Raw genomic sequence first — 105,905 nt, forward strand, 5'->3', positions numbered from 1 at the left:
AGATGTTCCTCCCCTCGATTCTATTTATTGCCATTGTTCTTGTCTGTCCGTCTCCCCCGATTGGACCGTAAGCCCGTCAAACGGCAGGGACTGTCTCTATCTGTTGCCGACCTGTTCATCCCAAGCGCTTGGTCCAGTGCTCTGCACATAGTAAGCGCTCAATAAATACTACTGAATGAATGAATTATACATATAAATATATATATATTTATTACCCTATTTATTTTGTTAATGAAATGTACATCGCCTTGATTCTATTTAGTTGCCATTGTTTTTACGAGATGTTCTTCCCCTTAACTCTATTTATTGCCATCGTTCTTGTCTGTCCGCCTCCCCCGATTAGACTGTAAGCCCGTCAAGCGGCAGGGACTGTCTCTATCTGTTGCCGACCTGTTCATTCCAAGCGCTTAGTACAGTGCTCTAAACATAGTAAGCGCTCAATAAATACTATTGAATGAATGAATGAATACATAAAATACACATATACATAAAATACATATAAATGTACATAAGCATATGCATATGAATATATACATATAAATATACATAAAAATATACATTCATAAATATGCATATATATGACGCCCAAAGCGCGGTTCGGCGACTCCCGCTGGAAACTCCAAATCCCAGCAGCCCTCGCGGCGACGCGGCCCGACGTCCCCGTCTGGAAACTCCAAGTCCCAGCGGGCCTTGCGGCGACGCTCCCCGACGTCCCCCCGCCGAGAACTCCAAGTCCCAGCGGGCTTTGCGGCGACGCTCGCCGTCGTCCCCCCTCCGAGAACTCCAAGTCCCAGCGGGCTCTGCGGCGACGCTCCCCGACGTCCCCCGCTCCGAGAACTACAAGTCCCAGCGGGCTTTGGGGCGGCGCGGCCTGCAAAAGGCGGGCAGGTGGCTGCGCAGCTGGCTGTTGCAACCGCTCTCCGGAGGACCGTCCTCCATCCCCCTCCCCAAAGCGGAGAAATCGAGGGGCGGGGGCTTCAGGATGCAGAGCACCGACCTGGGCAGCAAGGAGCAGGGCAAGATCTGGCAGCGCAAGCCCTGCCCGGGGGCTCGGGATGGGTAATGGCCCGGGGTGGGGAGGGATTCAGGGTGGGGGGCTGCTCGGTGGGCGTTGCCAGGGAGCAGAGTTAAACACGGCCCAGCCATCGGGTTGCATCACTTATAATAATAATGTTTGTATTTGTTAAGCGCTTACTTCGTGCAGAGCACTGTCTAAGCGCTGGGGGAGATACAGGGTAATCGGGTTGCCCCACGTGAGGTTCACAATCTTCCTCCCCATTTTACAAATGGGGGAACTGAGGCCCAGAGAAGTTCATTCATTCAATAGTATTTATTGAGCGCTTACTATGTGCAGAGCACTGGACTAAGCGCTTGGAATGTACAAATCGGGAACCGATACGGTCCCTGCCCTTTGACGGGCTTACAGTCTAATCGGGGGAGACAGACAGACAAGAAGTGAAGTGACGTGCCCACAGTCACCCAGCTGACAAGGGGCAGAGCTGGGATTCGAACCCATGACCCCTGACTCCCAAGCCCGGGCTCTTTCCACTGAGTCACGTTGGTATTTGTTAAGCGCTTACTATGTGCAGAGCACTGTTCTAAGCGCTGGGGGAGATACAGGGTCATCACGTTGCCCTGTTAATCAGTTAATCCCCATTTTACAGATGAGGTAACTGAGACACAGAGAATAATAATAATAATGTTGGTATTCAGAAACCAGAAACGCTTCAGAAACGCTCTGGGCATAATAATAATGTTGGTATTTGTTAAGCGCTTGCTTACTATGTGCCGAGCACTGTTCTAAGCGCTGGGGGAGATACAGGGTCATCAGGTTGTCCCAGGTGAGGCTCACAGTTAATCCCCATTTGACAGATGAGGTCACTGGGGCACAGAGAAGTGAAGTGACGTGCCCACAGTCACACAGCTGACAAGTGGCAGAGCCGGGAGTCGGACTCATGACCTCTGACTCTGAAGCCCAGGCTCTTTCCACTGAGCCATGCTGCTTCCCATTTAGGGAGCACTTCCTGTGTGCAGTGTTGGTGGACACATTCTCGCCTACGGTGAGCTTCCAGTCGAAAGAGGGAGGCGGACATTGACAGGCAGTCGATTCCTGGTATTTTCTGAGCACTTACTCTGTGCAGAGCATTATACCAGGACTTGGGAGAGTCCAAAAGAACCGAGTTCATTCGTTCAGTCGTCTTGAATGTGCGCTTAGTGTATGCAGAGCACTATAGACTGTAAGCCCGTCAATGGGCAAGGACTGTCTCTATCTGTTGCCAATTTGTACATTCCAAGCGCTTAGTACAGTGCTCTGCACATAGTAAGCGCTCAATAAATACTATTGAATGACTAGGGAGAGTCCAAAAGAACCGCGTTCATTCGTTCAGTCGTCTTGAATGAGCGCTTACTGTGTGCAGAGCACTGTTGCAGGCGGATGGGAGAGGACAGTACAGCAGTAAGGAGACACATTTAGCTCTCTCTTCAACAGCATGGCCTGGTGCCTAGACCCGCAGCCTGGGAGACAAAAGGAACCGGCTTCCAATTTCGCTTCTGCCACTTGTCTGCAGCAAGGAACCCTAAAGCCAGAGAGACTGATGGGCAAGGCAGTTGGCTTGTCTGGGTCTCGGTTACCTCATCTGGAAAATGGGGATTAAGACTGTGAGCCCCACGGGGGGCAGGGACTATGTCCAACCTTTAATTCGTTCAGTCGTATTGAGCGCTTGCTGTGTGCAAAGCATCATTCCAAGCACTTGGGAGAGTATAGAATAACAACAGACACATTATCTGCACACTGTGAGCTCACAGTCTAGACGGGGAGACATATATTTAATATGAATCAATCAATCATTACAGGTATATACAGATATATACACAGGTGCTGGGGGTATGGGAGGGAGGATGAATAAAGGGAACAAGTAAGGGCTATGGAGAAGGGAGTGGGAGAAGAGGAGAGGAGGGCTTAGTTAGGGAAGCCTTCTTGGAGGAGATGGGCATTCACTAAGGCCTTGAAGTGGGGGAGAGCAATTATCTGATGTGAGGAGGAAGGGCATTACGGGCAAGAGGTAGGATGTGGGCAGGAGGTCAGCTGCGAGTTAGACGAGATAGATGTACAGTGATGGGTTTAGATGAACCTGTTGATCTTGTATCTACCCCAGCACTTAGAAAAGTACTTGACACATAGTAATTACTTATGGATAGCATCATTATCATCATCACTGAGTGCTTACTTTGTGCAGGGGACTGGGCTAAGTGCTTAGGAGAGTACAGTCCAACAGTGTTGGTAGATAGATTCCCTACCCACAGTGACCTTACAGTTTAGAGGGACAGTCTATAGTCAGTCCATCAATCGATGGTATTCCTTGAGTGTTTACTGTGCGCAGAGCAGTCTAATAAGCCCATGATGATGACGGTATTTGTTAGCACTTACTATGTGCCAAGCACCGTTCTAAGCACTGGAGTAGATAGAAGGCAATCAGGTTGCCCCACATGGGCCTCACAGTCTTAATCCCCATTTTACAGATGAGGTAACTGAGCACAGAAAAGTGAAGTGACTTGCCCAAGGTCACACAGCAGACAAGTGGTGGAGCCAGAATTAGAACCCACGTCCTCTGACTCCCAAGCCCATGCTCTTTCCTCCAAGCCACGCTGTTTCTCATGGGAGAAGCACGTGGGAGAGGACAGTATAATAGATTTGGTAGACAAAATTCCCTGTCCACGACGAGGTTACAGTCTAAAGGGATAGGCTACAGTCAGTCAGTGATATTCATTGAGCACTTACTTTGTGCTGAGCATGTACTAAGCTCTTGGGAGAGTCCAGTACAACAGAGTAGGTAGACACGTTCCCTGCCCACAATGAGCTTACAGTCTAGAAGGATAGTCCACAGTCAATCGATCAATCAGTCAATGGTATTTATTGAGCATGTGTATGCAGAGCACTATACTGAGTGCTTGCGAGACTCCAATGCAACAAAGTCAGCCACATTCCCTGCCCACACCCAGTTCTTTCTGACGTCCAGGCCTGTACTCTGTCCACCAGACCACATCGTTTGTCTAGAACCCTTTCCAGAACCCACAGTATTTAATTTACTGCTTCTTGGGCAAGGAAAGACAACTTTTCCCCTGTGAGCTTTCCTTGGGAGTTTATTCGGAGTTCAGAACTAATGAATAGCTGTTGTTGGAGAAATACAGATAATGATCAGGATCTCATTCCAATCAAATATATCTTTGGTGTGTTTGCGGTTGCTTACTTTTATTTTTATTCAGTGATATTTGTTAAGCACTTACTCTGTGCCAACCACTGTTCTAAACACTGGGGTAGATACAAACTATTCAGGTTGGACGCAGTCCCTGTCCCACATGGGTCTCACAGTCTTCATCCCCATTTTATAGAGGAGGGAACCCAGGCATAGAGAAGTGAAGCAACTTGCCCAAGGTTACAAAGCAAGCAAGAGGTGGAGCTGGGATTAGAACTCAGGTCCTTCTGACTCCCAGACCCAGGCTTTATCCAGTAGGCCTCCCTGCTAGTGCCTATTCACCTGTATATGTAATCTCACCAAAGGTGTACACAGAGGATCACCTGAGTTTAGAAACTGCCTGGCTGAACAGGTCTCTTAAAGCCAGGAAGTAGACTGTACTCAAAGGACTTATCTAAAAAATGCAAAAGTATATTCTTGAAGCTGTATAAATTTCTTTGTATTCAGCCAAGGGATTTAAACTGCATGGGCTGTAAATTGATAATTGGTATATGCAAAAGCTATTGATTGAACTAGGGAATCTTCTTTCCCTTAGAAGCATTTAAGCAATCCTGCCAAAGGTAAGGAGCCAACAAAACCCACTCTGAACATAGTTGAGCTTTAATGGACCTTTCCTTGATCCAGTTTTCTTCATCCATCAGTCGGTGGTATTTGTCGAGTGCTAACTGTATGCAGAGCACTGGACTGAGCTCTTGGGAGAGTCCAGTACAACGGAGTTGGTAGACAAATTCCCGGCCCACAATAAGCAGACAATCAAGAGGGATAGTCTGTAGTCAATCCATCATTGAGTGGTATTTGTTGAGTGCTTAGTGTGTCTAGGGCACTGTACTAAGTGACTGGGAGAGTAAAATATAGCAGAGTTTGTAGAGACAAACTCTACAAACTACAGTCTACAGTCTTTACAGTCTAGAGGGGAAAAGAAGGCATTAATATTAAAAAATGTGAATATGGAAATAAGTGCTTTTGAGAAGCAGTTTAGCCTAGTGAATAGAGCACAGTCCGGGAGGCAGAAGGATGGCGGTTCTCATCCCGGCTCCCCAGCTTGTGACCTTGGGCAAGTCACTTCACTTCCTCAGTGCTTGGAACATAGTGCTTAACAAATTCCATAATTATTATTCTCTGGGTCTTAGTTTCCTCATCTGTAAAGTGGGATTTAAGATAGTGAGCCACATGTGGGACATAGACTGTGTCCTATGTGATTACCTTGTATCTACCCTGGTGCTTAGTACAGTGCCTGGCACATAGTAAGTGCTTCACAGATAGTTAAAAAAACAAAACAACAAACCACTTTCCTCCCTCCACCCCACCCACCACCACCACTAAACCCATGGGAAAAAAAAAAACAGAAAAAAAAGCAGTCACAGGATTGTGTTACTTATGCAACCCACTTGCTGAAGATGCAGCAATAGATTCTAGAAAATTGATCACGTCTCCTCCAAGAGGCCTTCCCAGATCAAGCCCTCTTTTCCCCAGTTCCCTCTCCCTTGTGCATTTGTCAGTGCACTTGGATTTATGACCTTTGGGCATTTGATATTCACCCCACCATCATCACCACAGCACTTAAGTCCATATCTGTACTTTATATTAATGTTTGTCTCCCACTCATGACTGTAAGCAGATTGTCGCTAGGGTCCGCATCTACCAAGTGTGTTGTATTGTGCTCTCCCAAGTACCCAGTAAACTTTCAATAAATATGTTTCATGGATTGATACCAATTCTGTCCTATTGTACTCTCCCAAACGCTTATCACACAGCCAACTTTCAGTAACTATGATTCATGGATTGATACCAACTCTGTTGTATTGGACTCTCCCAAGTGCTTAGTACAGTGCTCTGCATGCAGTAAGCGCACAATGCTTTGCACATAGTAAGGGCTTAAATGCCGTCATTATTATTATTAAATACCATCAGCTGAAAAAATCCTATAAGACCTTTCCCAAATGATTTCACATTTGTTCCCGAAGAACATTTGCACTTTATCGAAATTTGAAGAGCGATCAGTGAAATTTTATTGGGGAGTCCTCGTTTTTATTTATTTTATAGAATTTTGGCGAACATCATCCACACAACCTCGGGCTACCATCCGAAGATAATACGGTTTTTGAACGTGGCCTTCGACAGCTCGGGAGACTGTTTAATTGCTGGCGATCACCGAGGGAATGTCTATGTTTTTGACTTGAGCAGCAACAGGTGAAGAACAAACGGGGTCATTTCTAGATTTTGTGGGTCTCACGCTCCTGTCTGTGAGAAACAACAAGGGAGACGAGGACTGAGGGAGACAGACCCTTTCCAAGTACTGACACAAACTGGTTTCTTGGCCATGACACGCCTACTTAGCTACCCGCAAAGTAGAGCCCCGTGAAACGGGGTGACACTGCCACCCCCACTGCTCTAGTCACTGGCTCCTCATGGTCAGTTAATCGATGGTATTTATTGACCATGTACCATGTGCAGAACACTGTCCAAAGGGCTTGCGAAGTATACTTTCATTCATTCCATCGTATTTATTGAGTGCTTATTGTATGCAGAGCACTGCAGTAAGCACTTGGGAGAGGTCAATATAGCAATAAACAGATATATTCCCTGTGCATAACGAGCGTAAAGTCGAGAGGCGGAGACAGACATTAATAGAAATAAATAAATGTCAGATATGTACCTAAATGACTTGGGGCTGGGAGGAGGGATAAATGAAGGGAGCAAGTCAGGGCAGTGCAGAAGGGAGTGGGAAAGAGGGAATGAGGGTTTAATTAGGGAGGGCCTTTTGGAGGAGATATGCCTTCAATAGGCTTTTAAGGTGGGGGGCAGTAATTGTCTGCCAGATTTGAGGAGGGAGGGTGTGCCAGGCCAGAGGCAGGACAAGGGCGATGGGTCTGCGGTGAGACAGATGAGATGGAGGCACAGTGAGAAGGTTCATTCATTCATTCATTCAATAATATTTATTGAGCGCTTACTATATGCAGAGCACTGTACTAAGTGCTTGGAATATACAATTTGGCAACAGATAGAGACAATCCCTGCCCATTGATGGGCTTACAGTCTAATCGGGGGAGACAGACGGACAGAAACAAAACAGTATAAACCCAATAAATAGAATCAAGGGTATGTACACCTCTAACAAAATAAATAGGGTAATAAAAATATAAACAAATGAGCACAGTGCTGAGGGGAGGGGAAGGGAGAGGAGGAGCAGAGGGAAAGGGAACTTAGCTGAGGGAAGGTGAAGGGGGGAATGGGGAGGGAGCAGAGGGCAGAAGGGGTGCAGAGAGGGAGCAGAGAGAAAAGGGGAAGCTCAGTCTGGGTAGGCCTCTTGGAGGAGGTGAGCTCTCAGTAGGGCTTTGAAGTGGGGAGGGGAGTTAGTTTGGCGGAGGTGAAGAGGGAGGGCATTCCAGGACAGCAGTAGGACGTGGGCCAGAGTTCAACGGCGGGATAGGTGTGAATGGGGGACGGTGAGGAGGTGAGCGGCAGAGGAGTGGAGCGTGCGGGGTGAGCAGGAGAAAGAAGGGAGGTGAGATAGGAGGGGGCAAGGTGATGGAGAGCCTTGAAGCCCAGAGTGAGAAGTTTTTGTTTCATGTGGAGATTGATGGGCAACCACTGGAGGTTTTTAAGGAGGGGAGTGACATGCCCCGAGCATTTCTGCAGGAAGATGATCTGGGCAGCAGAATGAAGAATAGACTGGAGTGGGGAGGGACAGGAGGAAGGGAGGTCAGAAAGAAGGCTGACACAGTAATCCAGCCGGAATATTATGAGAGCTTGTACGAGTAGAATAGCCGTTTGGATGGAGAGGAAAGGCGGGTCTTGGGAGCGAAGCATGCAGACTGGGTTGGAGTAGGAGAGAAATGAGATGAGGTAGAGAGCAAGGCAATTGAGTACTTTAAACTCAATGGTGAGGAATTTTTGTTGGATGCGGAAGTGGATGGGCAACCACAGGAGTTTCTTGAGGAGTGGGGAAATGTGTCCTGAGCGTTTTTGTAGAAAAATGATCTGGGCAGCAGAGTGAAGTAGTGAAGTACACCAGAACAGAGTTGGTAGAATTTGAGTGCTTTCTGTGTGCAGAACCCTGCAGTAAGCACTTGGGAGTGGATGACAGAACAGAGTTGGCAGGCATATTCCGTGCCCACATCGAGCTTCCATTCTTCTCCCCTTCATCCTTCTCCCCACCTTTATGATCGGCCTCCGGATTTTCATCTATTTTCCCAGCCCCAACCGAGTATGTTATAGATGCGATCCAACATAAGGAACTTAGTAACGATAAAGTCCTGTATTGTGGGAACCACGAAGAGGTTGAACAGATCTCCCAAACAACCTAATTTCTGTCAAGGAAAAGCTTGAGAACCAAAAAGAATCTGATGTCTTAGTTAGACAGGTGACCCACCCATGACTTTGTAGCACGTGTGGTTTTGAGTACTAATGGATTTAATTTTTTCAGGTTTACTCTGGTCCAGCGTACAATGCAAGCGTGCACTGCCCTGGCCTTTAATCTTCGAAGAAAGTCTGAATATCTTGTGGCTTTGGCGGATTATTCTATTAAATGTTTCGATACAGGTAAGAAGCCCTCCTTTTTATATCTGAATGGATACTGTTTATTGTTATATTGTACTCTCCCAAGAGCTTAGTACGGTGTTCTGCACACAGTAAGCGCTCAATAAATATGATTGAATGAATACTGTAAGGTCATTGTAGGCAAGGACTGTGTTATTATATTGTGGTATTGTACTCTCCCAAGTGCTTAGTACAGTGCTGGGCACATGGTAAGCACTCAGCAAATACCCTTGGTTGACTGACTACTGCCAGAGTTGTATAAGACAAGATGCATAACTCATGCACTGTAGCAAAGCTGTCTTTATTATAGTTTTGGAGAAGCAGCGTGGCTTAGTGGATAGAGCTCGGGTCTGGGAGTCAGGAGGACCTGGGTTTTAATCCCACCTCTGCCACTTGTCTGCTGGGTGACCTTGGGCAAGTCACTTCACTGCTTTGGGCCTCAGTTCCCACTTTTGCAAAATGGGGATTAAGACTGTGAGCCCAATATGGGTCAGGGACTGTATCCAACCCATTTACCTTGTATCTACTCCAGCGCTTAGTACAGTACCTGGCACATAATAAGCACTTCACTGATACCATTATTGTTATTATTATTGTGCTACGCTTCACTTCATCCATCCATCATATATATTGAGTGCTTACTGTGTGCAGAGCACTATGCTGTGGGCTTGATCAATCAATGGTATTTATTGAGCGCACAATCTGTACTGAGCACTGAACTACTTGCTTGGGAGATTCCAATATAACAGGGTTGGTAGACATATTCCTTGCCCACAACCAACTTACAATCTAAAAGAATAATTGTGGTATGTGTTAACACATAGAATGTGCCAGGCACAGTACTGAGCACAGGGTTAGAGGCCAGGTAATCAGATACCATATGGGGTTCACATGGAGAGGGAGCACACTTAATGATTCCCCATTTTGCAAATGAAGGTGCTGAGGCACAGGGAAGTGAAGGGACACACAGCAGATAAGTGGTGAGGCCAGAATTAGAACCCAGGTCCTCTGATCCCCAGGCTTGTGCTCTTTCCACTAGTCCATGCTGCTGGTTTTTAACAACGGTTGGTTATTAAGGACACGTGGTACAAGTTAAAATGCTCACATAAGCAATTGCCTCGTGAAGAATTTCCCTAAAACCCAGGAGCACGGATTATTTCCATAATTGGAACTTTTATGCATTGACTTATCTTATTTTTGTAGATGCCATCAATGTGGCCTCATTAATTCTTCTGTGGAACCACATTGTACCTGAATGGGCAGCATTAACTACTATTTCTTTTACCTTTGTGTGCACAATATCTTTTGCTAGTCATCATTGATGGAATTTATTGAGTGGTTACTGTCTGCTGCGCATTATACTAAGCGCCTGAAAGAGTACTGTACAACAGAGTTGGTAGACCCATTTCCCTGCACACATCCAGGTACTGAAATACACTCATTCTGCCACATATCTTCCTAACACATTTTAAATGATCCATGACGGGAACCCGCATGTTGTAATGGAAAGAGCCCTGGCCTGGAAGACAGAAGGACCTGAGCGCTCTCATCCTGGATCTGCCGGTTATCTGCCCTGTGACCTTGAGCAAGTCACTTCACTTCTCTCTGCCTTAGTTCTTTCACTTGTAAAATAGAACTTCAACATTTCCTCTTCCCCCTACTTAGTCTGTGAACCCCATGTGGGATCAGATTCTTCCGTATCTGTCCCGGCACTTAGTAGAGTGCCTGGATTATAATGAGCCCTTTACCAAATGCTCCAATTATTATTAACCACAATTCTTTACCACTTCCATGTGCAATACAGCCAGCAAGGAATTGGTCAGTTGGATGAGAGGGCACGAGTCTTCGATATTTTCGATCTCTGTCCACTCCTCAGGAAGGTATGCGATCACTACATCTTCCGATACAGCACAACTTTGGGATCTGGATACGTTCCAGCGGAAAAGGAAACTTAACGTCCGTCAGTCCGTAGGAATACAGAAGGTCAGTGAAGTGACAGAGGTGGACAACAAAACCATCAGCTATCCCCATTTTACCCTGTAAAATGTGTCTGTATTTATGGGCTGGTAGAACGGTACGTAACATTAGGATCTAATGATGCTAACATTTATTAAAAATAATAGTAATTGAAGTAGCACTTACTATGAGGCTGGTACTCTTCTAAGAGATACAAGGTAATCAGGTTGTACACAGTCCCTGTCCCATAAAGGACTCACAGTCTTAATCGGGTTTTACAGGTGAGGGAACTGAGGCCTAGAGGAGTGAAGTGACTTGCCCAAGGTCACAGAGCAGACCAGTGGCAGAGCCGGGATTAGAACCTATGTCCTTCTGACTCCCAGCACTGTGCTCTATCCACTAGGTCCTGCTGCTTCTCTATCCTTTCCCAGATTGGGCTTCTTTCAGTCGGTGGGATTCAAGACTTGGTTCAAAAACTGATGACTTTTCTTAAACTGGTCATAGATGCCATCACACACAGCAGCAAAGCCAAGTTAGAAGCTTGGCCTTGAGGGTAGAGAATGGGCCTGGGAGTCGGGAGGAACTGGGTTCTAATCTTGACTCCACCTTTTGTCTGCTCTGTGACCTGGGGCAAGGCATTTCACTTCTCTGGGCCTCAGTTCCCTCCTCTGTAAAATGGGGATTAAGACTGTGAGTCCTATCTTGGGCAGCGATTGGGTCCAACCCAATCTTGTATCTACCCAGATCTTACTGCAGTGCCTGGCCCATAGTGAGTGCTTCAAAAATACCATTAAACCCCCCCGCCCCAAAACACAAAACAGAGCCAAGTGGTGTCACTTATATACCTGTAAATTATATATTATCAATTATTTATTCCTATTAATGTCTGCCTCCCCTGTTAGATTGAGAGCTCATTATAGGTAGGGGTTAGAGAAGCAGCGTGGCTCAGTGGAAAGAGCACGGGCTTGGGAGTAAGAGGTCATGGGTTTGAATCCTGGCTCTGCCACTTGTCAGCTGTGTGACTGTGGGCATGTCACTTAACTTCTCTGTGCCTCAGTTGCCTCATCTGTAAAATGGGGGTTAAGACTGTGAGCCTCACGAGGGACAACCTGATTACCTGTATCTACCCCAGCGCTTAGAACAATGCTTTGCACATAGTAAGCGCTTAACAAATACCAACATTATTATTATTATGTGTCTGCTATTTCTGTTGTCCTGGACTCTCCCAAGCACTTAGTCCAGTGCTCTGCACACAGTGACTGTTCAGTAGAGACCAACAATTGATTGATTGTGTCACAGGATGGACTGAAATCAGGAAACACAAAGCAAGGTAGACAGAGGAAATATTTTAGAAATCTAGTAAAAGCCTCAGGAGACCTGAGGGTGTCAGAGCAGACAGACCCCCGGTGGCACATGGGTTGCTTCGTGAGGAGCACAAGATGAGGAAAAATTGAAAAGAACCAAGAGCAGCCAACCTGAAATACAAGACCACTACCAAGGAAGGCCTTCTATACTCAGACGGTGCGGTTCATTCATTCAATTGTCTTTATTGAGCGCTTACTGTGTGCAGAGCACTGTACTAAGCGCATGGGAAGAGTATGATAGAACAGTAGACAGACATATTCCCAGCCCCCAACGAGCTTATTTGGCACTGCGAAACCCTCACTGGGCCTTTTTGGGTGCATGCACTTTGAAGAGCTTGAGATGCTTCACAAATACCATAAAAAGAAAAAAGCCCAATCTTTGAATTCAAGTGCTGTCTTTTAATGATTTAAAAATAATAGGCAACAGAAGGCAGGGAAGTAGAAAATCGAGTTGAGAAGGCCAGTATGTCCTTAGGGGAGATTTACAGAGTGAAGAGTCATTGGGGTATTAGTTTTCAGATAAAAGTAAAAGTCTACTTGGTTAGAGACCTGGAGTCACCACAGACATTGTCAACTACAAAATGGGGATTCAGTCCCTGGTCTCCCTCCTACTTAAAACTGTGAGCCCCTTGCAGGACAGGGACTGTGACCAACCTACTTAACTTGCACCTACCCCAGCGCTTAGAACTGTGATACATAGTAAGCACTTAGCAAATACCATTTTAAAAAGAAAGAAGACATCTGACACCTTGGGCAAAGTCATTTGCAGGCTGTACTCAATATCCCATTTTGCTACAGGATCATTCGTTATCCCATTGTGTGATAGGATCATTCGTTTACTGCATGCAGAGTTCTGTACTCAGTGCTTGGGAGAGTGCAGTATAACAGAGTTGGTAGACAGGTCCCCTGCCCCCATCGAGCTTCCGGCCTAGAGCACTTACTGTGTGCAGAGCACCTTACTAAGCGCTTGGGAGAGTCTAATAGAATGGAGTTGATAGATATGTTCCCTGCCCACAGCGAACTTAGGATTGCAAATGATGAAGCCAACCTCCAAGCATTGAGATTTTGTTCACCTCAACCCAGTTGCATCTCTTGGGACACACAAGGAGAGCAGGCAACATACTGGACACCTAATCAACTGCTTTAAGCACTTAGTATAGTTTTCTGCTCACAGTAAGCACGTACTAAGTACGATCGAATGAACTTTGTGGAGAGATGAGATAGGTAAAATGAAAGCAAAGGAAACATTTTCAGAGTACAGTTTAAAAAAAAAAAAAAGCTTTCAACAGGTCAACAGCATGGCTTAGTGGATAGAGTCCCCGGGCCTGGGAGTCAGAAAGACCTGAGTTCTATTCTTGGCTCTGCTGCTTGGCTGCTCTGTGACCGTGGTCAAGTTGCTTCCCTTCTCTATACTTCAGTTCCCTCATTTGGAAAATGGGGATGCAGACTGTGACCCCCAAGTGGGACCTGAACTGTGTCCAACCTGCTTAGCTTGTACCTGCCCCGGCGCTTAGTATGGGGCTAGCACATAGTGAGGGCTTAATTACCATATTCTAGCTGAAAACCGTGAGACTTTGGTCTCAGGCAGACCACCAAGGCACAGCGAAATCAGCAAATGAGCCCTTCTGTTTGTGAATTAGCTCCCTAAGATTCTCGAGACAAAGAGGCAAGTTCAAAAATATTATCAGTCCAACAAAGGACAGTCTTTGTGTGTGAGTGAAGAAATGTACTCTATCCTGTGGGTCCAAAGTTTGTCATTTCCCTCATCGTAAGCGGTGTCTCCTAAGTTCCATGATTGGCCATATGTCTAGTTGAAGAAAAAATGACCTGTAAATATTATGAATATGATTCATTTTCTATTTGGGAACATGTCTACCGACTCTCTTATGTTGTACTCTCCCAAACACTTAGTACATTGCCCTGCACCCAATAAGCACTCCTTAGAGGCGACAGATAACTACTCAAGAGTTGTTATTGCTTCTTTATTGATCTAGGTTTAGAACAATGAAAGCTGTGGTTACGCTGAAGTAGTAGAAAGTGCATTGTAGAACTCTAAGCCTGGAAAGGTGCGGTAGCTAAAGAAACACAGAAATTGGAAGTTGTGTTTTTGTCTTTGGTGGGGGTTTTTTGTTCAGACATTAAAAAAACTGAATTTGCAAAATTGGTCCCTTTTCAAAAATTCATTCTGTAGATAAAGAGATTTATTTGTTCTGTGATTGTTGTTTGGTGTATCTGAAAAACATGTATTTTTTCATTTAGGTTTTTTTTCTTCCATTAAGTAATACCATAATCAGCTGTTTTCAAGATGATACCATTTTTGCCTGGGAATGCGACACTCTTTCTTGTAAATACCAGCTGCCACCTCCACCTGAAGGATCTAATTTTCATTACAAGGTCTTCGCTGTTACCAGGTAAATATCACTTTGAACCCTGACAAAATCTGAATTATAGGAAAAAAACCCCGATTTTTTCAATCAGTTTTTAGTGCTTTTTTTTTTTGTCTTCACTTCATTCACATGAAAATAGGCCTCGTTGACAAAGATTTTAGAGAACCAGTGTGGTCTAGTGGATAGAGCCCAGACCCGGGAGTCAAAGGACCTGGGCTCTAATCCCAGCTCCACTGTGTGTCTGCTGGATGACCTTGGGCAAGTCACTTAGAGAAGCAGCGTGGCTCAGTGGAAAGAGCACGGGCTTTGGAGTCAGAGGTCATGGGTAAGAATCCCAGCTCGGCCACTTGCCAGCTGTGTGACTGTGGGCAAGTCACTTCACTTCTCAGTGCCTCAGTTACCTCATCTGTAAAATGGGGATGAAGACTGTGAGCCCCACGTGGGACAACCTGATTCCCCTGTGTCTACCCCAGCGCTTAGAACAGTGCTCGGCACATAGTAAGCGCTTAACAAATACCAACATTATTATTTTCTGGCCTCAGTTACCTCATCTGCTGTATTCTCTAGGCCACTTTAGAAATCATCCTTCTGCCCACCTGGCCTAGCCTGGGCAAAGGATTCCCCAGATCTACCTCTCCAGTCCAGACCTCTGTCTTTCTCTGCAGTCTTCCATTTATTTCCTCTTGCCTTCAGGACATCTCAAACTTAACGTGTCCCAAACAGAACTCTTCATCTTCACACCCCAATCTTGCCTTCCCTGACTTACATCGACACTGTAGACCACACGACCATCCTTCCTGTCTCACAAGCCCACAACTTTGGCATTATCCTTAGTTCATCTTCAATACATATACTCACTTTGTCACCCAATCATGTCGGTTATACCTTCACAACCTGCCTAGAATCGTGCCCTTTCCTCTCCATCAGATTACTATCACTCTGATCCAAGCACTTAGCATATCCCGCCTTGACTATTGTATGTCAGTCAATCAGTAGGATGTACTGAGTGCTTACTGTGTGCAGAGCACTGTACTAAACACTTGGGAGAGTTCAGTACAGCATAATTAGCAGGCACACTCTCTGCCCATAATGGGCTGACAGTCTAGGGGAGCTTCCAGTTTAGATTGGCATCAGCCAAGAGCTGACCTCCCTGCTTCATTTGTCTCCTGTCTCCAGTCTGACCTTCACTCCACTGCCTGGATCGTTTTCCTACTAAAGCCCCTCAGTCCACATCTCTCCTCTTCTCAAAAACCTCCATTGCTTTTCCCTGCTCTGTATCCGAGCATGGTCTAGTGAATAGAGCACAGGCCTGGGAATCAGAAGGTGATGGGTTCTAATCCCGGCTCCACCACACCTTTGTGTGATCGTGGGTAAGCCACTTCATTTCTCTGTGCCTCAGTTATCTCATCTGTAAAATGGGAATTGAGGCTATGAGCCCCACCTGGGACAGGGGTTGTGCCCAACATGATTTGATTGTATCCACCCCAGTGCTTCGTACAGTGCCTGGCATGTATTACGTGCTTTACAAAAGCAATAATTATTCATTATTATCATAAATAAAATCCTGATGATCACTTTAAGGCACTTCATCAACTCTGTCTTAGCTTATATTGCTAATCTGTATTACACTCCAGCCCCAACACCTGACTCCTTTAATGCCAACCTTCTCACTGTACCTGGATCTACTCCTTCTTGCCACCAGCCTCTTGCCCGTAGCCTCCCTCTGGCTTAGAACGCCTTCTCCCTTCATAGCCAACAGACCACCACTCTCCCCACCTTCAGATCCCCACTAAAGTCACATCTCCAAGAGGCCTTCCCTCACTAAGCCCTTATTTCCCTTCTTCTGCCCTCCTCTCTGCATCATCCATGCATTTAGGTCTGTAACCAATCATTGGCATTTATTGAGCGCTTACTGTGTGCAGAGCACTGTATTAAGCGCATGAGAGAGTACAAGAGTTGGTAGGTTCGTTCCCTTCCCATAACAAGCTTACAGTCTGGAGGAGTTTTGTCTTGTCTTATGCTGTGGGATAGTCTCTGACCTATAGCGACCCCAATTAGCATATCTCTCTCAGAACGCCCTGCTGTCCATCTGCAATCATTCTGGTAGTGGATCCATCGATTGTTCTTTGTTAAAATATGGATATGGGTTTACCATCCCCTTCTTCCGCGCAGTAAACTTGAGTCTCTGCCCTCTACTCTCTCCCATGTCACTGCTGCCCAGCATAGGTGAGTTTTGACTTGTATCAGATTGCCTTCCACTAGCTAGCCACTGCCCAAGCTAGGAAAGGAATGGGTATGCCTCTGCTTGAATCTCCCTCCCATAGCTGAGACTGGTAGAATATTGGAAAATTTCCAGGTGTGGCCATGAGAGCAGGGAGAACCTTTAAGCACTTGGATTTTCACCACACCCCTATGGCACTTAGGTATATTATCCATCTGTACTTCATTTTAATTTCTGTCTTCCCCTCAAGTTTGAAAGCTCCTCAAGCTTAGAATGCCTTCTCCTTCATAGCCAACAGATCACCACTCTCCTCACTAAAATCACATCTCCAAAAGGCCTTCCCTGACTAAGCGGATGATCAAGGGATCGTGCCTACCTGCTCTTTTGTTTTTCACTCTCCCAAGTGCTTAGTATAGTGGACAGAGAGAAGCAATGTGGCCCTAGCGGATAGAGCACGGGCCTGGGAGTCAGAAAGAACTGGGTCCTAATCCCAAATCCTCCACTTGTCTGCTGTGTGATGTTGGGCGAGTCACTTCACTTCTCTGTGCCTCCATTCCCTCATCTGTAAAATGGGGATGGAGCCTGAGAACCCCATGTGGGACAAGGGAATGTGCACAACCTGTTATGCGGGTATCCATCCCAGCACCAATTATCTAGCTTGACAAATAGTAGGCACTTAATACCATAAAAAAAATGAAAACAAAGTGCTCAATCAACCAGTGGTATTTATTGAGTGTTGACTGTGGGCAGAGCCCTCATCAATCAGTGGTACTGTACTCACCAGTTGTAATCGCTCCCTTCCATCCAGTCAGTGGTATTTATTGAGCGCTTATTGTGCGCCAAGTACTGTTCTCACCAGTTGTATGCCCCTCAGGACCAGGAGAGTAAAGCAACACTCGACAAGCAGTAGTGTAACATTGCCATGTGCCTCTGCCGTCCTGACCCACCATAGCCAGCTACAAGTTAGAACCGGGGCTTATATCTAAGCCCCTGGTTCCCATACCAGTCCTTTTTCCTCTGGTCCAGTATGTAAGTTGTTTCTTCTTAGCAAGAAAGAGTAGCAGCAGCCAGAATCAATGACAGTTATACTGGTTGGAGTTTAACTAGATTTGTTTAGCTTAGGTTTTTTAATCGTATGTGTTAAGCACTTAATTGATTAATCAGTGGTATTTATTGAACCTCTCCCATGAATCGATACCTATGAATCATGGCAGGAGGGTTTGCAAAGGCCGATGAAGCTCAGAGCTATGCCAGATAGGGCTGCTCATAAGGGAAAGGTCTAAGTCGAAGCATCAGACAAAGTTGATTCACCTGTGCCGGGCAGCAGCGGCATGGGAGAGGGTCGAAGACGGATGATCAAGGGATCAGTATGTTGATGAAAGACAACGGCAGAGACTCAGGTTTTTACTGCATGGAAAAATGCAGTCGTAAATCATTTCCGAATCGTTACCAAGAATATTCTGTGGATACACATGTCAGAATGACTTTATGGCAGAAGAGAGGACATTGTGAAGAGGGCGCGTTCCATGACCTCGCTGGGGGTTGGAAACAACTCGACATTTGAAGGCATTTGAAGACATTTGAAGATTTATTGAGCGCTTACTATGTGAAAAGCACAGTACTAAGTGGCTGGGAAAGAGCAATGCAACAGAATTAGCAGTCACATTCCCTGCCCATAACAAGCTTAGAACTGTATTAACCGTTGGGGTGGATATAAGTGAATTAGGTCGGACACAGTCCCTGTTCCATATAAGGCTCACAGTCTAGGTAGGAGGGAAAACGGATTTAATCCCCCTTTTACAGCTGAGGAAACTGAGGCACAGAGAAGTGATTTGCTTAAGGTCATTTAGCAAGAAGGTGACAGAGCTGAGATTAGAACCCAGGTCCTTCTGCTTCCCGAACTTTTACTCTTTCCACTAGGCAACTCTGCTTCTCTGTTTTAGACTGAATTATCTACACTTTAGGTGTTCTAGGTTTAAAAAAAATACCTACACTGCAGTCAAGTTTAATGGTCACTGAAATACTCAACTGGTTAACATGGGCCTATGAGTCAGAAGACCAGGGTTCTAATCCTGGCTTCTCTGATTGTCTGCAAGTTATTCTATTTTTCTGTGCCTCAGTGCCCTCATCACCAAAATGGGATTCAATAACTGTTCTCCTTCCTACTTAGACTGTGAGCCCCACGTGGGACCTGATTATCTTGTATCTACACCAGCGCTTCGTACAGTGCTTGTAGTGCCTCACAAATACTATCATTATTATTATTGTCATCATTATTATTGTTAGAACTATTATTAACATGTCAGGTGAACTATGTACTTTAAACATTTTGAAAAGATACACTTAACAGCGGGAATTTATCTTTTTGTTGGGGGTCAGAGATGGTCGGATTCTTGTTGCTGGAGGTAAATCAAATCACCTTCATTTGTGGTGTTTGGAGACCAAACGACTCTTAAGAATCATCCAGATGCCAACAAAAGTTCGAGCCATTCGAAATCTGGAATTTCTTCCTGATAATTTTGATGCTGGTTCTAATCAGGTCAGTGCCACAATTGTAGGAGTCAAATTTTATTTTATAAAGGTTTTTTTTTTCAGTATTTGTTAAGCGCTTACTATGTGCCTGGCACCATACTAAGTACGAGGAAGATACAAGCTAATCAGGTTGGACACAGTCCCTGTCCTGCATAGGCATCGCAGTTTCAATCCCCATTTTCCAGAGAAAGGAACTGAGGCCCAAAGAAGTGAAATGATGTGCCCAAAGTCACACAGTAGATAAGTGATGGAGCCACAGTTGGAACCCAGGTCCTTCTGACTCCCAGGCCCGGGCTCTATCCACTGTTTATTAAGCGCTTACTGTGTGCAAAAGGCTGTACTAAATATTTGGGATAGGACAGTACAATGATTTTGTTAGTTGTGTCCCTTGCCCTCAAGGAGTTCATATTCCCAGAAGGTTGCTCACCTCGGAAATAGGGAAGACTGCTGGTGTAGGTGTTAGAATTTTTTTTTTCCTTTCAGCACTGATTTTTGCCCTCCCTCCACTTCCCAAAGTGCAGCTTATCACAGGTATTTATTGAGTGTTTACTATGTGTGGAGCACTGGATTAAGCACTTGGGAATGTAGGATACAGCAGAATTAGCAGCCATGTTCCCTGCCAATACCAAGCTTACAGTCCCGAGACACACTGTACAGTCAATCAATCACTGGTATTTATTCAGCCTTTACTGAGTGCAGAACATTGTACTAAGTGCTTGGGAGAATCCAATACAACGGAGTTAGCCGCATTCCCCGCCCACAGCGAACTTACCCTCAGACCATCCCTTGAGCCTCACCTCATGTCGATCAATCAGTGATATTCTAAGCGCTTACTGTGTGCAAAGCACAATACTAAGATCTTGGCAGAGAGGTACAGTATAACAGGATTACAGAATTGGCAGACACATTCCCTGCCCACAACGAGCATCCTATCCCCTAAGCTCTGCGCTGGGTTTGTGGAGTCTCGTTGTACTGTTTTGACTTCCGAAACTCCAGCCTAATGCTCGTCTCCTAGATCCCAATCCGAACGACATTTCTGTGGAATGTATTATCGGGCCCTGAGGATGCCTCGATTTTCATTGGGACGATCTTTCTTTCTTCAAAGGTTCTGGGAGTGCTGAGTCAAGATGGCATCATGAGGTTTATCAATATTCAGACTTGCAAACTTCTCTTTGACATCGGGAGCCACGATGAGGGTATCGGCTCATCATCAGTGAGTCCAAATGGACGGTACATCGCAGCCGTGATGGACAATGGGAGCTTGAATATCTACAGTGTCCAGGCTCTGACCCAAGAAATAAATAAGGTACGCTGCCAAGGAAACCAGCACTGAGACTGTTCTGAAAAAAGGTGGTATCGGTCCGAATGTGGGGACTGATAGCCAGAAAGGAGTGGAGGAGAAAAAAAAAGTCTCTTTGGATCCCATTTACTGCTTGATCTGAGGATTTTGTGTTTTGTTTTTATGTTGTTTATTAAAGGCTTTATTAGGTCCCAGGCTCCCTACTTAGCGCTAGGGGAGATTAAAAAAAACTAATCAGTTTGAACACAATCCGTGTCCCACATGGGGCTCACAGTCTTCATCTCCATTTTATGGATGAGGGAACCGAAGCACAGAGAAGTGAAGTGACTTTTCCAAGGTCACAATACTGGTAGACTTGTTCCCTGTCCACAGCGAGCTTAGAGTCTACAGGGAATGTCTACAGTCAATCGGTGGTATTAACTGAGTTCTTACTGTGGGAGGGCACTGTGGACTGGGGTTAGGACAGTCCAATATAACAGAGTTGGCAGACACATACCCTGCCCACAACAAGCGTTTAGTCTACGGGGGAAGAGTAATTCTCCTGGCATCGAGGGAGGAGTGATTCTTTGCTAGTTAACTCTAGCGCTTAGTACAGTGCCCGGCACATGTTAAGCACTTAAATACTGAAAAAAAGTGTAGGAAATGGTTTTATGGTCATCTAATCTAAAGGAGAGCATTTACTAAGAAGAAAAGTATGAACACTATTGCATCATTATCTTATATCAGTCATTTAGTGGTATATCTGTTTATTGTTTATTATACTCTCCTTAGCACTTAGTACAGTGCCTTGCCCACCATAAGCATTCAGTAAATATGATTGAGTGAACGAATGAAGCACAGAGCACTGTGGTTGTTCGGGAGAGTACAGTTTAATAGAGTTGATAGAAATGATCCCTGCCCACAATGAACTTACAGTGTACAGGGGGAGACAGAGATGAAAATTAGTTACAAAGAGGGGAAATGGCTAAATCTGAGGATATGTATGTAAGTGTTGTGGGACTTGAGGGTTCAGGTACAAGTGCATGGGTGATGTAGAAGGAAGAGCAAACAGAGGAGCTGAGGGTTTAATCAGGGAAGGCCTCTTGGAGATGTGATTTTAAGATGGCTTTGAAGGTGAGGAGAGGGGCATTATTTTGGATCAGGGAGGGAGTTTCTGGCCAGGAGGAGCACATGAGCAATGGTTTGATGACGATAGGTGAGATTGAAGTATGTTAAGTTGGCATTAGATAGCCAAGGGTGCAGGTGGAGTTGTAGTAGGAAATCAGCAAGGTCAAGTAGGAGGGGGAGAGCTGACCGAGAGCCTTTAAAGATGATGGTGAGGAGTTTCTGTTTGAAGCAGAGGTGGAAGAACAACTTTTGGAGGTTTTTGAGGACTGGGGAGATGTGGACTGAACTTTTTCCAGAATAACAATCTGGGCTGAAGAGTGAAGTTGGACGGGGAAGGGAGAGTCAGGAGGATGTCCCTCCCATGGCTTCAACAACACCTCTATGCAGATGATTTCCCAAATATGCCTCTCCAGCCCTGACCTCTCTCATTTTCTGCAGTCTCGTACTTCCTCATGCCTTCAGGACATCTCTACTCGGGTATCCTTCCATTACCACAAACTTAACATGTCCAAAACAGAACTCTTCACCTTCTCACCCAAACCCTATCCTCTCTGCATCTTTTCCATCACTGTGAAAAGTACCACTATCCTCTCTGTCTCACAAAACTGTACCCTTGGTGTTGTCCTTGACTCATCTCTCTCTTTCAAACCAGATATTCAGTCCATCACCAAATCCTGTCGGTTCAACCTTCACAGTACTGCTAAAATCTACCCTTTCCTCTCCATCCTAACCACTACCTCACTGATCCAAGTTCATATCCTATCCCATCTTGACTACTCCTTCTGGCTCCGCACTGACCTCCCTGTCTCCTGTCTCTCCCCACTCCAGTCCATACTTCACTCTGCTGCCCATATCATTTTTCTACAAAAAGTTCGGTCCATGTCTCCCCAATCAAGAACCAGCAGTGGTTGCCCATCCCACTCTGCATCAAACTGAAACTCCTTACCATTGGCTTTTGTGCCCCCAGTCACTTTGCCCCCCCCGCCCACCTTACCTCACTGATGTCTTATTCCAGCCCAACCCGCAGACTTTGCTCCTCCAACGCCAGCTTTCTCACTGTGCTCTGATCTCACCTGTCTCACTGCAGACCCCTTTCCCGCATCCTCCTCCAAGCCTAGAATTCCCTCTGCCTCATATATTGCCAGAGCACCACTCTTCCCACCTTCCAAGCCATGTTAAGGACCCATCTCCTCCAAGATCTTCCCCCGTTAACCCCTAATTATCCGACTCCTTCTCCCTTCTGCATTGTTTATGCTTTTGGATCTGTGACCTTTGGGCACTAGATATTTGCCCTACCCTCAACCCCCACAGCACTTACTTATTGTTAACTGATATATTATAAATTATTTATATTAGTGTCTGCCCCCCTCGCCCCAAAATGTAAGCTTGTCAAAGGCAGGGGTCAAGTCTACCGACTCTGTTGTATTGTACTTTCCCAAGTGCCTAGTAAGGTGCTCTGCACACAGCGCTCAATGAATACCATTGATGATGAGTAGGAGGAGGGGAAGGTCGATTTATAGTCAGGGCGGGAAATAAATGCTTGAATCAGCAGGGTGGCAGGTTGGATAGAGAGGAAGGGGTGGCTCCTAGAGCTGCTGTGAAGGTGGAACTCCCAGGATTTGACCACAGACTGAATATGCAAGTTGAAGAGAGATGAGTTGAGGAAAATGCCAAGGTTATGGGATTGTGAGTCAGGAAGGATGGTTGTGTTGTCTAGAATGATGGGAAAGTCTAGGGGAGGACAGGGTTTAGGTGGGAAGATGGGTTCACTTATGGACATGCTTAATTGGAAGTGTTGACGGGACATCCAAATAGAGATGTCCTAAGGATGGGAGGAGACATGAGACTGTAGAGAAGGAGAGAGATCAGGGCTGAAGATGTAGATTTGAGAATCATCTGCATAAAGGTGGCAGTTGAAGCCATGTGAGAGAATGAGTTCTCCAAGGGGAGGTGTAGATGGAAAAGAGAAGGGGACCCAGAACCAACCCTCTTCAGCTGGTTTACTTGTGTTTTTATTTTTTTGTTGTAGCCACCTCCCTCTCTGGTCAAAGTGGTTGAAGATTTATCTCTGAATAAGCCAGATCAACTGAGGATGAAAGTGTCTTCTGGGAGAGTACGGAGACCGTGGAAATCCAAAGAAAGTAAAGCTGAAAACAGAGTATTAAAATGTGACATGAAAGCATCGTTGGAAAATAAAGAGGTTAGTTTATATTGTAATTCAATGTCATAAAGTCTCTCATTGTCATAATGTCATAATTTGGAGATGTCACTGAATGATTTCTCTGTTGACCACTGGAAATTGTGGGGAAGAAATTGTAGAATCAAGGGATAGCCTCTAGACTGTAAGCTCCCTTGGGTGGGGAACATATCTGCTACTTCTATTAGATTGTACTCTCCCAAGAGCTCAGTACACTGCTCTGCAACTAATGAGAAGCGTCGTGGCCTAACAGATAGATCACAGGCCTGGAAGTCAGAAGGATCTGCGTTCTAATTCCAGATCCGCCGCTTGTCTGCTGGGTGACCTTGGGCAAGTCATTCCACTTCTTTGGGCCTCAGTTCCCTCATCTGTAAAGGAGGGATTAAGATTGTGAGCTTCATGTGGGACAGGGACTGTGTCAACCTGATTTGCTTGTATCTACCCCAGTGCTTAGAACAGTGCCTGGCACATGGTAAGCACTTAACGAATACCATAAAAAAAGCACTCAATAAATACCTTTTCTTGATTGATTCTGGAGAGCTTAAAATTTAGTTCTCCTTTGACTATGTGGTCGGTTCTCCCAGAATGCATGTCTTTTCTGTGTCTTTTGGATAAAACACAAAGCAGACATAGATAATGTGCTTTCAGTAGTGAGCGTCTGGGTGGATACAGTGTGACATGGTGTCAAAAGAAATATTTGTGTACATGCATGGAACACTAATCCCAGGGTATCATAGTAGGAGTAGTATGCCCCCCCTTTACCCCCCAAATCTCTGGGTTAGAAAAGAACTGGGTGTATTTCAAAGCCAGTTCACGTTTGTATAGAATTGAAAAGCCTAGATTCCTGGAGTTATAATTCTAAATGTTGTAATGCTGAGATTGAGGCGCATTCCCCAGAACCTATTATTTCCCTATTATATCAACGCTGCCAAATACCCCAATGTGTTCAGTTCTGCCATTATGTCAGTTCGTATTTTGCCTAGAACGTAGTTAGGGAAGTCAGGTACATTTAGAGACAGTCTGTTGCAGTGTCAGAGGAAACAGGTTTGCACACAAAGGTTCGACTTCGGATATAGCGAGTTCGACGCTGTTGAGTTTTCCTGAAGGAGATTTTTCAAGAATACCACCCCCACGTTCCAGGAGAACCAGGTGTTATTCTGGATAAACTGATAGAATTCCTCACCTCAGATCAGAACCGCTCTAGGAAATCCTTTCAAATTTTGTAATGTACCATGGAAAAATCAAAACCAGGGTCACTAACATAAACGGAACCCGGAAGATATAAAAATTATGCTCTTCCTATTTGTAGAACGAACTTCCAGATGGATTAAGCAAAAAGCGCCTGCAGTCCCTCCTGAAAGGATATGGAGAATATCCTACCAAATACAGGTAAGAGTCAAAACATTCCTTTAGGCTGACTTGCTTTAACAAAAGGGACTGTCTCAGTGAGAATTCATTTTCACTTGTAGGATGTTTATTTGGCGTGCTCTACTACAGCTTCCTGAAAATCACTCAGCATTCAGTAGCCTAATAGATAAGGGGTCGCACTCAGCATTTTTGAATCTTCCGGAAAAATATCCCATCAAAAGTAGGAAACTGCTGAGAGTCTTACAAAGGTATGTACCATTTATAAGAATTGATTTATTTATATTAATGTTCATCTCCACTAGACTGTAAGCTCATTGTGGGCAGGGAGTGTCTGTTTATCATTATAGTGTACTCTCCCAAGTGCTTAATACAGTGCTCTACCCCCAGTAACACTCAATAAATATGATTTTCTACTGGGGAATAGTTAGAGATAACAGGAAATGGGAGAGAGAGTGTGTGTGTGTGTGTGTGTGTGTGTGTGTGTGTGTGTGTGTTTGTGTGTCCATGACCTGGCAGGAGACAAAGTAGATTCATTCTTTCATTCGATTGTATTTATTGAGCACTTATTGTGTGCAGAGTACTATACTAGGCACTTAGGAGACTACAATATAACAATAAACAGGCACAATCCCTGCCCACAGTGAGTTTCTCCTTTCCCTCTGCTCCTCCCCCCTCCCATCCCATCCCCTCAGCACTGTACTCGTCCTCTCAACTGTATATATCTTCATATCTTCTATTTATTTGTTAATGAGATGTACATCATCTTGATTCTATTTATTTGCTATTGTTTTAATGAGATGTTCTTCCCCTTGATTCTGTTTATTGCCATTGTTCTTGTCTGTCTCCCCTGATTAGACTGTAAGCCCATCAAAGGGCAGGGCTCTATCTGTTACTGATTTGTACATTCCAATTGCTAGTACAGTGCTCTGCACATATAGTAAGTGCTCAATAAATACTAATGAATGAATGAATGAATGAAAAGGTATAGGCTAGAAGAGCTATTGGCTGTTTTTGATCTAGTATCACAGAATGGGCTAGTCCTAAGGAAAACTGGAAAGCCAAAGCAATTGTCACTAGTATTGTTATTGTTATTATTTATAATAATGGTATTTGTCAAGCACTTAATATGTACCAGACACTATACTAAACCCAAATCCTCTGACTCCTAGGCCTGTGCTCTTTCCACTAGGCCGCACTGCAAATTCAAGAGCTATTAAAAGCTTTATATCTGTGGAATCATAAACTTTGCTGTCCAGTTTTATCTAGAGTACATGTCTTCAGAGGGCATAGGGTAGACTTCTATTACATATTTCCTGAATAGTAGCCCAGTTTGAAATTCAAAATGACCATACAATATGATTATTATACATTATGAAACATATTGTGAAGTCATTATACAAATCACAGTCTATGTCCCTCATGGGGCCCACAGTCGTAATCCCCATTTTACAGATGAGGTCACTGAGGCACAGTGAAATGAAGCAGCTTACTTGCCCAAGGTCACCCACCAGACAAGTGTCGGAGGGGGATTAGAACCCAGGTCCTTCTGACTGCGTGGACCATCCATTGGACCACACTGCCTTCCCAGTTGTTTTCTAGCAGTCCTAAGCGGTGCTTGACCCACATACCCCAACACAGAGACATTACGGGTGCAGGCACTGGAGACCCCAAACCCTAGGAAAAGGAGGATGGAGACTGGTAGTACTATAGGGACTGTGTCCAACCTGATGATCTTGTATCTACCCCAATGCTTAGTACAGTGCCTGGCACATAGTAAGTGCTTAACAAATTCTATAAAAAAGTCACTTCACTTCTCCGTGCCTCAGTTACCTCAACTGTGAAATGGGGATAAAGACTGTGAACCCTCCCCCTTAGACCGTGAGCCCCAGGAGGGACATAGACTGTGTATTGTATAATGACTTCACAATACGTTTCATAATACATAGTCTGACCTAATTAACTAATTAAGCGCTTATAACAGTGCTTGGTGCATAGTAAAATGCTTAAAAAAATACCATAAAAAACCCAAAAGAGCAAACCGTCACCCCTGAGAACAAGCCCCCAGAAGGGGATATGGAGAAAGCAGCTGCAACTTTTGCCTGTCCATTCTGTTGTAATTCTGTTTGTCCATTTGCATTTCTAGGACCCTTTCCGCATTAGCCCACTGGTCTTCTATCTTCGGGGACACGCCGTATCTTCCCCTGTTAGCATTTCCATTTGTAAAACTATTCCAAAACAATCATCTGGTCTGTTTTGAAGTTGTCGCGACTCTCATAGGTAAGCAGCAGTTTATTTTAAATTTATAAATAAGCAGGAGGATTGTCTGTGGATATTGGTGACTTTTACTCCTCCAAGCACAAAGAGATGCAGATCTAAGTAGAGAAATAGCACCCTTTACCATTTTGATTGTGGAATTCCAAATCCTTGGGATTATATTGACTCACTTGTAATGTTGTTGGCTTAGCTTTATTTTTTATTCTGATGTTTGTTAAAAACCAGGCCAGTTGATGTTCAAATTTGATGAATTACAGTATCACTCTGCAGTCAATCAATGGTGTTTACTGAGCCTGTTTGTTAAGCACTTACTGTGTGCCAGGCACTGTACTAAGTGTGGGGGCAGATTTAAGTTAATCAGGTTAGATACAATTCCTGTCCCTCTTAGTGTTCAGGGTCTAGAGGACAAGAGAGAATAGGTATGGAATCCCCATTCTTATGAGGAAATTTAGGCAAAGATAAGTTAAGTGACCTTTCTAAGGTCACATAGCAGGTAAGTGGCCAAACTGGGATTAGAACCCAGGTCTTCTGACTCCCTGGCCTAGGCTTTTTTTCAAAATGAGACCCTATTCACTACCACAATCTCTGATGAAAGATTCTGTGTTAAAGAAAGATCAGAATCAATCAATCCATGGTATTTATTGAGCTCTTTCTGTGGGCAGAACACTACTACGTGTTCGAGAGTGTCCAATACAACAGAATTTTGTTCTGTGCCCACAAGGAGCTTACAGTCTAGTGGGGGAGATGTTGAAACAGTATATATTTCCAGACTGTAAGCCTGGTGTGGGCAGAGATTGGCCTTTTTAGTGCTGCATTGTACTTTCCAAGCATTTAGTACAGTGCCCTGCACAGAGTAAGCGCTCAATAAATATGATTGATTGAATGAATAAATACGATTGAATGAATATTGTAAAATAAAGTCCACAGTTTTGAACGTTTTTCCTGGTAATAGATTGGTGTATTAACATAATGGTAATGGTATAATTATTAGTAGTAGGAATAATAAAAATTGTGGTATTTGTTAAGCGCTTACTATGGACCAAACACTGTACTAACCACTGGGGTCTATACAAGCTAATCAGGTTCCACCTAAGGCTCACAGTCTTAAGTAGAAGGGAGAATAGGTATTGAATCCCCATTATACAGAAGACTGAAACTGAGGCCCAGAGAAGTAAAGTGACTGGGCCAAGGTCACACAGCACACAAGTGGTAGAGCTGGAAGTAGAGCCCAGGCCTGGTAGTTAGGACTCCCACCAGACCACGCTGCTTCCCAATTTGTATTGTAATTATTGATTACTCACTGGGTGCGATGTACTCTACTAAGCTCCTGGGAAAGCACAACAGACGCACAAAATAAAATTTACTGTCCACATGGAGCTTTCTGTCTAATGGGGCCCATAACTGTAAGCTCCTTGTGGGCAGGGAATGTGTCTGTCAATTCTGTTTGATTGTCCTCTCCCAAGCACATAGTACAGTGCTCTGCACACAGTAAGTGTGCAATAAATATCATGGATTGATTGATTGATAACTAGAGAAGCAGCATGGCTCAGTGGAAAGAGCACGGGTTTTGGAGTCAGAGGTAATGGGTTTGAGTCCCGGCTCTGCCACTTGTCAGCTGTTTGACTGTGGGCAAGTCACTTAACTTCTCTGTGCCTCAGATACCTCATCTGTAAAATGGGGATTAAGACTGTGAGCCCCACGTGGGACAAGCTGATTCCCCTGTGTCTACCCCAGCACTTAGAACAGTGCTCTGCATATAGTAAGCACTTAACAAATACCAACATTATTAACTATCATTGGCCCCCATTCAAAGCAGACTTTAATTCAAGTCAGTCAGTCACTCATATTTATTGAGGGCTTACTGTGTGCAGAGCATTGTACTAAGTGCTTGGGAAAGCACATAACAGACACATTCCCTGCCCATGAGCTTATATTATAGAGGGAAAGATAGACATTGTTTTAAAGCTTTATAATATAAATGAAACACTATCAGTGAAGGAGTCCTATTAGTTAATTCGGAGAGGATGACTTTCTAAATGTCAGAAATGATGAAGTAGCATAGAACTACTTGTCTTTTTTGTTGTTGTTCCCTTTTGTAGTTAACTGGTGTCAGCATTGGTTTGAATATTTTCCCAATCCTCCTATCAACATCCTTAGTATGCTGGAAAATGTTTTGGCACATCATGACAAGGAGCTACTGCAACACTTCATGAAATATGATGTCACTTCCCAGGTAAAATGGCAGCTGTGCTTGCAAGAATTAAACTCTCACTAGCTTTAGATGGGACATGAGCGAAGGTTGAGTTTGGCAAGGAGTATGTTTTCTGTGACCCTAGTTCTAGAAACTAGATTTTTTTTCTGCTGAAACATCCAAGACCCACCTAAGAAGAAGGCCTAAAAATAATGAGTTAATAGCCTTTAGATAAATGTGTGATAGATAATAGTAAAAACACAATTCACCTGGAGGCAGCGTCATCCCTAGTGGATAGAGCAAGGGCCTGGGTGTCAGAAGATTTGGGTTCTATTCCCAGTTCTGCCACTTGTCTGCTGTGTGACCTTGGGCAACTCACTTCACTTCTGGGCCTCATTTCCCTCATTTGTAGAATGGTGATGAAGACTTTGAGCCCCATCTGGGACAGGGACTGTGTACAACCTGGTTAGCTTCTATCTCCCCCAGTGCTTAGTACAGTGCCTGACACATAGTAAGCACTATACAAATATCGTAAAAAACTTAGTACAGTGCTTCCTACATAGTGCTTAACTTATTATCATTATTATTATTACACCTATCCAAGCACCAATATGCACTCAGGCATCACTAGTAGAGGAATGCAGAGGAAATATGGAGGTGAAAAGGCTTACAGTAATACACAGTAGGGGAGATACAGGGGTGAGAAAATGCAAGGGAGAAAACAGTGCAGCCTAATGGATAGAGCACAGGCCTGGGTGTCAAAGGACCTGGCTTCTAATCCTGGCTCTGTCACTTGTCTGCTGGGTGACCTTGGGCAATGACTTCACTTCTTTGGGCCTCATGTACCTCATCTGTAAAATGAGGATGAGGACTGTGAGCCCCTGTGGGACGTGGACTGTGTCCAACCAGATGAGCTTGTGTCCACCCCGGCACTTAGTACAAGCGCTTAGAACATAGTAAACCCTTAACAAATATCCTTTTTTAAAAAAAACTGACGACGACCGCATATGGCCCTGGGTAGGTGGGGGCCTACTCATTTCCCTGTTCATTACTCCCCTTTTCACAGCTTCTTCCACAACTTTAAGGAGCCCCTTCTCCTGCCTACCCAGAGGCATCTCTTTCCTCCTACCTGTCTGTCACTCCCCTTTCCACAACCTCTTCCACCACTCTAAGGAGCCTTCTCTCCCGCCTTCCCAGAACCCTCTTCCTCTTTCCCATCCATCATTCCCCTTTCCATAGCCTCTTCCACTGCTTGAAGGAGCCCCTTTTCCTGCCTTTTGAGAAGCCTCTCCTTCTTCTTCCCTCCTCTTGGAGCTGCCACCCTCCTTCCCTGCTTAGAGTCTTTCCCCTCTGGACTGCTTTCTCTGTCTCTTTTTTTTCCCCTTAATGCTGTTTGTAAGCTCTTAGCACGTGCCAGACATTGTACTAAGTGTTGGGGTAGGTACAAAATAATCAGGTTGGACACAGGCCACATCCCACATGGGGCTCACAGTCTAGTCTTTTTTCTTTTTCATGGTATTTGTTAAGTGCTTCATATGTGCCAGGCACTGAACTAAGCACTAGGGCAGTTATAAGCCAGTTAGGTTAGACACAGTCCCTGTCCCACATGGGGCTCACAGTCTTGATCCCCATTTTACAAATGATGTAACTGGCCCAGAGAAGTAAAGATCTTTGCTTGGGAGTCAGAGGAATGTGGGTTCTAAACCTAGTTCTGCCGCTTGTCTGCTCTGTGGCCCTGGACAAGCCTCTTCACTTCTCTGGGATGGAGTTTCCTCATCTATAAAATGGGGAGTAAGACTGTGAGTCCCATGTGGGACAGGAACTGCATCTAACCTGATTACCTTGTATGAACCCCAGCAACTTAGTACAGTGCCTGGCAATACTAAGCACTTAACAAATAACCACAGAGGATCAATCAGTCAATTGAGCATTTATTATGTGTGGAATGCTGTACTATGCACTTGGGAGTCCCAGGTGGGACAACCTGATTACCCTTTTTCTACCCCAGGGCTTAGAACAGTGCTTGGCACACAGTAAGTGCTTAACAAATACCATAATTATTATTGTTACTGGGAGAATGCAATGCAACAGAATTAATAGATACATTCCCTGCTCATAACAAGCTTACAGTCTAGAGGGGGAGAGACATTAATATAAATAAATAATTAAAAATGTGTAATTAAAAGATATGTACATATTTGCTGTGGGGTTAGGAGTGGGGAATGCCCAAAGGTAACATATCTAAGTGCATAGATGACATAGAAGGAAATGGGTACTGGGGAAAAAAGGACTTAATTGGGGAAGGCCTCTTGGAGGAGATGACACCCATGCCCATCGCCCTTGCCGGTTGTTCCAGACATTTAGCTCCCTCCTCAGGTTCCCTGTCCACCCGTCTTCTTCTTCCCTTGCCCTCAGTGACTTGGCCATCAACTTTATTAAGAAAATTGATGCCATTAGGCATGAGCTCCCTAAAATCGCCTCAGGCCCTCGCACTTGCAGCCCCTTCTTCAACACTCCCATCCTTCCCAGCAGTATCTCTAGAAGAAATCTCCTGCCTCCTCTCAAAAACCACCCCCTCCACCTGCTAATTGGACCCCATTCCTTCCCACATTTTCAAAACTCTTGCCTCCTCCCTTCTCCTTTCTCTTAGTCATCTTCAACCATTCACTTTCCAAAGGCTTCTTCCCCACTGCTTTCCAGCATGTCCATGTCTCCCCTACCTTAAAAAAAAATCTCTCCCTTGACCCCCATGGTTCTCTAACTCTATCACCCCACCTCCCTCCTACCATTCCTCTCCAAACTCCTTGAGCGAGTTGTTTACACCTGTTGTTTACACCTGCTGTCTCAATTTTCTCTCCAGGACCCCCTCCAATCTGGCTTCCATCCCCTTCACTCCACAGAGACTGCCCTCTCAAAGGTCACCAGTGACCTCCTTGCCAAATCCAACAACCTCTACTCCATCCTAATTCTCATCAACCTCTCAGCTGCCTTCAACATTGTCCACCATCCCCTTCTCCTGGAAACGTTATTCAACCTGGGCTTCACTGACACTGTCCTCTCCTCATTCTCCTCTCCTCATTCTCCTCTCCTCTTTCTGGGCACTCAGTCTCCTTTGTGGGCTCCTCCTTTGCTTCCCATCCCCTAATTGTGGGGGTCCCTCAAGTTCTGAGTCGCCTTCTGTTCTCCATCTACACTCACTCCCTTGGAGAACTCATTTGTTCCCATGGCTTCAACTACCACCTCTCTGCTGATGATTCCAAAATCTACTTCTCCAGCCCTGATCTCTCTCCTCCTCTGCAGGCTCACATTTCCTCCTTCCTTCAAGACATCTCTACCTCGATGTCCTCCTGTCACTTTAAGATTAACATGTCCAAACTAGAACTCCTTAACTTCCCTCCCAAACCCTGTCCTCCCCCTCACTTTCCCATCACTGAAGATAGCTCCACTATCCTTTCTGTCTCTCAAGTGTGTAACCTAAGAGTTATTCTCAACTCCTCTCTCTCGTTCAACCCACTTATTCAATCCATCACTAAATTCTGTGAGTTCAATCTTCACAACATCGCTAAAATCCACCCTTCCCCCTCTATCCAAATGGCTACCACATTAATGCAATCACTTATGTTGCTTTGATTAATGTTTCAGTCTCTTTGCTGACCTCCCAGCCTCCTCTCTCTCCCTACTCGAGCCCATACTTCATTTTGCTGCCCTGATCCTTTTTCTAAAAAACATTCAGACCATGTTTCCCCACTCCTCAAGGAACTCCAGTAGTTGCCCATCCACCTCTACATCAAAAGAAACTCCTCACCATTGGCTTTAAAGCACTCCATCACCTTGCCCCCTCCTACATCACCTTGCTGCTGTTGTAGCTACAACCCAGCTCACAAACTTTGCTCCTCTAGTGCTAACTTTCTCACTGTGCCTCCATCTTGCCTGTCTCGCTGCCAACCCCTGGCCCACGTCCTACCTCTGGCCTGGAATGCCTTCCCTCCTCAAATCTGGAAGACAATTATTTGCTTTCCCGTTCAGAAGTTTATTGAAGGCACATGTCCTCTAAAAGGTTTTCCCTGACTTAAGCCCCCCTTTCCTCATCTCCCATTCTCTTCTGCATTGCCTCGACTTGCTCCCTTTATTCATCCCCACTCCCAGCCCCACAGAGCTTATGTGCATATCTGTAATTAATTTATTTCTATTAATGTCTCTCTCCCCCTCTAGAGTATAAGCTTGTTGTGGGCAGGGAATGTCTGTTTATTGTTGTATTGAACTCTCCCAAACGATACAGTACTCTCCACCCAATAAGCACTCAATAAATGCAGTTGAATGAATGAATAAATGAAGATGGTACCTTAATAAGTTGTAAACTGTGAGCTCCATGTGGGACCTGATGATCTTGAATCTACCTCAATATTTAGTACAGTGCCAGGCACATATTAAATGCTTAACAAAAGAGAGAGAGAGAGAGAGAATATGAGAGGGAATGTGAATGTTTTCCACAGTTTAAAACCCAAATTAGAGAAATTTATCGATGATCTTTTTCGAAAAAAACACAGGCCATTCTCTCGACCGTAAGTTCGTTATGGGCAAGGAACATATCTGTTAATTCTGTTGCAGTGTCCTCTCCCAAGCACTTAATACAGTGTTCTGCACATAAAAAGAGCTCAATAAATCCCACTGATAGATTGATTCACTCTTCTCTCATGGTTTCTAGTTATATGCCTGGCCTCTTCTCGAAACTGTGTTCTCGGAGGTTCTAACAAGAGAGGAATGGCTGAAAGTATTTGATAATGTGTTTTCCAATCATCCGTCCTTTCTTCTAATGACCGTCGTGGCCTACAACACATGCTTCCGAGCTCCTTTACTTAACTGTACTCAAAAAGATGACTTTGAGGTAAGCTTTCTCTGACTCCAACTGCTTCACACCTGAACATCATGATGATAGTTTTTGAAAATAGCAGTGAGAGGGTTCGTGTTTAGAGTTAACTAAAAAGAAAAAAAATGCAACCATTCCAATTAGTTATTTGTTTATGCTGTGTGTGGTCTTAACTGTGAATCATGTTGTCTTTGACAGATGTACCATAGAGTGTTTCTCCTTTTCTGCCATCTGTTACCCGTGCATAAAGATAACTTACACAAGGGCTGAAAACCTAGAAAGTGTGCCTGCCAAAGAATCGAACGGCTCAAAAAAACTTGAGGTTGATGGGGCTTATTGTTAGACTAGCTACCGGAAGATCTTTTAATTTGGGTTTTAGAGGGTTTTTTTAATCAAGTTAAGCACAATTTTTATTTGCCTTGCTCTAACCAAAGAGTGATGTAGTGATACAATCAGGCCTGAAGTCAGAAGGACCTGGGTTTTAATTTCAGTGCCGCCACTCAACCGCTGTGGGACCGTGGGCAAGTCACTTCACTTCTCTGGGCCTCACTTCCCTCATCTGGAAAGTAGAGTTGAAGGCTGTGTGCCCCATTTGGGTCAGGGACTGTGTCCAATCCGATTATCTTGAATCTACTGCAGCTCTTAGTACAGTGCCAGGCAAATAGTAAATGCTTAACAAATACCCCTATTATTATATTATTATTATCATTCATAGGTGTGACCCCAAAAAGGTGTTACCAAGAGATGGCGAGCTAGTAGAAAATACATTTTTAAAAAGTAAAGTCTATGAAAAACAACTTAAGAGCTTTTAAAAAAAATCGATTTTTCTTTCCCCAGTGTCAGATTCATTTCTGTGCTGAAAAAATTAAGAGTAAGAAAGACTGTTTCTTCTTCAGCCTTTCTGAAATGATTTAGATTTCTATAGTAAGGAAATTCTTTACTTTGACGGTAAACAATCGTTGTTTTTTCTTGAGCATGGCAATTCATATGTAATCATTTTGCTCTATGAAAACATGTAATAAAGCCTCTTACTTGTCTCCTCTGTGATGTTGGGCAAATCACTTAAATTCTCCGTTCCTCAGGTCCCTCATCTCACATCTGAGGTAACTGTACCTCACTTATCACAAATACTATAAAAAAAGATATTCTTGGACTTTAAAGGAACAAATTTCTAATGAATTCTATTAGAAAAATTCCTATTGAAGGTTGGCCTTATTTTATTTCTGTGTTTTCAGTAGCTTAATTTTAATTGAGTTCTATCAATCATAATAATAATTATAATAATCGTGGCATTTGTTAAGCCTTTACTGTGTGCGAAGAAGTGTATCTTCTGGGGAAGATACAAGATAATCAGGTTAGACACAGTTCCTGTCCCACACAGTCCCTGTCTCGAGAGTCTTATTCTCGAGAGAGTATAAGAAATGATGAAATGGAATACTTAGAGAGGTACTGGGTTCATGAAATCAGGGGGGAAACATGACAGTCAGACAGTTGGAAATCTGAACAGTGAATAGAACACAAGGAAAGGTCAACAGTCAGACAAGTGATGGTATTCCCTAATTAAGCCCTCTTTTCCCTGGCTCACTGTCCCTTCTGATTCATCTCTACACCTCAATCTGTGACCTTTGAACACTTGATATTCTCCCTAACCCCACAGAACCTATATAATTTAAATATATGTACATAAATTATATTTTATAAATGACTTATGTATTCATATTAATGTCTATCTACCCCCTAGGCTGTAAGCTCATCCTGGGCAGGGAACAGATCAGTTAATTCTGTTGCAGGAGGAAGAACAGTTATTGAATCCCCATTTTACAGACGAGGGAACTGAGGCACAGAGCAGTGAAGTGACTTGCCCAAGGTCATGCAGCAGGCCTGAGACAGAGCTGGGGTGAGAACCTGGGTCCTCTGACTCTCAGGCCCGGGCTCTTTCTATTTGGCCACATTGCTTGCTTCCCAGCGTTAGAGAAAAATTCCATTGAAGTTTTGCCTTATTTTATCTTGGAGTTTTTTTAATAGCATAATATTAATGAATTCTAAATTTCGTCTTATTTTATCTTCGAGATTTTTTTTAGTAGCATAATTTTAAATGAATTTTATGTTTTGCCTTATTTTATCTTTGAGATATTTTTAATAGCATAGTTTAAAGTGAATTCTAAGATGAACCAGGACTGTTTTAACCAAAGCCTTTCCTTATAGTATTTCTTCCATCATCGTAACAACCTGGATATAAATGCTTTAATAAGAGAAGCCTACCGTCTCATGGATGTCACCCCTGCTGACATACACCCACGTCGAATGCTAGATGACTTTGTCCCGTTGACCAAAGGACAATACCCCATATTTAATAAATATCCCAAGTTCATCGTGGATTACCAGACCCAGGAGCGAGAGAGAATAAGAAATGATGAAATGGAATACTTGAGAGAGAGGTACTGGGTTCATGAAATCAGGGGGGAAACATGACAGTCAGACAGTTGGAAATCTGAACAGAGAATAGAACATGAGGCAAGGTCACCAGTCAGACAAGTGATGATATTCCCCAATTGACCCCTCTTTTCCCTGGCTCGCTGTCCCTTCTGATTCATCTCTGCACCTCAATCTGTGACCTTTGGACACTTTATTCTCTCCCCACAGAAGCTATGTAAATGTTTTTAAATTATATATTATAAATAACATTTATTCGTATTAATGTCTGTCTCCCCCTCTAGACTGTAAACTTGTCCTGGGCAGGGAACAGATCAGTTAATTCTGTTGTATTGGGCTCTCCCAAGTAGTCAGTACAGTGTTCTGCATATAGTAAGTGCTCAGTAAATACCATTGGTTGATTGATCAGTTGAGTCAGGGCTGGTGTCTAGACCCCGTCTGAGCAGCAGTTTGTAGGGTCTTGGGGTAGAAGCTTGTTGGAAATCTTGGAAAATTTAGCACTCAGGTCACTCTCTAGTCTATAAGCTCATTATGGGCAGGGAACATGTCTTCTTTTGGACTCTCCCAAGCGCTTAGTAAGGGCTCTGCACATAGTGAGCATTCAATAAATATGATCGAAAGTTTCTGGGTACAGAGCACTGTATTTAGCACTTAATCGAGTGCAACAGAGATAGTAGACATGTTCCCTGCCCATCAGAAGCTTAGTGTCTAGAGAGACATGGAAAAATCGAAGTTTTAGATTTAGTATTTTGGTGATGTATTACTGTAGAAGAGCCCCACTTGAGCCGAGTAGCGAAGAGTAATAATAATAATTACGGTATTTAAGTGCTTAATATGTGCCAAATGTGTATTGAGTGTGGAGGTAGAAAAACTATTCGGGTTGGAAACATCTCCTGTCCCACCTGGGACTCACAGTCTGAATCCCCATTTTGCATATGAGAGAACTAAGGCACAGAGAAGTGATGTGACTTTTTTTAATGGTATTTGTTATTTGCTTACTATATGCCAAGCACTGTACTAAGCATTGGGATAGAGGCAAACCAATCAGTTTAGAAACAGTCCCTGCCCCACGTTGGGGTATCAGTCTAGGCAAAGGGTCATAAGCTTTCGTCGGGCAATATCATTTAGATTTCTGAGGGAAAGTAATGGCTTTTCCAATCCATCCATCATTGGTCTTTATTGAGCAACTACTATTTGCAGAACATTGGATTAAATGCTTGGGAGAGTAAAAATGCTTGGGAGAGTTGGTAGACATATTCCCTTTTTTCCTATCCATCAGTCAGTGGTCTTGATTGAATGCTTACTGTATGCAGAGCACTGGACTAAGTGCTTGAGAGAGTCCATTCTAATAGAGTTGGTAGACTTGTCCCGTACCCACAACGAGCTTACAGTCTCGTGGGGGACACAGACATTAATAATCAATCAGTAGTTTTTATTGAATGTTTACTGTGTGCAAACCACTGGACTGGGAGTGGACTGCCTGGGAGAGGACAGTAGAACAGAGTCAGTAAACCCGTCCCCTGCCCACACTGAGCTTCCAGTCTAGAGGACTGTAAGCCATTCCCTCGCGCCGCTTCCCTCCCCTTCTGCTTCCCTTTGAAGTGGGGGGCACAATCCAGGGACCTCCATGGACTAACAGAGAGGTCGGGGTGGAGAGGTTTTGCACTTTTACCTTGGACCACACCTGACTAGTCATAATGAGAAGTGTTTCAACAGAAGAAGCAGCGTGGCCTAGTGGATAGGGCACAGCCCGGGAGTTAGAAGGATCTGGGTTCTAATGGTGGCTCCGCCGCTTGTCTGCTGTGTGACCTCATGCAAATCATTTAGCTTTCCTGTGCCCTCAGTTCCCTCATCTGGAAAATGGGGATTTAGACTGCAAGCCCCATGTGGGACAGGGACTATGTCCAACCCTATTTCCTTGTATCCACCCTAGCAATTAGTGCAGTGCCTGGCAGAGAGTATACGCTTAACAAATACCACAATAGATATTAATTGCCATTATTATTTGAGGTGGCTGCTTCCCTACCCTTGGAAGTATAGCCAAAATTCTTGGCTGTAGCTGAGATAAGGAAGGATCAGAGGCAGGGAGATCACTATCCCTTCCTATCCTGATGGGGCTTGGTGGGGAGGTGTCTTTTTTTGTTTTTTCATGATATTTGTTAAGTGCTTAATATGTAGCATTCAATAGTATTTATTCATTCAGTAGTATTTATTGAGCACTTACTATGTGCAGAGCAGTGTACTAAGCACTTGGAATGTACAGTTTGGCAATAGATAGAGACAGTCCCTGCCCTATAACGGGCTCACAGTCTAAATGTAGCAGGCACTATACTAAGTGCTGGGGTTCGTCCAAGCTCATCAAGTTGGACACAGTCCCTGTCCCACCTGGGGCTTATTCCCCTTTTTTCAGATGAGGTAACTGAGGCCCAGAGAAGTGAAGTGACTCTCCCAAGGTCAGCCAACAAACAGGTGGCAGAGCCGGGATTAGGACCCAAGACCTGACTTGCAGGCCCAGGCTCAATCCACTAGGCCAGGTTGCTTTTCAAGCGCTTGTTAAGCTCTTACTCTGTGCCTGGCACTTGACTAAGCACTGCAGTAGATACAAACTAATCCACTTGGACATGGTCCACATCCCTCATGGAGCTCCCAGTCTTAAACCCCATTTTACCAATGAGGTAACTGAGGGCCAGAGAAGTGAAGTGACTTGCCCACGGTCACCCAGCAGACAGGTGGCAGAGCCAGGATAAGACTCCTAATGACTCCCAAACTCGGGCACAATCCACTAGGCCAAGAGGCAGCCATCAGGAGGATCAGCGATCATTAAAACTGGTGAAAGATTTTTTTAATTTCCCCATTTCATTCCTGATGATGCGTGTCCACTCATTTCCATCAGGCAGTTAGTTCATGAACTGGAAGCCGAAACCCTGCAGCGGAAAGTTGAAGATGACGCCTGGTATCGAAAACAGGCACTGCTCTGTGAGGCCGAAAAAAGGAGGAGAGAAATCCTTTTGGAAGAAGAGGAGAAGTTGGTAGAACAAAGACAGAGGTACTGTTCACTGTATAGAATAATAATAATCATGGTATCCGTTTAAGTGCTGTACCAAGCACTGGGGTAGGAACAAGGTCATAACCTCAGACACGGTCCAAGCAGTCCATTGTGGAGCTCAGAGGATTTATCTTTTGAAATGAGGGTTCCACTCATTCAAAACTACTACTCTGAAGAGGATTACTTGTGTAAAATTGAAAAGATTATTCAAACTTTGGAGATGAAGATAAGTCAGATACCTGGAAAGGGCGAAGAACCAGCTTTGTGGACTTTATTTTCCTCACACACTATACAGAGGACAGATATAATCCAGGTCCAGTGTCATTAGGGCATTTTGTGGTATTCTTTCCAAAAACTAAGGTTAGAAATTAGTCTTTGTTTAAAACGTTTGTAATCCTGCACTAGGTGGGAGAACTTCTAAGTGTGAAAGGCCCACATGTGGCTTTTTTTTTCAACTTTATGGATTCAGATTGATTTTGTAATTGTGCATCTGTCCCTCATATCTTGTAAACAGAGCTGTGGTTTAGTGGTGTTCCAAGAACACCAGGGAAGTGGGTAAAGTGGATCGTAATGACAACAGGCTACTACTATTGTGAAACTTAACTTTTTCCACATAAACCTATACCTCCTTAAAGCACTCAGTCACCTTGCCCTCTCCTACCTTACCTTCATGCTCTCCTATTACACCCTAGCCCACGCACTTTACTCCTCTAATGCCAACCTTTTCATTGTAGCTCGAACTCATCTATCTCTTCACCGTCCTTTCAGCCACACCCTGCCTCTGGCCTGGAACGCCCTCCCTTCTCATAACCGATAGACTCTCCCCACTCTCAAAGCCCTATGGAAGGCACATCTCCTTCACATGGCCTTCCCTGACTATGTCCTCCCTTCCTCTTCTCCCACTCCCTTCTCTGTCCCCCTTGCACTTGGAATGGCACCCTTTATTCACCTACCACATAGCACTTACGCGCATATCTGTAATTTCTTTATATTAATGTCTGTCTCCCCCCATAACTATAAACATGTTGTGGGCAGGGAACATATGAGAAGCAGCGTGGCTCAGTGGAAAGAGCCCAGGCTTTGGAGTCAGAGGTTATGAGTTTGAATCCCTGCTCTGCCACTTGTCAGCTGTGTGATTGTGGGCAAGTCTCTTAACTTCGCTGGGCCTCAGTTACCTCATCTGTAAAATGGGGATTAACTGTGAGCCTCACGTGGAACAAACTGATGACCCTCTATCTCCCCCAGCACTTAGAACAGTGCTCTGCACATAGTAAGCGCTTAACAAATACCAACATTATTATCTCTGTTATATTGTACTTTCCCAAGCACCGTGCACAAAATAAGTGCTCAATCAATCGATCAGTGGCATTTATTGAGCACTTACTATGTTTAAAGAGCACTGTACTAAGTGTTTGGGAGGGTACGGTGCAACAAAGTGGTAGGCACGTTCCCTGCCCATAACGACCTTATGGTCTTGCGGGGAAGACAGATGTTAATATAAATAAATAAATTGTGGTTATCTATGTGGGGCTGAGGGAGGGATGGGTAAAGAGAAGCAACATGGCTTAGTGGAAAGAGGTTGTGGGTTCTAATCCCAGCTCTACCGCATGTCTTCTGTGTGACCTTGGGCAAGTCACTTAAATTCCCTAGGCCCCAATCTGTAAAATGGGGATTAAGACTGTGAGCCCCATGTAGGACAACCTGATTACCTTGTATCTACTCCAGTGCTTGGAACAGTGCCTGTCACATAGTAAGCGCTTAACAAATACCATTATTACTATTATTATTATTATTATTTTTATTAATAAAGGAAATGATTATTGGTATCTCGAATAAATTCTGTTCGTTTCTCTTGTGTTTTGGATTTGAAGACTAGCTGCAATGAAGAGAGAACTGAAAATAAAAGAACTGCAACTTCTAGACGCAGCTCGAAGGCGGTTTTTGAAATATCAACAGGGACAGCGTGAAATGGAACTAAAAAGGCTGGATGATGAAATTGGAAGAAAGGTATACTTTTCTTGTCTAATCGCTTTCTCCTGGGAAATGATTACACAGAGGCGTACCAGGTACATCTTGGGAGAAATAGCATGGCCTAGGGGGTTGGGCCCTGGCCTAGGAGTCAGAAGGACCTGGGTTCTAATTCTACTTCACCATTTGATGGCTGTGTGACCTTGGACAACTCATTTCACTTCTCTGGGCCTCATTGACCTCATCTCAAAAGTGGGGATGACAACTTTGAGTCCCATGTGGGACATGGACTCTCTCCAACCTGATTAGACTCTATCTACCCCAACGCTGGAAACAATGCCTGGCACAGAGGAAGCACTTAAGAAATACCCTAAAAAAGTCACTTCATTTCTCTGGGCCTCAGTTCCTTCATCTGAAATATGGTGATTAAGACTGTGAGCCCCATGTGGGACGTGAAATGTGTACAACCTGATTAACCTGTATCTACTCCAGTGCTTAGTACTGTGCCTGGCACATAGTAAGCGCTTAACAAATATCCTTAAAAAAAATCCTAGTCATAGCATGCATTATGGAAGAACTAAGTTTGTTTCTCACAGAGAGCAAATGTCCAATTACACAGTTGTTCTGCTTAATTAGTACTTCCTGATGCTTAAAGTTTGATCCATATTAAGAAACTTTTGCACTATCGTCACCCTCTTTTTTTTGTTTAAATGGTATCTGCTAAATGGTATCAACTATGTGCCAGGCACTGCACTAAGTGCTGGGATTGATATGAGGAAATCAGGTTGGCCATAGTCCACGTCCTACATGGGGCTCACAGTCATCATCCCCATTTTCCAGTTGAGGGAACTGGCATATAGAGAAGTGAAGTGACTTGTCCAAGTTCCCAAAACAATCGAGTGGCAGAGCTGGGAACAGGACTCAGGTCCTTCTGAATCCTGGGTCCGTGCTCTAGCCACTAGGCCACACTGCTATTTCATCTTGATTGGATTTCCGGGCAGCTTCCTAGAGTCCCATTTCTCTGAAAGGTGTTTGCCCCTAAGCATATTGTGAATTTAGCATGACGTTGCCTGCAGGTAGTATTTCTCACCCATTTTCTATTTGTGACAGGTGGCCTCAAATCATTATTTGATTTCTTTACCTGGTTCGGATTAAAAAGCCACAAACTGAATTTCCTAGGATGGCGCTGATATATTTGTCATAGCCTTCCAAGGATTAAAAAAAAGGTCACATGACCTTTGTATGTGAGTGGAGAAATGTGCTCAGTCCTGTGGGTCATAAATTTGTCTTTTCACTCACCCTTAGTGATGTCTCCTTAGTTCGAAGAATTGGCCAAATGGTATAACTAGAAGATAATAAAATGACCTATAAAAACTTTTGAATATGCACCCTTTTTCTGTTTGGGAACGTGTCTACCAACTCTGTTACGTTGGACACTCCCAAGCACTTCATAAAGTGCTCTGCACACAGTAAACGCTCAATAAATGCAATTGACTTAAGGCCTAAATTCTTCCCTTCAGGTTTTTTTTTTCCCTCAGTCTGGTTAAAGGGGAGTAAATGGCTCGTTTTCACCGATGCATAAACTCTTTCAGACGACTCAGGGAAATTAGAAAATGTTCTCATTTGTCACTTGCATCGTTATCGTACTAGACTAAAAGGGTTACCATATCTCCGCCAAATGATCATAAGATTTGACACATGATATTATTCAGAGTGACCCTTTGAATTAGGTCAGAATTTTTTCTTCTACTAATCAAATAATAGTCATAGATAGGGTGTCTATTAAGTCCTTTCTATGTGTCAAGCACTGGAATGGGTACATTCAGATCAGATACAGTTGCTGTCCTACATAAGCCTTGCAGTCTAAAGAGAACAGATATTCAGTCTCAATGAATTCAGTTTATAGATGAGGAAACCCACCATACCACTGTATCCAGTTCCCTCCGGCCCGGAACTCCCTCCCACTCCTATATACCAGAGCACCGCTCACTCCACCGACCCAATCCTTTCTTGGTTACTCAGTATTTACAAAGTGGCATGAGGCCGCCATGAATAGTAACTGTGGTATTTGTTAAGCGCTTACTATGTGCCGAGGCATGGGGGAGATATAAGGTAATCAGATAAGACACAGTCCATATTCCACACAGGGCTCACAGTCTAAGTGAGAGGGAGAACAGTTATTTTTACTACCTATTTCACAGATGAGAAGCTGAGGCACAGAGAAATTCCTTGACTTGCCCAAGGTCACACAGCAGGTAGGTGGGGGATAAAACTGGAAAGCAAAGGCTGGGGGCCCCAAACTTTAACGAGAAATGTTCGGGGCCAGGGTTGCAAGGCAAAGGCTGGGGGCCCAAACTGGAACCAGAAGGGTTCGGGGCCAGGCATTCAAGGCAAAGGCTGGGAGGCAAAACTGGAACGAGAAGGGTCCTTCAGGAGACTAGAACCCAGGTCTTCTGACTCCCAGCCCTAGGCCCTTTTCACTAGGGCTGCGCCGCTTCTCAAATGAGAAACCTTTGTTAAAAGTAAAGAGATACCAGTGGAAAATGGAGCCCCAACAGTAGATTAAACTAGTAATGGTAAATATCAGTGTTCATTCCCAATCTTAGGTTCTGTTTTGAAAAGATGAAAGCTGAGTAGAAATAGATACTAAATAAAAATCACATTTAATCGAAAAGATGAACCATTATATATTGTAGTATTCAGGAGCTCATCTGATTGTTCGATTTGTCCCAGTCTTCTGAAGTTAGCCTCAATCTGAATCAGAGGATGTGGGTTCTAATACTAGCTCCGCCACATATCAGCTGTGTGACCTTGGGCAAATCACTTAACTTCTTTGTGCCTCAATTACCTCATCTGTAAAATGGGGATTAAGACTGTGGGTCCCACGTGGGACAACCTGAATACCTCGAATCTACCCCAGCGATTCAGACAGTGCCTGGCACATAGAGCTTATCAAATACCATAATTATTATAATGAAGGTCTTGGGGTCTAATTCCGGCTCCGCCACTTGTCTGCTAAGTGACCGTGAGCAAATCACTTCACTTCTCTGCCTCAGTTCCCTCATCTGTAAAATGGGGATTGAGATCATGAGCCCATGTGGGACAGGGACTCCTTCCAACCTGATTGTCTTGTGTCCACCCCAGTACTTAGTATAGTCCCTGGCATACAATAAGCACTTAACATATACCCCAGTGATTATGATTATTCCATGAAATCCGTTGATAGAGTTCACAAAGATACCCACAGTAAGCCAGTTTTCTCCCCTAGCTTGAAGAGAAATGGATTGTCAGGTGGAAAACCGGAATGGTCTCTTGCCTCTCTGGTCTTCGGGCATGCCACCCTGTCCTTGTGCTTCCTGGGTACCTCAGGAGAGTTGAATTCAGCATTTAGAATTTTGGTTTAATGAGCTAGGTATTTGCTTCCAGCTACTTGATGCATCTTCTGTCAGATTATAAAGACACACTGCTCCTTAACCAACCCAGTGGCCATACGGTTCAAAACATGGATGTTGCAAATGTAAGATGTGATGGAAATGTGTGGTAGTAAGTTGACTGGGAGATAGTAAAAGAAATTGGAAGAATTACCTCTCCAGTGTGGTATTTTAACCTCTGAGTGTTTTTTCCATTCTAGATGTCCATGAGAGATCGGGAAACTGCTTCTACAGCTAAGGACATAGAAGTCCGGCAGATGGAACTGGAATCTCAAAGACGACATTTTGAGCAGGTATAGGTAGTGCCCAGGTATCCTTATGGATTCTGTTTTTGGGACTTGCGCTTGTCCTGGGCTAATTCAGGTTTCTTTGATTCCATTTCTTGCTTTCATTTTATTCTACGTTTCTGAATCCTAGATGAATATTTATCTACCATTAGTTGAATCCAAAAATCAATAAATTAGTACTTATCAACTCACCAACTAACATACACCCTCCCTTATATTCACACGTTCACTCAGCATTCATTCCCTTGATTGTATTTATCGAGTGCTTACTGTGGGCAGAGCACTGTACTAAGCACTTGGAAAGTACAATTCAGCAATCGAGAGACATTCCCTGGCCACAACGGGCTTACAGTCTAGAAGACTGCAATTGCACATTACTGCTACTAATCTTTATCGTATTTGTTAAGCACTCCCTATGTGTCAAGCACTGCGCATTCAGTCATATTTACTGTGTTCTTACTGTGTGCACAGCACTTTACTAAGCACTGAGAGAGTCCAATAGAACAACAAACAGACACATTCCCTGGCCCACAGTGAGCTCACAGTCTAGAGGGGAAGACATAGGAGGAGACAGACATTAATATAAATGAATAAATACTGTTTTAAATATTGGGGTAGATAGAAGTTTATCAGGTCAGACTCAGTCTCTGTCCCACGTGGCGCTCTCAATTTTAGTAGAAGGGAGGGGGGTTTAAATCCTGTTTTCCAGATGAGGCAACTGAAGCAAAGAGAAGTTAAATGACTTTCCCAAGGTCACACAAAGCAGACAGATGGCAGAGTGGGGATTAGAACCCAGCTCTTCTGACTCCCAGGCCCGGGCTTTTTCCACTAGGCTACATTGATTCACATTCATCCCCTCTCACAGATGCAAATTGACCCGAAAACTCACTCTCTATCCCTCATCCCCAGACACATACCTGAATCAATCAGTAAATCAGTCATATTTGTTAAGTCATCTGTCATTCAGTCATATTAATTGAATGCTTACTGTGTGCAAAGCACTGTACTGAGAGCTTGGGAGAGGACAGTATAGTAATGTAGCAGACGTATTCCCTGCCCACAATGAGCTTATGGTATAGAGGGGGAGACAGACGTGAATATAAATCATTAAATGACAGATGTGGACAACAGTGCTGTACGGCTGGGTGGGGGAATGAATAAAGGGAGCAAGTCAGGGTAATATAGAAGGGAGTGGGTGAAGAGGAAAGGAGAGCTTAGTCAGGGAAGGCCTCTTGGAGGAGACGTGCCTTCAATAAGACCTACCTTCCCACTCACAGAAACATTCGTCTCCCACTCAGAGAGAGGGAGAGTCTGAGAGGAGAGGAGTTTCAGGTCCAAAAGGATTTCAGAGAAAGTGGGGGGACTAGAGAGAAGGTATTTGGGGTTGTATCAGCAGTAGCAGTAGCAGTAGTACTGTCATTTATTACTGTTTTATAAAGCATTGAGCATACAAGCTAGAAAGAATACATACGTGAAAATTAGACACTGTCCTCAGTCCCCAAAGAGAAGCAGTGTAGCTCATTAGAAAGAGCACGGACCTAGGAGTCAGAGGATTTGGGTTCTAATTTTGGCTCTGCCAATTCCTCAGCTTGCTGTGTGACCTTGGGCAAGTCACGTCACTTCTCTGTGCATCAGTTTCCTCAACTGTAAAATGGAGATTAAATACCAGTTCCCCCTCCTAATTAGGTGTCTGATCTAATTAACTCATAACTACCCCAGTGATTAGAACAGTGTGATATATAGTGAGCACTTAAATACCATAAAAAATGTATTTTCTAAAAGAGTGTCCCCTTGTTTTGGGCAGTTAGTTGACGAACTGGAAATACAAGGGTAAGAATTAGTATCTCTGACTTTTAGGAGGGAAGCTCCCCTTTGTTCAGTGGGACAGTTAGTTGATGAAATGGAAACTGAAATGCTTCAGTGGAAAGTTCAAAGTTGAAAGCTGAGGGTTGGGGCCAGAATGGAGTATGCACTGGAGTGGGGAGAGATTGAAAACCAGGAGATCTGTGAGGAGGGTGATGCGGTATTCAAACCAGGACATGGCATGCTTCTCCATGGAAAGTGGTTGCTATTTAGTTGGGGTGGAAGGGCAGATCCTGCAAGGACTGTCGAAGAAGAGTTGACATACTGAATATGGTGGGGCAGCGTGGTCTAGAGGATAGACCATGTGCCTGGGACTCAGAAAGACCTAGATTTAAGTGTGATGTGGGGCTGGGCTGGGAAGAGAATCAAAGTGCTTAAGGGGTACTGATCTAAGCATAGAAGCAGTGTCTCCTAATGGGTAAAGTACGGACCTGGGACTCAGAAGGACCTGGGTCCTAATCCTCGGTCCACCTCATCTCTGCTCTGTGATCTTGAAGTCACTCCACTTCTGTGGGCCTCAGTTCCCTCATCTGCAAAATGGATATTAAGACTGGGAGCCCCTCTTGGGGCAGGGACTGTGTCCAACCTGATTAACTTGTATCTACCCTAGCACTTAGCACAGTGCAGGGCACATAGTAAGCCTTTCACGAATAGCATAAAAAAGGGGTACATAGGGGATTCAGAAGGGAGAGCAAATAGTTGGAAAAATGAGGGGTTATTCTATTTTCTTGATTATCTTGTCTCTACCCCAAAGCTTACTACAGTGCTTGGCACAGAATAAGCGCTTAAGGAAAACCTCTTTCATACCTATTGTTTGCAGAGCACTGTACCGTGCTCCTGGAAGAGTACTATATAACAATAAACAAGCACATTCCCTGCCCACAACGAGCTTACAAGTCTAGTAGTATTTTTATTATTTGGATATATCAGGATTAGATTTATTATCATTAATTGTGAAGCAGTGTGACCTACTAGAAAAGCACAGGTCTGAGAGTCAGAGGACCTGGGTTCTAATTCCAGCTCGGCCACTAGGGGAAGTCACTTCACTTGTCTGGGCCTTAGTTTCCTCATCCGTAAAATAGAGATTAAATTCTCCCTCCACAACTCTGACTGAACCCAGTGTGGGGCAGGAAAGAAAAGTGAGATGTTAAAGGAACTCATCCCACCCAAAACAAGAAGCAGCATGGCCTAGTGGCTCAAGCACAGACATGGGAGTCAGAAAGATCCAAGTTCTAATTTCAACTCTGACATTGTTCTGTTTTGTGTACTTGGACAAGTCAGTTTCTTTTACTGGGCCTCAGTTCCCTCATTTGGAAAATGGAGATGAAGATTGTGAGCCCCATGTGGGGTAGAGAGGGTGTACACCCTGAGTAGCCCATATCTACCCCAGTGCTTAGTAAGTAAAAAAAAAAAATTTAAAAAGCCAGTAAATCAGTGGTGACTCTTCTCATCATTTATTCTTTACAGCAACTTGCTAGAGATGCAGCGGCTGCTGCCCAAGAAGTCAAAAGTGACTTAAGTGTCTACCAAAGAAAAATTGACCATGAAGAACACATGCTCCAGAGACTGATAGAAACGGACCAGGCTGAGAACCTGAGAGCTCAGAAGGTGAGAGCTGGTGAAAGGGCTACTCCTGAAGTCATTCATTCATTCATTCAGTCATTATTTATTGAGTGCTTACTGTGTGCAGAGCACTGTACTAAGCACTTGGGAAAGTACAATACAACAATAAGCAGTGGCATTCCCTGACTACAATGAACTCACAGTCCAGGGAGGAAAGACGGATATCAATGCAAAGAAATAAAGCTTCAGATATGAACTAGCACACCATTCTCCGAAGAGGAAGAAAGAGCATTCCATGCCATCAGAACTTGTTGACCCTCCCACCCTACTGCAGCCCTGAGCCCAGTTTCTGAATATATGCTGCACTTGGATCAGTAACCTTTGGACATTAGATTTTGTCTCCACCCCTACCTCCATAGTACTTGCATACATATCTTTAAATTAAATATAATAATAATGATAATCGTGGTATTTGTCAGGCACTGTTCCAAGTGCAGTCCCTGACCCTGGCCCAGCTCACAGTCTTAATCCCCATTTTACACATGAGAGATCTGAGGCATAAAGAAGTAAAGTGACCTGTTGGTCACATAGGTGACATATGTCAGAGCCAGGAATAGTACCCAGGTCCTCTGACTCCCAGGCCCATGTTCCACTAGGCCATGCTGCTTCTTACACCCCCACTCCCACTGCACTTATGTATCTTTAAATATTATAAATCACTTAATTGATTTATGTTAATGTCTGTCTCCCCCACTAGGCTGTAAGCTTATTATGGGCAGGGAATGTGTCTGCTAATTCTGTTGTATTGTACTCTCCCGAGTGCTTAATACATTGCTTAATACATTGAGAAGCAGCGTGGCTCAGTGGAAAGAGCCCGGGCTTGGGAGTCAAAGGTCATGGGTTCGAACCCCGGCTCTGCCCCTTGTCAGCTGTGTGACTGTGGGCAAGTCATTTAACTTCTCTGTGCCTCAGTTACCTCATCTGTAAAAATGGGGATTAAGACTGTGAGCCTAACATGGGACAACCTGATTACCCTGTATCTCCCCCAGTGCTTAGAACAGTGCTCTGCACATAGTAAGTAAGCGCTTAACAAATACCAACATTATTATTATTATTGCTCTGCACATAGTAAATGCTCAATGAATATGATCGATTGTTAGCATTAGATAAATCAATCGTATTTATTGAGCGCTTACTGAGTGTAGAGCACTGTACTAAGCACTTGGGAGAATATAATATAACAATATAATAGACAAATTACTTGCCCACAATGAGGTTACAGTCCAGAGGGGGAGAAAGACATCGATATAAATAAATAAATTACAGATGTGTACATAAATACTATAGGGCTGGGAGGGAGGATGAATAAAGGGAGCAAGTCAGGATGATGCAGAAAGGCAGACGAGTGGAGTAAAAGAAAGAGAGGGCTTAATCAGGCAAGTCCTCTTGGAGAAGATGTGCCTTCAGTAAGGTTCTGAAGGAATGAGAGAGTTTGTCAGATATGAAAAGGGAGGACGTTCCAGCCCAGAGACAAGATTTGGGTGAGAAGTAGGCTCTGAGATAGATGAGATGCAGTTACAGTGAGTAGGTTGGCATTGGAGAAACAAAGTGTGCGGGCTAGGTTGTAGTCAGAGAGTAGCAAGGTGAGGTAGGAGGGTGCCAGGTGATTGAGTGCTTTAAAGTCAATGGTAAGGAGTTTGTTGTGGAGGTGGATAGGCAACCATTGGAGGTTCTTGAGGAGTGGGGAAACGTGACCTGAACATTTTTATAGAAAAATGGTCCGGGCAGTAAGGATGAAGTTTGGACTGGAATGGGGAGAGACAGGAGGCAGGGAGGTCAGCAAGGATGCTAATGCAGTAATCAGGGCAGGATAGAATAAGTGCTTGGATGGAATAATTGGCCCAGGGAATACTTAACAGTGCATAACACCCACCCCGTTTCTGAAACTTCTTCCTCAGGTGATTGAAGAAAGCCTGGCCAGAGCTGAACAGACATGTGTCGACACTAACTGGCGAATCCAGACTTTGTACAAGCAGAGAGCTGGTGACCTGGATCGCCAAGAGCATTACCAAGAGATAGCAAAACTCCTGCGAAACAACCGGATTAAAGAAACAGAACTCCTAAATGCTATGAAGGAAGAGGAAGCTAAAAAAGTAGGTTTGAGTTTCTAAATGTGTCTTTCTTTTTTAATGGTATTTGTTAAGTGTTTACTATGTGCCTGGCACTGAACCAAACACGGATACAAGCTAATCAGGTTGAGCACAGCCCATACCCAACATGGGCCTCACAGCCTTTATCCCCATTTTATGGATGAGGTAACTGAGACCCAGAGAAGTGAAGTGACTTGCTCAAGGTCACACAGCAGACAAGTGGTGAAGCTGGTAGTAGAACCCAGGTCCTTCTGATTCCCAGGCCCATGTTGTTCTATCCACTAGGCCATGCTAATTCTACAGATAATGTTTTAAAAAAACAGTAATAGGCTTAGAGCTAGCTTATCTGGTCCCTTCTCACTGCAAGAAAGGAGCAGGGTAGAGTGGGAAATGGCAAACTCCTATCAGGCACTGAGTTCAGAAGAAAAGTTACTTCTCTGACCTCCCTTTCCAGCTCTGCAGAAGGGTTTAGCTGTTAACTGGTCAGGAAGTCAATCAATCAGTGGCATTTATTGAGTGCTTACTATGTCCAGAGCATGTAATAAGCGCTCAGGAGAGTACAACACAGCAGAGTTAACAGATATGTTCCTGCTCACAACAAGCTTACACTCTTACTTACTGGTGTGCTGGTCTGTAATAATCATTCATTCATTCAATCATATTTATTGAGCACTTACTGTGTGCAGAGCACTGTACTAAATGCTTTGGAGAGTACAGTATAACAAAAATTATAAGCGTATGCCAAGCACTGTACTAGACACTGGATCAATACCAGATGATCAGGTCAGACAGAGTCCCTGTCCCACGTGGGGCTCAGAGCCTAAGTAGGTGGAAGAACAGGTATTAGATCCCCATTTTACAAATGAGGAAACTGAGGCACAGAGAAGTTAAATGCTTCCACCGAGATCACACACCTGGCAAGTGGCAGAGGTGGAATTAGAACCCAGATACTTGCCATGCTGTTTGCACTAAGCCATGCTGCTTCTCTTAAAATTCAAAAGCTTTTCTCCCTTCTAACTGAGCAGTTTGAACTTTTACTGCAAACTATGTTTCACAGTACCAGATCAAACTGCTGTTCCTTTTCTTAGCACTTTGGATTTTGTCAGCCCTAATGGACATCCTGTCCGACTCCCTCTTTGATCAGCTGTTTAAGATAGTAGGAGATTCAAATGGTCCAGTTACTTCACTTCACTTCTCTGGGCCTCAGATACCTCATCAATAAAAATGGGGATGAAGATTGTAAGTCCCATGCGGGACATGGACTGTGTCCAACCTGAGTAGCCTGTGTTTCCCCCAGTGCCTAACACAGTGCTTGGTACCTAGTAAGCGCTTAACAAATAGCATTAAAAAAAAAATTGTATGTATTGAGCACTATTTGCAGAGAACTGTACTAAGCACTTGGGAGAGTCCAACATAATAAGGTAGCAGACTTATTCCCTACCTTCATTGAGCTTACAGTCTTGAATGGGAGGCAGACATGAATATGAATAAATAAAATTTCAGGTATGTGTTAAGCGCTTGGGAGAGTCCAGTACAACAGAGTTTGTAGACACTCTCCCTGCCCACAAGAAACTCACAGCCCAGAGGAGGAGACAGGCATTAATAGAAATCAGTAAATTAGGGTGGGGAATGTAAGTGCTGTGGGGCAGAGGAAAGGGTGAAAAAACAGCCAGCTGGTATACCAATATCATGAGGCTGCTTTCTTTTTGAAAATTGAACAGGCTGACCAAAAGCCTTTGCTAAACCTTTCGTCTCCGCCTTCTCTGGATTCATGAAATGTTTAGGACAAGTCCAAAGCCAGGTGACATTCCATCAGCTAGCAGAATATCTGTAGTTGAGTTATTTTTACTCATGTCTGCATCCCCTCTAGAATGGGGAGGGGGGAGGTGTGTACCCACGAGAAGCAGCATGGTCTAGTGGAAAGAGCACAAGCCTGGGAGTCAGAGGACCTGGGTTCTCCTCCTGCTCCTTCACGGGCCTGCTGGGTGGCTTTGGACAAGTCATTTCACTGCTCTGGGCTTCTGTGAAATGGGAGTTCAAGACCTGCTCTCCCTCCTACTTACACTGGCAGCCCCATGTGGGCTGGGCACTGTAGTATCTTTTAAGTGCTTACTACATGCTGAGTGCCAGGGTAAATAGAAGATAATCAGATCAGACCCAATCTTCTATTGCAAATGGGGCTTACAGTTTAAGTAGGAGGGAGAACAGATATTGAATCCCCATTTTACAGATGAGAAAATGGAGGCACAGAGAAGTGAAGTGACTTGCCCAAGGTCACCCAGTAGGTAAGTGATGCAATGGAGATTGGAACTCAGGTCCTCCAACTCGAGTCCTGTGCTCTTGTCGTGGCCTCTAGGCCAATCTGCTACATGTCCGATAGGGCCTCTTTTTCAATACCGAGGAAAATCATCCGGAGTGGGTGTTGTGCTACTTCCTGCTGTGTGACCTTGGGCAAGCCCTTTAACTTCTGTGTGCCTCAGTTTCCTCATCTGTAAGATGGATGTTAAACACTCTTCCTCATTCCTTCCCTCTTAAACTGTGAGCTCCGTGAGAAACAAGAATTGTGTCCGACTTGAGTGTCTTGTATTTACCCCATTACTCAGCATGGTGCTTGACGTATATTAAGTGCAGAACTACTAGCACAATTTTCATTATTACCATTTGTGAGCAGAAGAATCATCCAGCCCTAGAGACAGTGACATTTTTCATATCCTGGTTTTTCCTCTCTTTATCCCAATGAATTTTGACACTGGTGAAAATTTAAGCGCCGACCATCGAAAAGTAACCCAAACTCGGGAGTTATGCTTTGGAAATCTGGAGGGTTAGGAAATGTATGTGAAATTTTTGGCAGCTTATAGAGCGGGCAGGGAAACTTGGTAGAGCTAAAGGAATTTTCATTTTCCAGAAGGCTGATAACGGAGGTCTCTTTTTCGTTCTTAGTGGGAAGAGGTAGCAGAGAAACAGTTGTCCTTGGAGTCAGAGCGACTAGCTGCTGCTGCTGCCGATGCATCCAGAAAAGAGTTTTTCGAACATGAGATGAATGACGCTTTAGGGCTCTCTGAGAAGCTGCATGATGAGGACGAATATTTTGGTGAGAAGACCTCCTTGTTGTACACTCTCAAGTGCTTTAGTCCAGTGCTCTGCACACAGTAAGCATTCAGTAAATGCCATCAGCTTTCTGATTGATGCCATTTTTCTTTTTCCACATCATCAGATGTTTTAAATTGCACCTTTTAATGCACTCTGTCAAACATTGTTCTAAGCACTGGGGTGGGTACCAGTGAATTAGGTCCAACACAGTTCCTGTCCCACACAGTCCATGTAGGAGAGTGAATGGGTCTCATTTTATAGTTGTGGAAACTGAGGCAAAGAGAATCGAAGTGACTGGCCCAAGGTCACACCTTGGCAGAGCTGGGTTTGAACCTAGCTCTTTCTGACTTGCAGATCCGTGTTCTCTCTCCATGAGACGACGCTGCTTCTGTAAATGACTGTAAAGTCATTCTGGGCAAGGAAAGGGTCTGTTGTGTTGTATTCTCCCAAGCACTTAGTACAGTGCTCTGCATACAGTAAGTGCTCAATAAATATGACTGACTGATTGACACAAAGGCTCTAAAATGACTATACAACAAGGCCTGCAGTGGCAATGATAACAGGGTATCTGATCTAGATAGTTGTATAACACTATATTTCTCTGACTCAGATGGCTTTATTTCTTCCTAGAAAGAGTTGAATGGGAGTTTTTCCATAATGCAAGTCACGCATCACGATATTGGCATCACCATAGTTAATACTATAATAATAATTATGGTATTTGTTAAGCATTTGCTATATTCCAGGCACTGTATTAAGCGCTGGGGTGGAACAAGCAAATCAGGTTGGACACAGTCCCTGTTCCACCTGGGGCTCCCAGTCTCAATCCCCATTTTCCAGGTGAGGTAACTGAGGCACAGAGAAGGGAAGTGACTTGCCCAACATCACACAGCAGACAAGTGGCAGAGGTAGGATTAGAACCCATGGCTTTCTGACTCCCAAGCCCTTGCCTTATCCATTACGCCATCTGCTGACATACAGAAGTATTGTCAGGAATGTACTTTGTAAGAACTTCTAATTTTTGCATTCCTATTGTGTTGAAGCAGCATGTTTGTTTAACCTGTTGTTCAGCAAAATAAAGTGCCACTTCATCCTGCCAGAAATATGTATAGAATTGTATCCCAGCTTCTTCAAAACATAAAAGGCCCAATATAAATCCCAAATGTAAAAGAAAGAAGCTGTGCATTGCTTGTGGGCTCTAATCCCCGCCCCGCCACTTATCTGCTGTGTGACCTTGGGCAAGTCACGTCACTTCTCTGTGCCTCTGTTTCCTCATTTATAAAATGAGACTTAAGACTGTGAGCCCCATGAGGGAGAGGGACAGGGACTGTGTCCAACTTGATCATCTCGTATCTACCTCAGTGCATAGTACAGTGTCTGGCACATAATAAGCACTTAAACACCATTTTTGTTATTATTGTTAGTGTTAATATTAATGTCATGAAGGTAGTGCCTTGAGAACTTACAAAGGTATCATTTTCCCCTTTGAAACAGAGAGACTGCGGGACTTAGCCAAGAGGGACCCACCTAAACGAAACTTGCCAGATTCCCCTTCTGAAAATGCCTGTTTAAAAGATGTTTCTTCAGCCCACAGTAAGTTGACCCACAGCCTATTCCTTCTGTCATTATTTTGAGTTACAGAAGCAGCAAAGTGGAAAATATTGAGTGATCAAACTGAAAGGGATTTCAGTCCTCATTGCCTTGATTTGTTTTGTCCTCTCAGGACCTGGTATCTGGGCAGTCAAGATGAAATTCTAAAATGGAGGCAGGGTTCACCGAAAAAATCGGAGACACCCTACAAGTCCAAGAGAATAGTATTTTTTCAATACTATCTATCTTGGACTGGACATCACCATTGTCCAGTTCTCGCTGTACACTGGAGATCATAATTGCAAGCTGCAAGGTCTTCCCAGATTATAGGGTGAAATCAGTGGCATGTTTTTCACCTCCCAAGAGAATCGAGCCTTTTTCCCTACTGTTCCTGGATTTGTTTTGTTTTTTCTTTGTTTTCTCAAGCCATTTGTCCAAACCAGACTCTTTCCAGCAGGCACTGAAAACACATGTGCATTCTGGGCTCTCTGACTAAGCAGTGTGGCTTAGTGAAAAGAGGTAGGGCTAGGGAGTCAGAGGCAGTGGGTTCTAATCCCAGCTGTATGACTTGGGCAAGTCACTTGACTTCTCTGTGCCTCACTTACCTCATCGGTAAAATGGGGATTAAGACTGTGAGCCCCAACTGGGACAACCTGATAACCTTGTATCTCTCCCATCTCTTAGAACAGTGCTTGGCACACAGTCAGTGCTTAACAAATGCCATTATTATTATTCTGGGCCAGTGAAGACCAGAATTGCTCAGGAAAATTGAGTCACACTGGTGATTGCCATTGGATTCTGTGATTCTGTTCACCGGAATGGAGTATTCTTTATAAAATTGAATTTGGGGAAAAAAAAACAAGCGAGAGCCCAGATAGGAACTATTTATTCCCTGGGCCCTAAGCCACCTTGCTGAGCAGTTTCATAATCTTGGTATGGACTTTGAAGGCTACTCTGCTGAAATTATACATCAGGATAACCATAGATTTGAGTGCAAAGCTGGCAGTAAAATGCAAAAGAAAGTATTAGTCGTTCTTTTTATTCCATCCTAAAATCTGGACTTGAGCTTTTACACCGAACTGCAAAGCTTGGGCAGGGAATGTGTCAACCAACTCTAGTATAGACTAAAAAATTAGGAAGAGCTGTTGGGAAGAGCCAGTATCCCTTTCACACCTCAGATTTCTGAATGTTTTCATTAAGGAGGATTAGGTCTCCCCCTGGGGAAAACCCAAGTTGACATTGACCATTGTGAATGAGCAGCACATCAGTAAAACAATTCTGCTGCAATTTCAGCCTTTTCAGTCAATCAGTGGTATTTATTGAATGCTTACTGTGTGCAAAGCACTGGATGAAGGGCACTGTAGATGGCACCACCAGCCCTGTCTCACAAGCCCATGACCTTGGCATTATCCTTGACTCCTCCCTCTCATTCAACCCACTTATTCAATCCATCACTTAATCCTGTTCTACCTACACAGCATTGTTAAAATTCACCCTTTCCTCTCCAGCCAAACTGCTACCACGTTAATCCAATCACTTATCATCTCCCGCCTTGATTGCTGTATCAGCCTTCTTGCTGACCTCCCTCCCTCCTATTTCTTCCCCACTCCAGTTCCTACCTCACTCTGCTGCCCTGATCATTTTTTTTACAAAACTTTCAGTCCATGCCCCCCACTCCTCAGGAACTTCCAGTGGTTCCCCTCCACCTCTGCATCCAACAGAAATGCCTCACCATTGGCTTTAAAGCAGTCAGTCTCCTTGCCCCCTCCTACCTCACCTCACTACTCTCCTACTACAACCCAGCCCGCACACTTGGCTCCTCTAATGCCAACTTTCTCACTGTCCTCCGATCTTGTCTATCTTGCCGCCGACTCCTCACCCACATCCTGTTTCTGGCCTGGAACATCCTCCCTCGTTGAATCTGATAGACAATGACTCTTCCACTTTCAAGCCTTATTAAAGGCACATCTCCTCCAAGAGGTCTTCCCTGGCTAAGCCCTCCTTTCCTCTTCTCCCACTCCTTTCTGTGTCACCCTGACTTGCTCCCTTTATTTATCTCCCCTCCCAACCCCAAAACACTTAGGCATATATCTGTAATTTATTTCTATTCATGTCTCGTCTCCCCCTTCAGACTGTAACCTCATTGTGGGCAGGGAAAGGGTCTGTTATACTGTACTCTCCCAAGCCCTTAGTACAGTGCTCTGCACACATTCAATACAATTGACTGGCTGTCAAGCATGTAACTACCCTAGTGCTTAGGACAGTGCCCAGCACATAGTAAGCACTTAAAAAATACCATAAAAAAAATCGACCTGCAGATTTGTTAGGGAGTGAGCTTGATGGATATTAATTTTGAGTGTTCTCTCTTGAAGTTTCTTTGGATAGGCGAAGAAAAGAGTTGGAAAACAAAGAGCGAGAGCTGATGGCAGAAGTGAGAGAGTTGCGGCATAAACTCAGTGCCCGGCACCACATTTCTGTCCCCTGTTGCCCAACAACGACCCAGTGAGTGCGCACAAGGACACCCGGATCTCCCCTCTTCATCTGTTCATCACTGACTCCTCAAGGATTCGGGTATTTGGAGAACAAAGATAGCGACCTTTAGATCACTTTTAAGTTTTCTAAAATAAATTTGTGTCAAAAGTTGAATTTTTTTTTAAAAAAAAAAGTTCTTGTTTTAAAACCTGACTTGTTTGTAAATAGTTTTTTGCATTGTCGAAAATAAAAATATCTGATATTGAAAATCCCGAGCTGCAATCCATCGAATCTGATTTCACTTTCTGTTTACATCCAGTTCCTTTTTGAATGATGGAAGTGGAAAACTCTGTTTGAATTCTGCAGGGCTCAGGGGAGTTTTTTGAGATTCCCTGGCTGAGTGTCAATCAAAGGGGGAAATAGAAGCAGCATCATGGGCGTGGGAGTCAAGGTCATGGGTTCTAATTCTGGCTATTTGTATTTAAACGCTTACTATGTGCCAGACACTGTTCTAGGCACTGGATTACTTGTCTCCTGTGTGACCTTGGGCAAATCACTTAACCTGTCTGTGCCCCAGATGCATCATGTGTAAAATGGAAATTGAAACTGTAAGCCCCTCATGGGACAGCATTTGTGTCCACCCCAGTGCTTAGTGCAGTGGCTGGCATATAGTAAGCACTTAATATAATTATTATTATTATTATTACTACTACTATTATTAAATACCACTCACTGTTGAGTGGGCCGGGTGAGGAGAGGAGACAGGAGGGCCCTGCTGTGAGAGAAGCAGCGTGGTTTAGTTGAAGGAGCCTGGGCTTGGGAGTCAGAGCTTGTGGGTTCTAATCCTGCCTGTGTCGGTTATCAGCTGTGTGACCTTGGGCAAAGCACTTAGCTTTTCTGTGCCTACCTCATCTGTAAAATGGGGATTAAGACTGAGCCCCACGTGGGACACATAGAACAGTGCTTGGCACATAGTAAGTGATTAAAAAATACCATCATCATCAGTTATTTAATGCTGAATTTTGGCACACTCCTTCAGAGGAGCTGTTGTTGCTTGTTACTCTTTTATTTTTGGCAGAAAAATCATGACCTTGGTTGGGGAATGGGAAGGAACAACACAATTCCTCCTTGGTGACCCAGCAAGCATGCTTTGCTTGTATGCTAATCAACTTCTGGATTTACCCACCTCTGGAAAGAAATGTTTATTGTACAGAGGTAGAGATAAATCTGGTCTTTCCAGGCTTGGTCTCCATTTAAAAGATTATCTGGTTCATTCAAACCTAAAAACACTTCTGGCCCCATATATCTAAGTAATACTGAGCCAAGAAAAAACACTTTGGCAGAAATTATCTGGGTAATTTAAGCTCTAAAAATTTCACTTAGGCTTGTAGCCTAGTGGAAAGAGCATAGGGGTTGGAAGTCAGCGGACCTGGGTTGTAATCCCAGCTCCAATTGCTTCTCTACTTTGTACCCTTGGGCAAGTCACAACCTTCTGGTGTCTCAGTTTCTCATCTTTAATAGGGGGATTTGCATTTCCCTCAGATGGTGAGCCCTGTGGGGTTTATGGATTGTGTCAGACCTAATTATCTTGTATCTACCGCAGCACTTAGCCCAGAGTTTGATCCAAGTAGGCACTTAAAAATTATCATTATTATTTATTACTACCTTGGACTCATTTTCTGGTGATGACTAAGCCCAAACTAGGTCCCTGGAGCTTTTTGGTGTAAATCGTTTATCATTCATTCATTCAATCGTATTTATTGAGCACTTACTGTATGCAGAACACTGTACTAAGTATTTGGAAAGTACAATTCAGTAATCAATAGAGTCCCTTCCCAACAACAGGCTCATAGTCTAGAAGGGGGGAGACAGACAACGAAGTAAAATAAGTAGACAGGCATCAACAGCATTAATATAAATAAATAGAATTAGAGCTATATACACATCATTAATAGACTAATAAATAGGTACATATGTACATATGTATACAAGTGCTGTAGGGCAGGGGTGGGGGAAGAGCAGAGGGAGGGAGTGGGGTGATGGGCAGGGGGAAGGAGGAGCAGAGGAAAAGGGGGGCTCACTCTGGGAAGGCCTCCTGGAAGAGGTGAGCTTTCAGTAGGGCACTTCAGTTTAACATGAGAACTTGCCAAAAAAGAATATTTCTCCTAATTTCATAAGCTATTAATGTGCCGAATCAAATATATTTTTAGAACAGGCATCTCAACAAACTAGAAACAAGTCTGGTAGCAAGGAACTGGAAGTCTCCTCACTATCTGGTACATCCTCCATGGTCTTAGGGAAAATCATCTAGTCTCTCTGCATCTCTTTTCTAATCTAAGAATATGGGCCAAAATGCCAAATGCCCTGTCACAAATACAGTTAACGGTCAATTTCAAAACTATTACATAGGACACAAAGTTTAATACTCAACCCTTCTTATTCTATAAGTAGAAACAAATATAGAATAACAGCTTCCCAAAAAAAATTCCATCCAGCAATGGTATTTATTAAGGGCTTCCTTTGTGCGGAACATTATACTAAGTATTTGAGAAAAGAAAACTAAAGAGACATGATCCCTCCTTTCGAGGTGCTTATAATCTACTGTAAAATTAAAGAAAAGCACTCTATCTTCATTTAAGAAAAAAAATCACATAGGGTTATGCAAATACTCCTTAAGATTCTTCAGAGATACTTGGTAACCTTAAACATGGAGTGATTTGGAGAATGTACAAGGCATGGACGGAACTATAACTAGATCATGGAGTTTCTAATGCTTGTTTCATCGTTCACAGCATTTGGTGCTATCACCTTCCAGAATATAAAGATATGAGAGTTATAGAAAAGCAAAAATGGACTCATCAAATAAAACCTCCAAAACCATATTCAAAGCTCAAATTAGTTTCCTGGCATGTATATGAATGACTTTTTATTCTAACAGAAAAGTTTGAATCTCGGTTGCTTAGAAATATAGTTGCTTATGGTTCCAGTTCGGCTTTCATGGCTATACAAAGACCACACTGTTCTCAAACCCAGATTTAATTCCTTGGTGTTGGGTTGTGGGTTGCGTGCCCTGAAAGGTCCGAGTTAGTGTCGGTCAAGCCCCCCTGCCTGGTTAGATAAAGCCTGAAATTGCAGTTGGGACATGGTTCATGTCCTGCGTGATTAGCCTGGCCATCAGAGTGGCCTGTGATGAGAGAAACAACTCAGCCTTGGACCAAGGGCCTGAATGGTAGATGTTCAAACTATGATGAAATGAAAACCAGGATGGGGAAGACTTGGGCAGGGACCTGGTTTTAAGTTTGAATGATTGGTGTGGGATTAATAGCAATCTCTTAGTCTCCAGCTCTGTCCCCTCTTTTATTTTCCTTTTAATCATTCCACCCCTGGGGTTTGAAAGAACAGGCTCATTTGTTCTTCCTCCCTCCCGACCCCACAGCCCTTCATTTATTCAGTCGTATTTAATAAATCGTATTTAAGCACTTACTGTGTACAGAGCACTGTACCAAGCACTTGGAAAATACAATTCAGTTATGTCCATATATGTAATTTATTTATACTGATATCTGTCTCCCACCCTCTGGACTGTCAGCTTGTTGTGGGCAGGGAATGTGTCTGTTTATTGTTGTATTGTCCTCTTCCCAGCGCTTAGTCCAGTGTTCTGCACCCAGTAAGCCTTTAATAAGTGCGCTTCAATGAAAGGGTGGGTGGGAGGTGCCTCATCCCTGTCAAGGCACTTAGCTTCTCTGTGCCTCAGTGACCCTCATCGTAAAATGGAGATGAAGACTGTGAGGCTCGCGTGGGACAGCCTGATTGCCCTGTGTCTACCCCAGCGCTTAGAACAGTGCTCTGCACATAGTAAGTGCTTCACAAATAGCAACATTATTATTATTGTTAAAATAGGGTTTAAGATTGTGAGCCCCACGTGGTACAACAACCTGATCACCTTGTATCTACCCCAGTGCTTAGAACAGTGCTTGACACATAGGAAGCGCTTGACAAATACCATAATTATTATTTTTGCACATAATATGCGCTTAGCAAATGCTATAATAATTATTGTTATTATTATTAATTATTATTATTTTCCCTGTCCTTTCCCCCGCCACTGCCTCTGCCTGATCTCCTGGCCTCCAGCGCTTGATGTCGCAGGTCAGCCAGTCTGACTTTTCTAACACTTCAACTTAAAAAAAAAACTTAAAAAGAAGGAAACGGAGCGCCAGCTGACCCAAGGACGGACCCTCGAGAAATGGGCCCACAAAATGAGGAGCAAAATTATTGTGCCCCGTGTGAGGCTCGAACTCACGACCTTCAGATTATGAGACTGACGCGCTACCTACTGCGCTAACGAGGCACCTAACAGCTTAACCCGCGGGGCCAATTCGAGGTTGGTTGGCAGCGTCTGCGCATGCTCGTCCATGCTGATCTGACTGATACGTTGGATGGGAGAGTCTGCGCATGTGCATACTTCCTCCAGTTCCTTTGCACTTGTTTTAGTCCAGCTGCTGTCTTCCCTTTTTTCCCCCACTCTTTCTCCCCTACTCTCTTTTCTTCTCCTTCTCCCTACCTCCTCCTTCTTCCCCTCCTCCTCCCCCTCTCTTCTTCTCCCCCCTTCCCTTTCCCCTGCTCCTCCCTCCCCCTCCTTCTTTTCCCCCTCTATCTCTCCTCCTCCTCCCTCTCCTCCTGGTCATTCATTCAATAGTATTTATTGAGCACTTACTACGTGCAGAGCACTGGTTCTCCTCCCCCGCCCCACGTAGGGCAGCCAGGGTCAAGGTGTACTGGAAAGAAGTCAGGTGAGGAGGTTGTGGTCAGAAAGAGGTATTTCAGAGTTGGTAAGGGTAGAGATTGTGCAGTGGCTTGAGATAGAACGTGTGTCCAAGGTTGGTGAGTGGGTGAGGTGGGGTGGAGCAGAAGGTCAGTGGAGTTGAGGAGTGATAGAAGTGATAGATAGCAGTGATAGAAGGTGGGCAGGGGGTGGATCATCAAGAAGCAGAAGGGTCATCAGTGTTATTTTGTCCCCCAGGTGTCAAAAACTCACTATTGGCTTCAAAGCTCTCCATCACCTTGCCCCTTCCTACCTCACCTCCCTTCTCTCCTTGTTCATCCCAACCCACACATTCTGCTCCTCTGCTGCTAAACTTCTCACTGTGCCTCCCTCTCACCTGTCCCACCATCGACCCCTGGTCTTAACTCTGGCCTGGAATGCTCTCCCTCCTCACATCCACCAAACTAGCACACTTCCCCCCTTCAAAGCCCTACTGAAAGCTCACCTCCTCCAGGAGGCCTTCCCAGACTAACCCCCTTCTTTCCTCTGCTCCTCCTCCCCTCCTCATCACCCCGATTCCCTCCCTCTGCTTTACCCCCTCCCCATCCCATAGCACTTGTGGATATATATACATATTTATTATTCTATTTTATTAATGACATGTATGTACCTATAATTCTATTTATTTATATTGATGCTATTGATGCCTGTTTACTTGTTTTGATGTCTGTCTCCCTGCTTCTAAACTGTGAGCCCAACTGCTGCTATCTGCCCGAGGACACACACACATTAATAATGATGGTTATGGTAATTTATAAAACGCTTACTCTTTACCAAGCACTATGGGAGATATAAGCTAATCAGGTAGGACACAGTCCCTGTTTCCCCGCTTCTAGACTGTGAGCCCGTTGTTGGGTAGGGATTGTCTCTATTTGTTGCTGAAGTATACTTTCCAAGTGCTTAGTACAGTGCTCTGTACATAGTAAGTGCTCAATAAATACTATTGAATGAATGAATGAAATGGATTATTTGGTTCCCCCGGGGAGATGGAGGGGTAAGGGGGCAAAATGGGTAATTTGGGTCCCCAGGGGGTCAAGTGGGGTATTTGGGCCCTGGGGGGGGAGAAGTGGGTTATATGGACACCTGGGGGACGAAATGAGTTATTTCAGCTTAGGCTCTCTCAGCTCCTGCTGAGCAGGTGGTTCTCCGTGCCCCCTGGGCCTGGTGAGTTGAGAGCAATTGGGACTCTGCTGAAGATGGCTCAGTGCTCCCTCAGGTAAGGGCTGGTACTCATGGTCAAGTTGGCGTTATTGATTCCCAGAGATGGGGCATTTTTTGGATACTTGTGAGGCAGTGGACTGACAGCCTGAGAAGCAGGAGGGATGAGTGTTGGTGTTTCTGTTACTCCTGACTATCATGTTATTGACCTATGAGGGCTAAATCTCCATCTCCAGCATGAGTAATAATAATTAATAATTATAGTATTTATTAAGCGCTTACTATGTTCCAGGCACTCTTCTAAGTTCTGGAATGGATACAAGCAAATCAGGGTGGACAGAGTCCCTGGCTTACACAAGGCTCACAGTCTTAATCCCCATTATACAGATGAGGTAACTGAAGCATGGTGAAGTGAAGTGATTTGCCCAAGATCAGACAGCAAACAAGTGGCAGAGCCGGGATTAGCACCCATGACACATAGGCCTGTGCTCTATCCAATAGCCTTTGCTGCTTCTCTATGAATGAGAGAAGTAGGTGGGAGGTCTGCTATTCTGCTCCAAGCAGAGGGCAGGTTAAAGCCAACTAACTACTAGCTTTCTGAAGTTATTATTACCTTGTCCCCCTTCTTTGCTCTCTCATTCTCTTTCTCCCTCCTCTACCCCCAGAGTAGAACCCTTGCATGTGACACGACGATTGTGTGACTGGCCCCAAGGAGTTCAGGGTAAGTGACCCATAACAAGACTAATCCACTGCTTCTGTAACCCCCAATGACCTTACCAACTACCTTGATGGCAGAATTGAAACCCACAGGAACACCTTTCCCAAAATGTCTTCATCTCTTACTCCCCACCCACTCTTATCTGTCTCCTGCATCCTAGGGGTCATGTAAGCAGAGGCTATTTAAGAAGAACCCAGCTGGACCTATCTGTTGCTGAATTGTACATTCCAAGCACTTAGTACAGTGCTCTGCACATAGTAAGTGCTCAATAAATACTACTGAATGAATGGACCGAGCTCCTCTCTGGTTCATTCTTTCATTCAATCGTATTTATTGAATGCTTACTGTGTACAAAGCACTGTACTAAGTGCTTGGGAGAGTACAGTGTAACAACAAACTCACACATTCCCTGCCCACAACAAGTTCACAGTCTAGAGGGAGAGAAGACATTAATAAAAATAAATAAATTACAGATATATACATATGTGCTGTGGGGATGGAAGGAAGGATGAATGAAGGGAGCAAGTGAGGGCAAAGCAGAAGGGAGTGTGAGGAGAGGAGGGCTCCTTCAGAGAAGGCTTCTTGGAGGGGATGTGCCTTCAATTAGTCCTTGAAGTGGGGGGAGAGCACTCATCTGCCTGCTTTGAGGAGGGAGGGCGTTCCAGGCTAGAGGGAGGATGTGGGTGAGGGTCAGTGGTGAGATGGAGGTACCATGAGAAGGTTTTTTTTTTTTTTTTGTTGGTATTTGTTAAGCGCTTACTATGTGCCGAGCACTGTTCTAAGCGCTGGGGTAGACATAGGGGAATCAGGTTGTCCCACGTGGGGCTCACAGTCTTAATCCCCATTTTTCAGATGAGGGAACTGAGGCACAGAGAAGTTAAGTGACTTGCCCACAGTCACACAGCCGACAAGTGGCAGAGCTGGGATTCGAACTCATGAGCCCTGACTCCAAAGCCCGTGCTCTTTCCACTGCGCCACGCATTAGAGGAGCGAAGGGTGCAGGCTGTGTTGGAGTAGGAGAGTGAGGTACAGATGAAGGAACTGAGCACAGGGAAGTGAAGTGATTTGCTGAAGGTCAGGTTGCCTATTCCTGCCAACTCCCAGCCTTGTGCCACGCTGCTTAGCTTTGCTACGACATTGTGTTGGGTCCTGGAATTGCTCCAACACCTAAAGGGGAGGGACAATGCCTGCTAAGAGCAGCCATTGCTGCCCGTGCCTCACCCAAGGTTTTAGTGAGTCAAGGGGAGGACGAGAAGAAGGAGGAGGAGGAGAGGAGGCCGGGCTGGGGCTGTGGTATGTGTGGTGGTCAGTGTTTGGGAGTAGGGTAGGGGGAAACCAGTGTTTGAAAAAACAAGAGCTACATTGTCTGTCATCTCCAACCCTTCCAATTTCAGATGTGAGAACTGTTTCTCCTGGAGACTGAAAATGTTTGGCAAAGGAGGAGGGCCTGAGAAGGCTCCTCAAGTTCACTAATCCCTGTGTGTCTTCCAAATCCAGTTTCCTCAACCCCAAGTGGGTTTCAGCCAGGACTGGTGGAGAAGCTCCAGTAACAATTCACTTCTATTACGGCAATGCTCCAGACTCCTCCACCATGTACCCAGGAGTGTTCTTGGTGATGAGTCCCAAGCTTTTGCCCACATCCCTGGTGGCTCCATATATTGCTGGTTCAGAAATAGAAAAAAGCCTCACAACACACAGCTTCAGGTAGGACAATAAAATCAAATACAACAGGCTAACATTCGTGTGTGTGTGTGTGTGTGTGAGAGAGAGAATATATAATGGGGTTAGCTTATGGGAAAAATGGTAAAAAGTAGGCAAGTAAATCCCCAGGCTTTCCCCACCAGTGAGAGACTGAACTGTATGGATCATGTTACCACCAGAGAGGGAATGCTTTGCATCGGGGGGTGGGGGTGGCGGGGAGGAAGGAGAAAAAGGGAAAGAAAGGAAAAGCAAGAGAAGGAGAATAATGGGGTTAGTTTTTGGGGAAAGATAGGAAGAGGCTGCCACCCTTGTTACGGAGTCTGGTTCTGGAAACTGGACCTGGGGCTCTGGGTAGGAAACTGTTTCTTTCTGACTGGACTGTGGGACTTAGAAGACCCAAGGCCCTTAATTCTATAGATGGGTCAAACCACCCTGCACCCACAGTTCTGTCTGGAAAGTAATCCTGCACATCCTCAGGCCCTGGAGAAAGGACCTCTTTGGGTCTGCCATTAGTGGCTTCTGGAACTCTAGTGCCCGAAGTCAGGCAGAACACTATCAGTGTCTATTCTATTCCTCTCTAAAAAGCAGAGTTCTGAGATTGAGTTGCCACAGGTGCCTACCGGGTGCATGGAAGATAGGCGTTGTATTCAAAATTGAATTTGGTACAGTTTGGGTTGGACCTCCACTCCCTGGAGTACAAGCCCTTCCTGGACTAACAGATTTGGAGGGAGTGGCTATGTATTAGTAGGGCAGAGAGTAGCATTAAGTGTGATTGATTGTCTGTAGACCTCACCTCTCCTGGTGTTAGGGTCATTGGGAGGAGGGGGAATTGAGTGCTTACAAAGATGAAATAAAGGAAAAAAAGGTTGCCTGAAAACTCTACCCTTCTCTCTCCAACTTCAAAGCCATTGATTCTTCTGGAGACATTAATATCTGGTGACTTAGATGTGGTCCTCAGCTGCTGACAGAGGGGAGGGTGAGAAACCCAAACCTTCAAGATCACTAATCCCGATGTCCCTGCCAAGTCTGCAGCTGTGCATCATCCAGGACCTGTGGAGGAGCTCCAATTATACCCCACCTCTATGGGACCAGTGCTCTGAGGTCCTGCACAGTTTTGCCAGAGGAGGCCTTGACAGTGAGTTCCCCCAGTTTGGTGTCCAGGTGGTTCTGAGACCAGGAAGGAAATCCCACAGCCTCAATCCATGGAAGTGTACAGGTTGGGGTAGGATGACTGAGGGGAGTCTCCAGCACGTCACGGAAGATCTCCACGTCTGTGAACTCATCCATCGAGTTCGCCAGCACCTGAACTGGGACAAGGCAGGGTGTTTATCTTTTTATCTTTTTCAATGGTAGTTATTAAGCACCTACTATGTGTCAAGCACTGTACTAAGTGCTGAGTACAGGTTAATTTGGTTGGACACATGTCCTGTCCTGCATGGGGCTCAGTTTTGGTAGGGGAGAGAACAAGTAATCCCAGTTTTCCAGTTGAGGAAACAGAGGCCCAGAGAAGGGAAGTGACTTGCCAAGGTCACACAGCAAGCAATTGGCGGAGCAGAGAGTAGAACCCAGCTCCTTCTGATTCCCAGATCCAGCCTCTGTCCAGTAAACCATGCTCTTCTTTATTGGAGGCAAGATTACGTTCTCTCTCCCCGACCGACTTCCACTCCTTAAAGATGGGGGATGATGGGAGTTTTACTAAGATTTCAGAGAATCTCAATCATGTTTCAGTGTTTTTACTGGTCATGTGGAGGGAAAGAAGGGAGAGAAGGACTTGAACCAGCAAATAATTCCACTAACTGAGGTCCAAAAATTCAATTACCTGGACTTTGAAGGTAAGAAGTTTTTTCTGCCCTTTGATGTGTAGAATTTGCTAGCGTAGGCTTGATCTAAAAACCTCATATATTAGACACCCCACCACATTCCCCATTTATCTTATACCTCATTAATTGCCTTAGTATCTGCAATTTGTGATTAGGTTGCTATCTATTCTAAGGGCTTAAGTCATTCCACAGAAAGTACCTTTTGTTCAGCTGGGAGCATTTGGTCAAGGAGCCAGCTGAAAGAGCTAAGGGCTTTTGGTACTCAACTGAAACCATTTCAGGAATTTCCAAACAGATAATCCATCTTTCCATCCATCTTGACCACTGGGTCAGTCACAGTTCAAGCCCATGAATATGCCTTGCCCATCACTAATCAGTCTGTTGAGTGACCTTGGGCAAGTGACTTAGCTTCTCTGTGCTTCTGTTTCCTCATCTATAAAATGGGAATTCAATCCCTGTTCTCCCTCCTACATAGACTGTGTGCCCTGTGTGTTACAGGGACTGTGTCCAACCTGATTGTCCTGTATCTGACCCGAGCTTGGCACACCATGGCTTCAACCCCAATATGCTCATCGTTGTGTTTGTTAAGAATTTTGTGTGTAATACAGGTTAAAAGCATGAATTAGTCACGCTCGGCAGGGAACTAGCTCGATGTGGATAGGAAATATGTCGATTTATTGTTGTATGGTACTCTCCCAAGCACTTAGTACAGTGCTCTACAAGCCATCAGTACTCAATAAATACAATTGAATGAATGAATGGATATTTAGCACCTCTCCCCACCCTCAGGTTTTCCCTCCAGGCCACATCCCAGCCTTGTTGGGACCATCTAGAAGCAATATGGCCCAGTGGATAGAGCTGGGCCTAAGAGTTGGGAGGACCTGGGTTCTAATTCCGGTTCCACCATTCGTCTGCTGGGTGATCTTGGCCAAGTCACTTCATTCCTCTGGGCCTCAATTACCTCATCTGGAAAATGGGGATTAAAATTGTGAGTCCCTTTTGGGACAGGGACTGGGTTCAACCTGATTAGCTTGTTTAAACTGCAGCTCTCAGAATAGCCCCTGGCACATAGTAAATGCTTAACAAATAGACTTTCACCAGGAAAACCAATGCAGTAGCAGCAGCAGTGGCCTTTAACCCGAAAGTAGTTTTAAGTCACTTCACTTCTCTGTGCCTCAGTTCCCTCATCTGAAAAATGGGGATTAAGACTGTGAGCCCCATATGGGATAGGGACTGTGTCCAAGTTGATTAGCTTGTATCTCCCCGCTGGGCTTAGAACAATGCTTGGCACAGAGTAAGCACTTTACAAATGCCGTCATTAACATCATTATTAGCGTATGTGTGCCGTCATTAACATCATTATTAGTGTATGTGTCCTCTGGCAGACAGAAGCAGTTGTGTAGCCTTTACCCGGGTAGCAGTGGACTCCAGCTGCCATATTCAATTTGGAGCCTGAGACCCCTTGCAGGCCTCTGGGCAGCATCGTTGAGGCTCCCTTGGGGATGGTAGATGTCCCTGAGTTCACATCCCCTCTACCCTCAGTCCACCCACCCTCTCACCCTCTCCCCTCAGCCAAGATCCCCCAGGTCTTGCCCATTTTATGCCCGTTGGCCCAGTTCTCAGCCGGTCTGTCCCCTGACTAGTACAGATAAGGTACTGGACAAGGTTTATACCCATTGTTTTTAATTTCCAATTCACCAGAGCCCAGAAGCAGATCCCCAGTTTGTAGGGACGAGTCAAGGGAAGCGGAATGGGTCTGGAGCTTGAACATAGAGGCTGATCCATGGGGGCAAAGAGGGTGATGGAGTGATGGCTCCCAATTTTCCACATCCCTGCTTGCCCAGGTCTTGGAGAGTTCATTCATTCATTCAATAGTATTTATTGAGCGCTTACTATGTGCAGAGCACTGTACTAAGCGCTTGGAATGTACAAATTGGTAACAGATAGAAGGAACCCAAATGGCAACTTGATGGCTTGTTAGACATTTGAGGTCAGAGTCACACAGTTAGTATTCACTCACTAGTATTCACTCTAGTGGACTCTTCCAGTTGCTTAGTATAGTGCTATAATATCCCAATGGACTACTGCATCAGACTCCTTTCTGATCTCCCTTCCTCCTGTCTCTCCCTGCTTCAGTCTATACTTCACTCCACTGCCTGGCTTATCTTTCTACAGAAACCTATAGGACATGTCACTCCCCTCCTTAAAAACCTCCAGTGGTTGCCTGTCAACCTTCACATGAAGCAAAAACTCCTCACTCTTGGCTTCAAAGCTCTCCATCACTTTGTCCTCTCCCATCTCACCTCTCTTCTCTCCTTCTATAGCACACCCCGTACACCCTATCCTCCTCACTGGGCCTCGTTCTCACCTGTCCCACCGTTGACGCCTGATCCACACCCTACCTCTGACCTGGAATGCCCTCCCTCCTCACATCCCCCAAACTATCTTCCCCTCTTCAAAGCCCTACTGAGAGCTCACCTCCTCAGGAGGCCTTCCCAGATTGAGCCCTCCCTTTCCCTCTGCCCCTCATCCCTTCCCCATATGCCCCTATTGCCTCCCTCTGCTCTTCCCCTTTCCCCTCCCCACAGCACTTGTGTATATTTGTATATGGTATTTATTACTCTATTTTATTATTAATGCCTATAAATCTATGATTCTATTTATCTATTTTGATGGTATTGATTCATTCATTCATTCAATAGTATTTATTGAGCACTTACACTGTGCAGAGCACTGTACTAAGCGCTTGGAATGTACAAATCGGCAACAGATATAGACAGTCCCTGCCCATTGACGGGCTTACAGTCTAATCAGGGGAGACAGACAGACAAAAACAATAGCAATAAATAGAATCAAGGGCATAAACATCTCATTAAAACTATAGCAATAAATAGAATCAAGGTGACGTACATCTCAGTAACAAAATAAATGGGTAATACAAATGAGCAGACGAGCACAGTGCTGAGGGGAGGGGAAGGGAGAGGAGGAGGAGCAGAGGGAAAGTGGGGGGAAAAGGGGCCTTAGCTGAGGGGAGGTGAAGGGGGTGGTAGAGGGGGAGCAGAGGGAAAAGGGGAAGCTCAGTCTGGGAAGGCCTCTTGGAGGAGGTGAGCTCCAAGTAGGGCTTTGAAGAGGGGAAGAAAATTAGTTTGGCGAAGGTGAGAGGGGAGGGCATTCCAGGACAACAGGAGGACATAGCCCAGGGGTCGACGGCGGGATAGGCGAGAATGGGGGACGGTGAGGAGGTGGGCGGCAGAGGAGTGGAGCGTGCGGGGTGGGCAGTAGAAAGAGAGAAGGGAGGAGAGGTAGGAGGGGGCAAGGTGATGGAGAGCCTTGTAGCCTAGAGTGACAAGTTTTTGTTTCGTGCGGAGGTTGATAGGCAACCACTGGAGGTTTTTAAGAAGGGGAGTGACATGCCCAGAGCGTTTCTGCAGGAAGATGAGCCAGGCAGCAGAATGAAGAATTGACTGGAGCGGGGAGAGACAGGAGGAAGGGAGATCAGAGAGAAGGCTGACACAGTAATCCAGCCGGGATATTATGAGAGCCCGTACCAGTAAGATAGCTGTTTGGGTGGAGAGGAAAGGGCGGATCTTGGCGATATTATAAAGGTGAGACCGGCAGGTCTTGGTGACGGATTGGATGTGTGGGGTGAATGAGAGTCAAGTCAAAGATGACACCGAGGTTGCGGGCCTGAGAGAATGGAAGGATGATCGTACCATCCACAGTGTTAGGGAAGTCAGGAAGAGGACAGGGCTTGGGAGGGAAGATTAAGAGCTCAGTTTTGGACATGTTGAGTTTTAGGTGGCGGGCAGACATCCAGGTGGAGACGTCCTGGAGGCAGGAGGAGATACAAACCTGAAGGGAGGGGGAGAGGACGGGGCAGAGATGTAGATTTGGGTGTCATCTGCATAGAGATGATAGTTGAAGCCGTGAGAGCAAATTAGTTCACCAAGAGAGTGAGTGTAGATGGAGAACAGAAGAGGGCCAAGAACTCACCCTTGAGGAACCCCAACAGTTAGAGGATGGGAGGAGGAGGAGGAGCCTGCAAAAGAGACCAAGTATGAACAGCCAGAAAGATAAGAGGAGAACCAGGAGAGGATGGAGTCCGTGAAGCCAAGGTGAGATAAGGTGTGGAGGAGAAGGGAATGGTCAACAGTGTGAAAGGCTGCTGAGAGGTCAAGGAGGATTAGGATAGAGTATGAGCCATTGGATTTGGCAAGAAGGAGGTCGTGGGTGTCCTTAGAGAGAGCAGTCTAGGTAGAGTGGAGGGGACGGAAGCCAGATTGAAGGGAGTCCAGGAGAGAATGGGAGTTGAATTCTAGGCAGCGAGTGTAGACGACTCGTTCTAGGAGCTTGGAAAGGAAGGGTAGTAGGGAGATAGGACGATAACTGGAAGGGGAAGTGGGTCGAGAGGGGTTTTTTTTGGAATGGGGGAGACATGGGCATGTTCGAAGGCAGCGGGGAAGAAGCCATTGGAGAGTGAGCGGTTAAAAATAGAAGTTAAGGAGGGGAGGAGGGAAGGGGTGATGGTTTTTATAAGGTGAGCAGGAATGGGGTCCGAGGCACAGGTGGAAGGGGTGGCACTTGTGAGGAGTGAGGAGATCTCCTCTGAGGATACTGCAGGAAAAGATGGGAAAGTAGGGGAGAGGGTTGCGGGGGGAGGCAGAAGGGGGAAGTGTGTTCTATTGTCCTCTCCCAAGCGCTTAGTCCACTGCTCTGCACACAGTAAGCACCCAATAAATTCCACTGATTGATCAAGTGGTTAAAACCTGGGGAAATTGTGAGTCTGTTGGACTCCTTGAGGGGAGCTCACCATTGATTAATTCACAGGAAGAGTCTACGTATCATCACCTGGTCATTTGCTCCAAGAACCTGATGCCAAAGGACTTTTCCTGACGTTCACGGCTTGTTCTCTGCAGAATCAGGGCCTGTTTGACTTCAGAAAACTGACGTTTCCCACCCAACTTCTGTCAGCGGAAGTGTCCAAAGCAGCAGAATCGAATTACTCAGTGATTGCTAAGTGCAGTGCAGAGGGAAATTAACTGGCATAATTCATTAGCTGGATGGATGATTTCAGTGTTGCCTCTCTCCCATGAGCCAGAGGATCCTCTTCCCCATCTTCAGAGGAGGCATTTATGGTGAGTTCTGAGGCGCCTAATTCTGGGTCCAGTTGGTTCTAAATTCTGGGAGGAGGAAAACTCCACAGGTCATCTCCTCCAAAACTCTGCAGGTTGGGACTGGATGATCAAGGGGAAAATCCTCCTGGCTACTGCTGCTTCTACAGTTGCAGCTTATCACAATTCCCCACCCTTGAGGTTTATCCCCCTGCACTTGGGCAGTCACATCAATTCCCAAATGCACACCGCTATTGAAAGATGGAGCCCTGTAATTCACTCCCATTCAAAGGAGTGTGTGAAAGTATGTATACTTGCATGCATGAAAGATAGTGTTAGCTTTGGGGAGAGTAATGAGGAGGGGGCTACCACTGTCAGCAAGAAGGCTGGTTCTGGACTCAAGAACTGGGACTCAGGGCAGGGAGTTGGCTGTGGCTTGACCAAGTGAGGAGACCTGGAGCCCTGCACATTCCTGTCCACAAGTGGGGACCCCCTCCATTTGTGATAATGGTAGCTCCTATCAAACTGGGAATGCCCTCCATGTCCAAGGCAGTGCATTTCCCAACTCTAATCCTTGTGGAGAGATGGAGCCAGGAACTGGACCGCCACCTCTAAGGGCAGATGTTTGTGGTTGGTGAATATGCTTATGTTTGAATTTGCATGCTTCAAAGTTCATCTCTGGAGGAGGAGAAAAAGGAGGGGGCTGCCACCCCCAGCACAGAGGCTGGTACTGGAAATGGGAACTGGGACTCTGTGCAGGGAACTGGTTCTGTCTGACCCGACTGTGGAATGAAGACGCGGGGCCCTTAATTCTTTAGATGGATCAAACCTCCCGTTGCCCTCAGTCCTGTCTGCAGACTCATCTTGCATATCTTCAGGCCCAGTGAAGGGGCGTTTGTGGCCTTGACAGTGGTGGCTTCTGGGGGGTGGGGGAAGGGAGAAGTCTAGTGTCAGGAGTAGGACAGGGTGGCATTAGCATGTCACGCCTGTTCCTCTGTGAGGACAGAGCTGTGTGGACTTCATTTCTAGAGCAGGAGTGCAGGGACTGAATTCTGTCCAGTCTTTCATTGTTCTGGGCATCCAGTCTTTGGAGAATGACTAATGGACTTGAGAATATGAAGATGGAGCTAGTTAAGGGTTTTGAGCTGCAGCATGTAGTATTCTGCTTAATAGAAATAATAATAATGATAATAACATTAATTTTGGTATTTAAGTGCTTACTATGTGCCAAGCACTGAGATAGATACAAGGTAATCAGGTTGTCCCACATGGGGCTCACAGTCTTAATCACCATTTTACAGAAGAGGCAACTGAGGCACAGAGAAGTTAAATGACTTGCCCAAGCTCACACAGCAGACAAGTGGTAGAGATGGGATTAGAACCCACATTCTCTGACTCCCAAGCCCTTGCTCTTTCCACTAAGCCACACTGCCTGGGAGATAATAATAATGATGGCATATGTTAAGCACTTACCCTGTGCCAAGCACTGTTCTAAGTTCTGGGATAGCTACAAGGTAATCAGGTTGTTCCATATGGGGCTTACTGTCTTAATCCCCATTTTACAGATGAGGTAACTCAGGCACAGAGAAGTTAAGTGACTTGCCTAAAATCACACAGCTGACAAGTGGCAGAGCCTGGCTTAGCACCCACGACCTCTGACTCCCAAGCCCTTGCTCTTTCCACTAAACCACGATGGCATAGCTGCAGTGTCAAACCTCACCTCTACTGGGCAATCAACATTTTGGGAAGACTTATGTTTGTAACCTAGATGGTTTTCACCTCCCTATCTCTCCCTTTCTTTCAGACAAATGGCTCTCCTGGAGTCTGAAGTCTCCAACAGATGTGATCCTTAGCGGGTGACAGAGGGCAGGACAGGGAGACTTGGGCCTTCATAGTCACTCACTCAGACGAGTCTTTTGGGACCAGATCCCATTACACCAGACCTCACAACGCCAGACATGATGAAGTGCTTCCTGTGTGCAAAGCACTCCACAGAGCACTTCGGCGAGTACAATAGGACAGACACATTCCCTGCCCACAACCCCAAGGCCTAGTGGCAAGAGCACCAGCTTGAGAGTCAGAGGATGTGGGTTCTAATCCCATCTCTGCCACTTGTCTGCTGTGTGACATTGGGCAAGTCACTTAACTTCTCTGTTCCTCAGTTCCCTCATCTGTAAAATGGGGATTAAAACTGTGAGCCCCACATAGGACGATCTGATCACCTCGTATCTACCCTAGCACTCAGAACAGTGCTTGGCACATAGTAAGTGCTTAACATATAGCATAATAACTCAGTATCATACTTCTCCAGCACGTCCTACAGTTATCAGCACACAGTCCATGCTCAGTAATCACCAGTATGTTTTCACCTCGTTCTCTCCTTAGTGGCAAGAGCACAGGCCTAGGAGTTTAAAGGTAAAGGGTTCTAATCCTGGCTCGGCCACTTGCCTGCTTTGTGGCCTTGGGCAAGTCACTTCACTCCTCTGTGCCTCAGTGACCTAATTTGTCTAATGGGCCTTGAGACTGTGAGCTCCACGTGGGACAAGGACTGCATCCAACTGATTTTTTTGTATCCACCCTAATGCTTTGTACAGTGCCTGGCATATTTTAATCGCATAAGAACTACCACAATTATTATTTATTATTATTATTACCATTAACTCCCCCCTCTGTGCTCACACCCACTGCACTTCTGTACACAGGATCCACAGTGTACAGATATGCACATAAATGCTGCAGGGCAAATAGCGGATGTCTAAAGGTTACAGATACAAGGGTACTGACGCAGAAGGAAGCAGAAGCTGGGCGAGGAGAGAGGGCTTAATCAGAGAAGGCCTGTTGGTGGAGGTGAGACCTTAATAATGGTTTGAAGAAAGGGAGAGCGGTGGTCTGGCCTATCTGGACAGGGAGGGAGTTCCAGGCCAGAGGGAGACGGTAGAAAGGGAGTCAGAGGCGACCTAGAGGAGACGGAGGTAGGTAAGGAGGTAGCCGGCGCTGTTGGAGCAAAGCGCCACCAGGTGGCGATAGAGAGGCACGGCCGCCCAGAATCACCTTGTAGGAGAGAAGCAGCGCCGCCTTGTGGCTACAGCCCGGGCCTGCGCGTCAGAAGGACCTGGCTCCTAAACCAGACCCCGCCCACTTGTCTTCTGGGTGACCTTGGGCGAGTCAGTTCACTTCTCCGCGCCTCAGTTACCTTATCTCTAAAATGGGGATTAAGACTCGTGAGTCCCGTGTGGGACGTGGACTACGTCCAACGTGATGGGCCTTTTCCTATTCTCCGGCTTGATAAAGTGCCTGGCACATAGTGAGGGCTTCATAAACACCCTAAAAAAGATCAGTGCAAGCCGGGGGTGATAGAGAGGGGAAGCCGCACAGAAAAATAGCAAGTGTAATGTCACTATTTCTCTCAGAGAAGCAGAGCTGTGCAGACTCCTGCCTGAGACCAAGTCAACAGGAGTGGGGGCCGGGAAAGCCGAAGGCAGGTATTGTATCAGAAACTGATTTCTATCCAGCATGCATGCAGTTCTGCCCCTTCGACCAATCAGTCGGATTGATGGACTACCTCCTGAACGCAGAGCACTGTACTGAGTGCTTGGGAGAGTGCAGTAGGACAGACACATTCTCTGCCCACAACAAGCTTACAGTCTAGAGGGGATTGGAGTTCGTGGAGTAATAGAATTGGGGATCTGGGGGTGAAGGGGATCTTGGGCTAGTCTTAATTGGACATTGCAGGGGTCAGTTGCTTAGAGAAGCAGTGTGGCTCAGTGACAAGAGCCCGGGTTTGGGAGTCAAAGGTCGTGGGTTAGAATCCCACTCTGCCACTTCTCAGCTGTGTGACAGTGGGCAAGTCACTTCACTTCTCTGTGTCTCAATTCCCTCATCTGTAAAATGGGGATTAACCGTGAGCCTCATGTGGGACAACCTGATGATCCTGTATCTCCCCCAGTGCTTAAAACAGTGCTCTGCACATAGTAAGCGCTTAACAAATACCAACATTATTATTATTATTATTATTATTGTTATCTGCCTGTATACATCCTCTCGGCATTAGAGTCAGTGTTTTTGGGGAGGGGGAGACTAGTGTTTGCTCCAAACTAGGCTGTCTAAAACCCCCTACCCATCTCTTTCCTGCTCTGATATTGTTGGTTTCTTCCTCCCAGCCAGGAGACTGATATGTCTGGTAACAAACACGGTTCTCAGCTTTTTCCAGAGGGCAGGATGGTAGACTGAGGATCTCGGGATTGGTAATCATGTCATCTCTTCAGATCAGTTCCACGGCTCTAGATGAGGAATCCTGCAGAAGCTGGTGGTGAGTCATGAGTCCGTCTCTTTCTCCCCTCTCATCCTCCAGTTGTGTACAGGATGACCAAGCTTAGACCATCCAACTATACGCTCTCTACAGACACGGGTCACTGTATCTCCCCGGCCTGGAAGGCTGTCCCACTGAAGTGTGGGTTCATGGAGGTTAATTCACATAATGTACAACCAGTTTTCTAGGCCTAATGGACAATTTGGGGAAGTCTAAGAAAATTGTGCCGAATTCCCAATCATGATAGAAAAATGCCAATTTGATAGTCTGACTGGTAAAAGCTTCACTTGTATAGAGGAAATGTTTGCATCTCTGCTTTATTTAATACTCTCTTCTTCCTGCTCTGGATTTCTTCAAAATATGTATTTGTGTGGGACCAGTGACTTCCTCTTGGGGAGAGAAGGGGGAAGGGGAGATGTGCAGTATCAACATCAAGGTGGGGACTGTGACTGTGTCCACTCCATCCCCTTTTCTGAGAGGCAGAACCATGGCGGGGTTTAGGATGAGGCAGTCAACGGGGGGATGGTTGGGGAATGCGGAGAGCAGAGAAGGCAGGTGTTGTACAGGAAACAGATTTCTGTCCAGTCTGCAGTCTTGCTGGGTATCTCAGGCCCCAGCAGAACTGATGGTTGTGAGGTTCTCTGGGAGTCCGGTATTAAGTGTGGGCCAGACTGTAGCAGTCAACCTATCGGGTTTTGCTTGTACACCCATCCTTCCTGGGGAAGCCAGTAGTGGGGAGTTTAGGGAGGAGCTGGGGAGAGGGGCAAGTGTGAGAAAGGAGAAACTGTGCTGTCTGCAAATCTCTTCATCTCCTTCTTCCTTCTCCTTTCTTCTTTCTTCTCTGCTTGAAATAGGATGAAGAAGGCCTTCCCTTATGAGGGCTGCTGTAGCCTAGAGGAAAAGTAACAGCCCCTAGGGGTTGGAGGCCTGCGTTCTACTCCTGGCTCTGGTGTTAGGATCTGACAAAGATTCTACTTCCACAAGTGTGATTACAACTCACAACTTTGTTTTGCAGAGACAAAACCCTTAGCCCTAGTCAATTGATGACCCCCTCCAATTTTGTCAAGTTTTATTTTACTTTGCTGTTTCTAAAGTAATGAGGCTAATTAAGAACAGCTGGAATCAATTAACACTAAGATTATGATAGGAAAGTTCTTTCTTTTTTCCTTCCTTTCCTTCTTTCCTTCTTCTCAGCTCTGACATCACTGGAGTGCCATGGATAACTAAAGGGAGAGACTCACTGCCTGCTCAAGGCACACAGAGAGGGCCCAGGTCACATTTTCAGTCAGCATGGGGGTGGTTTGGGACAAGTAGAGTAGTCAGGCTTGGTACTAGAAGCTGACTTGTGCAGTTGTGCTGGATCTTCAGTCTCTCAGAATGAGGCCCTTCTGGGGTAACAGAACTGGGGATATGAGGAAAAGGCCACTTAGTATCAATAGGGCATTCATTCATTCATTCATTCATTCATTCAATCGTATTTATTGAGCACTTACTCTTAGCAAAGCACTGTAGTACGCACTTGGGAGAGTACAATCTAACAACAGACACATTCCCTAGATCTCACAGACACATTCCCTAGATCTCCCATCCTCCTGTCTCTCCCTGCTCCAGTCTATTCTTTATTCTGCTGCCCGGATTGTCTTCCTACAGTAACGCTCTGGGAATGTCACTCCTCTCCTTAAAAACCTCCATTGGTTTCCTATCAACCTCCGCACGAAACCGAAACTCCTCACTCTTGGCTGCAAAGCTCTCCATCACCTTGCCCTCTCCTACCTCACCTCTCTTCACTCCTTATACAGGCCACCCCCTCCCCATACAATCTGTTCCTCTGCTGCTAACCTCCTTACGTTCTCTCGTTAGCGCCTCTCCCGCCGTCGACCCCTGGCCACATCCTACCACTGATCTGGAATGCCCTCCCTCCTCACATCCGCCAAACTAACTCTCTTCCCCTCTTCATAGCCCTACTGAGAGCTCACCTACTCCAGGAGGCCTTCACAGACTGACCCCTCCCTTTCCCTCTGCTCCTCCTCCCCTCCCCATTCCCCCTACTCCTTCCCTCTGCTCTTCCCCCTTCCCCTCCCCATAGCACTTGCACAGATTTGTATATATTATTTATTACTCTGTTTTGTTAATGATATGTATATATCTATGATTCTATTAATCTTGATGATATTGACGCCAGACAACTTGTTTTGTTGTCTGTCTGCCCCACTTAGAATGGGAGCCCATTGTTGGGCAGGGATTGTCTCTATCTGTTGCTGAATTGTACATTCCAATTGCTTACTACAATGCTTTGCACAAAATAAGCGCTCAATAAACGCGATTGAATGAACAACGATCTGGCAGTCTAGAGGGGGAGTCAGACATGAATATAAATAAATAAATTAAAAATAAATAAGGGCAGAGAGATTCATTCATTCAGGTTAGAAATCCAGTTGCTTGGATCACACTGAAGGGAAAGGAATTGCTGGGGGTAGTAGGGCGGGGACGTGGGGATGGGGAGAGGCGACATTAGTCCAGGACAAAAAAAGAAAAGCCCATTTCATTCATAGTTTTATTTCTCTATTTATTTATGCAAGTGATATAGGATCATTGGTTAGATTAAAGGATTCATTACAGAAATCATCTTAAACTGTCTTTGGTGATATACTGATGAATAGATTTCAGCATCTGCAATATATTAGCAATTTTTAAGGGTTGTTTGGCTCTCTAAAGACAGAATTAATCGGATTGAAAAGAATAGGTAGGAAAGGAGTTTTTTTTTCTTTCTTTTCCAGTTAGGTTACTATGTGAGGATGGGGAATCTACTCGTCAGAGAGACAGCGTTGGCTCCGCCCACTGGGTCACAGAGGCACCGACCTGACCTCCCAGTGACTCCTTGGGTCACTCGGGCACCGACCTGATGACTCCTTGGGTCACTCGGGCACCAAATTAATCTGTGGCTGACCCAGTGGGTCACTGAGCCCCTGACTAACCAGCTGAGAGGTTTCCATGAGGGGCGAGCAGAGGGCACAGGGGAGGAGAAGGAGAAAGCGGCTTTGTCACTAAAGGGAGTTGGCGGCAAAGAATAAGTTCTAGTAGTAAGTATATAAGGGGAAAAAAATGACGTCCAAGAAACTGAAAATAGTAGCTCGATCACTGAACCCATTGTCCTTGAGGACTCTGACGGGATTTGCCTCTCAAACACGCTGGCCGGGTTTTCATTCATTCATTCAATCCTCTGCTCCCTCCACCTCCCCACCTTCACCTCCCCTCAGCTAAGCCCCCTTTCCCTCCCCTCCTCCCCCCTCCCTTTCCCTCCCCTCAGCACTGTGCTCATTTGGATATATTTTTATTACCCTATTTATTTTGTTAATGAAGTGTACGTCCCCTCGATTTGATTTATCATGACTACATTGTCTTGTTTTTGTCCATCTGTCTCCCCCGATTAGACTGTGAGCCCGTCATTGGGCAGGGATCATCTCTATCTGTTGCCAAATTGTACATTCCAAGCGCTTAGTAGGGTGCTCTGCACATAGTAAGCGCTCAATAAATACTACTGAATGAATGAATGAGTGAATTTATTGATTGCTTACTGTGTGCAGAGTGCTGTACTAAGCGTTTGGAAAGTACATTTCGGCAACAGATGGAGACAATCCCTACCCAACAGCGGTCTCATGGTCTAAGTGGGGGAGGCAGACAGCAACAAAACAAAACAAGTAGACAGGCATCAACACCATCAAAATAGATCAACAGAAATATAGGTATATACACATCATAAATAAAATGAATAGAGTAATAAATATGTCCAAATATACATAAGTACTGTGGGGATGGGAAGGGGGGTAGAGCAGAGGGAGGAGATAGGGGAGATTGGGATGGGGGGGAGGAGCAGAGGAAAAGGGGGGCTCAGTCTGGGAAGGCCTCATGAAGGAGGTGAGTTCTCAGTAGGGCTTTGAAGAGGGGTAGAGTGCTAGTTTTTCAACCATGGTCCCCTTTCACTCCTAGAAACCTGAAATGATGACTGAAAAGGGATCCAAAGGTTTCCTCACAGTTTTTTTGGTCTGCCCGTTCAGGCGCCAGGAAGTCTGAAGAGAAAACGCACATAGAATAAAAAGAGGGACTGCCAGCGTGGCTTAGTGGCAAGAGCACGGGCTTGGGAGTCGGAGGATGTAGGTTCTAATTCCTCTTCCGCCACTTGTCTGCTGTGTGACTTTAGGTAAGCCGCTTAACTTCTCGGTTCCCACGGTAACCTCATCTGTAAAATGGGGATTAAGTCTGTGAGCCCCTCGTGGGACAACCTGATTCCCTTGGCTCTACCCAGGTGCTCAGAGCAGGGCTTGGCGCACCAGCAGCGCTTAACACGTACAATAATTATTCTTATTAATTATTATTTCTTATTTCCCAAAGAAGCTCTAACTTTTCGACCTCTAGGTAAATCCTCTTCTTTCTGAAGACTTCTTTTTAAGCCAATCTGGCATTTCTTGTTTTTCCCTTACTTACTAGAAGAAAGGCAGATCGATCGAACCATCCTGTTTTCTGACAGAACTTTCCCGAAGCCTTGCCACTTGTCAGCTGTGTGACTGTGGGCAAGTCACTTCACTTCTCTGGGCCTCAGTTACCTCATCTATAAAACGGGGATTAAGACGGTGAGCCACATGTGGGACAACCTGATGACCCTGTATCTGCCCCAGCGCTTAGAACAGTGCTCGGCACATGTAAGCACTTAAATACCAACGTTATTAATCACCTTGATTTTTTCCTACTTTAATTTGAATCCTTTGGAAAACGAACGATCTCCCCCAAAGGAAGTGCGGGCAAAGGAGTTCCGCCACAGCAGGCTGAAAATTGCCTCTATTGCCCGAGACAAATCCACCAATTCCATCCTTTCGTGGGGTTGGATGGACGCCGTTTGGGGTTTTTTTTCCGGTTTTTTTTCTTTCTGGTTCCTTCAGCGGGCGAAGAAGGTGGGGAGAAGCCAATCAGTCAATCAGTCAGTCAGTCAGTCAGTCAGTCAGTCAGTCGGTCGGCCAGTCCTCCCTGAAGTCAGAGCCCCAGCACAGGCAATCCTTGGCTCTGCTCCCCGCTCGCTTCCCTCAGGCCCCAACTCCGCCCTCAGGCCGAGTTTCTCTGTCTGGAGTGGCCACAGCTGACGGTCCGAGGCCGCGGTGGCTGGTAACAATAATAAATGTTAGTATTTGACAAGCGTTTACTACGTGCAGAACAATAATAATAATAATAATGTTGGTATTTGTTAAGCACTTACTATGTGCCAAGCACTGTTCTAAGCGCTGGGGTAGACACAGGGGAATCAGGTTGTCCCACGTGGGGCTCACAGTCTTCATCCCCATTTTACAGATGAGGGAACTGAGGTACTGAGAAGTGAAGTGACTTGCCCAAAGTCACACAGCTGACAAGTGGTCGAGCCGGGATTCGAACCCATGACCTCTGACTCCAAAGCCCGTGCTCTTTCTGCCGAGCCATGCTGCTTCTCTGCTTAGAACACTGTTCTAAGTGCTGGGGTAGATACAGGGGAAGGAGGTTGTCCCACGTGAGCCTCACAGTCTTCATCCCCATTTTACAGATGAATTAAGCGAGGGCACAGAGACGTTGGGCGGCTTGCTCAGAGTCACACAGCAGACAAGAGGCGGAGTAGATATTAGAACCCCCGTCCTCAGACTCCCAAGCCTGTGCTCTTGCCACTAGGCCACGTTGTTTCTCCACTTTACTTTCCTGTCTGTCTCCTCCCCCCAACTGTTTGTAAAGTCCTCGTGGGCAGGGATCATTCATTAATACATTCAATAGTATTTATTGAGCACTTACTATGGGCAGAGCACTGTACTATGCGCATAGCATGTACAATTCGGCGACAGATAGAAACAATCCCTGTCCATTGACGGGCTTACAGTCTAATCGTTGGAGACAGAAACAAGAGCAATAAATAGAATCAAGGGGATGAACATCTCATTAACAAAATAAATAGGGTAATAAAAATATTTTCAAATGAGTAGATGAGCACAGTGCTGAGGGGAGGGGAAGGGAGACGGGGAGGAGGAGACGGAAAGGTGGGGGGAAAGGGGGCTTAGCTGAGGGGAGGTGAATGGGGGGGCAGAGAGGCAGCAGAGGGAAAAGGGGAAGCTTAGCCTGGGAAGGCCTTTTGGAGGAGGTGAGCACTCAGTGGATTAGGGAAGCAGCGTGGCTCAGTGGAAAGAGCCTGGGCTTCGGAGTCAGAAGTCATGGGTTCGACTCCCAGATCTGCCACTTGTCAGCTATGTGACTGTTGGCAAGTCATTTCATTTCTCTGTGCCTCAGTTACCTCATCTGTAAAATGGGGATTAATTGTGAGTCTCACATGGGATGACCTGATTACCCTGTATCTCCCCCAGCGCTTAGAACAGTGCTCTGCTCATAGTAAATGCTTAACAAATACCAATATTATCATAAAGGGAGTTGGGGGCAAAGAATAAGGGCCAGTGGTAAGTATATAGGGAAGAAAAAAAATGATGCCAGAGAAACATACAATACTAGGTCGATCAGTGAACCCCCTCTCCTTGAGGGCTCTGACGGGATTTGCCTCTCCCACCCGCCTGCTGGGGTTTCAACCATTCTGTGGCTCCCTTTCACTCCCGAAAGCCCGAAATGGTGACTGAAAAGGGATCCAAAGGAAAGTGCTTTTCCTCCCAGTTTTTTTTTCACTCTGCCCAGTCAGGCGCCCTGAAGTCTGAGAAAAGGCACGTAGAGGCAAAATGGGGCCTGCCAGCGTGGCTCAGTGGCAAGGGCCCGGGCTTGGGAGTCGGAGGACGAGGGTGTGTTCTCATCCCTGCTCTGCCACTCGTCTGCTGTGCGACCTTAGGCAAGCCGCTTAACTTCTCTGTGCCCTCAGTTACCTCATCTGGAAAATGGGGATGAAAACTGTGAGCCCCATGTGGCACAACCTGATTCCCTTGGATTGTCCCAGGGGCTCAGAGCATCGTCAGGACTTAACAAGTACCATTATTATTACTATTTATTTTCCAAAGAAGCTGAAACTTTTTGATCTCTAGGTAAGTCATCTTGTTTGTGAAGATTTCTTGTTTTTCTAATAATAATAATAATAATAATGTTGGTATTTGTTAAGCGCTTACTATGTGCCGAGCACTGTTCTAAGCGCTGGGGTAGACATAGGGGAATCAGGTTGTCCCACGTGGGGCTCACAGTCTTAATCCCCATTTTAGAGATGAGGGAACTGAGGCACGGAGAAGTTAAGTGACTTGCCCACAGTCACACAGCCGACAAGTGGCAGAGCTGGGATTCGAACTCATGAGCTCTGACTCCAAAGCCCATGCTCTTTCCACTGAGCCACGCTTTTCTATTACTTGGTAGAAAAAAGGCAAATCAATTGAATCAAACTTTTTTCTACAGAACTTTCCCGAAGCCTAATCACATTGATTTTTTCCTATGGAAAACGAACGATCTCCCCCAAAGGAAGTGCGGGCAAAGGAGTTCCTCCACAGCAGGCTCAAAATTGCTTCTATTGCCCGAGACAAATCCACCTTTCCCATCCCTTCGTGGCTTTGGATGCACGCCGTTTAGGGTTTTTTTTTCGATTTTTTTTTCCGGTTCCTTCAGCGGGCAAAGAAGGCGGGGAGAAGCCAATCAGTCAGTCCGTCCGTCAGTGAGTCCGTCCTCCCTGCAGTCAGAGCCCCAGCGCGGGCAATCCTTGGCTCCGCCCCCCGCTCGCTTCCCTCAGGCCCCGACTCCGCCCTCAGGCCGAGTTTCTCTGAATGGAGCGGCCCGAGCTGACGGTCGGAGGCCCCAGCGGCTGGTAACAATAATAATAAATGTTGGTATTTGTCAAGCGCTTTCTACGTGCAGAGCACTGTTTGAGCGCTGGGGTAGATACAGGGGAATGAGGTTGTTCATTCATTCATTCAATAGTATTTATTGAGCGCTTACTATGTGCAGAGCACTGTACTAAGTGCTTGGGATGAACAAGTCGGCAACAGATAGAGACAGTCCCTGCCGTTTGACGGGCTTACGGTCTAATCGGGGGAGACGGACAGACAAGAACAATGGCAATAAACAGAGTCGAGGGGAAGAACATCTCATAAAAACAATGGCAACTAAATAGAATCAAGGCGATGTACAATTCATTAACAAAATAAATAGGGTAACGAAAATATATACAGTTGAGCGGACGAGTACAGTGCTGTGGGGATGGGAAGGGAGAGGTGGAGGAGCAGAGGGAAAAGGGGAAAATGAGGGTTTAGCTGCGGAGAGGTAAAGGGGGGGTGGCAGAGGGAGTAGAGGGAGAAGAGGAGCTCAGTCTGGGAACGACTCTTGGAGAAGGTGAGTTTTAAGTAGGGTTTTGAAGAGGGAAAGAGAATCAGTTTGGCGGAGGTGAGGAGGGAGGGCGTTCCAGGACCGCGGGAGGATGTGACCCAGGGGTCGACGGCGGGATAGGCGAGACCGAGGGACGGTGAGGAGGTGGGCGGCAGAGGAGCGGAGCGTGCGGGGTGGGCGGTAGAAAGAGAGAAGGGAGGAGAGGTAGGAAGGGGCAAGGTGATGGAGAACCTCGAAGCCTAGAGTGAGGAGTTTTTGTTTGGAGCGGAGGTCGATAGGCAACCACTGGAGTTGTTTAAGAAGGGGAGTGACATGCCCAGATCGTTTCTGCAGGAAGATGAGCCGGGCAGTGGAGTGAAGAATAGACTGGAGCGGGGCGAGAGAGGAGGAAGGGAGGTCAGAGAGAAGGCTGACACAGTAGTCTAGCCGGGATATAACGAGAGCCCGTAACAGTAAGGTAGCCGTTTGGGTGGAGAGGAAAAGGCGGATCTTGGCGATATTGTAGAGGCGAAACCGGCAGGTCTTGGTAACGGATAGGATGTGTGGGGTGAACGAGAGAGACGAGTCAAGGATGACACCGAGATTGCAGGCCCGAGGCTCACAGTCTTCATCCCCATTTTACAGATGAGGGAACTGAGGCACAGAGAAGAAACTTGCCCGCAGTCACACATCTGACAAGGGCCAGAAAGCAGAATTTGAACCCATGACCTCTGACTCCCAAGCCCGGGTGCTTTCCACTGAGCCATGCTGCTTCTCTGAGGCCTGAGGGGAAGAGAGTGGCCAGGGAAAGCCGCTGACTCACTCCAAGCCAGCCTGAGGGGCGGGTGGGGTGGGAGCTTCAGGAAGAAGAGGAAAAAAATGGGAAAAAACGTGTAAAAAAAAAAATAAGCATTAGCCTACATGAACTGAAAGCGTGCGCCCTTCGCCTGACGGACTGATTTGACCCCTTTGGCTTTCCAAAGTTTCCAAGTGATTTTAAGGAATTGTATGGCTCTAAAACGCGATTCAAAATTATTCCCTCACACTGCCCTTCCGCCCTTTTGGGGTTGGGGGGACCGGCGGGGGGGCGGGGTGTGTGTGTGTATGTAGAAAGGACAAAATCACTCGACAGCCTTACGTGATTTTAGGGGAAAAAAATTGATGTAGAAACAGCTCTTGTGAAGTGAGACCCGTTTGTGTGGGAGGGATGAACCGAAGGTTCGACCGTCTCTGAAATGAAGGCCAGCGGGTTGGGCTTGTTTCCACCAAACCACTCATGAAAAGTGTGAATTCCAACGGCTCCGTTGGGGCACTCAGATAGCTTTGTCTTGAAGGGATTCATTTCAGAGAAAGCGGGACGTGAGGGGAGGATGAGGGCTCCAGTCGGGATGTGGACCCATGGGGTCTGTAGGGAGAGAGAGGGGGAGGCGACTGTCTCTAAAGGAAAGAAATCCTTGACCTCAACTCCTGGCTGGAGTGGAGGTTAGAATCCCGTACTTGCCAGATCCTGAAAAGTGCATTTCGAGCCCCTACATTGATATAAGGAGAGAGAGAAAATCAACGACTCACCTATGTCTTGTAGCAGGGTGAATGAATACTGGCATTTGAAAAGGAATTCCTGCTGTTTCCTAGGAAAGCCCTGTTGTTACTCTGTGTTGAAACCGAGGTTTGGCCTCCCTTTCAGAAATTTCAAGTGTCCGTTTCACCCCAGGGTTCCGGGAGATGAGGAGAAAGCACCAGAGAAGGAAGGAGGAGACTCGAACATCCTGCCCACCGCTGCACCAACCAAACCAAGAGCCTTAACCATGGGAGTCAGGGAGAAAATAAAAAAAATAAGTATCTCCTCATATCCTAAGCAAAACAAACTTGGACACACTTACTGCTAGTATCGACCGATCTGAACTCTTAAGAAGCCTCTCTCATGTTTTTATATTCGAGATGAAAAAGTATTTGGCCTTTTCCTCCTAGAATATATCCCCAATCCCATGTTCAGGGGAAAGAACTCAGCTGGTTAGGATGTTGCTCTCACTCCTTAAAATTCAGTCGGGGGAGAGAGACAGGAGAGACCGGGAGCTTATACTTAGGAAGAAATAATAAGGAAAATAAAAGAGACGCTAAATACATAGTACTATTAGGCTATTTAAGAGTCGTTGCAGAAACTGAAGCTGACAGTAAATTTCCAAGGGAAATTTACCTCACGTCTCCTTAAAAAGAAAGAATAAAACGTTTTAGGACGAGGCTCCCTGAGTTAGAACGGTTCATTCTCCTGACTATTGGGATTGGGTTTATATTCTGTATGAGGTTTGGCTTTAGTTCAAGAAGAGAGACAAGAAAATGCTTGCACATCCTCGTGCGGTGTGATTCTGAAGGAGATCTGGAGAAGAATTGCTGCTGCACCTTGTGAAAATAGTGGTAGAGTCTTTGCTCGTGGGCTCAACCCCAGGTCAATATTTTTCAGAGACTCAACCGGCTTACTTCTGGGAGCGCCCCATCTGGCCAGCATCCATCCAGGCCGAGTTGCGGCCTCGGACGTAAGCGGGAGTGGAGCCGACGGCAAGGTGATGAGGGCTAGATGAAAAGATGCTGGCAGCAGCAAAGGTATGAAAGGAGAAGAGGGAAGGGTTTGGGGGTGGGGTGAGTGAGGTCTAGAGCGATTTTGAGGCCTGCCAAAGGGAAGAGCAATCTCAGCAATTGTCAGAAGTGAGAAGGGGGATGCTCCCAGTCACATGCCGCAGGTTGGAATCCTTGCCTGTGCGTTTTACCCCTGGGCACAATAATCCAGAGAAATGAGAGGCCAGAAAGTCATGCATTCTCCACTCCTTCGAGGCAGTGAGAAATTCCTTGACCTGCCCAGGGGAATATTTAACAAAAGATGTCAGACTAATTGTGGATCCCTCTACCTCTTCAGAGAACACTAATGAAGGGGTTTTCTATTTGCACCAGAGGACTGTCGCCTGAATTCCCAACCTGCAGTTGGCTCAAAATCTCCCAGAATATCGGACTGAATCCGGTGGTGAGAGAAGACCTACGCTCTGGCTCATGTGGCAAGGGATGGATAAAGGCAAAACCCTTTGAGGCCCTGAAACAATCCCCAGGACTATAAGCTAAGTCTTTGTGGCCAGGAATCAGAGGTAAAAAACAAATAGTTTTCATTATGCCAACAATCTCCTGTTTGGATTGATCTACCAATCAGTCTTCACGGACTGAAAAGATCCGGTGGGGTTAAAAAAGGAGGATTTTGCTCTATGCAAAACCGCTCCTGCTTATTTGTCTATGTAAGGATTTATAGGCCTTCAAAGAAAATAGATGAAGAGGGAAAGGAGTGATTTGCTGGATGGAGAGACATCTCCTGTTTCTTGAGTCCCCACCTCGTGTCTCCGAGGACTAGGCCTTGTATTACAGAACAGAAGGAGGGTAGTTGAGGTGCCAGAGGAGAAATTCGCTTTGTGCGAAAATTCTTCAGATTTTATTTCCCTAGCCAAGGTGGTCTTCACGGTCTTTAAAAAGATATTTGAGGGGGAAGGGGAAAATTTGCTTCATGCAAACAGCCTCCAGATTTATTCTGTCGAATGTCTCCTATGCCTTAAGAGGGAACGTTAGCTGTGCCAAAGGAGAAATTTGCTTCAAGAAAATAATCTCCAGTTTTATTTCTCTCAGGGGTCTTCAAGGCCATCAAAGAGAATATCAGAGGTGAAAAAGAGGAAATTTTCTTTATACAAAATATCTCCTGCTTCATGTCCTCTTCCCTAAAGTCTTTGACGGCTGAAAAGGCAATACATGGGTTGAAAAGAAGGAGAATCTTGCTTCGTGCATAACCTCTCCTGCTTATTTGACGTCTTCAAGGCTTCAAAAGAGAACATTTGAGGGTCCTAAAGGAGGAATTGGCTTCTTGCAGATACATCTCCTGTTCATTACGCCACCTCAGGCCTCCAAGGCTTTTGTACTGAGCATGAATGAGGGAACGTTTGAGGTGTAAAAGTAGAAATTTGCTTCATGCGAAAATCTCCAGCTTGGATTTCCCTCCTTAAGGTCTTCAAGGCCGGAAAAGAGATTATTTAAGGTCAGAAAGGAGAATATTACTTCCTGGAAACCATCTCCAGCTTTTCTTTCTCTACCTAAGATCTTAGAGGTCTTGAGAGAGGGTACTTGAGCTGAAAACGGAGAAAGTTAGTTTCATGGACACAATCTTCAGTTTAGGTTTCTCGGAGGTTTACCAGGCCCCCGAGAAGACTATTTCAAGTGGAAGAGGAGAAATTTGTTTTACGCAAACCCACGTCTTGCGTTCGTTATTCTAACTGAAGGCCTGAAAATAAATGGCATCTTAAAAGGGGAATTTTGCTTCCTGCAAAAACCACCTAGCTTATTTGTCCACCTTAAGGCTACAAGGCCTTCAGAGGTAACCAGGAGGTGAAAAGTGATTAATTTGCTTCATGCCCCCCATTATCTAGCTTTTATTCTGTAAGGTCTTCACGGCCTTGCAAGAGAATGATTTAGGTGACAAGGGAGAAATTTGCTTCATGCTGTTGATTCACCTCCCGTTCATTTCTCCACTCGAGACCTTCAAAACCTATGAACAGAGAATGAAGAGAGAACAGCTGAGGGTCAAAGGAGAAATTTGCTTCATGCAAACCACCTCCAACTTGTATTTCTCTGGCTATGGTCTTCAAGGCCAGAAAAGAGAATATTTGCGGTATAAAAGGAGCAATTTGCGTCATGTGAACGAACTCTAGGTTTTGTGTCTCCAAGGCCTTCAAGGCCTCCAAAGAGAATATTTGAGGTGAAAAGGGAGAAATTTGCTTGATACAAACAGTCTCCTACTTTCTTTCTCTAAGGAGGATCTTCAAGGCCTGAGAAGATAGTATATGGCATTAAAAAAGGAGAATTGTGCTTCATGCCAAAACTGTCCTGCTTATTGTTCAACCCACGGATTTCAAGGCCAGCAGAGGGAATATAGGAGATGAAAGAGAAATTTGCTTCCTGAAAGCCATCTCCAGCTCTTAGGTCTCTATACTAGGTCTTCAACGCTTTAAAGAGACTTTTTTAAGTGAAAAAAGGACAAAATTTGCTTCTTGCAGATATGCTTCCTGTGCATTCCCCCACCTCAGGCCTTTAAGGCCTTTGAGTTGAGAATGTAAAAAGACTATGTGAGGTGTGAAAGGAGAAGTTTGCTTCAGGCAAACCATTTCCAGCTTGTATTTGTGTATACAGGAAGGATCTTCAAGGCCCTAAAAGAAACTATTTTAGGTGAAAAAATAGAGAAATTTGCTTCATGCAGATATATTTCCTATGTCTTCCCCCCCCTCAGGCCTTCAAGGCCTTTGAATTGAGAGTGACTAGAGGATATGTGAGCGGCAAGAGGAGAAGTTGGCATTCATGCGAACCACCTCCAGCTTGTATATCTTTGTCAGGGACTTCAAGGAGCAGGGGAAATTTGCTTCATGTGAACCACCAGCAGCCATGATTTACCTTGCAAAGGTCTTCAAGGCCTTCAAAGAGCATATTTGAGGTGGGACAGAGAGAAATTTGTTTCATGCAAACAGTCTCCATTTTTATGTTCTTTTCTGAGGTGTTCAAAGCCATGAAAGAGAACATTTGCGGTGAAAGTGGAGAAAAATAGCTTTCTGTATACAATCTCCAAGCTTGAGTTTTCTAAGGTCTTCAAGTCCTCCAAAGAAAGTATTTAAGGCTTCAATGGAGAAATTTGCCTCCTGAAAACAATCTTCTGTTTTCACCTTATCATCCTAAACCCCGGAAAAGAGAAAATCTGAGACAGAAGAGGAGAAATTTACTTCAGGCAAGCAATCTCCTATTATTTTATTTTTCTACCTGAGGTCTTCAAGGCTTCAGAAGGAAATATTTGGGGCTTAAAGGAGAAATTTGCTTCGTTTAAGCCACCTCCCACTTTGGTTTCTCTATCGAAGGTCTTCAAGACCAGAAAAGAGAATACCTGCATCCAAGATTTCTTTGTGCAACCATCTCCTGCTTTTGTTTCTCTACCTAAGGGCCGGGAAGAGTAGAATATAGGGTCAAAGAAGGAAAAATCTACCTCCTAGAAAAACTCACCTCATCATTTTTCTACATAAGGTCTTCAAGACCTGAAGAAAAAATATACGAAGTGGAAAAGGCGAAGTCTGCTTCATGCAGAAACGTCTCCTGTGCATCAATCCACATGAGTAACTTTTAAAAGACAATTCATCGAGAATTTTGGTGGTGGAAAGGAGAAATTTGCTTCATGCAAAAAAAAAAAAAAACAAACCTCCAAAAGCCTCCTTTTATTTCTCTACCTAAGATCCTCAGGGCCTGAAAAGAGATTTGCAGTGAGAAAGGAGAAGTCTGCTTCACGCAGAAATATCTCTTGTGCCTTACTCCACTTGAGGTCTTTAAGGCCTGTAAGTGGAGAAGATCTGAGGTGAAAAGAGGAGAAATTTGCTTCATGCAAGCAATCTTTTCCTTTTGTATTTCTCCCTAAGGTCTTCAAGACCTGAAAAGAGAATGTTTGCATTGAAAAAGGAGTATTCTGGATGCCATCTCCTGCTATGGTTTCTCTCATAAATATCTTCAAGAACTTAAAAGAGACTGTTTCCAGTGGTCAAAAGGAGAAATATGCTTCATGCAGATACTGCTTCCTCTGCATTACTTCACCCCAGCCCTTCAAGGCCTTTTAATTGAGAATGAGTAGAGAATGTCTGAGGTGCATAAGGAGGAATTTGCCTCATGCCAACCGTGTCTAGCTTTTCCTTCCCCATCTAAGGTCTTTAAGGCCTCAGAAGAGACTATTTAAGGTGAGGAAGGAGAAATTTGCTTCATGCAAACCATCTCCAGCTTCTCCTACTTTTTCTACGAAGTGCAAGGCCCTGAAAGAGAACATTGGCAGTGAAAATGGAGAAATTGGCCTCATCTGTACAACCTCCAACTTTTATTTCTCTGAGGTCTTCAAGGCCTCCCAAGCAAAGATTTGAGGCTCAAAAGGAGGAATTGACTTTATGAAAACCATGTCATGCTTTCATGTGTCCACCCACGGTCTGCAAGGCATGGAAAAAGAATATCTGAGGCCTCAAAAGGAGAAATTTGCTTCATGCCAACAATCTCCTACTTTTATTTCTCTACCTCAGGTCTTCAAGAGCTCAAATGCAAAAGTTTATGGCTTAAAAGGAGAAAATTGTATCAAGAAAATCAGCTCCTGCTTTCATTTCTCTCATTAAATATTTAAGGCAGAGGAGGTGATATTTGCTTCGTGCAAAAATCTCCTATTATTTCATTTCTCTACCTAAATTCTTCGAGGCCTGAAAAGAGACAGTTTGAGTTTGAAAAGAAGACATTCGCTTCCTTTAAGTCAGGTCCCACTTTGGTTTCCCTACCAAGGTCTTCAAGACCTGAAAAGAGTCTCTCTCTGTCCAAAAAGCACAGGTTTTCTTCATGCACACCATCTCCTGCTTTTGTTTCTCTACCTAAGGGCCGGAAAGAGTAGCATGTAGGGTTAAAGAAGGAAAAATCTGCCTCTGAGAAAAACTCACCTCATCATTTTTCTACCTATGGTCTTCAAAGACCTGAAGAAAAAATCTATGAAGTGCAAAAGGAGAAGTCTGCTTCATGCAGCAACAGCTCCTGTGAGTTACTCCATGTTAGGCCGTGAAGACCTTTTAGAAGAAAATTCGTTGAGAATGTTGGGGGCAGAAAGGAGAACTCCGCTTCATGAAAAAAAAAATAACCTTCAATTTCTCTACCTCAGGTCTTCAGGTCCTGAAAAGAGAAGATTTGAATAGAGAAAGGAGAAGCCTGCTTCATGCGGAAACATCTCCTGTGCCTCACTCCACTTGAGGCTTTCAAGGCCTTTGAGAAGACAATTCATTGAGAATGTTGGTGGTGGAAAGGAGAAATTTGCTTCATGGAAAAAAAACCTCTCTTAATTTCTCTACCTCAGGTCTTCAGGGCCTGAAAAGGAAGATTTGAAGTGAGAAAATAGAAGCCTGTTTCATGCAGAAACATCTCCTGTGCCCTCTGCCATTTGAGACCTTCAGGTCCTTTAAGAAGGCAATGCATTGAGAATGGTGGTGGTGGAAAGGAGAAATTTGCTTCATGCAAAAAAACTCCTTTTATTTCTCTACCTCAGGTCTTCAGGGCCTGAAAAGAGAAGATTAGAAGTGAGAAAGGAGAAGCCTGCTCCATGCGAGAACAACTCTTTTGTGTTACTCCACTTGAGACCTTCGAGACCTATGAATCGAGAATATCTGAGGTGACCAAAGGAGAAATTTGCTTCAGGCAAATAATCCTAGGCTTTTGTATTTCTCCATAGGGTCTTCAAGACCTGAAAAGAAAATGTTTGCATTGAAAATGGAGTTTTCTGGTTGCCATCTCCTGCTATTGTTTGTTTCCCTAAGGTCTTCAAGACCTTAAAAGAGGCTATTTCCAGTGGTCAAAAGGAGATGTTTGCTTAATGCAGATACTACTTTCTGTGCATTACTCCATCTCAACCTTCAAGGCCTTTTAATGGAAAATGAACAGTGAATCGCTGAGGTGCCAAAGGAGGATTTGCTTCATGCAAACCATGTCCTGCTCTTCCTTCTCTGTCAAAGGTCTTCAAGGCCTCTTCAAGGAGACTATTTGAGGTGAAGAAGGAGAAATTTGCTTCATGCAAGCCATCTCCAGCTTTTCCTTCTTTAAGGAGTTCAGAGCCCTAAAAGAGAACATTCACAGTGTAAATGGAGAAATTGGCCTCACCAGTCCTACCTCCAGCTTTTATTTCTTTGAGGTCTTCAAGGCTGCCCTAGCAAGGATTTGAGGCTTAAAGGGAGGAATTGGCTTCATGAAAACCACCTCCTGCTCTCATTTGTCCACCTAAGGTCCCTAAAGCCTGCAAAAAGAATACTTGAGTTGAAAAAGGAGAAATTTGCTTCATGCAAACAATCTCCCACTTTTCGTTATCTCCCCAAGGTCTTCTAGGCCTCTAAATAGAATCTTGGAGGTGAAGATGGAGAACCTTGCTTCGTGCACAACCGTCTCCTACCTTCTTTTCTCTCCCTTGGGTCTTCAAGACCTGAAAAGAGAGTTTTTAAGGTTTAAGAGGAGAAATTTGCATCATGCATACCATCTCCCGCTTTGATCTCTCAAACTGAGGTGTTCACGTCCTAATAATAATAATGTTGGTATTTGTTAATCGCTTACTATGTGCCGAGCACTGTTCTAAGCGCTGGGGTAGACATAGGGGAATCAGGTTGTCTCACATGGGGCTCACAGTCTTAATCCCCATTTTACAGATGAGGGAACTGAGGCACAGAGAAGTTAAGTGACTTGCCCACAGTCACACAGCCGACAAGTGGCAGAGCTGGGATTCGAACTCATGAGCCCTGACTCCAAAGACTGTGCTCTTTCCACTGAGCCACGCTGCTTCTCCAAAAGAGAAAAGAGAATACCTGTGTGGAAATAGGACAGGTTTTCTTCATGCAAACAATCCCCTGCTTCTCTTTCTCCACTTGAGGGCCAGAAAAGGCAGTAGATGGGGTTAAAAAACATAGAAATTTGTTCCTAATGATCTGTCTAAGGTCTTCAGGGTCAAAAGAGAAAATATGTGACCTGGAAAAGGAGACATTGGTTCCATGCAGAAACATCTCCTGTGCATTAGTCCATTTCAGGCCTTCAAGGCCTATTAATAAAGAACAAAGAGAGAATATTTCAATTGAAAAAGGAGGAATTTGTTTCGTGTACACTGTCTCCCGCTTTTGTTTCTCTACCCCAAGGTCTTCAAGGCCAGAAAAGGGACTGTTTGGGTTGAAAAAGAGAAATTCTACTTCATTGGACAAATCTCCTTTTCTTTATACCTCTTCTCATTTTTAAAGTGTTGTAATTGAGAATGAGGCGAGAATATCGGATGGGTGAGGGAAATTATTTGTTTCATGGCAGAAGATATCCCCTTATTTCTCTACCTATGGTTTTCAAGGCCTGCAAAGACAGAATGCATATGAGTTGGCAAAGGAGAGGTTTGACATCATGCAAAAAATGTTACCCTTTGTTACACCACCTAAGGACTTCAGGGCCTTTAATTGAGAACTTAGTAGAGAGAATAGACAAGGTGGAAAAGGAGAAACGTACTTCTTGCGAACAGTCGCCTGTTTGAATTCGTCTACCTAAGGTCTTCAGGGCATGAAAGGAGGATATACTAGATTGAAAAAGGAGAAATTTGCCTCCTGCAAAAACACACTTGATCATCTTTTTCCCTTAAGGTCTTCAAGGCCTGAAGAGAAAGTAGATAAGTTGGAAAGCGAGAAATGTGCTTGATGCAGACACATCTCCTGGGCATTGGTCCCCCTCAGGCCTTCAACCTCCTGCTTTGACCTCTACCGCAGGTCTTCAAGGCCTGAAAAGAGAATATCGGAGGAGGAAAAGAACTTTGCTTTACGCAAAAACTCTCCCATCAGTGTGTCTGCATAAGATCTACAGGACCTGAAGAGAAAATCATTATATGAGCTGGAAAGGGAAAAATGTAATTTGCTACAGTAATGTCTCCTGAACCCAAGTCTCCCTGCAGCCTTGCAGGCCTTTTAATTGAGAATGAAGAAGGAATACTTGAGGTGGGAAAGGAGAAATTGGCTTCGCACCAAAAATCTCCTGCTTTGATTTCCATTCGTAAGATCTTCAAGGCCTCATAAGAGAAGGTATGAGATGAAAAGACTGAAATTTGTGTCTTGCAAGCTATCTCTCACTTTTGTTTCTCCACCTCTGGCCTTTGAGGCCTTTGAATTGGGAGTGAATTGAGATTATCCAAAGTGAGAAAGGAGCAATTTCCAAGGAGCAAAAAAGTCCAGCTTTTATTTTGCTAGGAATGGTCTTCAATGCCTGAAAAGATAATATTTAAAGTGAAAGAGGAGAAATTTGCTTCATGCAAAAATGATTGCGCTTCTTTGTCTACCTAAGGTATTCAAGACCTGAAAAGACACTACTTGAGGTAGAAAAGGAGACATTTGCTTCATGCTAAAAAAACTCCTGCTTTTCTCTTCCTAGGGTCTTCAAGGCCTGACAAGAGACTATGTGAGGTAGAAAAGGAGAAATTTACTTCATGCCCCAAATCTCCATACTTGAATTTGTCCAACCTGGACTCTTTAAGACCTGCATACAGAATATATGAGGCGGAAAAGGAGTCATTTGTTTCACGCCAAAAACTTCTCCGGTTAATTTCTGTACCCATGGCTGCTATGGCCTGCAAAGAGAAGTTTTAAGAAGTGAAAGGGGACAGGGTCTACCTGCAAATTTCCTCTCTTTTTACTTTTTTATCCTCATCCTTAAAGTCCTTGTGTTCTGTGACAGAGAAAGCATGATCTCGGTGTGAAAAGGAGAAATTTTCTTGCTGCAAAATTTTCCCCTTTCTTTTGCCAACAAAAGGCTTTAAAAAGGCTTTGCCTTCCAAAGCCTTTTCATTAGGAGAGAAAAGAAAATATTTGGGGCAAAAGGAAAAGGTGAAACTTGTTTCATGCCAACAACCCTCCCGCTGAGTCCACCAGGTCAGGCCTTCAAGGCCCTTGATTTAGAGTTGAGATGAAATAGGAGGCATGTGCTTCATGCTAGTCAATCTGCCGTTTATTTCTCGCCTTGGGTGTTCAAGGCAGATAGATAGTGCAGATAGACAAACTGGAGTGCAAAATCGAGAGAATAGATTCCTACACAGTCTATCTGGCTCCCTGCAAAAATGTAACTGTGCATCCTCCTGAGCTCTCTGCAGGCTCCACCTCTGGTCTTTATGGCTTGTGCTACTGGACAGTGAGAGAGAGAGAGAAGGAGAGCAAGCAATGAGGTAGGAATGGGGTGAATAGCTTAATGCTAATTCCCCCTAATAATCCCTGAAAGAAGTTTCACTTTTGTCCTTCCACTCTGCCTGCTCTGCCTCCTCGACCTTGGACAATGTCACCAAACCACTCTGTGCCATCTAACCAGGTAGGAAGTGGACTGCCAAGGGGAGAGGGCTGGGTTTATGATTCTTTGGAATTCGTGCTGCACCTTATGAGAACGGCACAGTCTGTGCTCGTGGGCTGAAATCCAGGTTGATATTTTTCAGAGACTTAACCTGCCTACTTCTGGGAGTGCCCCATCTGGCCAGCATCCAGCCAGACAGAGGTGCGGCCTCAGACGTCAGTAGAAGCCGAGCTGATGGGAGGGTGAGGAGGGCTAGATGAAAAGATGCTGGCGGCAGCAAAGGTATGAAAGGAGGAAAGGGAAGGGTTTTGGGGTGGGGTGAGTGAGGTCTGGAGCGATTTTGAGGCCTGCCAAAGGGAAGATCAATCTCAGCAATTGTCAGAAATGAGAAGGGGGATGCTCCCCGTCACATGCTACAGGTTGGAATCCTTGCCTGTGGAACAGCGTTTTCGTGGCTCAGTGGAAAGAGCACGGGCTTGGGAGTCAGATGTCATGGCAGAGGTCATGGGTTCTAATCCCGACTCCGCCACTTTTCAGCTGTGTAACTTTGGGCAAGTTATTTAACTTCTCTGTGCCTCAATTACCTCATCTGTAAAATGGGGATTAAGACTGCGAGCCCCACGTGGGACAACCTGATCAATTTGTATCCCCCCCAAGCGCTTAGAACAGTGCTTTGCACATAGTAATCCCTTAACAAATACCATCATCATCATCATCATCATCATCCCTTGCAAAATAATCCAGAGAAATGAAAGGCCAGAAAGTCATTCATTCTCTACCCATTGGGGGTAGGGAGAGATTCCTTGACTCCCCTTGGGGAATATTTGACAAAGGCTGTTGGGCTAATTGTGGATCACTCTACCTCTCCGGAGAACACTAATGAAGATGTTTTCTTTTTCCACCAGAGGACTGTCACCTGAATTCCAAACCTCCAATTGGCTCGGCATCTACCAGAATATCGGAGGACTGAAGCCGGCAGTGAGAGAAGACCTTCGCTCCGGCTAATGCGGCAAGGGATGGATAAAGGCAAAATCCTCTGAGGCCCTGAACCAATGCACCGCACTGTAAGCTAAGTCTTTGTGGCCAGGAAATAAGAGGTAAAAAACAAATAGTTTCCATTATGTCAACAATCTCCTGCTTGGATTGATCTACCCAAGGTCTTCATGGGCTGTAAAGATTAGATGGGGTTGAAAAAGGAGGATTTTGCTCTATGCAAAACCTCTCCTGCTTATTTGTCTAGGTAAGGATTTAAGGGCCTTTAAAGAAAATAGATGAGGAGGGAAAAGAGAGATTTGCTGGATACTGAGACATCTCCTGTGCCTGAGTCCCCACCTCGTGTCTCCAAGACCTTGTGTTACAGAACAGAGAGTTGTTGAGGTGCCAGAGGAGAAACATGCTTCGTGCGAAAATTCTCCAGATTTCACTTCCCTCCCCAAAGTGGTATTCAAGGACGTCAAAAAGATGTTTGAGGGGAAAAGGGAGAAATTTGCTTTCTCTATCGAATGTCTTCTTTGCCTTAAGAGAGAACATTGGCTGTGCCAAAGGAGAAATATGCTTCAAGAAAATAATGTCCAGTTTTATTTCTCTATCTAAGGGGTCTTCAAGGCCAGCAAAGATAATTTTGGAGGTGAAAAAGAGGAAATTTGCTTTACACAACACATCTCCTGCTTCCTTTCTTCTTCCTTGAGTCTTTGAGGGCTGAAAAGGCAATATATGGGTTGAAAAGAAGGAGTATCTTGGTTCGTGGAAAACCTCTCCTGCTTATTTGAGGTCTTCAAGGCTTCAAAAGAGAACATTTGGGGTCCTAAAGGAGGAATTGCCTTCTTGCAGATTCAGGGTCTTCATGACTTGCTGTCTCCCTCCCTTGAAGGCCTTCAGGGTCTGTTCCCTCCCTCCCTATTAGGTTTTCATGGCCTGCTGTCTCCCTCCCTGGCAGGTGTCCAGGACTTGCTCACTCCCTCCATTACGTGTGTTCAGAACATGCTCAATCTCTTCCTTGAAGGCCTTCAAGGCCTGCTCTCTACCTTCCTAGCAGGTCTTCAGGGCCAGCTCTCTTCCCTCCCTTGCAGGTCTTCAGAGGCATCTCATTCTATCTCCTTGCAGGTCTTCGGGTTCTGCTCATTCCCTCCCTTGTAGGTCATGGTGGCCTGCTCCATCCCTCCCTTCTAGGTCTTCAGGGCCTGCTCCCTCCCTCCCTAGCACTTTGTCAGGGCTCACACACCCAATCTCTAGTAGTTCTTCATGACCTGCTCACTCCCTCCTTATCAGGTCTTCAGGGCCAGTTAATTCTCTCCCCTTGCAGGTCTTCAGGGCCTGCTCACTCCCTCCCTTGAAGGTCTTCATGGCCTGCTCACTCCCTCCTTTGCAGGTCCTCAGGACCTGCTCACTCCCTTACAGATCTTCAGGGCCTGGTAACTCCCTCCTATGCAGGTCTTCAGGGCGTATTTTCTCCCTCCCTTGATAATCTTCAGGTCCTGTTTATTCCCTCCCTTGCAGGTCTTCATGGCCTGCTCCCGCCCTCCCTAGAAGTTTGTCAGGGCCTGCCCACTCCCTTCCTAGCAGGTTTTCAGGGCCAGCTCATTCCATCCCCTGCAGGTCTTCAGGGCCGTCTCACTCTCTCCCATTCAGGTCTTCATGGCCTTCTCACTCCCTCCCTTGCAGGTCTTCATGACTTGCTCCCTCCCTTCCTAGTAGGTCTTCATGGCCTGCTGTCTCCCTCCCAGGCAGGTCTTCAGGACCTCCTCATTCCCTGCATTGCATGTCTTCAGGGCCTGCTCAATCCCTTCCTCGAAGGCCTTCAAGGTCTGCTCACTCCCTTCCTAGCAGGTCTTCAGGGTCAGCTCTTTTCCCTCCGTTGCAGGTCTTCAGAGCCGTCTCATTCTATCTCCTTGCAGGTCTTCGGTTTCTGCTCATTCCCTCCCTTGTAGGTCATCATGGCCAGCTCACTCCGTCCCTTGCAGTTCTTCATGCCCTGCTCCCTCCCTTTCTTCTAGGTCTTCAGGGCCTGCTCCCTCCCTCCCTAGCAGTTTGTCAGGGCCTGCACACCTCATCTCTAGTAGTTGTTCATGGCCTGCTCACTCCCTCCTTATCAGGTCTTCAGGGCCAGTTCATTCTCTCCCCTTGCAGGTCTTCAGGGCCTGCTCATTCCCTCCCTTGCAGGACTTTACGGCCTGCTCCCTCCCTCCCTTGCAGGTCTTCAGGGCCTGCTCATTCCCTCCCTTACAGATCTTCAGAGCCTGGTAAATTCCTCCCTTGCAGGTGTTCATGGCCTGTTATTCCCTCCCTGCAGGTCTTCAGGGCCTGTTTATTCCCTCCCTTGCAAGTCTTCAGAGCATGCTCATTCTCTCCCCTTGCAGGTCTTCAGGGCCTGCTCATTCCCTCCCTTACTGGTCTGCATGGCCTGCTCACTCCCTCCCTTACAGATCTTCAGAGCCTGGTAAATTCCTCCCTTGCAGGTGTTCATGGCCTGTTATTCCCTCCCTGCAGGTCTTCAGGACCTGTTTATTCCCTCCCTTGCAAGTCTTCAGAGCATGCCCATTCTCTCCCCTTGCAGGTCTTCAGGGCCTGTGCATTCCCCCCTTACAGGTCTTCCGGGCCAGCTAATTTCCTCCTTTGCAGGTCTTCAGGACCTGCTCACTCCCTCCTTGCATGTCTTTGTGGCCTGCTCACACTCTCCCTTGCACGTCTTCATGACCTGCTCACTCTCTCCCTTACAGGTTTTCATGGCCTGTTTATCCTCTCCCTTGCAGGTCTTCATGGCCTGTTCAATCTCTCCCCTACAGGTCTTCAGGGCCTGCCTATTCCCTCCCTTGTAGGTCTTCATGGCCTGCTCACTCCCCCTCTTACAGGTCTCCATGGCCTGCCACTCCCTCCCTTGCAGATCTTCAGGGCCTGCTCACACTCTCCCTTTCAGGTCTTCATGGCCTGCTCATGCTCTCCCATACAGGTCTTCATGGCCTGTTTATTCCCTCCCTTACAGATCCTATGAGCCTTGTAACTCTGTCCCTTGCAAGTCTTCAGGGTTTGCTCACTCTCTCCGTTACAGGTCTTCACAGCCTGTTTATTCTCTCCCTTGCAGGTCTTCATGGCCTGTTTATCCTCTCCCTTGCAGGTCTTCATGGCCTGTTCATTCTCTCCCCTACAGGTCTTCAGGGCCTGCCTATTCCCTCCCTTGTAGGTCTTCATGGCCTGCTCACTCCCCCTCTTACAGGTCTCCATGGCCTGCCACTCCCTCCCTTGCAGATCTTCAGGGCCTGCTCACACTCTCCCTTTCAGGTCTTCATGGCCTGCTCATGCTCTCCCATACAGGTCTTCATGGCCTGTTTATTCCCTCCCTTACAGATCCTATGAGCCTTGTAACTCTGTCCCTTGCAAGTCTTCAGGATTTGCTCACTCTATCCGTTACAGGTCTTCACAGCCTGTTTATTCTCTCCCTTGCAGGTCTTCATGGTGTGTTTATTCTCTCCCTTGCTGGTCTTCAGGGCCAACTCATTCCCTCCCTTGCAGGTCTTTATGGCCTGCTCATTCCCTCCCTTGAAGGTCTTCATGGCCTGCTCATTCCCTCCCTTGAAGGTCTTCATGGCCTGCTCCCTCCCTCCCTTGCAGATCTTCAGGACCTGCTCACTCCCGTACAGATCTTCAGGGCCTGGTAACTCCCTCCTATGCAGGTCTTCAGGGCGTGTTTTCTCCCTCCCTTGCAAATCATCATGGCCTGTTTATTCCCTCCCTTGCAGGTCTTCATGGCCTGCTCCCTCCCTCCCTAGCAGTTTGTCAGGGCCTGCCCACTCCCTTCCTAGCAGGTTTTCAGGACCAGCTCATTTCATCCCCTGCAGGTCTTCAGGGCCGTCTCACTCTCTCCCATTCAGGTCTTCATGGCCTTCTCACTCCCTCCCTTGCAGGTCTTCATGGCCTGCTGTCTCCCTCCCTTGCAGTTCTTCAGGACCTTCTCACTGCCTCCATTACATGTCTTCAGAGGCTGCTCATTCCCTACCTTGAAGACCTTCATGGCCTGCTCCCTCCTTCCCTTCTAGGTCTTCAGGGCCTTCTCCCTCCCTAGTGGTTTGTCAGGGCCTGCACACCCCATCTCGAGGAGTTCTTTATGGCCTGCTCATTCCCTCCCTTTCAGGTCTTCAGGGCCAGTTCAATCCATCCCCTTTCAGGTCTTCAGGACCTGCTCACTCCCTCCCTTGCACATCTTAATTGCCTGCTCACTCCCTTCCTTTAAGGCCTTCAGGGCCTGCCACTCCCTCACTTGCTCGCCTTCAGGGCCTGCTCACTCCCTCCCTGGCAGGTCTTCAGGACCTGCTTTCTCCCTCCCTTGCAGATTTTTATGACGTGTTTATTCCCTCCCTTGCAGGTCTTCATGGCTTCCTCATTCCCTCCCTTTCTGGTCTTCATGGCCTACTCACTCTCCCTTTTACAGGCCTTCATGGCCTGTTTTTTCCCTCCCATGCAGGTCTTCAGGGCCTGCTCATTCCCTCCCTTGTAGCTCTTCATGGCCTGTTTATTTCCTCCCTTGCAGGCATTCAGGGCCTGCTTCCTCTCTCCCTGTAGATCTTCATGGCTTGCTCACTCTCTCCCATACGGGTCTTCATGGCCTGTTTATTCCCTCCCTTACAGATCTTATGAGCCTGGTAACTCTCTCCCTTGCCAGCTGTTCAGGGCCTCCTCACTCCCTCCCTTGCAGGTCTTCATGGCCTCTTCACTCCCTCCCTTTCAGGTCTTCAGGGCCTGCTCACTCCCTCCCTTGCAGGTCTTCATGACTTGCTCCTTCCCTCCCTAGTAGGTCTTCATGCCCTGCTGTCTCCCTCCCAGGCAGGTCTTGAGAGTCAACTCATTCTGTCCCCTTGCAGGTCTTCATGGCCTCCTCACTCCATCCCCTGCAGGTCTTCAAGGGCAGCTCATTCCCTCCCTTCTAGCTTCGGGGCCTGCTCACTCCCTCCCTTGCAAGGTCTTCATGGCCTCTTCTTTTCCTCCCTTGCAGGTCTTCATGGCCTACTCACTCTCCCTCTTACAGGTCTTCATTGCCTGTTTTTTCCCTCCCTTGCAGGTCTTCAGGGCCTGCTCATTCCCTCCCTTGTAGCTCTTCTTGGCCTGTTTATTTCCTCCCTTGCAGGTATTCAGGGCCTGCTCCCTCCCTTCCTGTAGAGCTTCATGGCCTGCTCACCCTCTCCCATACAGGTCTTCATGGCCTGTTTATTCCCTCCCTTACATGATCCTATGAGCCTGGTAACTCTCTCCCTTACCAGGTCTTCATGGCCTCTTCCCTCCCTCCCTTGCAGGTGTTCATGACTTGCTCCCTCCCTTCCTAGTAGGTCTTCATGGCCTGCTGTCTCCCTCACAGGCAGGTCTTCAGGACCTCCTCATTCCCTGCATTGCATGTCTTCAGGGCCTGCTCAATCCCTTCCTTGAAGGCCTTCAAGGCCTGCTCACTCCCTTCCTAGCAGGTCTTCGGGGACAGCTCTTTTCCCTCCATTGCAGGTCTTCAGAGCCGTCTCATTCTATCTCCTTGCAGGTCTTCAGGCCCTGCTCACTTCCTCCCTTGTAGGTCTTCATAGCTAGCTCACTCCGTCCCTTGCAGTTCTTCATGCCCTGCTCCCTCCCTCTCTTCTAGGTCTTCAGGGCCTGCTCCCTCCCTCCCTAGCAGTTTGTCAGGGCCCGCACACCCCATCTCTGGTAGTTCTTCATGGCCTGCTCACTCCCTCCTTATCAGGTCTTCAGGGCCAGTTCATTCTCTCCCCTTGCAGGTCTTCCGGGCCTGCTCAATCCCTCCCTTGCAGGTCTTTACGGCCTGCTCCCTCCCTCCCTTACAGATCTTCAGGGCCTGCTCACTCCCTCCGTTACAGATCTTCAGAACCTGTAACTCCCTCCCTTGCAGGTGTTCATGGCCTGTTATTCCCTCCCTGCAGGTCTTCAGGTCCTGTTTATTCCCTCCCTTGCAAGTCTTCAGAGCATGCTCATTCTGTCCCCTTTCAGGTCTTCAGGGCCTGTTTATTCCCCCCTTGCAGGTCTTCAGGACCTGCTCACTCCCTCCTTGCATGTCTTTGTGGCCTGCTCCCACTCTCCCTTGCCCGTCTTCATGACCTGCTCACTCCCTCTCTGTAGGTCTTCATGGCCTGCTCCCTCCCTCCCTATAAGTCTTCATGGCCTGCTCACTCCCTCCCTATAGGTCTTCATGGCCTGCCCACTCTCTCCCTTACAGGTCTTCATGGCCTGTTTATCCTCTCCCTTGCCAGGTCTTCATGGCCTCCTCACTCGCTCCCTTGCATGTCTTCAGGGCCTGCTCACTCTCTCCTTACAGGTCTTCATGGCCTGCTCACTCTCCCTCTTTCAGGTCTTCATGGCCTGTTTATTCTCTCCCTGGCAGGTCTTCAGGGCCCGCCTATTCCCTCCATTTTAGGTCTTCATGGCCTGCTCACTCTCCCCCTTACAGGTCTTCATGGCCTGCCACTCCCACCCTTACAGATCTTCGGGACCTGCTCACACTCTCCCTTTCAGGTCTTCAGGGCCTGCTCACGCTCTCCCATACAGGACTTCGTGGCCTGTTTATTCCCTCCCTTACAGATCCTATGAGCCTGGTCAAGCTCTTCAGGCCTTGCAAGTCTTCAGGACTGCTGCTCACTCTCTCTCCCTT

At 45.6% G+C, this 105,905-nt stretch overlaps 1 protein-coding gene, 1 long non-coding RNA gene and 1 other non-coding gene across 4 annotated transcripts; 2 read left to right on the forward strand and 1 right to left on the reverse strand.

Annotated features, from left to right (window-relative positions):
* Positions 1 to 856: 856 nt before the first annotated feature.
* TBC1D31 (TBC1 domain family member 31) lies at positions 857 to 58,724 on the forward strand. Of its 2 annotated transcripts, XM_029063673.2 has the most exons (22): positions 857 to 1,059; positions 6,297 to 6,443; positions 8,680 to 8,795; positions 10,597 to 10,775; positions 14,372 to 14,523; positions 19,100 to 19,259; positions 20,358 to 20,558; positions 23,689 to 23,859; positions 25,166 to 25,245; positions 25,326 to 25,472; positions 27,368 to 27,501; positions 29,598 to 29,731; positions 34,395 to 34,574; positions 36,762 to 36,994; positions 39,883 to 40,035; positions 41,907 to 42,042; positions 45,635 to 45,727; positions 49,052 to 49,192; positions 51,106 to 51,300; positions 54,238 to 54,388; positions 55,882 to 55,980; positions 58,350 to 58,724. In XM_029063673.2, exons 1-22 carry the CDS (start codon positions 983 to 985, stop codon positions 58,481 to 58,483), a joined length of 3,213 nt encoding a protein of 1,070 aa, XP_028919506.1. In that variant the 5' UTR covers positions 857 to 982; the 3' UTR covers positions 58,484 to 58,724. The 2 variants fall into 2 exon arrangements, with proteins under 2 accessions (XP_028919506.1, XP_028919507.1); XM_029063674.2 differs by lacking the exon at positions 55,882 to 55,980.
* A 4,003-nt stretch (positions 58,725 to 62,727) lies between these two features.
* Positions 62,728 to 62,800, reverse strand: TRNAM-CAU. Its single transcript has one exon. It is a non-coding gene; the product is annotated as a tRNA-Met (tRNA).
* Positions 62,801 to 98,257: 35,457 nt separating this feature from the next.
* Positions 98,258 to 100,062, forward strand: LOC114811239. The gene is made up of 2 exons (XR_003758909.2): positions 98,258 to 98,554; positions 99,178 to 100,062. It is a non-coding gene; the product is annotated as an uncharacterized LOC114811239 (long non-coding RNA).
* The last annotated feature ends 5,843 nt before the right edge of the window (positions 100,063 to 105,905 follow it).

Source organism: Ornithorhynchus anatinus, chromosome 4 (assembly GCF_004115215.2).
Source record: "Ornithorhynchus anatinus isolate Pmale09 chromosome 4, mOrnAna1.pri.v4, whole genome shotgun sequence".
Classification (NCBI taxonomy): Eukaryota; Metazoa; Chordata; class Mammalia; order Monotremata; family Ornithorhynchidae; genus Ornithorhynchus; species Ornithorhynchus anatinus.

Excerpts from the sequence above, each read along its gene's own strand:
- TBC1D31 (XM_029063673.2), top strand. The coding sequence starts at position 983 with ATGCAGAGCACCGACCTGGGCAGCAAGGAGCAGGGCAAGATCTGGCAG. Across the intron at positions 45,728-49,051 it reads AAAGACGACATTTTGAGCAG|CAACTTGCTAGAGATGCAGC; the intron begins GTATAGGTAGTG and ends TATTCTTTACAG. Across the intron at positions 51,301-54,237 it reads AGGAAGAGGAAGCTAAAAAA|TGGGAAGAGGTAGCAGAGAA; the intron begins GTAGGTTTGAGT and ends TTTCGTTCTTAG.